The sequence below is a fragment of the Chiloscyllium punctatum genome, chromosome 27 (genome assembly GCF_047496795.1).
Source record: "Chiloscyllium punctatum isolate Juve2018m chromosome 27, sChiPun1.3, whole genome shotgun sequence".
Classification (NCBI taxonomy): domain Eukaryota; kingdom Metazoa; phylum Chordata; class Chondrichthyes; order Orectolobiformes; family Hemiscylliidae; genus Chiloscyllium; species Chiloscyllium punctatum.
This window is the reverse complement of record NC_092765.1, coordinates 14724600-14868778: the sequence shown is the minus strand read 5'-3', so window position 1 is coordinate 14868778 and position 144179 is coordinate 14724600. Positions and strand designations below refer to the sequence as shown.

The 144179-nt window shown below is 42.3% G+C and overlaps 1 long non-coding RNA gene across 3 annotated transcripts; it reads right to left on the bottom strand.

The window, feature by feature from the left end:
• Nucleotides 1-75759: 75759 nt before the first annotated feature.
• On the bottom strand, nucleotides 75760-121526 carry LOC140453449 (uncharacterized). Of its 3 annotated transcripts, none has more exons than XR_011952390.1 (3): nucleotides 121190-121526; nucleotides 119231-119373; nucleotides 75760-75853 (listed from the first exon to the last, which is right to left on the bottom strand). It is a non-coding gene; the product is annotated as an uncharacterized lncRNA (long non-coding RNA). The 3 variants fall into 3 exon arrangements; XR_011952389.1 differs by lacking the exon at nucleotides 75760-75853 and adding an exon at nucleotides 116264-116491 and having other exon boundaries at nucleotides 121170-121526; XR_011952388.1 differs by lacking the exon at nucleotides 75760-75853 and adding an exon at nucleotides 116264-116491.
• Between the last annotated feature and the right edge of the window lie 22653 nt (nucleotides 121527-144179).

Sequence of the window (144179 nt, the reverse complement as noted above, 5' to 3'; positions counted from 1 at the left end):
GTGTATCATTAGATGAATGTGAAAACCAGGTAACCATTGGTTTTGCTGACAGTTTGTAATCTTCTCTACCTCCTGCCCCCTAAACTCAAAGCCAACTTGAAGCTGAATGCAAAACTCGTTTATTCTAATATCCCACTCACAATATATAGTATAAGAAGAGAAGGAACAGGATGAGGAGCAGGCAATCTGACCCATCGTGCCTATTCCACCATTCATGGCTGATCTTTTCATGGACTCTGCTCCACTTACTTGCTCACTCACCATAACCTTTAATTCCTTTACTGATCAAAAATATATCTGTCTTTGCCTTAAAAATATTCCACAAGATAGCATCAGTTGCTTCACTGGGCAGGGAATTCTGCAGATTCACAACCCTTTGGGTGAAGAAGTTCCTCCTCAATTCACTCCTAAATCTGCTTCCCCTTATTTTTAGTCTATGCCCCCATGTTCTAGTTTCACCTGCCAATTGAAACAGCCTCCCTGCTTCTATCTTATCTACTCCCTTCGTAATTTTGTATGTTTCTACAAGATTCCACGGTCATTCTTCTAAATTCCAATGAGCATAGCCCCAGCCTACTCAATCTCTCCTCTTAAGACAATCCTTTCAAACTCTGGAATCAACCCAGTAAGAATTTTTCAGGATGAATCTGTACAAGAGGAGAAGACTAGATTTTCATTTATATAGCTACTTTCCAGACCAACTGGATACTTTTAAACAGTAAACAGTCAATGAAGTACTTTCGTACTGTTGTCGTTGTATTGTAGGAAATGTGACAGTCAATTTGTAAACACAAACTCCGCAGAACCATAATGCAATATAAACAGATAATTTATTTTGGTAACGTGCACAGAAGCATGATTACTGACCACGACATCAGGGACAACTGCCCTCTCTTCTTTGAAATATTATCATGTGATCCTTTATATCCACCAGGCCAGGAATGTGGAGCTGTGGCTCAACAACTCACCCAAAAGGCAGCACTCCCTCAGCACAACACTGCAAAGCCTCCATGACCATCACACTCAAGTGTTGGAGTGGGGCTTGAACCTGGGACCTTGTGATTCAGAGGCAAAAGGACAAACAGCTGAGTCATGGCTGATAAAAGGTGCTTTTTGCAAGAACTTTGTTTCATTCATTCAATCTGCAATAGCAACACAAAGAGACAAGAGACGCCCATGCTTGATTTCTAATGCTTTACTCATGTTTTCATGGTTCAGCTCAATATCTCAGTGACAGGTTCAAGAAATGTTACAGTGCTAAAGAGAAGCATGAGGCCAAAAGCTTATAGCACTGATAACACCGAAATAGCCAAAATAATGGCAAGGGGTATTTTGTGTCTATCTGAGAAAAGAGTTTAATATCTCACCTGAAAAATAATGAAAAACTAAAACCAAAACAGGCAGACAGAGAAGGGAATGCTGAGTGTTTGGACCATGGTGATGTGGTGATGCTGCTGAATATGTTAACTGTCAATCTTGGCGAGGTGATAAACCTCAGACTGGGCAGGTTGACTCTAACTGGCCAGAGCATTGCCATGGGGAAAGCAGCAATGATTAGTAACCTCCAAAATTGTTTCTCAATACGTACACATGGTCTTTTTGCCTCCACAGAGCAGGGTCCTATGTGTGAGTAAATGAAGCCTCCAGCAAAGGAATGTATTCAGAGTCCAATTGGTATTCCTAAAACTGTTAAAGTAAACAGATACAATGACATCTCAATGCCAACCAATCAGCATCCTCTTCTCAGTCCATAGAAATTGGTATTTCCTTTCAGAGTTTGGTTTTCTTGTGGGGTCAGTCCTGATGAGTGTAGGACAAAGTTGACTTCATAAAAGCTTTGACAAAGGGTCAGTTAGACTCGAAACGTCAGCTCTTTTCTCTCCTTACAGATGCTGCCATACCTGCTGAGATTTTCCAGCATTTTCTCTTTTGGTTTCAGATTCCAGCATCCACAGTAATGTGCTTTTATCCAGTGTTTAACCCACTGCCACCTCTCTTCCAGGATTGCCTACCCTGAAGAAGTACTGCCCTTCTCTCCAACAGGATTTTCGTTTGTCTCTCTCCCCCTGTCCACCTTCACTGCTTTCCTTTTCTCTCACAGTGTTAGACAAGGTATTTACTCAGACTCGCTTCCACAGTCATATTTCCTTCCTCAGTGGCTGTCCTCGCCTCTGACTTACTCCGCGTGGATTTCAACTCAAATTCCACCCTGCATGCAGTCTCCAGGATTACAGGTACATGCATGACATACAACATTCTTCCAACTGCTGTTCTTGCCGCATCCTCAAAGCCACATTCAGGGCTATGCGCCGCCACATGAAAGCACTCGACACCTCTCTCCAGCGTAACCGACTTTCTCTCTCAAAGCTGTCCTGGTCCACAGTTTCATTTCATCCTTTGTATTATTCGACACCCTAGCTTTGACAAAGGGTCAGTTAGACTCGAAACGTCAGCTCTTTTCTCTCCTTACAGATGCTTCAGACCTGCTGAGATTTTCCAGCATTTTCTCTTAAAGTTGACTTCATGTCTCTTTCAGCAATGCCAAAGTCTGCACCAACAAGCAATTGGGAGTTGGTTGGCTCAGTTTGCTGGAAGGCTGGTCTGTGATACAGAGCAACACTAACAGCGTGGATTTAATTCCCTCATCAGTTGAGGTTACTATGAAGGATTCCCCTTCTTAACATTTCCCCTCATCTATGGCATGCTGACCTTCCGGTTAAAACCAACACCAATTGTGTGTGTCTCTCTCTCCAATGACAGAGTAGACCTAGGGTGATTTCACCAAGCAATCAAGCTTCTTTATTGCAAATATATAATATATTCATTTAAAACTTATCCATATATACATACAAAGGGTTTTCAATCCGTTCCACACTGTCTTTGCAGAGAAAATCAAAACACAACTGAGACATTAGAATTTGATATCCGAAAGGGCTGCCTGCAAGAACAAAGGCATTTTTAACATGTGCAGGAAAAGTATTTACATACTTTTTGAGGCAACAGGGGATCTGAGAACTGAACAGACCACCATTATACTTTGGCAGAAAGACCTTAGTCAGTGTTCTTTCCAAGAGTCCTCTAATCAGCCCAGCTTGGGATGCTCCCATCCCTACAGCCATCCTCTGCCTGTGGTGTCTGAGGCTCCAACTCCATCCTGGTAATTGTGTGATTCTGAGTGACTTTTACTGAGGCAGATCTGGCAATTTAGTACCTTTCCCAAATTCCTGCCTTGATTGTGAAAATCTGACTCAAATAATGCGGTACAGCCTTGGCTGCGAATCAGAAATAGTTGATTGCCTGAGGGTGCCAAATGCTAATCCTGCCCTCACCTGTCTATCAGTTCAGTGGTCCAAATTATTTAGATAGTGGCTTTCTTGACTCACCACATGAGACATTGGTATGGGCATGGGTATGGTGGAGGGTGCTAGGTAGGCAGGTGTGGATGCGAGGGAGAGGAGGAGTTGGGGATGGGTGTGGGGGTGGAGTTGGGGTGGAGTGGGGCTGTTGAGGATGTGGAATTGGGGGTAGGCGTAGGGTTGAGTGTGGAGTAGGATGTGATTTTTTTTTGAATTAGAATCTCTACAGTGTGGAAACAGGCCCTTCGGTCCAACAAGTCCACATTGACTCCCTGAGGAGTAACCCACCCAGACCCATTTCCCTCCATTTACCCCTGACCCATGCACCTAACCTACACATCCCTGAACACTATGAGGAATTTCCCATGACCAATCCACTAACCTGCTCATCTTTGGACTGTGGGAGGAAACCAGAGCACCTGGAGGAAATCCACACAGACTCTGGAAGAATGTGCAAACTCCACACAGACGGTTGGCCAAGGCTGGAATTGAACCCGGGTCTCTGGTGCTATGAGGCAGCAATGCTAACCACCGTGAGGGTGGTCGTGGAGGGTGTCGGGGTGGGTGTGGGGAGGGTGTTGGGGTGGAAGGCACCTTTCCTCCATTTAATACTCCGAGGGGTGTGAATAGGCTGGAGATGGGATAATGCCTGCTTCTGACGAGAACGATGCTTGGAGTGGCATGAGTGGGGTGAGGGAGGATGACAGACCTTGGGTGGGGAGGGGGCTCATGATTGGAGAGGGGAACCCGTGAAGGCTCCATCCTTCTGGTCTGAAACCCGACACACTGTTGTCCAGAGTGTCCCCTCCTCTAACCCCTTTAACGATTGGGGTTGGACAAGGAGCAGCCCTATTAATTGGCTACTTTAACCTCTCAAGAGGATGAGGGTAAGAAGATCACCTTGGGTTCCAAATGCCTCATCTAACCAGGTCAGAGCTAGGCAGCAGGAAGGACACTTATAAAATTTTGCAGGCAGTGTGTCAGTGGAGATCATAAAATTCTACTCGATGAAATTGGTACCTCGATAAAAATATCCTCCTCTGTGTTCGCGTCCTATCTCAGGAAAGTCAAACAGTAGAATGACAAGGCACTGCCTTTGTTTGGTTCAAGAACACATACCTGAGGGCATTACTTAATGACATATTCTTTCAGACACCAGACAACACTGAGTCGTTGCCATATGATTCACACTCACACACAGAAAGGGAATTAATCTATTCTGGCAGCAGCTGTCATGCTATACCTAGATACACAGTCCTCATCGAGTCAAATTATCTCTGGCCTGAGGGACGTGAACTGAGGGGCGGTGCAGATGGACTGAGGGGAAGCAGTGAATGTTGGGTTACATGGCCATTTGCTGAGAATGTGCAGAGGGGGAATTGTAGACAATAGATTAACTGGTCCAGATTAAGGCCAGTCGGTCCGTCTGGGTGAACTGCAAACTATAACTCAACCGATATTCTGAAGAAAGCAGCTGTCAGGAAACGATTGATGAGAACTGCATCTTATCCTCTGTGTATTTCTGTCGACTCCAATTGACAACATGGGAAACATATAAAATGATCATGACATCCCAACCAGATAAATACTTGAAGATCTAATACAATTCAAACCATCAACTCTTTCATTACAATGGAACAGCCTTTAAACAGATATTAATCTTAATTATTCCAGAAATAATTTTAGGCATCATAAGACAGTCCATTCAGCACAATTTCAATATTTGAATATGTAATGTGTCTTCGCTCTACAATCATAGAAATCTGACCTTTGAAATTCATTAATAAAATAGATTTCCGATTGTCTGAGTCCCTATTATCTAAATGACTGCCATCATCTATGCTCAAATATTTGTTTCCCATGCTCTGTGCTAAGGGAATAAATGCTATTTCTCACTTAACCTCCCCATTACTCACAATGCTATAATGTCTTCCAGACGCATCCTAAGGTTGGAAATCTTCATTATGCTTGCAAGTATCAAAATTGATGTGCCAGAATAGCTCACAAATTTACAAATTATAAACACAAATCAAATAGGACAATTTTTTTCCAGACCTACATCAGTTGATGGTAGTGTGATTTGCTAGTTTAACAGAGCAAACAGTACAAAAGCCAAACTTACATGGCGTCATAGTTTACAATCACTTAATGAACTGTCTAGCTCATAATTTACAAATGTGGATGTTTCTTTGGTTTAATAATAACTCTAGGTTTAGTCATTTGCATACTGTATAAATATCAGTCAGAGGGAAGTGGGTTAGTCTTCGGAGGGTCGGTGTGGACTGGTTGGGCCGAAGGGCCTGTTTCCACACTGTAGAGAATCTAATAACTTGTGCAGTGATACTACATGAGATAAACTACACATATTTATTATCAATAATCTAAGAAATGAAAATGCATAAAGTATAAACTTCAATACAACAACAATTTGCATTCATATAACATTTTTAAATGTTAGTGAGTTTTGAGAAGAATTGTAGCTCAGATTGAGGTTCTGGCTGTAAGTTTGCTCGCTGAGCTTAAAGGTTTGTTTTCAGACATTTCGTCACCATACTAGGTAACATCATCAGTGAGCCTCTGGTGAAGACCTGGTGGTATGGCCCGCTTTTTATTTATGTGTTTAGGTTTCCTTGGATTGGTGATGTCATTTCCTGTGGTGGTGCTATTTCCTGTGGCGATGTCACTTCCGATCTCTTTTTCTCAGAAATGACTGTCAGGCTGCAAGTGTGGAGCAGAGGATCTTGAAGGAGAACTGTTGCTGGTGGTTTTGAATCTGTAGTCTGTACTGTTTGTCCTGTTCAGGTCCGAACTCTGCTAGTTTAAAGGTTGTCTGGAGTCCGTGTGGGATGAGTTGGTTACGGTTCCTCAGTGCCTGCCTCCGTAACCAACTCATCCCACACGGACTCCGGACCACCTTTAAACCAGCAGAGTTCTGACCCGAACAGGACAAACAGTACAGACTACAGATTCAAAAACACCAGCAACGGTTCTCCTGCAAGATCCTCCTCTCCACGCTTGCAGCAATGTGCCGGCACCTAACCTCTCTACGGTCAGCCCTGCCTCAGCTGAGGGCCACGCTCTCTCAGAATTGCAAAGGACCCACTCTGTACTATATCCTCAGTAGAATTCATTCTCTCAACAAACAGTATTTCAACTTTATCTCAAACATTAAAAACTGTAAGTACAACAAACTTTTATCTACCCACCTCCATAACCAGAGCTCCTCAAACATTCCAGAAGAGTCCCCCAGCCTCTGGAACTGTTCGGATGCCATTAGCCATGCGGCTGGTGCAGCTGCCACCCCCACGCTGTTTGATGATGTCACTTCCGCCCCCATCATGGCCACTCCCACAGCCACTTCTGCCCCTCACAATTCCTCATACATCACCGTGATATCACTTCCGCCCCTCACATCATCGCTGATGTCACATGCTCAGTGACTTCCGCTACCCCTACTGCCGTGTCTGCCACCACTTCTGCCTCCACCAACGCCACTCACCTGAATTCTGCTGACAGGCCCCCCCACAGATCCCACTGTCACCATTCCTGGCCCCCAGAACCCTGAGGGGAACACCACCCCTGCTCACGACTCAACCTCCATTCCCCCCACCATCACACACACTCCAGTTACCGGCTCCGCCCCCACTCCCAGTTCCACACCCATAACAGATCCCAGCTCCCAGCCCTGCCGGATTTTCACCATCCCTGCAGACCTCCCCCTCACTGAGGACGAATGATCAGTCCTCAGCAAAGGACTTACCTTCATCCCCCTCCATTCAGGCATCAATGAATTTAATACACGCTATGACGGCGAACACTTCTTCCGCCGCCTCCGCCTCCGAGCTTACTTTCACAATCAGGACTCCTGCCCATCTTCCGAGGACCCCTTCACCCACCTCCAACACACTGCATCCACCTGGACACCCCGCGCTGGCCTATTACCCGCCCTCGACCTCTTCATTTGCGACTGCCTCTGGGACATTAACCGCCTCAACCTGTCGACCCCCCTCCCCCACTCCAACCTCTCACCCTCACAACACGCAGCCCTCCAATCCCTCTGCTCCAATCCCAACCTCACCATCAAGCCAGCAGGTAAAGGGGGGGGCGCAGTGGTAGAGTCTGGTGCACTGACCTCTACACCGCTGAAGCCAAACACCGACTCGAGGAGACCTATTCCTACTGCCCCCTCGACCATGACCGCACCCCCCATCACCAAACCATCATCTCCCAGACCATACAGAACCTCATCACCTCAGGGGATCTCCCACCCACAACTTCCAACCTCATAGTCCGGGAAACCTGCACTGCCCGGTTCTACCTCCTTCCCAAGATCCACAAGCCTGACCACCCTGGCCAACCCATTGTCTCAGCATGCTCCTGCCCCACTGAACTCATCTCTACCTACCTTGACACTGTCCTATCCCCCCTAGTCCAGGAACTCCCCACATATGTTCGAGACACCACCCACGCCCTCCACCTCCTCCAAGACTTCCGTTTCCCCGGCCCCCAACGCCTTATCTTCAACATGGATATCCAATCCGTCTACACCTCAATCTGCCAAGACCAGGGCCTCCAAGCCCTCCATTTTTTCCTCTCCCGATGTCCCCAACAGTACCCTTCCACCGACACTCTCATTCGTTTGGCCGAATTGGTCCTCACCCTTAACAATTTCTCCTTTGAATCCTCCCACGTCCTCCAGAGCAAAGGGGTAGCCATGGGCACTCGCGTGGAGCCCAGCTTTGCCTGTCTCTTTGTTGGCTACGTAGAGCAGTTGATCTTCCGCAATTACACTGGCACCACTCCCCACCTCTTCCTCCGCTACATTGATGACTGCATTGGCGCCACCTCGTGCTCCCGCGAGGAGGTTGAGCAATTCATCAACTTCACCAACTTATCCATCCTGATATTAAATTTACCTGGATCATCTCTGACACCTCCTTCCCCTTCCTGGACTTCTCCATCTCCATTAATGATGACCGATTTGACACTGACATTTTTTACAAACCCACTGACTCCCACAGCTACCTGGATTACACCTCTTCCCACACTACCTCCTGCAAAAATGCCATCCCATATTCCCAATTCTTCCGCTTCCGCCCTATCTGCTCCCAGGAGGATCAGTTCCACCACAGAACACACCAGATGGCCTCCTTCTTTAGAGACCGCAATTTCCCTTCCCACGTGGTTAAAGATGCCCTCCAATGCATCTCGTCCACATCTCGCACCTCCGCCCTCAGACTCCACACCTTCAACCGTAACAAGGACAGAACGCCCCTGGTGCTCACCTTCCACCCTACCAACCTTTGCATAAACCAAATCATCCACCGACATTTCCTCCACCTCCAAACAGACCCCACCACCAGGAATATATTTCCCTCCCCACCCCTTTCCGCCTTCCACAAATACCGTTCCCTCCATGACTACCTGGTCAGGTCCATGCCCCCCCCTACAACCCACCCTCCCATCCTGGCACCTTCCCCTGCCACCGCAGGAACTGTAAAACCTGCACCCACACCTCCTCCCTCACCTCTATCCAAGGCCCTAAAGGAGCCTTCCACATCCATTAACGTTTTACCTGCACATCCACTAATATCATTTATTGTATCCGTTGCTCCCGATACGGTTTCCTCTACATTGGGGAGACTGGATGCCTCCTAGCAGAGTGCGTCAGGGAACATCTCCGGGACACCCGCACCAATCAACCACATCGCCCTGTGGCCCAACATTTCAACTTCCCCACCCACTCTGCCGAGGACATGGAGGTCCTGGGCCTCTTTCACTGCCGCTCCCTCACCACCAGATGCCTGGAGGAAGAACGCCTCATCTTCCGCCTCGGAACACTTCAACCCCAGGGCATCAATGTGGACTTCAACAGTTTCCTCATTTCCCCTTCCCCCACCTCATGCTAGTTCCAATCTTCCAGCTGAGCACTGTCCCCATGACTTGTCCTACCTGCCTATCTTCTTTTCCACCTATCCACTCCGCCCTCCTCCATGACCTATCACCTTCATCCCCTCCCCCACTCACCTTTTGTCCTCTATGCTACTTTCTCCCCACCCCCACCCTCCTTGAGCTTATCTCTCTACCCTTCAGGCTCTCTGCCTTTATTCCTGATGAAGTACTTTTGCCCAAAACATCGATTTTACTGCTCCTCGGATGCTGCCTGAACTGCTGTGCTCGTCCAGCACCACTAATCCAGATTCTGGTCTCCAGCATCTGCAGTCATTGTTTTTACCTGTCAGACTATTCAGACTTCTTGGCATCATGTTAGCCCACAAACCCACCGACACACTAAACCAGCAGCTAATGAATTGAAAGATCCTATATAGACAGCAAGCAAAACTAAAGTCATTTACAAAATACCTTGCAAGAACTGTAACAAACACTACATTGGACAACAGGCAGAAAACTAGCCACTAGGATACATGAACATCACATAGCCACAAAAAGACATGATCCACTCACACTAGTATCTTTATATACAGCCAAGGAAGGGCACCACTTCAACTGGGACAACACATCCATCCTCGGACAGGCCAAACAAAGACGCACAAGAGACTTCCTAGAAACATGGCATTCCAGCTGGAACTCTATAAGCCAACACCTTGACTTGAATCCCATTTACCACCTCTTGAGAAAAAGAACAGGAAATGACATCACCATTGAAAATGATATCACCAACGCAAGGAAACCCAAACACATAAATAAAAAGCGGGCCATACCACCAGGGCTTCACCAGAGGCTCACTGATGATGTTACCTAGTGGAGAGTCATAGAGTCATAGAGATGTACAGCATGGAAACAGACCCTTCGGTCCAACCTATCCATGCTGACCAGATATCCCAACCCAATCTAGTCCCACCTGCCAGCACCCAGCCCATATGCCTCCAAACCCTTCCTATTCATATACCCATCCAAATGCCTCTTAAATGTTACAATTGTACCAGCCTCCACCACATCCTCTGGCAGCTCATTCCATATACGTACCATCCTCTGTGTGAAAACGTTGCCCCTTAGGTCTCTTTTATATCTTTCCCCTCTCACCCTAAACCTATGCCCTCTAGTTCTGGACTCCCCAACCCCAGGGAAAAGACTTTGCCTATTTATCCTACCCATGCCCCTCATAATTTTGTAAACCTCAATAAGGTCACCCCTCAGCTTCTGACGCTCCAGGGAAAACAGCCCCAGCCTGTTCAGCCTCTCCCTGTAGCTCAGATCCTCCAACCCTGGTAACATCATATCTTTTCTGAACCCTTTCAAGTTTCACAACATCTTTCCGATAGGTAGGAGACCAGAATTGCACGCAATATTCCAACAGTGGCCTAACCAATGTCCTGTACAGCCGCAACATGACCTCCCAATTCCTATACTCAATACTCTGACCAATAAAGGAATACATACCAAACGCCTTCTTTACCATCCTATCTACCTGCAACTCCACTTTCAAGGAGCTATGAACCTGCACTCCAAGGTCTCTTTGTTCAGCAACACTCCCTAGGACCTTACCATTAAGTGTATAAGTCCTGCTAAGATTTGCTTTCCCAAAATGCAGCACCTCACATTTATCTGAATTAAACTCCATCTGCCACTTCTCAGCCCATTGGCCCATCTGGTCAAGATCCTGTTGTAATCTGAGGTAATCCTCTTCGCTGTCCACTACACCTCCAATTTTGGTGTCATCTGCTACCTGTACCTCTTATGTACTAACTGTACCTCTTATGCTCGCACCCAAATCATTTATGTAAATGACAAAAAATAGAGGGCCCAGCCTCGATCCTTGTGGCACTCCACTGGTCACAGGCCTCCAGTCTGAAAAACAACCCTCCACCACCAACCTCTGTCTTCTACCTTTGAGCCAGTTCTGTATCCAAATGGCTAGTTTTCCCTGTATTCCATGAGGTCTAACCTTGCTAATCAGTCTCCCATGGGGAACCTAGTTGAATGCCTTACTGAAGTCCATATAGATCACATCTACTGCTCTGCCCTCATCAATCCTCTTTGTTATTTCATCGAAAAACTCAATCAAGTTTGTGAGACATGATTTCCCACGCACAAAGCTATGTTGACTATCCCTAATCAGTCCTTGCCTTTCCAAATATATCTGCATCCTGTCCCTCAGGATTTCCTCCAACAACTTGCCCACCACCAAGGTCAGGCTCACTGGTCTATAGATTCCCTGGCTTGTCTTTACCACCCTTCTTCAACAGTGGCACCACGTTTGCCAACCTCCAGTCTTACGGCACCTCACCTGTGACTATCGATGATACAAATATCTCAGCAAGAGGCCCAGCAATCACTTCTCTAGCTTCCCACAGAGTTCTCGGGTACACCTGATCAGGGCCTGGGGATTTATCGACCTTTAATCGTTTCAAGACATCCAGCACTTCCTCCTCTGTAATCTGGACATTTTGCAAGATGTCACCATCTATTTCCCTATAGTCTATACCTTCCATATCCTTTTTCACAGTAAATACTGATGCAAAATATTCATTTAGTATCTCCCCCATTTTCTGTGGCCCCACACAAATGCCGCCTTGCTGATCTTTGAGGGGCCCTATTCTCTTCCTAGTTACCCTTTTGTCCTTAATATATTTGTAAAACCCCTTTGGATTCTCCTTAATTCTATTTGCCAAAGCTATCTCATGTCCCCGTTTTGCCCTCCTGATTTCCCTCTTAAGTATACTCCTACTTTCTTTATACTCTTCTAAGGATTCACTCGATCTATCCTGTCTGTACCTGACATATGCTTCCTTCTTTTTCTTAACCAAACCCTCAATTTCTTTAGTAATCCAGCATTCCCTGTACCCACCAGCCTTCCCTTTCACCCTGACAGGAATATACTTTCTCTGGATTCTTGTTATCTCATTTCTGAAGGCCTCCCATTTTCCAGCCGTCCCTTTACCTGAGAACATCTGCCTCCAATCAGCTTTTGAAAGTTCTTGCCTAATACCATCAAAATTGGCCTGTTTCCAATTTAGTACTTCAACTTTTAGATCTGGTCTATTCTTTTCCATCACTATTTTAAAACGAATAGAATTATGGTCGCTGGCCCCAAAGTGCTCCCCCACTGACACCTCAGTCACCTGCTCTGCCTTATTTCCCAAGAGTAGGTCAAGTTTTGCACCTTCTCTAGTAGGTACATCCACATACTGAATCAGAAAATTGTCTTGTACACACTTAAGAAATTCCTCTCCACCTAAACCTTTAACACTATGACAGTCCCAGTCGATGTTTGGAAAGTTAAAATCCCCTACCATAACCCACCCTATTATTCTAACAAATAGCTGGGGTCTCCTTACAAGTTTGTTTATGGTGTCGAAACATCTGAAAGAGAACCTTCCAGCTCAGTCAGCAAATTTACATCCACTTTTAAACATGTCAAGGCACCTCACAAGAATCCTGTAAATCATCTTATAACACAGAGTTGCATTGGGAGAGCTTTGAACCTATGTAAAGACGTATGTTTTGAGGAGTATCTTAAAGGATGAAAATAAGGCAGTGGGTAAAGAGGTGTAGGGAGGGAACTTCAGAACTTAGGGCCTCAGCAACTGAAGACGTGGTCACCATTGCTGGAGTGATTTAAACCAGGGATGCACAAACCTTAACTTTTCTTATTTTTCTAACTTACATTATGAATAACTGTAATGTAAAAGCCAAAAGAACTATGGATGCTGCAAATCAGAAACAAAAACAGAAATTGCTGGAAAACCTCAAAAGGTCTGGCAGCACGTGTGCAGAGAAATCAGAGTTAATGCTTTGGATACAGCAATTTTTTTATTTTTTTAACGTAATTTTTTTATTTCTCTATTTTTGTACCTCAGATTTGTACTTAGGTACTTTGTACCTAAGATAGTATTATGTGTGGTGTCATTGTAAACCTTTCATTGTATTTCTGCACTTTTGTACTTGAATATATGTGACAATAAGGTAAAAACAATGACTGCAGATGCTGGAAATGAGATTTTGGATTAGTGGTGCTGGAAGAGCACAGCAGTTCAGGCAGTATCCGAGGAGCAGCAAAATCGATGTTTCGGCCAAAAGCCCTTCATTAGGAATTCCTGATGAAGGGCTTTTGCCCGAAACATCGATTTTGCTGCTCCTTGGATGCTGCCTGAACTGCTGTGCTCTTCCAGCACCACTAATCCAAAATATGTGACAATAAACCTAACCCATATCAAACCATATCAAAAGCCCAAAATTGGAGAGTTGAGATGTGTCAGATGGGTGCATCTGTAATTTATAAGTTCTCTAACAGCTCCACTATTCATTTGTATATTTCATTCAAAAATATTTAAGAAGGATTTTAGAAAATAGCACAGCCTGTTACTAAGCAAATTCTGCCTGGCTTATACTATTAATGATTCCACTGTTGCATGACCTTGATTTGCAATGTATATAACACAATGTTAATTGTGCAAATTCCAACATTTTGATCCAGACGTGCATGGTCTAGCTTAATTAATTTTCCATGGTGGTTCACATGGTAGGGTAAGACCCACTGTAGTGAACAGTGAAATGCAATTAGAGAGCAGAGGGGATAACTAAACCACAAATACCTTCAGTTGCCACCTGAAAATCATGGGGTAGATATTGTCTGTGCATTAGTGCAAACAGATGCTACTGGGTTGACAGAACGTTTTTGAATCTCTCTTGATTTTATTTCATTAAAGTCAAAGAATGGTAAAATACTAGATTAATCTGGCTTAACAATTCTAATACTTGCAAATGATTTTATGCTATTATGTAAATTGAATCTCGCCACGATGATGTGATTATTCATGTTACATTAAATAAATTTCCAGAGAGCTGTGATAGCTACAACTGGGGGAGGAGGAAAGACCTATAAGATCACCATTATGTTGTTTTGCAGAAACATCTGAAAGAGAACCTTCCAGCTCAGTCAGCAAATTACTGATGACAACAACTACATACATTTTTAAAAGTATCTGTACTCTATGTTGGCAATCATCTTTATTCATCTTTGTTATCCTATCTCTTTTTCTCCATCTTAGTTTGTCTCAAAATTGAGAGAGTGAAAAGTTAAGAAATTATGGTCTTATGATCTCACATCTTTGTTTCAAACAATATCCAGATATTAACACAAAAGATACTCTCACTTCACTAAGTTTAATGTGCAAGATGACAACGGCCGTCAGTCTGTTGAGAAAAGTACACTCCATTGCATTTAGAAATTGATAATGGTGAGCAATGAAATTCGATTATGGAACACGATTTATAATATCGACTTCTGAAGTGATGATGAGGCAAAAGTAGAAACAGAGAAAATAAGAACAGAAGTAGGCCATTCAGCCCTTTGAGCCTGTTCTGCCATTCAATATGATCATGGCTGATCATCCAGTTCCCTATCTGTCCCCATTCTCTTTGATCACTTTTTGTCATAAGAATTATATCTCTTTCTTGAAAATATTCACTCTCACTATTCACCACTCACCTCAAATGCTTTCTGTAGCTGAGAACTCTCCGGGCTTACCACTCTCTGGGAGAAAGAATTTCTCCTGATCTCGATCCTAAATGGATCTCGATCCATATCCTTAGCCTGCAGACCTGCTTCTGGGCTTCCTGGTCATAGGGAACATCCTTACTACACATTACAATTGGCATGGAATCACATATGGGTCATGGTTAGGTCAGTTGGCCAGATGGCTGACGATTAGAATGATACCAACAGCTTGAATTTGATTCCTATTCCATCCATGGTAAACATTGGGTCTACTTTATGGTCTTGTTCCTGAGAGGGGAAGGTAATGGCACCCATCATTGACAACAACTGTCCAGAAAGTGAACCAAGAACCTACCTTTGAGCAGGGAGCAAGGTTAGAATGGACAGTCATACAGAATGCGGGCTAGCTAAGGAAAGTGGATTTCTTTCCCTAATGGACAGGCAGATTATACATCAACCTATTAAGGTTCCTTCAGAATAGCTCAGGCTACAGGACCAATACTTAAGTATCCCCATGCTTTATTCAATGACATTCTGGCACAGTTGTCAGTATATGTGTGTTGTCCCTGTGTGTGAGAGCCATGTTATATACTGGAGTCACAAGCCAGTAGCAGTCCTTGTTGCCTAGCAGCCATTTCTTATGAGCACATTGGTGAAGAATGAAACATTAGGATTGCCGCTGGGACAGCAGGTCCCAATGTGGTCTCATGCAGGATGATTGCATGTCAACTGTCCATTTGAAGGAGGTGAACCCTCTGAACCTATGTGCAGCATCTGGAAAGTTGTGCTTATGTTGTCAAAGGCACCTGACAACATTCTGTAAAACTGGATTCAGGCTTCAATTGCTGAGTCAGCATGCCTATGTCAAGGGGACATGAGGTCTCACAAAGCTGTTAGAATTCTGTGAGGAGGTAACGAGCAAGTTCGACAAAGGAGAGCTACCAGGCATGATCTAATTTGGATTTCCCAAAGGTTTTTGACAAGGTGCTGCACAGAAGGCTGCTGAATAAGATAACAGCCTATGGCATCAGAGGTAAGGCACTGAGGTGTCTGGAAGATTGATTGGGATAAGGCAGGGAATTGGGATAAAGGGGTCTTTTCCAGGATGGCAGCTGGTGACCAGTGGAGTTCTACTGAGACTATAACTTTTCTGAATGTAGGTTTGCTCACTGAGCTGGAAGATTCATTTTCAGATGTTTCGTCACCATACTAGGTAACATCTTCAGTGAGCTTCCAGATAAAGCACTGCTAGTGTTTCCTCCTTTCTATTTATATGTTTGAGTTTCTTTTGGCTGGTGATGTCATTTCCTGTGGTGATGTCATTTCTTGTTCTTTTTCTCAGGAGGTGGTAAATGGGATCCAAGTCAACGTGTTTGTTGATAGAGTTCCTTTTGGAATGCCATGCTTCTAGGAATTCTCTTGCATGTCTCTGTTTGGCTTGTCCTCGGATGGATGTGCTGTCCCAGTCGGAGTGGTGTCCTTCCTTAACTGTACGTAACACCAGCAGTGCTTCATCTGGAGGCTCACTGAAGATGTTACCTAGTATGGTGACAGAATGTCTGAAAATGAATCTTCTAGCGAGCAAACCTACATCCAGAACCTTAACTGAGCTACAAATCTTCTCACAACTCGCTAACTCTAACTTTTCACATTACACATTAATGATCTAGATGGAGGATCTGAGGGCATTGTTGCACAATGATAGGTGGAGGGACTGGTAGTGCTGAGGAAGGGGGGAGGCTGCAGAAGGATATGGAAGAGAGAGAATTAAGAAGTTGCAGATAGAATACAACGTGGAAAATGTGAGGTCATGCACTTTGGCAGGAAGAATAAAGACATAAGTTACTCTCTAAATGGGGAAATGCTTCAGAAATCTGAAGCATAAAGGGATTCAGAAGTCTGAGTTCAAGTTTCTCTTAAGGTTAACATTCAGACTCAGTCAACAGTGAGGAAGGCAAATGCAATGTTAGCAATCATTTTGAAAGAGCGAGAATACAAATGCAGAGATGCACTGCTGAGGCAAATAAGGATCTAGTCAGACTATATCTGGAATACTGTGAACAGTTTTGGGATCTTGAATTTAAGGAAGGAGGGACATTGGAGGGAATCCAGAGGAGGTGCACAAGAACAATCGCGGGGATGAAGAGTTTGTTGCACAAGGAATGGCTGAGGACTCTGAGTCTGTACTCGATGGAGTTTAGGAGGATGAGGATAAAACTTACAGAATACTAAGAGGCCTGGATTGAGTGGATGTGAAGATGTTTCCATTAGTAGGAGAGATGAGGGCCTGAGGGCTCAGCCTCAGATTGAAGGGATGACCCTTTTAACTGACAGGAAAACCAGTTTCTTCAGCCAGAGGGTGGTGAATCTGTGGAACTCATTTTTGCAGAAGGGGGTGGAGGCCAAAGTTATGGAGTGCATTTAAGACAGAGATAGATAGGTACTTCATTAGTAAGGGGATCAAGGGGTACAGGGAGAAGGCAGGAGAAGGAGGCTGAGAAACGTGTCAGCCATTATTGAATGGCAGAGCAGACTTGATAGGTGGATTGGCCGAATTCTGCTCCTATAGTCTTATGCTTCTGTCTGGAAGGAGAGGGAGTAATGCCTTTCCCTCTAATCAGGGAATGAATGATCATCCTTACAGCAGTGGATGTTGGAAGTTTCGTGTGCTCTAGCTAGGAAGGAGCCTAATTAAGACATGTTTATCGCCTCAGTTAACCTTGTAACCAGTGGAGGTGACATCCCCACCCTGTCCACTCCATTCTGCTCCAAGAGATGGCTGATTTCACTAAGTGCCTGCTTAATGAAGGATAGAGGTCACACACGCTGCACCTCACAGAGGCTGTGATTACCTTCTGGCAGTAAAGCTTTTTATCCTCTCTGCTCACCCACAGGTATGGCAGGCCCACTTATCCTCCCTGTTGTACTGCAGGGGATTGAAACTATAACACACAGGGCTGTGAACAAGTGATTTGAGCAGAAGCCTTGAAGTCACAACTGTTCATGGTGAAGTTCAGCAACTTCAACTACCATTATAAGCCTCCAAAACATTGAATAAGTTACCAGCAGCCAGTCTAAATCGTGCAGGAACTAAACAGGAAATCGTTTATGATCCCTCTAAGTAGCTTTGATGGGTTTGGTTGCGGGTATACAAAGTGAGGTTCTTTATATTGCTGATCTAAGGTATTGAACATCTCAGCTTAAAAGATTGGTTGGACAGAGGCCAGACGTACACTTTTCTGATAAGTTTTATTTCCGCTTATACATCACCAAACTCCAACCCTGCTGATTATTGGTTCCATACATATTTGTACCCAGTCAGGTTCTCACTCAATTGTCTCTTAATTAATGTGTAACCATCAACTCCACCCTCATTCCAAACACAGGCGGGGATCCCTGCAGACTCTAACTAAAGGGAGGGCACTCAGCTTGAAGTGGCACCACCACATTCATTATGAGCTAACAGATATCACCATCTGTGCATGGTTCACGTGTCTGACACCCATGGTCTTAATGTCAGCATTAATCACATCTGTGCCTCCCACACCTGTGCCATGCGGGACATGGACGGCATTCTGCACACGATCTGCACCCATAGCACCTCAGAAAGAGGCATAGGCAATGATGTTTTGCAATATTAATCATCATGGTAATGTAGGAAGTTTAGCAACCAATTTTCACCCAGCAAGTTCCCACAAAAAGCAAATGCATAACAATCATATAATCTTTTGAATGTAGGTTTGCTCTGTGAGCTGGAAAGTTCATTTCCAGATGTTTTGTTACCCTACTAGGTAACATCTTCAGTGAGCCTCAGACGGAGCAATGCTGAAAATTCCTGCTTTCTATTTATATCTATGAGTTTATTTGGGTTGGTGATGTCATTTCCTGTGGTGATGTTCTTTCCTGTGGTGAATACACTTCCTGTTCCTTTTCTCAGGGGGCGGTAGGTGGGGTCTAACTTGATGTGTTTGTTGATAGAGCTCCGGTTGGAATGCCATGCTTCTAGGAATTCTTGTGCATGTCTTTGTTTGGCTTGTCCTAGGATGGATGTGTTGTCCCAGTCAAAGTGGTGTCCTTTCTGTATGTAAGAATACTAGTGAGAGAGGGTCATGTCTTTCTATGGCTAGTTGATGTTCATATATTCTGGTGTTGGGTTTTCCACCTGTTTGTCCAATGTAGTGTTTGTTACAGTTCTTGCATTGTATTTTGTAAATGACATTGATTTTGCTCATTGTCTGTATAGGGTCTTCCAAGTTCATTAGCTGCTCTTTTAGCATGTTGGTGGGTTTGTGGGCTACCCACAATATAAATAGAAAGCATGTTTTTTAAGCATTGCTTCGCCTGAGGCCCACTGAAGATGTTACCTAGTAGGGCAACGAAACATCTGGAAATGAACCTTCCAGCTCACCGAGCAAACCTACACCGAGCTACAAATCTTCTCAAAACTCACTAATCAAGTAATCTGTTGGTTGACATGATGCACTCTACAGGGATGAGTGAATAAAAGCAGGAGAATTAAAGAGACAGAGTTAGTTTAGCTCTCTAATGTAGCACTGTAGCTAAAAAATGAAGTGATGTTCTTATGACAACTCTTCCTAAGTCTTTTCTTTAACTGCACTCCCAACTTCTAATGTGGATTTACATAGGTAACTTTCACTTGTTCTTTTAATATTCTCCCTGAAGCTGGATATTGCTTCACAATAGCAACAGAGGTACAAAGGGAATTATAATTGAAAAATATATGATCAAATAAATGAATGTTATTTTATGCACCTTTAATCATACATTGAAAGCTGTATGTTAATGACAGATTTTTGTAAAGTTTGTTCTGTTCAATGTCCCTGTGAGTATTCGCAATAAAAAAAATCGAGAGAGCAGCACAGTTCCTTGATAATAACTCACTTTAAACTGGACCAGCTGTCTCAGAGTGACCTGACTGACATTTCTTTCCATCTGCAAATTGTTGTCAAAGGTTATAATCAAGGAGAAAGTAGGGGGTGTGAGGACAGAGCGAGACCCCATTTTAAAGCTCTGATTAGGCCAAAAAAAATCCTCCAATTTATCATCTTCTGCAGTGTTTTTATTAATCACACCAGAACATGTATTTTGTTGTTGACAGCTGCAGACATGAAATGGAGGGCAGAATCATTAAAATGTAGTTCATTAAAGCTTCATTACCCAATTAAGAGCTGAATATGAAAGTCCTCAGTGGCTTCTTATTGCATTTACTGTAAAATACTGACAAAAACAGCAGGAAGGATTCAGCACCATGGAGAGCTGGAATTATGCTAGTGTGACTGCTGGGCCTGTGTAAGTCAATGTGTGCTTGGATGTTTTGACTATGACAGAGAGCACATCCCTTTTGTTAGCCCACCTAGGGTGCAATTTCAAACCATTAAAGTAAAGGTCGAGCTGGATAAGAGTAAAGTTCACTGCAGAGTTTCTGTTCGGTCTGAATCAAGCAAAATAACAGCAAACACTGCATGCAGGAGTCTCAGTCGAAAAACTTTGGACACAACAAGTGGCATTGTTACTGCCCCGATATTATCGAGATTGGTTCTTGGACATTATGGCAGGCCCTGGTCTTCAGCAGTGGCCAGTTCATGAAACCAACAGATTGTGAAATGAACAAAACATGATATTTGTCTTAACTTTGCCTCTTTTTATGATAATACTTTGTTTAAACTGGGCAGCATGGTGGTTCAGTGATTAGCACTGTTGCCTCACAGTGTCAAGGACCTGCGTTCAATTCCAGCCTCAGGTGACTGTCCGTGTAGAGTTTGCACATTCTCCCCATGTCTGTGTGGGTTTCCTCAGAATGCTCCGGTTTCCTCCCACAATGCAAAGATGTGCAGGTGAGGGTGGATTGATCATGGGAAATATGGGGTTACAGGTATGGGGCTGGGTCCTGGTGGGATGTTCTTTGGCGAGTCAGTGTGGAGTTGATGGGCTGAATGGCCTGCTTTCACATTAGGGTTTCTGTGACAATTCATGTCAAATGACACTGTTTTATGATGATTTATACATATTTTACAGTATTTTCACAAATTCAAGCAGATCTATCTATCTATCTATCTATCTGTCTATCTGTCTAGATCTTCCAGGTTAATTCTGTTTTCAGGGAGGGATATTCTGTTGCATTGAGTGCAACAGATTTATAGCAGGTCATACTGACGCATTTTGGTTCAGTTTAGGTTAAATAGATTCCAAAAGTAAAGTCTTTAAAAGTTCAGTTCCAAAAGTACAATAACACTTTTGTCCTCTTGGGCTACAGGTTGCATTGCAAAGGAAAATGTTACCACTTTGCTTCTAGTCCATGCTTGTTGCAGAAGCATCAAGTTCATCAAATGGTTCTCATTTCCAAAACAAAACTTCCTAAATGACACAGACTGGTAAACTAATGTCACAAAGTGTAGAGACATAGCACAGAAAGAGGAACTTTAACCTGTTATATCTGTGTCAGTCTTCAAAGCACCTATTTTATTTCAATCTTGCTTTTGAAAACTCATCTTTTCAAGTATTCACTGAAATATATTTACATGTTATGATGATTCCTGCCCCTTTCAGGCAATGAGTTCCAGATATGCACCACTCTCTGCGTGAAGAAAATTTCCAAACGCTCCCTCTAAATCTCCTGCCCTTAAATCTATTATTTATATTAAATTCTGTTATAATATTCAGGACAGGAGATAAATAACGTAAAATTCATTGGATTTGCATACTACTCCAACATTTCACAACCTATAAAAGACTTTTGGAGACAGTAGCTCTGGAAATGGGCAACGTCTGATTTCTGTTCTGGAGTCAGGGAACTTTTTGGAATACAATGCAATAACAACATCAACAACAACCACCTACATTTATGTAGTGTCTGTAATGCAGTAAAACATCATGGGAGCATTATCGAACTAAATTTGACTCAGAGCCACATGACTGATTTTATTGCTGATGGTCAATGCTTGACTAAGAAGAGGTACATTTTAAAGAGCTTTTTTAATAAGGCAAGAACAGTGGAGAGACAAAGTGATTGATGGAAGAAATTCTGGAGCTTCGGAACATGGTCACTCACCCTGGGGCAACAATAATTTGCTTGTCACAGAGGAAGGAGGTCAAATAACTTAGAGGGTTGTACAGGTGGAGGAGACAATTGAGGCAGGCAGGTGAGAGGACATAAAGGTATTGATAAAGAGGACTGAGAATTTTTAAAATCAAGCTTGAATATTCATCGCTGAGCTCCTGCCTCATTTGTAACCTGTTAGATTCCATGAGGGGTTGATGAACAAATCTTCTAATGGGGACGTGACTAGGCTGCACAAACGACCAGCAAGTAAGCTCAACAGAAGCCACGTTTACGGAGACCAGATGCTTGTGCTATTTTGTGCTTTCCAAACACCCTACCATGTGGGAGGACAGGATTAATTACTTCGAAGAGACAGCCAGACAGCTCCAATGACAGCCACAGCATTCAGTTGCTCTACAGCTGCTGAGGCTCTGACCAGCTTTTCGGCAGCATATCAGAATGACACGGAACTACCCTGGCTTTCTGGGCATCTGCTGGGCCCATGGCTCTGATAGAGTGTGAGAAGTGCCAGCAGCCTTCTTTATGTATGGCTGTGTCCCTGTTCCCAGAAATTAGCACTGGATCTACAGCTACCAGCATACAATTCGTACAGTGTGGAAGAAGGCCTTTCAGCCCATCAAGTCAACACTGATCCTCTGAAGAGTATCCCACTCACACCCACCTTCCTATCCTATCCCTACATTTCCCACGGTTAACCCACCTAGCCTGCACATCTCTGAACACTACAGACTATTTAGCATGGCCACTCCACTCTGACCTGCACATCTTTGGGTTGTGAGAGGAAACCCACGCAGACACGAGGAGAATGTGTGAACTCCACACAGACAGTCACCCAAGGGTGGAATCGAACTTGGGTCCCAGGTGCTGTGAGGCAGCAGTGTGGACCACTGAGCCACTGTGCCGCCCAAAGGCATAGGCATCCAGTGGGTCCTCTGTGTTAGACTCATCACGGCAGAACGAAAGTCCAGAACTTTCAATACGTTTGGTTAACATGGGTTTGAATTTTTGTTTTGCAAACTCAGCATCCTAATTTATAGACACTGGCAGACGGTGGCCTGACTCTCATTCCAAATGGAAACATTTCACATTGAGAAATGTCAGTGCTGGCCCAGAACACCACACTCATTCCACCCCAGTTACTCAGTTCAGTGGCACAGCAATTCAGAGTAACAATACAGACAACAGGCAGGTTTGGTTTCCTAACTTGAGCAACATCAGTCTGTGGTTCTGGCATGATAGAAGGTTGTTGTTCATCTCAGCAGATTAGCTTTACGGGATTCAGGTGGAGTCAGATTTCCCGGTTGTATTTGCAATGCAGCTGTTTTTTCAAACAAATGTGTTCTTGTGTATATAAGACACGAAAGGGAGTACCTTTGAATTGATGCTGGTGGCAAAATTAGACTGACTACCTATTATTCATGCTGTTCTATCCTTTTTGCAGTCAGCCCAATGGTGTGTGAATTTGGCTGCGGACCCAATCATACCCCATGCCCCACATGGAACTCCAAATCTGAAAGTTAACCTCAATGTCCTGTCAACATTCAAGCTGGTATATGAGCACAGCTATGTGAATGAAGTGTCAGTTATCTGTCTCTCGGGGAACAGTCAACACTATTGGGAAAAGGGGCGACAGGAGCAATGAGAGGAAAGAGGATAAGACGGTGCGATCACTGCTGCCAATTGATCAATAAAAATAGGTGGCAAACAAAAACAAAGCACTGCTATTGCTGGAGATCCGAACTACAAACAGAAAGTGCTGGAGAAACTCAGCAGATCTGGCAATCAATGTGGAGAGAGAAAAACGTTTCAAGACGTTGCACTCAAAACTTTAACTCTGTTTGTTACTCCAAATAGAAGCAGAGGCTGTTTGCCAGCTCCAAACCCAACGTAACTCAAGTTAAAACAAAAACCATCGAGAAGTGGCAGGCTGGACCCCTTGAAATGATTGGCAAAAGAAATGGGTGAACTGTCAGGATAACGTTTCTGAGCTGGTCCTGGATATTGTTTCTATTATGTGGCAGATGAACACAGGGCAGCAGCAACACTGAGGCTTCTGGCACAGGTTAACACAATGTGATCCAGGGTCAGAGTCATGTAAACTTCGACTCAGCAGTTTTCCAGTTCAGTGTTTGAAGCAGCTGTACCCAAATAAATACTGTCAAGTGACTCATCATTTTAAAACCAAAACAATAACCACAGCCCAGGTTCTCTTTATCACTCTCACTCAGTAGAATCAGTTCTTAATATCTCAATTTACATCAACTGAAATGATAAGTGTCTGATCCACAGGAAGGAGGGAATTGAAAATAGTGTGCGGGCATGGAAGGGAGTGAGGGAGAGCGAGGACAAAGATGACGACAGATTGGGAAAAGAAGGAGGGAAAAAGAGGGGGGATCATGAGCAGAAAAAAAGTCGATGAAGTTTTGAAGGTCAAACCGAAGGGCAGAATCATTTGGATACTCTGAACAATCTTCCTTTGCTCACATTTTTGTGTTCAATAGGATGTTCGTGTAATAATTTATAGTCATTTCAGAAGCATAAATATGAAAGCTTTGAGGATTGACTGAATGTAAATAGGACTGTAACTAATAGCAACAATAATTTACTAAGGTATACAGTTCCAATTTACATGCAAATGATTCATTACCTCATATTTTATTCAGTGTGAAAATACCAGCTCAGAAAAAAAAACTGGAATAATAGGTACTTGGCAGCAATCACAAAGACCTATTCTGATGTGCCTCATATAATTAAAATAGTTCATAGCTGTAAGAACTCATTATGTATAATCTACCATATCATAGTCTCTTCTTCATCTTTGTTTAATCTTGTGGGAGAAAATTCTGTTCAATACTTTGATTCCAAAGATGATAAAAAGAAGATTACAGCACATTCATCCACTCTCTGTGTCTAGCATTTAATCCTAGCCTCATGCACACTGTATCCTTCACTGCCCCTGCAACACAGGAACACACATAGTCTTTGTTGTAGAGGCCAGGAGCCTGATGTCAACTCCATGCAACTGAATGGGTTTTGAGTGAGTTAAAATTCTGCCTATGTGCTTCATGGCATACTTAATCACTGATTCATAACTATAATGTAAATTCCTTCCAACTCAGTTGTTAGCATTCTTGTCTCAGTGTCAGAATGCTATGCATTCAAATGTCACTCCTGAAGCACACAATTTTAGCCACCATCCCAACACTGAGACCGTTGCAATATTGGAAATGCTACCATGAGAGGGTCTTGATCCGTTTGTTTGTGTCATGCAGGTGAGATCCCACAGCATTGTATGAGAGAAAGTATCATCCATCAACTACAACACATTTACTGATTATCTATCACGGAGCTCAATACGAGCTTCTGTTTTGTGCAAAAAGAGCTGAAGGGCTGGATTTTTAGGGAAATAGGGGTGTGGGGGGTGGGAGAATGCGTCGATGGTAAACTGTCAACATTCACCATCATTCTCATGCTATAACTGACAGCAAAATCAGGGGCAAAAACAGGAAAGCTCCACAGGGAGGGTCTAATCTGAGGAAAGATTGCTCGACCCAAAATCTTAACTTTGATTTCTCTCCACAGATGCTGCTGAACTTTTCCAGCAATTTCTGGCTTTGACCCTCGTTTACAGCATCTGCACTTCTTTTGGTTTTTATTGAGCAAAATCAGGGTGCCTGGTATGCACATATCTGAGTGGATGTCCTGAAGTTCTGTTTTGTCCCTTAGTGCTAGATTAGATTCCCTCCATCGCGGAAACAGGCCCTTTGGCCCAACCAGTCCACACCAACCCTCCGAAGAGTAACCTACCCAGACCCATTTCCCTCTGACCAATGCACCTATCACTATGGGCAATTTAACATGGCCAATTCACCTGACCTGCACATCTTTGGACTGTGGGAGGAAACCGGAGCACCCGGAGGAAACCCACGCAGACACGGGGAGGACGTGCAAACTCCACACAGTTAGTCGCCTGAGGCGGGAATTGAACCCAGGTCTCTGGCGCTGTGAGGCAGCAGTGCTAACCACTGTTCCACCGTGCCGCCCACGGTGGCACATTCAGCCCATTGAATTTGCTACACTACTCAATTAGATCATGGTTGACCCTTTTCCTCAATACATTTTCCTGCACTATCCACATATTCCTTGATGTCTAAAAGACTATTGATCTGTCTTGAAAATACACAATAAGTGAGCCTCCACAGTCTATATAGATACATGTTTATCAGTAAAATGCAGAGTGAAATCTAGTTTCACAACATTTAACAAATTTTATTTACAGTGTTTTAACATGGCTACTCCCTTCTGCTGCTCTTTCTATAATTTGTTCAATTTTTCCCCTCAGTCCAACACCCAGGCTTAACCAATCAAACACAGTGAGCATCAATAGTAAAACAAACATCATCTATTGAATCACTGAATGCTTTGCTGTGGGCCCCTCCAGAGACAGAAATCATTGAATTCAGTCAGGACTTTAACTTTTCTGCCCCTCACTGATTGAAAACCTTAAAATTGTGCACATGTATGAACATATGTGTTAGGAGCTGGCCTAGGCCAATGTAAGTCTAGTCTGCCATTTAATATGGTAATGATACTTGATTGTAACCAAGATTCCACACGTAACCCCTTTCACTGATAACCTTTCACCATTCGTTTAACAAGAATCTATTTACACCTGCCTTAAAAATATTCAAGGTCTCTTTGTTTCCACCACCTTTTGTGATGAGAGTTCCAAAGGCTCTCAATCCTCTGTGAGAGAGAAAAAAATCTCCTTAGGTTAAGTCAGAGATCCCTTATTGTAAAATGATGATGCCTAGATCTGGATTCTCTGACAAGAGGGAACCTTCCTTTCACATCTACTGTGTCAAGATCCCTCAGGATATCATACATTTTGTTCGAGTTGTCTCTTACAGTGTTAAGTTAAATGGATAGAAGTCTAGCCTTTCCAACTTTTCCAAAAAGGCAAACTATTATAGGTATCAGTCCAGCAAACCTACTTTGAATTGTTTCTAATTCATTGACATTGTTCTTGAATTAAGGTGAGTAGTACTGTACACAATACTCCAGATGGGATCTCACCAGTGCCCTGTATAACTGGAACATAATCTCTCTCTATTTTTGTACTCAATTCCCCTTGTAACGATAATGTCAACCTTTTATCTTTCCTAATTACCTACATCCTATCCTTATGCAACTTATACACTAGAACATTCAAATCCATCTGCATCTTAGAGCTCTGCAATTTGTCACCATTTAAATTACATGAGTCTCTTTGATTCTTCCAGCCAAAAAGAAATACTTTCACACATTACATTATATTTACCAGATCCTTGCCATTTGCTTAATCTATCTATATCCCTTGTAGCCTCCATCTGCCCTCTTTACCCTACGTTTGTGTCATCAGCAACTTTGGCAATCATGCCTTCAAGTTCCTTCAAGTCATTTATATGAATTATAATTTTTGTAATTGTAATTTTCCTGAGATCCCAGAGCAGATATCCATGGCACATCATTTGTTATATCTTGCCAACTCGTAAATGATATACTTACGCTTACTCACTCTCTCCTTTTAGTTAACCAATCTTCCACTCATGCCAATGTGTTACTCCCTGAACCATGAGAATTTATTTCCCGTAATAAGCTCTGATGTTATACCTAATCAAATACCTTCTGGAAATCTAAGTACAGTACATTCTCCAGATCCCCATTATTTCTTCAAGGAACTTCAAATAATTGAATTAAACATGTTTTCCCTTTCATGAAGGCATGTTGATTCTGCCTGCTTAGCTTGAACTTTTTGAAATGTCCTGTAATATTATCTTTAATGATAGCTTCTACCATGTTCCCTATGACAGACAACTGGTCTGCTTTTGTTTCTTCTTTTTGAATAAACGAGCCACTTTGCTATTTTCCAATTTGATAGAATTTTCTCAGAGTATAAGGAATTTTGGAAAACGAACACATCAGGTATCTCACTACCTTATTCTTTAAGATCCTAAGGTGATGTCCATCAGGACCAGGGACATGTTGGTATGCAGCTCCAGTAATTTGCTCAGTACCTGGTGATTAGAATGTTTTTTAGTCTCCCCTCCCTTCCGTTTCCTAAGTTATAATTATCTCTTGCGTGTTACTTTCATTGTCCACGATAAAGACAAACCCTTATTTCCATCTTTCTGCAGTTTCCCAACCTGTACCTTCCAGTATTCAGGGCCTAATCCATGTCATCCTGTTGCCATGTCTCTGTAATAGCTATGATTCCTGAACAGATTTTTAATGGAAACGTGTTTCATACAAGTTAATAAACAACAATTTTGGCACTGAAAAGATAACTTCATAACCCCGGATTGCTGTTAAATGTGATTTGCAAATACTTTAAGTTTCTTTTGCTGGATGTCTTGAAATGGTTAAACGTGGATAAATCCCCAGGACCTGATCAGGTGTACCCGAGAACTCTGTGGGAAGCTAGAGAAGTGATTGCTGGGCCTCTTGCTGAGATATTTGTATCATCGATAGTCACAGGTGAAGTGCCGGAAGACTGGAGGTTGGCAAATGTGGTACCACTGTTTAAGAAGGGTGGTAAGGACAAGCCAGGGAACTATAGACCAGTGAGCCTGACGTCGGTGGTGGGCAAGTTGTTGGAGGGAATCCTGAGGGACAGGATGTACATGTATTTGGAAAGGCAAGGACTGATTAGGGATAGTCAACATGGCATTGTGTGTGGGAAATCATGTCTCACAAATTTGATTGAGGTTTTTGAAGAAGTAACAAAGAAGAATGATGAGGGCAGAGCAGTAGTTGGAGGACATAACTTTTGAATTAATGTGGAAATCGAAGTTCATTTCAAGTGCTGTGGACATATCTGGAGTTCATTGACAGACAGTGGAGTGTTCTTTTTAACAATATTTCCAGACATCACATAGTGATAACTGTTTGCTTTACTGTGGATCCTGGTATTGGAGCTGTTCTGAACTGTAACTCGTTTGGAGAGATCCTGATTATATCAGGTTCAATAGAATCATAGAATCCCTACAGTGTGGGGACAGGCCCAACAAGTCCACACTGACCCTCTGAACAGTAACCCACCCAGAACCATTCCCTTACATTTACCCCTGACTAATGCACCTAACCTACACATCCCTAAACACCACGGGCAATTTAGCATGGCCAATTCACCTAACTTGCACATCTTTGGACTGTGGGAGGAAACCAGAGCACCCGGAGGAAACTCACACAGACACGGAGTGAATGTACAAACTCCACACAGACAATCGCCTAAGATTGGAATCGAGCCTGGGTTCAAAGTGCTGTGAGGCAGCAGTGCTAACCACTGAGCCACCGTGCCGGCTCAGTTGGATAGAAACCTGGTGAGAGCAAGTTGAGTGGGAGGAAAGCTTGCTATGAACCAGCTGCCCAGCTGAACGGCTCCTCATTCCTAGAAATAAAACCCTCCACACCAGTTCTCAGAGAAACCTGTCCGGTCTTTGATACTTTAGAAACATCTGTGTATGGTGTATGACTTGCCCACGTGTGCCAGAAAATCAGATAGATGGACTGTAGAACATCTGAGAATTTATCCTTTTACCTTCAAGAATATCCCATTGGACAAGGTGATTTTTGTCAGAATCCAATTTCTGCAGAAAAATCTGTGTTCCTTTTTCTCCTTTCCTGAAGAGTGTTTCTGTGGGAGTTTGCATGTGTGTTTTGGGGCTATTTATAGTGACGAGCATTTCTACTTTTGTAATATTGACTGTGTGTGTGAACAAATTATTGCATCACTGTTGACAAAATTGATAATCAACCCACAATTAAGGGCTCCTGTGGTGCAGTGACAGTGCCCTTATCTCTGAGGCAGGAGTACCAACTGCTCCAAGGGTGTGAAATAACATAACTGATGAGAGACTATCTCAACCCACAATTGTCTTTATTAAAATACACAGGTGAATACATCTTTTGTTTAAAACCTGATAAAGATAAGTTATTTCTTTGGTTATCCAGAGTAAGTGTTTCTATTTGATGTTGTGAGCCAGACAGTAATGGGAAAAGGTTGGCAGCACCCTCCTCCAGCCTCAGTACTTCACTGGACTAGCAATCAGAGACTGCGTGCCTTTGAGTGATAACTCCCCAGAAGCCCACACCGTAATCCCAACAGCTTTGCCGTTTGACCATCTGATAAGGCACACCTACCACCTACTGCTGTTTAATACCTAGCAATGTGGGCAATACTTGGTGACAGGATGGGAAGGATTCCCCAGGGCTTCCCTACCGTAAGCTGGGCAGGGGTGGGTTGGGAGCATGGTTCCCACACAGGTTCACCTGCCTGATTAAATGTACTCCTCACCAGCAAATGTACCCTGAGGGAGAGCATTAAAGACCATTCAGTAAGTAATTGTATAATTTTATTTAACCATAAGACCATGAGACACAAGATTAGAAGTAGGCCAATCAGCCCATTGAGTCTCCTTCACCATTCAATGAGGTCATGGCTGACCTGACAACGCTCAACTTCACTTTACTGTCCTTTTCCCCAGAACCCTTGACTCTCTTCCTGATAAACAAACTGTCTATCTCATCCTTGAATGTACTTAAAGACCCAACCTCTGCAGTAGAGAATTCCACCACCCTCTGAGAGAAGAAATTCCTCCTCACCTCCATCTTAAATGTGTGACCCCTTACTCTGAGATGATACTCTCCACTCCTAGATTCTTCCTCAAGCAGATGCAACCTGCATCTACCCTGGTCAAGTCCCTTAAGAATCCTTTCACTAATCCTGATGAAGAGTCACTGGACTCGAAATGTTAACTCTGCTTTCTTTCCAAGGATGCTGCCAGACTTGCTGAGTATCCTCAGCAATTTCCGGGTTTTATCGTGTCCCTTAAGAGTCACGTATACTTCAATAAGGTCACCTCTCACGCTTTTAAATTCCAGCGAGTACAGACCCAGCCTACTCAATCTCTCTTCATAAAATGGTTCCTCCTTACCCAGGATTAGCCTGGTAAGATTCCATGCACTGGGATTCCTAGGATCTGTGCTGCCTCCTCAGCTGTAACATTGCCTGAAATGTGGTGAGAACCTAGGTCAAAGTTCCATTGATTCTAACATTCCAAATTGTTGCATTTTCTGACATTCACTCAGTGATGTTCCCACAGCTGCGTGAGCATCCACAAATCTTTAAAGCTTGGGGAAACCTCCATAGAGACAGATTGGAGAAAAGTCTCACTCTAAGGCCTTTCAGCCATAGTATACTGTGAGGCTAATAATAATGTGAGCTCTTCAGGCACTATGCTTGACATCGAATGTATACTGTAAACATCCAGAGCATTGCAATTGTACTGAGATATCTCAGAGTGCACAAGCTCTCTGGAAAATGTCGAATTTTATTGCATTTTTTGGGATTTTCAGTTAGAATTGACCATTTATGTATTTTATAAATAAGATACAGTTTTGGTTATAAAAATTTCAAAGCATTATCATAAAGGTACCAGTAAATCAATGCAGAAAATTACATGATGAAATTAACCAGAGTACGTAAGAAGTATTTTACAAATTAGAAAACATTTATATGTTATGAGGATTGATGAGGGCAGAGCAGTAGATGTGATCTATATGGACTTCAGTAAGGTGTTCGACAAGGTTCCCCATGGGAGACTGGTTAGTAAGGTTGGATCTCACGGAATACAGGGAGAACTATCCATTTGGATACAGAACTGGCTCAAAGGTAGAAGATAGAGGGTGGTGGTGGAGGGTTGTTTTTCAGACTGGAGGCCTGTGACCAGTGGAGTGCCACAAGGATCAGTACTGGGCCCTCTACTTTTTGTCATTTACATAAATGATTTGGATGCGAGCATAAGAGGGACAGTTAGTAAGTTTGCAGATGACACCAAAATTGGAGGGGTAGCAGACAGCGAAGAGGGTTACCTCAGATTACAACAGGATCTTGACCAGATGGGCCAATGGGCTGAGAAGTGGCAGATGGAGTTTAATTCAGATAAATGCGTGGTGCTGCATTTTGGGAAAGCAAATCTTAGCAGGACTTATACACCTAATGGTAAGGTCATAGGGAGTGTTGCTGAACAAAGAGACCTTGGAGTGCAGGTTCATAGCTCCTTGAAAGTGGAGTCACAGGTAGATAGGATACTGAAGAAGGCGTTTGGTATGCTTTCGTTTATTGGTTGTAGTATTGAGTAAAGGAGTTGGGAGGTCATGTTGCAGCTGTACAGGACATTGGTCAAGTCACTGTTGGAATATTGTGTGCAATTCTGGTCTCCTTCCTATCGGAAAGATGTTGTGAAACTTGAAAGGGTTCAGAAAAGATTTACAAGGATATTGCCAGGGTTGAGCTATAGGGAGAGGCTGATCAGGCTGGGGCTGTTTTCCTTGGAGTGTCGGAGGCTGAGGGGTGACCTTATAGATGTTTTCAAAATTGTGAGGGTGATGGATAGGGTAAATAGGCAAAGTCTTTTCTCTGGGGTGGGGGGGTCCAGAACCAGAGGGCATAGGTTTAGGGTGAGAGGGGAATGATAATAAAGAGACCTATGGGGCAACTTTTTCAAACAGAGGGTGGTACGTGTGTGGAATGAGTTGCTAGAGGAAGTGGTAGAGGCTGGTACAATTGCAACATTTAAGAGGCATTTGGATGGGTATATGAATAGGAAGGATTTGGAGGGATATGGGCTGTGTGCTGGCAGGTGGGACTAGATTGGGTTGGGATATCTGGTCGGCATGGACGGGTTGGACCGAAGGGTCTGTTTCCATGCTGTACATCTCTATGACTCTATGACTCTATGTGTGAAATTTGTGACTTAAATATGCTTAAATATATGATGTTAAAACTCTCCAAAAGAACAAAGCTATAATGATGAAGGTAGATTCTAGCTCCTTGTTTAATCCTTCCTTGGTATTTGACATCTAGTACTAAGGAAGTTTGATTATAGATTGACAATAATCCGTAACAAGATTATCAATCCAGAAGAATTACAGAAGGAATAAACCAGTTCCTCTGCCAGGTCAAGAAATGGCCTCATATTGGATTGTCAGTTCTTCTTAAGTTTTAGCCTTGAACCTCTGACATCCATACAACACACATCAGTTCTTGAAGGTTAATGATTAATCTGTCATATTGGTAGCCAGGGATGTGCACAGAGAAGTGACACAGTGACACTTACTTGGTGAGATAATTTTTCATTTATTCTGATTTTTCCAGCATTTGCAGTAAAAGAATGCTTCAAAACTCTTCTTCGGCCTGACGGTCAATTGGTAACAAAATCCATCAGAAATCCACTCTCCATGATATGTGAGCCTGTTGTTACCAGTACCCATCTACACTGTGAGAGTTGCTATCTGGAGCATACAGTGAACTCTCTTACATGAAGCGCTTGTGAATCTGTTCAACCTGTCTCTTCAAAGTAATGAAGATGTACCAATTTGGTGTGGACAGATTCTATTACACAGTACATAGAGTCATAGAGTCATAGAGCTCAGAAACAGACCCTTTGGTCCAACTCGCCCATGCCGACCAGATATCTCAACCCAATCTAGTCCCACCTGCCAGCACCAAGCCCATATCCCTCCAAATCCTCCCTAATCATATACCCATCCAGATGCATTTTTACTGTTGTAATTGTATTAGCCTCCATCACTTCCTCTGGCAGCTCATTCCATACACGTACCACCTTCTGTGTGAAAAAGTTGCCCCTTATGTCTCTTTTATATCTTTCCTCTCTTACCCTAAACTATGCCCTCTAGTTCTGGACTCCCACCCCAAAGAAAAGACTTTGTCTATTTACCCTATCCATCACCCTCATAATTTTGTAAACCTCTATAAGGTCACCCCTCAGCCTCCGATGCTCCAAGGAAAACAGGCCCAGCCTGTTCAGCCTCTCCCTGTAGCTCAAATCTTCCAACCTTGGCAACGTCCTTGTAAATAGTTTCTGAACCCTTTCAAGTTTCACAACATCTTTCCAACAGGAAGGAGACCAGAATTGCACACAATATTCCAAAAGTGGCCTAACCAATGTCCTGTACAGCCGCAATATGACCTCCCAACTCCTGTACTCAATACTCTGACCAATAAAGGATATCATACCAAACGCCTTCTTCACTATCCTATCTACCTGCAACTCCACTTTCAAGGAGCTTTGAACCTGCACTCCAAGGCCTCCAAGGTCTCATAAGCCAGTTAATTCTTCATAATCAAATAAATTAACATAACGGAGGGATTGGCTGTAATCTTAAAAAGCCCCTGCACACACACTGGCACCAGCTGACCATGGTGGGCTCAGGAGGCTTCTGGCACTCATGTGCCACAGATATCACCAGGTGGTGATGAGGAGCTCCGGGAGGCTGGGGGCAGTAGTTGGAATTGATGAAATGGAGCATCCCCTTTCCAACAATGTCGGTGGGAGAGCTCTCTCTGATCACCACGTTCACCCTGCTGGCTCCCTCGCCTAGTGCTTCCCTCCACCCAGAGGTTACCCCCCCACCCCCCCCACCACCATCTGCTCCTCCTCCCCCACCTACTCCTCCCACCTATACTGCTACCCCTTGATGTTGCTCTCAAAAAAGGTGTGATCTAACCATTCAGACATGAGATGGGGTGGGGTGGGGGCAGGCTGTTCCTGCACAGATGTGATCATTGCTCCACCTGGTGGTGGCATTCACAATAGTGTGGCCATTTTGTAAATACCTTCAGTGCTGACTCTCACTAACTACTTGACATCCAACCAGATGTGATGCAGACAGAGATCAGAAAGCACCAGGTGTAGAGGTAAAACTCAGAATGAGTAAGGAAGAAGAAACAGGAATATTTATACTTTCTGTACTTCCATAGCAAGAATGTACACTGAAGGTTCATTCCATTGGAGATTTCAGAGGTTAGATAAAAGCTTATGGGTAGATGCATTGTGTTAGAGTCACTTGGCGGAATGGGTCTTGAATATTGCTGAATAAAGAAACGTGTCACCAAATCTTTTCATCTTGCATTCATGGTGCCCACCATTCCTGACTCTCCTGCTCCTCAGATACTGCCTGACCTGCTGTGCTTTTCCACACTCTCAACAAATGCAAGAATACCAAATTTCATTTATTATAGTTGCAGGGGAAATCGGTGCTGATTGGTTGGCAATTCAACTCTGATTGGTCAAGGCATTGTTATGGAGTAAGCATTTGGGAACTATGGAGTCTCCGTGTTCCTGGAACGTTCAGCAATGGTGTAAGGAGTGAACATGTTCTTTTTGTTTTACAGATTGGTTCCAAGAGAAAACACCTACCAGCAGATTTGATCTTGTGATTAATTCGTGCTGATAATGTCACCAGTTTAAGATAATCAGCCAAGCTTCTAACGTGACTCATTTATGTTTGTTACAAGTGTCTTTGATTTCCGTGCAGGAAGCCCTCCTCTTTGATCTTGTTGGTGGTTGGTTAGCCTCATTGGCTAAACATCTACCATGGGGTTCAGATTAGCATCAACAGTGTGGGTTTTATTCAGTGAAGTTAATTTAGGACCTCCCTCCTCACCATACTTTTGCCATTGGATGTTAATAGCAAATACATTGAGTTGTGGGTTTACCTACGGCAAAGAGACTGCAGTGGTTCAATAAGGGCAGTTAGGGATAGGTAACTAATGCTGCTCCAGCCAACCAAACCTATAACCTATAAATAAATAAACAAAAACTAAAGTAAGGCTCAGGATGAAGCATCCGCAGACATGGATCTTCCTCCAGGAAGAGCACAGAGAATGGTCTTGTTGTATTCCATCACCTCCATCTCCTCGTACTCTTTATGATCCTAACAACCATTGCCAATCACCTCAGGAAACAACTTGAGAGTGGTCTGCCCAATACCTTCACCATTGCTGTATGTCCAGGCAGTTTAGCAGAAACACTTCCCCATCACTTTAGCCCTCTAATTTTCCTTTTCCATCCTATTTATCTTTCTTGAATGTTTTGAATTCTCTTTTGAATGTTATATTTTATCTGCCTCCATCTCCTTTCATGTAAGGCATGTCAAAAGATTATTGAGCTGAAAATGAGCTTTCACACTCGAAAGTCTTTAGAATTCTGTAACTTGAAGAGTTATGTAATTCTTTTGTTAAATATGCGTTAAAGATAGACATATATTTTGGTTTGTCAGGACCAAAAGATAAGGGGAGTGAGTGGGAAAATGGAGCTGAGGTAGAATGTAAGTTATGAGTGTATTGAATGCCATGGCAGGTTTGAGAGGCCATGTATTCTACTTTTACTCCCATTTCTTATGTTCTGGGAGCAGAAGGCCAAGATACCATTGAGGAAAAGATAATCTCCTTCTCAAAGGTAATCACCTCGGTTGAAATGTTGCGATCAAGTGGGAAATATTGGCAAGCTACATTTTCATGGATGGACTCCAACTTCCCTCTTCACTACTAAATTCTTCCTTTTTTCTGGAAATGCATCAAAGTGTCTCTTGACACTGAGCTAATTTAGAAAATCCACCTCTTGCTGAAGCATAAAATTGTTAAAGCATTTATCAATTCAAATTCAATCCACGTTAACCTAAAAATAATTCCTGAGAGCTGGCACACCAAGGCGGTTTTGACAAAACCCAGAGAGAGACTGAAGACAGATGCACACTCTCTATCTTTAGTGGAAAGGCTAATAGTGAGCCTTGCCCCCCACCCAGTAGTTCTAAAACAAAAAGAATTTGATTTGTGCTCAAACAGGCCGGGCTCCATCTTCTCATTCAGAACAGTGCCAAGACTAGGAAAAAGAAAAACTCCTCAGACTAAAAGAGACCTTAAAGGAAACGGAATTTCAGAATGATTTCCAATCCTTTTATTACCCATTCCAAGATATAATTGGAGTCATAAGAGTGTCTTAGCTGGAGGCAGCTGTATATATCCCACAGGATAGGAAATGAAAGATTCAAGGATGTAAGATTCTTTTGAGGCCGAGGTATGGGACTGTCAATGATGTCCTAAAGGGATTGGTAAATCAAGAAAACTTTCTCTCTGATATGTCTGCTGTGGCATTTAAACATCCAAACTTAAAATAATTGTTGTGACCAAAGCTCAGCCATTTTGGATCTCAGCTAAAGTTTGTATCTCAACCCCCATGCTAGGGAAAGCAGTCCTGTTCACTGTCTCACATTTCTTTATTTTTAACTGTGGCATTTCAGTACAGAAGTCAAGGTTCAGATGCCACTGTAGTACTGAGAGAATGCTACACTGTCAGAGGCTCTGTCTCCTGATGGTATATCAAACCAAGGCCTACCCTCACAGGCAGATCCCATGGTATCATTTTGAAGAAAGGTGAGGGGGTTTCTCACAGTGTCCTAGTCACTATTTCTCCCTCAATGAGCACCAAAACATAGGTCATTTTAACACTGCTGTTTTTGGTAACCTACTGTGTGTAAATTGGCTGCTCTGTTTCCCACATTAGGACAGAATCCCTACAATACAGAAAGAGGCCATTCAGCCCATCAAGTCTGTCAACCACCCAAAGTGCATCCTACCCAGACCATCCCCATCCATAACCACCATGGCTGACCTACCTGGCCTACACATCCCTGAGGCAAGTTAGCATGGCTAACCCATCTAACCTGTTCATCTTTGGACTGTGGGAAGAAACCAGAGCACCTGGAGGAAACCCATGTAGACACAGGGAGAACATGCAAACTCCATGCAGACAGTTACCTGAGGCTGAAATCAAACCTGGCGCTGTGAGGTAGCAGTGCTAACCACTGAGTTACTGTGCCACCCCTAGAACCTACACTTCCAAGGTACATCATGAGTTATAAAGTGCACTGCTATGTTCAATCGTTATGGAAGAGGCATATAAATGCAACACTTTCTTTATCATCATATGTGAACATGATGCTAGTGGAAAGGTTATTTTTGCATGGTGTACAGATTTAGTTCCATTATCATGTTATACCTCATTTGTTTTAATTTTATTTTTTGTGTATCTGCTGTAATTTCCTGTCTTAATTTATATTGGAAACTGTCTCTGTGAACTTGTCAAGGCGTAATTATAGCCTTCTACCTTTGGTGACACTCTACTGTCTTTATTTCACACTGAATCTAATTGTAACGAATCAAATTTACGTGCACAAATATAAATGTGGATACATTCATTTATCATGGGATAAATAAGATTTTCAACATATTCTCCTGGGAATTCTCCCAGCTCCTGAGGACGTGGGGGAGTCAGCTGGAAAAATTATAGCAAAGTCGGAAAAATTAGATTCTTGACATTGAGAAAAAGAGTCTGATTTTCCATCCAAGGTTGGAACAATGCAATGGAAATCTCACGAGTGAGTGAGAAGAGATCTGTTTGTATGCACTAACATCTCATTGTTACCTATTCCTCCCTCATTTTTACACAGTTTGCTATTTCCTTATGTTGTGCAGAGAGACGAGACAGTGACAATTCCTGGCCTGAAAGTCAGCACCAGTTTCTGATTCCAGCTCTCCAACTTGACCCAGTTCCCAATATAGTGTCAAGGAGATCTACAGCACAGAAACAGACCCTTCAGCCCATTGCATCTGTGCTGGTCAAAAACAACCCCCTAACTATTTCTAGTGCCATTTCCCAGCACTTGACCCATGGTTTTGTATGCCTTGGCTTTGTGAATGCGCATCTAAATACTTCTTAAAAATATGATGAAGGTTTCTGTCTCAATCATCCTTGCAGGGCTGGGAATTCCTTGTTCCCACCACTTTTCAGGTGAAACAATTTTTCCTCACATCTTCTCTGAACCTTCTGCCCCTTTCCTTAAATCCATTCCCCCTGATCATAGATCCGTCCAAAAAGGGGAAACATTTCTACCTGTCTATCTTATCTATGCTCTTCATAAATTCAAGCAGCTCAATCAAGTCCACCTCTTAATTCCTCTGCTCCAAGGAAAGCAACCCTAATCTGTCCCACCTCTCTTTGTAGCTAAGACTCTCCAGCCCAGGCAACATCCTGGTAAATCTCCTCTGCACCCTTTCCAGTGTAATCACATCCCTTCTATAGTGTGGATTCCAGAACTGCACATACTACTCCAGCTGGGGCCTAACCAATGTTTTACCCAGTTCCAGCATGACCTCCCTGCTCAGAAACATCTCAGAGTATGTTACATTGGCAGTGACCACCAGTTCATGCAGGTTGGCATTGTATGTGCACCACGCCATTATGGCACATCTCCAACTCATGAAGAATACAGTTACTCAATTCAATGCTGAATGTTGGAGTGCACTGAGAGACTGCATTGTAGTGATCCTGCCAAGCCACATGGTGCCTAGTGATGGGCACCCATCTCATGGTATGGATCAGTGTGCATTTCAGGGCTTCTCGCTTGTTCTCATAGCGACCGCTGACTTTGCTCCTACTTAGCTGCTCACAGCATCCCTGCCTTGCCTCGTCTGCCTGGACTTTGCCACCTCATTTAAACTTTGAAGGACCACAGACCTCCTGTCTTGCCCTGACACTTAACACAGACACAAATCCAGGCAGCTGTCAGATTAGTCAGCAATGAGCAGCCAAGGGGGTGGACACTTTCCTGTGCCATTTCAGTCTTTCACCTGCAGCATGTGCCAACCTGCAATCATGTCCCTGGCCAAAAGCCTTGTGTCGAGATGACATGCCCATGTTATGCCAGGGATAGAAGGGATCGAATGCCCAGGATGGCGAACAGATAAAGCTGTGTACTATCCAGAGATGAACTGGGAAATTCAATGATTTGTGAACACATGTGAGACACATCAAATGTATCAACTGCAGGAGCAGAAGGAGCATCTACACTTACACAACATTTCATCCACTTCTTGGGCAAGAGTAGCATTAGAACCGTGCACAGGGGAGATTATATCCTTGTGATGGATGATATCTCTAAATTTCCCATTTCCACAGCCACACGAGTGAGACCATCTCTGTCGCTATGAATGTTATTTTCAGCTTATTGAGTATCTCTGATCAGATAGTGTCTGACAAGCAGCTACAATACGCCAGAAAGCTCTTTAAAGACGTGTACTAAATAGTCCCTCCACTGCCCATGATCGAATGCTCTGGCATAGTGTGTGGTACATAATATCGAATCGATGATATTAAATGCTGAGCAACAAGAGTTTTGTGCAACACAAATGGAGATGGGATTTCCATACCCAGCACAAATTATGCTCACATAACCTTATCAGCCACCAACTGTCTAACCATTCCAAGACAAAGGACAAAACACCAAGTTATAGTCCAACAGGTTTATTTGAAAGCACTAGCTTTCGGAGTTGGATTATAACTTGCTCCTTCATCAGTTGGCTGTCCTGAAATGGAAGTATAAATTAGTGTGGGTAAATTCAATATAAAAATAGGTAGCAAAGAGAAATTGTGTGTTGTGTGATTTTTAACCATGTACACCTCAGTCCAACACCGGCATATCCAAATCAAGACAAAGGACACTCTTCTTCAAAGACGGAGAATGAAGGAGATATATAACAAAAGTGAGCAAGTCTAAAACTTACCAGAACAATGTACTGGTAAAGAGTGCAAGATGGAAATACAAATATTAATACCTGCAAAAGTTTCTGAAAATCGCAATCGTATCATACAAAATCATTATTGAAATGATGCTACACTGTGACAGAACAGAAGCCAACTCAGAACAATGTACAGCACAGCAAGCACAGAGAGCAAAGAAGAGAACTCGAACAATGATGATTGTGTAACAATGTTGAGTGACAGCAGCAAGAAAAACAAGTTGCCAAACAAGTGCAGCAGAAAACACCATGCATCCTTCCATTCAGACATATGATTACCAGATCAGGATGAATTGTCAAGTCTCCAAGTAGTTCCTTTGAACTTTGAAATGCTAATCTTCAAAACTCTGTTTTAGTTGTTTGTATAATTATGGAACTGGCAACACATGATGATGTACAAGATATGTTTTTGTCTTTTGAAAAAGGGAGATGTTTAATGTTGAACAGTCAAAATCCCTGTAAGATATATGTTTATGATATCATCATCTAATCAAGGGTAAATTATCTATGATCTGAGGGTATAACATCCTCACACTTCATCTTATCTGGAATCACCTGAAGCATGCCATGCTACTGGAAGCATGCTGTTTTGTATAATCATATGTTAATATTAGCCCAGGGATAGTGTCAGCATTGGTTTATCACATTAACACCCTGTTGAAAACAAACTCACATCATGCACTACATATTCTCCAATTCTCTCCACGTATCCTTTCAAAACATTGTAAGTGTTAAGTACAGCCAATCAACCTTGCTGGTATTGAAAAATGTAAAGTTTAATTTTTGTCAGCTTTCAATTAAATTTTCAATTGCTTGTTTCACTTTTACTTTCCATTTTTCTTCTCTGATTTGAACCTTTCCTTTATTTCTTTTTGATACCTACTTTGATATTGAATTTACCCACACTAATTTATACTTCCATTTCACTCCTTGGGCTGTTAACTTTACAATCCCTCAATCTGATTGACTAAGGAGAGGTAATTGCCCTGCTCATTTGCTACAATATTACTAATGTGCTCTCCCACCAATTTATCATACAAAAAAAACTATTAATGTGCAACAGCATATCTAGCTAATTACAAATGTTGTTATATTCACTCCGACAGCAAACTGTGGCCCATAATATAGTCAGTCTCTGATGTTGTTGCTTAGATTGAGAATGATGACACATTGGAGCTGATCTTTGTAATCTTCCCCAGGCTTACAATCATCCGAGAGTTTTGTGTCCCTCCAATTTTGACCCCTCGAATGTTCCTCAGGCTCCTAGCTCTGAAAATGGTGGCTGTGCCTCTAGCTGCCAAGGACCAAAGCTTTGGAATTCACTTTGTCTGCCTCTTTTGCCTTGTTTGAGATATTACTTAAAACCTGACCAATCTTTTGGTCATTTGCCCTGATATTCCCTTGCATTGGTATCAAATATCGTTCCTGAGAAGCCCCTATCCTTCAGGAATCCTATGAATTCCTGGGCAAAATAATTTCGTAAATTGTAAGCAGATACACAGTCCTATTTCAATTTTTTACCCAATAGCTAAACTTCTGTTATCTCTCTTACAGAGTTTGTGTAAAGTATTTTATTTTGCTTTTAAAAAAAACACATTGATTTAGTTTCTTTCTTTCAGTATTTGCTACCTGCACTTTTCCTTTGCTCAAAAAGCAATGTGAGCTTCTACCTAAACATTGCAGTAAGCAACAAAAGGCTTCAGTTCACTAAAAGAGATGAGTTCAAGAAATAATACCTTATTGTGTAAGTCATGATTTTAAAAATGTATTTAAACTTGTACACACAAAACATTTTACACCAGATGCGACCATCATTAAAACCACATTGCTTTTGTAACTACAAACTAAATACTTTTTAAAAAAATGCTCCTAATTTAATGCAAAGTGTTTTTAAATGGAAAGACAAGTAACCAATAAACAATGCAAAAGTATTGTTATCTTATTTACCCTTCAGTGTCAATAATACACACATGAGGTATTAAAGAGGACAAAAAAACTCAAGAGTTTTTTGGGCGGCACGGTGGCACAGTGGTTAGCACTGCTGCCTCACAGCGCCTGAGACCTGGGTTCAATTCCCGCCTCTGGCGACTGTGTGGAGTTTGCACATTCTCCCCGTGTCTGCGTGGGTTTCCTCTGGGTGCTCCGGTTTCCTCCCACAGTCCAAAGATATGCAGGTCAGGTGAATTGGCCATGCTAAATTACCCGTAGTGTTAGGTAAGGGGTAAATGTAGGGGTATAGGTGGGTTGCGCTTCGGCGGGTCGGTGTGGACTTGTTGGGCCGAAGGGCCTGTTTCCACACTGTAATGTAATCTAAAAAAAAGTTAGCAACTGTCTGAGTTGAGTTATGACTTCCCTGTTTTGGACAACATTCCAACTGAAGGCTCACCTCAATTCATCCTGTTCTCCTTACTTTATTGATCCCTGCAATTGTGTGCATATATCCAGAATGTGTGCATATATCCAGAACCTGCACTACTAGAGTTGAACAGTAAAACTGTTAGGGAAAAGCGACAGTAACTTTAGTACGATCAGAAAAGTCAACAAAATCAAATGAAGGCCAGTCGGGAGATGATTCACAACAGTGCTTAGAATTACAGAGGGAGTTGGCTTTTGCTCTTTAATTGCCATCTTTCTCTTTGCTACATTTCAAATAATTTACGTTTAATCAAAAACTGTCAAAACAGCATGCCTTTTTTCTTGAATTTAACACACATTTGAGACCAGTAAAGGTTCCATTCTATTCCCACGTTCATTAATATGGGTTGGCAGCTCTTTCATGCTTCCACAGTTGCTACATTACAATGGCACAGAGATGTCATCTAGCTATCAGCAAATATTTTCTCTGTTTTTTTTTCCCCCTGTTTGAAGATAAATTGAAGCCCTTAAAAATCTTGGAGGTCTAACTCATCATTTCCCTCAGACTGTAACCTATTGACTCATTAGAGACCCAATTATCTTCACTAATCGGGATGTAAAGTTAATATTTCACAGAGAAGCTTGGCAAATCTTTAGAGTTTCACTATTAGTGCCAAATTACTGCAGTGACATATTAAAAATTGCATTTAGTCATTCAAAATCTATGTGCAGTAGGCTTGATAAATTTTTTGATAAATATTCCAAGGACGGATTCAACATCTAAAGGGAAGATGAAACGATTATTTAATTGAATAATTGGTGCATTTTATGTGAAGCAACATATTTCAGATCTGTCTCAGATACATTTCTGGGTTAAGTAACATCTTTTTCCCTTTAGGGAGAGGTGGTTAACACAGTAGGTAGGTCCTCTCTCCCTCTCTCCCTCTTTTCCTCTTCTTTGTTGTTATTGCATTGTCCCAAATAGGCTCTGCATTAAAACTGAACAGTTGGAATCTGGATTAGTGGTGCTGGAAGAGCACAGCAGTTCAGGCAGCATCCGAGGAGCTTCGAAATTGACGTTTCGGGCAAAAGCCCTTCAAGCATGGGTGACTTATTGATGGTGATTAAATTGCCACAGGTGAATTGGTGGGGTGGAAAGTTGATCGATTTTATACAATAGCAAACCCTGATGTAAAAAAAAGTAACATCTCCTGTGGGGAGGTCCTGTATTTATGAGTTTCTTTGTACTGGCCAATAGCTACATGATGGTGTGACCTAAGGATATAACATTGTTCCCTCTTGATATTTAAACAGATGCTGTGTCCCTTGTATATGTCCTCACTTCACATTTCTCCAGTTTTTTGGTTAATGAATTGATGAGGGAGTCAAGGCCATGAGTGCTAATCATTAAACTGCTTTATTTTAAAGTCAGCACAAGAACTTTGAGCAACCATTAATATCAAATCCAGCCTTGCTATCTCTTTGTAAAAAAAAACACACCATGCAAGCTTTTTCTAGCTAGTAGATTTATCATTAAATCAGACAACACTTGGCCAGTTGACTGAATTCTTAGAACATAGAACATAGAAAAATACAGCGCAGTACAGGCCCTTTGGCCCTCGATGTTGCGCCAATCCATGCCCACCTAACCTACACTAGCCCACTATCCTCCACATGCCTATCCAATGCCCGTTTAAACGCCCATAAAGAGGGAGAGTCCACCACTGCTACTGGCAGGGCATTCCATGAACTCACGACTCGCTGAGTAAAGAATCTACCCCTAACATCTGTCCTATACCTACCACCCCTTAATTTAAAACTATGCCCCCTCGTAATAGCTGACTCCATACGTGGAAAAAGGTTCTCATGGTCAACCCTATCTAAACCCCTAATCATCTTGTACACCTCTATCAAGTCACCCCTAAACCTTCTTTTCTCCAATGAAAACAACCCCAAGTGCCTCAGCCTTTCCTCATACGATCTTCCTACCATACCAGGCAACATCCTGGTAAACCTCTTCTGCACCCGATCGAGTGCCTCCACATCCTTCCTATAGTATGGCGACCAAAACTGCACACAATACTCCAGATGCGGCCGCACCAGAGTCTTATACAACTGCAACATGATCTCAGGACTCTGGAACTCAATTCCTCTACCAATAAAAGCCAGTACGCCATATGCCTTCTTCACCGCACTATTTACCTGGGTGGCAACTTTCAGAGATCTGTGTACTTGGACACCAAGATCCCTCTGCTCATCCACACTACCAAGTATCCGACCATTAGCCCAGTACCCCATCTTTTTGTTACTCATACCAAAGTGAATCACCTCACACTTACCCACATTGAACTCCATTTGCCACCTTTCTGCCCAGCTCTGCAGCTTATCTATATCCCGCTGTAACCTGACACATCCTTCCTCACTGTCAACAACTCCACCAACTTTCGTATCATCCGCAAACTTGCTCACCCAACCTTCAAGCCCCTCCTCCAGGTCATTTATAAAAATGACAAACAGCAATGGTCCCAAAACAGATCCTTGTGGAACACCGCTAGTAACTGCACTCCAAGATGAACCTTTACCATCAACTACTACCCTCTGTCTTCTTCCAGCCAGCCAATTCCTGATCTAAACCTCCAACTCACCCCCAATGCCATACCTCCGTATTGTTTGCAATAGCCTACCATGGGGAACCTTATCAAATGCCTTACTAAAATCCATATACACCACATCTACCGCTTTACCCTCGTCCATCTCCTTCGTCACCTTCTCAAAGAATTCAATAAGGTTTGTGAGGCACGATCTGCCCTTCACAAAACCGTGCTGACTATCCTTGATCACATTATTGCTATCCAGATGTTCATAAATCCTATCCCTTACAATTCTCTCTAAGACTTTGCCCACAACAGAAGTGAGGCTCACCGGCCAAAAGTTACTAGGGTTATCCCTACTCCCCTTCTTGAACAAGGGAACTACATTTGCTATGCTCCAGTCTTCTGGCACTATTCCTGTAGACAATGAGGACATAAAAATCAAGGCTAATGGCTCTGCAATCTCCTCCCTTGCTTCCCAGAGAATCCTAGGATAAATGCCATCAGGCCCAGGGAACTTATCTATTTTCACCCTTTCCAGAATTTCCAACACCTCTTCCCTACATACCTCAAAGCCATCCATTCTAATTAATTGTGACTCAGTATTCACATCGGCAACAATGTCCTGTTCCTGAGTAAATACTGACAAAAAGTATTCATTCAGCATCTCCCCAATCTCTTCAGCCTCCACACGCAATTTCCCACTACTATCCTTGACTGGACCTATTCCTAACCTATACTGGATTAGTAGTGCTGGAAGAGCACAGCAGTTCAGGCAGCATCCAACGAGCAGCGAAATCAACGTTTCGGGCAAAAGTCCTGATGAAGGGCTTTTGCCCGAAACGTTGATTTCGCTGCTCGTTGGATGCTGCCTGAACTGCTGTGCTCTTCCAGCACTACTAATCCAGTATTTGATTTTCAGCATCTGCAGTCATTGTTTTTACCCTATTCCTAACCTAGTCATTCTTATTGCTAACTGGCTCATCCTTACTTATCTCTCTCTCTCTCTCTCTCTCTCTCTCTCTCTCTCAGCAGTCTTTAGCAACCTATACTGAAAATTAGGGCCTTTTTTCACTGTGTGATGGAGTGGAGGGAAGGACTTAACCTCTAACCTGTTCTTTGTTCAGGATTGGTCAATAAAACCTGGCTGATTAATCAGCCAGGAGTTGTGTTGCAACAGACAGCCTAAGCTGTTTATCCAGAACAGTACAATTTTTTGTGACTGGCTGGCTGGAAGTCTGAAATTTGTTAACAAATTACCTGATGAAAGGTCACTGATCTGAAATACTGATTGTGTTCCTCTTTCCACTGTTGCTGACTGACCTACGCAGTATTAACCGCAGCTTTTGGTTTTTGTAATAGAGATGGCCAGAGATATGTTTCGATAACTAATTCTTTGTTCCAGCAGCCCAGCATTCCCATGTTATAAACAGCTGGAAGGAAGCTTTGAAACTCAGTTTCACTCAGAAGTGTTTTGTAGCTTAAAACAAAAATCCTGCAGACAAAAATGTCTCATTGTGACACAGACTGTGGGATATTCTTTGTTCAAAGTACAGGTCAGGGCGATTACTAACATACTTGTTTTTTTAACTCAACATTTAAATGCTAAAAGGAGAGTTAACATTATTGAAAAATGGTTTTGACTATGGAATTATATGAACAGTCTATGACTTTTTTTTAAAAAGCATGGAAGTTTGGTTGTGTGTTTTGCAGCAAAGTTACAATAAATCTGATGGGAGGTCATCACACTGAAAAATCAACCCTGTTTCTCTCTGTACAGATGCTACCTGACCTTCTGAGTGTTTTCAGCACGTTTTGTTTTTATTTATTATATTAATTGGTCAGCTCACTTACTATGGCCAACAAAGCAAGAGATGCTTAGACCTTTGAATATAGGAGGTGGGATGTTATGTTGGGATTGTACTGGACGTTAGTGAGGCTTCATCTGGAGTACTGTGTCCAATTCTGATCGTCCTGTTATAGGAAGGATATTATTAGGCTGGACAGTGTTCAGAGATGTCCACACCATGGTGAGGGGATGGGGGCGGGGAATTATTGCACAAGGAGAGATTGGATTCTGAGATTGGAGAAAGCAAAGTGCTGATATTTAGCCAGGAAATAATTTTAATCCAGTGTATTATTAACCTGGATGTGAATTGGACATTTAACCCAATCCTTATCAGACTTTGTGATGGGTTATGTTAAAATGAAGATTTTAATATTTTGAAGAGCCAGTAAATGGAAGATACTGGAAATGTATATAAGATAGCATTAAACTGTGTAAAGTTAATCTATTTTGTTATGCTTAAGGTAAATCTACCTTGATGCAAATATTTATGCAAGTGGCCTCCATTATTTCTTCTCCAACCTCTCACAACATCTGGGAATACACTTGATCAGCTCCCGCAGATTTATTCACCTTTATATATCCGAAGACCTCCAGGAGTTCTTCTTCTGCAATGTGAACTGTTTTGAAAACATTAACATTTATTTTCCTGAGTTCTCCAGCTTCCAATTCTTTCCCCACAGTAGAAACTGAGGCAAAATATTCTTTTAGTATCTCTGCCATCTCCTGAGGTTCAACACAAAGATGACCTCTTTGATCATTAAGGGGCTCTGCTCTCTCTTTAGTTGTTCTCTTTGATGAAATAACTGGAAGGTGGATAAAGATATTTTATGTTCTCCAGATAGACTTTCAAAAATGTTTATAAAGTACTAGTCAATAAATGTTTCCTTTCTGTGAAGTATATCCACTAGATACTAATGAGCTGTTGTCAGATCTGAGAACTACATATTGTACTTCATCAGTACAATAAAAACTGCAACAAGGGATTTGATGTCATAATATGACCTGACAATAATTTCTGGGCATTTCTGAATAATCTCATTTTCTCTTTGTATTCTGTTAAAAACTTATTACAAATAAATACAAAACATTTAAATAAAACAAATAACTATTCTGACAAAGGATAATTGGACTTGAAATGTTAACTCAATTTTCCTTTCTCTGTAGATACTGACAGACCTGCTGAGTTTCAACGGTAATTTCTGTTTTTGTTTTAAAACATTGAAGCTCAACTGTATCTCAAAATGCAAAATACTGTAGCATTGGAAGGTTTGGCAGGTATTTTTGTTTTGAGATGGAGAAGATGGGTGGTACAGTGGTTAGCTCTGCTGCCTCACAGTGCCAGGGACCTGGGTCTGATTCCAGTCTTAGACAACTCCTATCCGCTTGGAGTTTGCACATTCTCCCTGTGTCTATGTGTATTCTGCTGGGTGTTCTGGTTTCCTCTCACCATCTAATGATGTACAGGTTGGGTGAATTGAACATGCTAAATTGTCCCATCCTATCCAGGGATGTGCAAGCTAGATGGATTAGCCATGGTAAATGTTGGGATTGGTTTGGGGGCTGGGTCTGGATTGGATGCCCTTTGGAGGGACAGTGCAGACACAATGGGATGAATGGTCTCTTTCTGCATGATACGGATTCGATGATTCAACATCTTTATTCTCACACAATGGCCCCTCAACATCATCATCATCATCATCATTGAGTGGAACTGTAGCAATGGGTTCACATCCAAGACACAAGATTGCTAACAAAATTGGAATCATCAATGTACAGATGGGCGCATCCCACCAAAGTTGATAAGTCAATGATGAGAGTCTTAGGTCACTAGCCCTACACCCAAATGTTCTGGATTAGTGGTGCTGGAAGAGCACAGCAGTTCAGGCAGCATCTGAGGGGCAGTAAAATTGACGTTTCAGGCAAAAGCCCTTCATCAGGAATACTGATGCTGTATTCCTGATGAAGGGCTTTTGCCCAAAACGTCGATTTTACTGCTCCTCAGATGCTGCCTGAACTGTTGTGTTCTTCCAGCACCACTAATCCAGAATCTGGTTTCCGGCATCTGCAGTCATTGTTTTTACCTACACCCAAATGTTAGCAATTGTAGGCTCTGAGTTTGGGGGAGATGGACAGGCAGTGGGGGATGGTGTCCTGACCACCAAACAAATCAGTTCTAAATTAATCTGGTTCAGGGACATTGGTCAGAGAATCAAATAGTACCAAGTCATCTTCCACATTCACCTGAAATGCAAACAGCGCCACTGTATAACATCAGATTGAACAGACAGCAACTCACACTGTTGATCATTACACAATATTTACATGTGGTTACAACCCAACTGCTAATCCCTTAATGCAGATATCATTGCACATCAATGGCAGACAGGCCAGTTGAAGTAAAATAGTGCTGTGAGTAAAATAGTGCTGTGCTCACTCTCGACTCAACCTTACCCTGCCTTGGCGTGGGCTACCTGCTCTCACCACCTTGTAGCCTGTCCCTACCATTCTGACTGATTGAGTGGAATGGAGTGAGGGCACTCCTAACTCAACTGGACAATGGTGGAGGGCATCTGAAGGAGAGCGATGCAATCAGTTATGTCAGGCAGATCAGAAAGCACAAGGAGGCAAAACCTATTGCGGTCAGTTACATGGAATGGCATGTGTGACTTTGATAAGAGCTGTCACAGCTTTCTTTGACAGGGACAGAAAACTAGTTTGAGTGGATCAAACAAGGATTAGTGAACAATATGGGCATTGTGGTGTGACAATGTATTCAAGGACTTTGAAGGGGCAGGTTTTGGCAAGAGGATAGGGACAGTAACTTGCAAGGGCAGAGAGGATAAATGCAGGACGGGGAGTCCAGAATCGAGGGTCACATTCTGAGGATATTAGGTAAGCCATTTAGAATGAAGTTGAGGAGAAATTTCTTCACCCTGAGAGTGGGAAGCCTGTGGAATTCTCTGCCACCGAAAGCTGTTGAGGCCAAAGCATTGAATATTATCAAAAAGGAGTTAGATAAAGTTCATGGGTGTCACGGGTATGAGGAGCAAGCAGGAATAGCTGCTGTGTTGGATGATCAGCCATGATGATGTTGAATGGCAGAGCAGGCTCAAAGGGTTGAATGGCCTTCTCCTGCTTCTATTTTCTACATTTTTGAGTCAATGAGAATACGAATAAGTCAGCCGAAGATGGTCAACAGGATGAATGGGAGAGGGCATGAGTGAGGTCATGATAGAAACTGGAGTACGTTACAGTGAAACATGAGAACCATTTAAAATAGATTTTTGGCCTCTATCTAGACAGTAATGGCTAAGTCCAAAATCCTTCTTCACTGTCATAACTTGTGTGTTACACCGTTTCACTTATTAATTCTTTTCTCTGCTGTTTACACAGGCAAATGCAGCATGATCCCGCAGAATTAAATTGGTCAGAACTCATTGAGTCTGATGGAGCATCATAATGGGATCAATATGGTCAAACAATTTAATCTGACATATGTTCAGAAACCCTGACAGAAGAGTGAAAAACAGCAAGCCAAATTGAGAAATAAAATCTCGATAACGTGCACATAACCATCCAAATATTATCATATGTAGCTAGTGAGTAGATTAATATTTTCTGTTTTATCTTCTTCATTATTTTCCTGTCTTAAAGTTCAACCCCATGTGATTTTCTATTTTCTCGAAACTATTTGAATGTCACAAACAAAATGGGATTGTGCTCTCAGCACATAAACTCAACTCGCACCATTGCAGCTGGTAGAATTTAAACTATTTTAATAAATCTGGGATATAAAACTAGTCTCAGAAATGGTGACCAGGAAATCCATCATCAATTGTTGGAAAAACCCATGTGGAATGTGGGTGACTCTAACTGCTCTTTGAAATGGGCTAACTACTCAGTTGTATCAAAACTGCTGCAGAGCCTAAAGAAAGGATTGCAAGTGGACAGAAACCATGCCCCATTGCCCCTGCAAAATCCTTCTTCCAAACAGATGTTTTTTTTCCCAAAACTGGGAGAGTTGTACTACAAAACAGAGAGTGTGGCACTGGAAAAGCACAGCAGGTCAGGCAGCATCCGAGGAGCAGAAGAATCAAAGCTACAAGCTTGCCTTCTCTGAGGATTGGACTCAGGACCTATCAGGTTATGAGGCTGACCCGCTGCCTACTGTGCTAAGAAGGCAGCCCTCACTTTCACCTGCACCACAGAATAGTCAAGTAGCAGCTTGACAAATCCATAGACATGGAAGGGCGCTTAAACAGACAATGTCCCAGAGACCACCATCAGCATCCCTGAGTAGGTCTTGACCAACAAGTGATACAAACACTAGATGTAGCAGCACTGTTGCATACAGTCAGGAGGGAATTGCTCTCGGCAATGTTCCTTGTAGGCTGAGAGGCTGCACATGCTGTAGCTCTGATGTTCTGTACCCAGTGATCGTGGTTTTGACATTTGGCTCTGGATGTCACAGTCATGCATGGGAAAAAAAAGAGGGAACATTGGCTCTGGGATGGTTCAATATTGACTCGGGACTCCATCTGGGAAACCTCCGACTGGTATCTATCAGGGAAACCTCCAGCTGGTTTCTATCTTGGGAAACCTCCTGTTGGTTTCTATCTCTAAAACCTCCTGCTGGTTTCTTTCTGGAAAACCTCCTGCTGGTGTCTATCTGGGAAACCTCCTACTTGTTTCTATCTGGGAAACCTCCTACTTGTTTCTATCTGGGAAACCTCCTACTGGTTTCTATCTGGGAAACCTCCTACTTGTTTCTATCTGGGAAACCTCCTACTGGTTTCTATCTGGGAAACCTCCTGCTGGTGTCTATTTCTGAAACCTCTTGCTGATTTCTATCTGGGAAACCTCCTGCTGGTGTCTATTTCTGAAACCTCAAGCTGATTTCTATCTGGGAAACCTCCTGCTGGTTTCTATCTAGCTCATGCTCTCATCTGCTGAACCAGTGATCATCGAAGTTGAACACGACGTCAAGGAAGCACTGAGGGCGCGAGGGCACAGAGTATCCTCTTTATCGGAGGCTTGCTCGGCAGCACCACTAGTGACTGAGCTGGTTGAACATGACAGACTCTTTTCAGGGCACCAACAAGAGGGAAAAGCTTACTTGACCTCATTGTCACCAATCTGCCTGTTGAAGATCTCAAAAATTGTATTGGTCATTGTGATCACCACACAGTCATTCTGGAGATGAAGTACCATCTCCACACTGAGATACCTTTCATTGCTTTTGTGGCACTAACCCTGTGGTAATGGAATACACTTTCAACAGATCCATAAACTTAAAACTGGACATCAATGAGGTACTGAGAACTATCAGCAGCGGCAGAATTGTTGGGCTGTATGGTCTGTTTCCACACCGTAGGGATGGTATTCTATTATTCTAATTGTATTCAGCCACAATTTGCAACGTCATGGCACGGATACTCCACTATCAGACCGGGGATCCACTCTGGTTCAATGAAAAAGTGCACCAGGATATGCCAGTTCCAGCATCAACAAACATAAAAATGAAATGCCAACCTGGGGATGCTACAGCACAGGGTTATTTGCATGCCAAACATCTGAAGCACTGGCAGTAGTCAGAGCCTATGTGGTCCCCCAGCCAATAGATCAGATCTAAGTTCTGCAGTGTTGCCACAGCCATTCATGAATGATGATGGACAATTAAACAAGCTAACAGGAGAAGAGACTCCACAAATATCCCCATCCTCAATCATTCAAGGTGAGTCATAGGGATAAACCAGGAAATGTCAGGCCAATGGGTATAACCCCAGTGGTAGGGAAACTATTGGAAAAATGTTGAGGCAGAAGGAATCTCCACTTGCAGAGGCATGGACCAATCAAGAATCGTCAGCATGTCTTTGTCAGGGGTCATTTGATTGAGTTTTGCAGGGAGGGGACCAGCTGTGTGGAGAATGATAGAGCTGTTGATGGACTTCAGTAAAGCTTTTGACAAGTTCTCACATGGGAGATTAGTCAAAATGGTAGGAGTCTATGGGATCCAGAGCAATTTGGCAAACTGAATCCAAAATTGTCTTTGTGGCAGGAAACAGAGAGTGACACTCATAGTTGTTTTTGTGTCTGGAGGCTTGTGTCCATTGGCATGCCACAAGGTGCTGGGTCTCTGGCTGTTTCTTGTGTACATTAGTCATGTTGACGTGAATGTGGGATGCATGATTGTTAAGTTTGCAGATGACATGAAAATGGATGATGTGGAAAACAAGGAGGAGGAAACCTTTAGATTACGGGATGGTATAGACAGGCTGGTCACATGGACAGAACAGTGGCGAATGGAATATAATCCTAAAAATTGTGAGGTCATGCATTTTGAGAAACTAATAAGGCAATAGAGTACATAATGAATGATCCTAGGAAGTAGAGAGGACCAGATGGTTCTTGGAGGGGATATCCACAAATCTTTGAAGGTAACAAGAAAGTAGGTAAGGTGATTCAGAAAGCATATGGGATACTTGCCTTTATTAGTTGATGAATTGAATGCAAGAGCAGGGATATTTTGGCAGAGCTATATAAGATGTTAGTCAGGCCTCAGGTGGCACACTGTGTGTAGTTCTAGTTGCCTCCCGATAGGAAAGATGTGATTGCTCTAACGTAAGAGTCAAGGAGATTCACCAAGATACTGCCTGGGCTGGAGAGTAGGGCAGAAAGGAAGAAATATCTCCTCTTTGTAGAGGAATCAATAAACACGGTCATAGATTAAAGGGAAAGGGCTGGCTGTTTACAGGGGATTAAGAAGGAAGTATTTTCACCTAGAAGGTGGTGGGTACCTGGAACTCACTATTTGAAAGGCTGGTAAAGACAGGAACCATCACAACATTTAAGGAGATGAGCATTTTAAGTGCCATAACATATGAGGCAATAGGCTAGGGCTACTGAAAAATGTGACTAGACCAGATAATTGCTTGACTGGTGCAGACGTGATGGGCTGAAGGGCCTCTTTCTCTGCCGGAAATCTTCATGACTCCACTTAAATGATCCTATTGGAAGCTAATTGTATAGTCTTTAGCTGACTAGCAGACTTCAGCTACCCCATTCGACACTTTGCTCAAACTTACCTTCCATTCATGCCATCAGGTGGGGGCAAAAGTAAAGCTGATCACTTTCCTGCTTAAAGTTGAATGCATTTCCTTTTTGTTAAGTCAAGTTTTATCTTCTCCTTTATTCTTTCATGGGAAGTGGACCTCACAGGCAAGTCCAGTAGTTATTGCCCTTGAACAGGTGCGGGCATTTCCGTGAGTGTTTAAGAGGCAATCACATTCCTGAGAGCCTGGCGTCACATATAGACCAGACTCGGTAAAAACAGCAGGTCTTCTTCGCCGAAAGGCATTAATGTGGCAGATGGATTTTTACAGCGACTATCATGGTCTCTGTTACTGAGACTAGCTGCATATTCCATATTTATTGGTTGAGCTTGAATTCCAGTTTCTGCTATGGTGTGATTTGGACCTAAGGCCTCAGAGTTTAGAGGTTACCAACCCAGTGACCTTTCCACTCTATTACCTGATTACAGGTTTGATGTTCCTTACACAGGCTTCAATGGACCATCCCTATTTTATTTCAAATATATTATAGCGTAATTGTGAATCCAATTAAATATTCTTGCTAGCTTCCAAACTAATAGTTTCACTGCTGTTACTTTTTATTTTCCTCATTTGCAGGGTTTCAATTTGACTATCTGCTATCATTTTTCTTATCTGTTTTTATATTGAATATTCTGTCTGTAATTAGCACTAACACATCTTCCAAGAGATGTAAGTGTGACAGTAAACTGCAGGCTGTTGTCAGATCCGATGTATGAAAGATGAAACATCTGTTTGAGAGTTGTCTTTCTCTCATGAAATAAAAATGGAATCTCACAACTCGCGACTCCTTATTACCACGGAAACACATTAATAGGTTCACAATTCATTAAAAAGAACTTTCAAATTCACTAATGTAGTAACACTAGACTCTGTGAAGTCATTATTTACAAATTAACAACATCTCTGGTCTGGCACCAAGGAGTTAAATGAAGAAAAGTAGGAAGGGTATTTTGTGGAGCGTAAGCCAACTGAATTTGTTCAGCCAACTGGCCTCTTTCTGTGACATTAATATTCTTTAACACTTTATAATAATTTTGAGGGTACCTTGCCTTGGCTGACAGATAACCGTTGTTATCCATTTCTCCGTTCAATCCATTCCTATCTGTAACTGGTTTGCCATACCCTCAATGGCGTAGTAGAGGTTTCTTTTTCCAGTCTGTCCAATCCTCCCACCAGACAAGTATTTGGCAGAGAAAAGCAATAATGCAAGGTGGTTAACACTTGCTGACTGCCCTAGATTCTCAATGCAATGTTTCACAAGCAATTGTCAGCTGGAGACCACCACCTAACAGTATCGAGCTTATAATGAGTAAAGTTTATAAATTTCTTGGTTACAACAATTTTTATTATTGACATGAAATGGGATGTTTGCGCACCAACAGTACATCAATCCACATACGAGACTAAACCAGATTGCTGCAAATATAATGAGGTCATCTTATACTCGCTTGGAGGGGTGCAGTTGAATTGCAGGTGTACTTTGCTGTGAAAATGGTAGTGCTCAAAGCAGGCCAATAATAAACATATTAACATGGGGCACTTTATAACTTATTATCTACAATTCGTGAACCTGTTAAAGCAGATGGTACGAGACAGGTTTTTGGCTCAATCAGTTAGCAATACCTCATCTCAACTCCAAAGTGTGGGAATAGTTCAGCCTTTCACGGATGTGACAGAAATGTCTGATAAATTGAAAATGAACAAAAACGTTGCAGGAGTCCATCAGTTACACAGTAACAGCTTGGTCTCATCTTCCCAGTCCATCTGCTATCTATGTGCTGGCGAGGTAGCTTCAAGGTTCATGCCAAATGAACAACCCTTGGAAAATTACACATTCCAATACATTTGTTTGACTTGAGGTAAAAGCTAATTACTGCCACCTTAGTGTACAATAATGGTCTGGAATGTATGATCTACCAAAGGCAAAACATATCAATATTTACAAACCATGATGATCAAATTCAGGTTTACAAACAAACGTCAACATATTTTGCTTGATAGAAGCTTATTGTGCCTTCAATCCGTCTTTCTCTGACTCTCTGCTCTTCTGTCTCTCTCCATTTTTGCTGTCTTCAAAATTGATTTAAAAATTCTCATCCTGAGTTTCAAATCCCTTTATGGAATTCACCCCAACCCTATCTGCTCCAGCAGAGAGGAATGCTGGGGTGTAAGTGGTAATGCGTTAGTAGTCTAGTGACCTTGTCTCATGCTTTGGAGTTACAGGCTCCAATCTCACCATACCCTCGTTGGTTGTGAAATTGAGTTCAATTAATTAACATCTGGAACTGAGCACAGCTAATGATGCCCAATCATTCCCAATTTGAAAACCCATCAGATTCACTAATGGTCTTTAGGGAAGGAAATCTACTATGCTTGCCTGGTCTGGTCAATTTGTAACTCATGGCCCACAGAACGTGGATAACTCTTAACTACCCTCTGATATTAAAAAAAAATTCAAGGGAATTTGGGGATTGTGAATAAATGCTGGTTTTCCAATTGATGCCCACAGATCAAAAAAACTTTGGTAGCCATAAACTCAGCTGTCTAGACTCTAAGCTCTCTGAAATTCCCTCCCCTCAGCAAGTCTCTTTCTTGTTTTAGCATGCCCCTTAAAACCTGCTTCTTTGACCAAACTTTCAGTCAGCTAACATAATATCTCCTTCTTAGTGTCAAATTTCACCCTTGCTTGGAGTGTTGGAGGGGTGAATCAATGATAGTTGAGGGATGGATGGGGCAGGGTTATCATCATGGTGGGGGAGCAAGGTATCTGATGGTGATATGAGTGTGTTTTGGAGACTGGTAATGATCCAGGGAGGGTACAATGATTTGAGGATGAAGGGTAGAAGCAGCCAGTTTGCAGTTGTGCAGAACGTCACTGGTTAGATCACTGGATCAGGAGGAAGCACTCCTATGTAAAGGAGACGTCAGAGGTAGGTTTTTTACACAGAGAGTTGCGAATGCATGGAATGTGTTGCCAGTGGTGGTGGTGGAAGCAGAGTCACTAGGGACTTTCAAACGACTGCTGGACATGCACATGGATAGCAGTGAATTGAGGGGTGCGTAGGTTGTTACTATATTTTACATTAGGATTAAATCTTGGCATAACATCATGGGCCAAAGGGCCTGTTCTGTGCTGTACTTTTCTATGTTCTATGTTCTATTCCTCCTGATTTGCCTGCTCAGGATTATCAATACTGCTATTCACCCCTACATTGTCCTCCTGTGTTTCCCACAGTCTGGAAAACTTAAACGAAATAGAACTTGCTGGAAAAGCTCAGCGTGTCTGGCTGCATCTGTGGAGAGAAATCAGAGTTAACATTTCAGGTAGTGAGATCCTTCCTCAGAACTGGAACACTTAGTTGCCTATGACTTAAAAAAATGTCTATTAAAATGAAAGAGCTAATTTTAACAGCTAAATGATGATGTTTTTTACTCATTAATGGGATGTGTGTATCACAGGTTGGACCAGAATTTATTGCCTGTCTCTAATTGCCAGTTGAACTGACTAGCTAGGGCCATATTCACAGGGCAGCTAAAAGTCAATTACATTGTTGTGGGTCTGGAGTCAGACCAGGTGAGGATGGCAGATGGGTGTTTATGACAAAAGTTACATGGTCACCATTAAACTAGTGGTGAAGATTGAATTTTCATTGATTCAGATTTCACCATCTGCCATGATGGGATTCAAACCCACCTGCCAGACCATTAGCCTCCTCTTACTTCCTGAAAATTATTTGTTTGCCCTTTTTCATCCAACCTCTTTTAAACCTGGAAACGGCCATGTTCCCTTCCTGTGCCAGACATCTTGCACTTTAACCACTAGCACAAACCCAATCCAATAATTTTTTCAAGTTACGATTCAGACCAATGAGAGTGTACATTAGAAAATCAGGGCTCCGGTATCCTGCTGGGTGCATGGTCGATGAATTCATTCACTTATCGACTGGATTTTCTCATTATTGACCACTCGTCATTTCACAGAGTCACAGAATTGACCTGGTTCAGGAGAAGGCTATTCAGCCCTATCAAACCTGAGCTATCTTTTGAAGTGAGCATGATTACCTACTGCCAAAAGGTGGGTGCCTTTTGCCCCACATTATTTTTATCCAAAAGTAAATCATCCAATACCCCTCGTGCCAATTCCTCTTTGAAAGTCACACTTGAACCTACTCACATTTGGGCACAGCATGCCAGGACTGAATCAGTTGTTGCACACAAAAAATTCTTTTTCATTTTGGTCATGTGCTGTTAGTAGTTGGAATGAATGATTATGTCACAAAATGGGATTTTCACATTAGAAAATATTTTAAAATTGTATTTTTTAATATATCTGAACTAAAAGTTATCATATAATTAATATTACACAATAGCATAATCAGTAATATGCTAACAATTGCCTCACAACTTCGATTTCAGCTTCAACACTTTAATAACTTTTTATTTGGACCACGCTCCTATGAAATAGCTTAGGCACGTCTTTCCATTGGTTTGCCTATTCATTTTTTTTTAAATGCACTCCCTCACTGCTCCTGTAATTAGGCAAGTGAAATAAATATCTGCCTTTCCAGCAATGTTCTCATCTTAAAAATGAATAATAAAAGAATCACATCCAGAGCTGTGCACTGAAGCCCAGAAGCACATGGAATGACAAGCCTGATGAGAGACAGTTGGCCACCTCACAAGCAGCCTCTGGCTTTGTCAGATACACCACTGGCTTGTGGATAGAACAACTGTTTCCTTCTTTTAACTATACCAATGGGCAACATCAAACTTACACTGCACACTCTAAGTAGAAAGCTCTGCTTTTGAAAGATCACACAAAGATTATAATTGTGCCTCTTATGTAAATATATAAACAAGCAGCAGTGCAATCTGGGTTGACACAATTTTATAAAGCTTTATTCTCATCACTTAGGACTGCCAGAATTTAAACGGGTCTAAATTGGGCCTTAGTGGCTTAACTGGAAATAAAAACTGAATTTGATCCAATTTGGATTCCAATGCATGCAGATGAGGCTGTTCATTTATTCATACCATTCATATGTGATGGTATTATCAGTGCAGCAAGCAAATCTATCCACCATACACAAAGGAAAGGTCCATCTGTACATGTCAAAAGGTTTCCAATCATAATACTAACTTGATCAGAATCACAGCAAAATAAGCGCTGTGTTTACAAATATTACTCCCAACACTGGTAATGACAGCCTCAATGGATGAATGCTTAATGTCATTCCGCAATATTTCTTTGCTATTGTCAAGAAAACATTGTCCCATGAAATAAATAGGGTAATTTTTTTTATCAAATCCAGCAAAGATATGCAATAGCATCATGGGCTCGTCCGTTCATGTTGTGCATTATAATGGTACATCATTGAATGAAGCCATTCATCTCCTTTGGTGGAACTATCTAATTATCCCTCTTCACCTCTCCTTCCTCAAAGCTATGTGAATGGAGCTTGCCTTTGTATAACATCTTTCACATCCTCAGAACATTCAGGGTTCCGTACCTCAGCATCACTCAATAGTTACAGTGCAGAAGGAGACTGTTTGGTCAATCATGCCTGCACCAATTTTATTCCCTAGTACCAATCTCCTGCCTTTTCCACCTATCGCTGCACACCATTTTTATCCAAATAAAAATACAACGATTATTGTACCTTCCTCTATCATGTTTCCAGGCAGTGCACTCTATCCCCTAATGAATTGCTTTGGAATTGTTGTCACTGTTGCTATGCTGATAAAAAAAGCATGATGGATATTTTGTGCACTGCAAATTCCCCAAGTGATAATGAGAGGCAAGACCAGTCATTTTACTTTGGAGGTGTTGTGTGCAAGACACGTGTTAGCCGATGTTCTGAGAGGAATCTCAGGCTGTCCTTCAATAGTAGAATGTGATCTTTCTGCTTCTTCCTGAGCTGGCAGATGAAGTGTTAGTTTTGACATCTGATCTAAAAGCTGCTAATTCCAACAATACAGTGGTCCCTCAGCTGGTATGGTGAAACATCAGCCTGGGATCTGTTTTCAAGGCCTTGAGGGGGTTTGATTCCATAAACTTCTGATTTTATAGTTCAAAGTAATATTAGGAATCCAATCGTTTAGTGATGAAGACCATGCATCTTACTTGATTAAATTTTTTTGTCTGTGATACATATAGATGAATATTTAAATGGGTTAGATCCTCTGCTAAAATAATGAGTAAAATAATTATACTTCAAGTTAAGTGTCCACATTTACATATTGGTGATAATCGTTTCTAATCTGTTGCTGGAATAGAGCCAACCAAGTGTTCCCTGATGATCCATGTCCAAGAGTTGCATCAAATGTGAGGGTGTGAGCAACTGAAAGGGTTATGAAGGTGTCATATGAACTTGATGGAAGAACAGTTTAGTAGATTCAAGGAGTAATAATTACTGTATGGGTCTTCTTTATCGTCTTTGTAGCAAAGTCTATCATCAATTAAACTTGTACCTGATTGCTATTATGGAATAACATATGTCTTAGAGTCATAGAGTCATAGAAATGTACAGCATGGAAACAGACCCTTTGGTCCAACCCGTCCATGCTGACCAGATATCCCAACCCAATCTAGTCCCACTTGCCAGCACCTGTCCCATATCCCTCCAAACCCTTCCTATTCATATACCCATCCAAATGCCGCTTAAATGTTGCAGTCTTGTTTAAGGCAAGAGACTCATCTTGCTAGAATGCCAAGTGCTAAGCCTATAGATCCCTACCATGAAAGAGGATGGTGGTAGCAAATCTACCACATGGTGAGCAACATTGCTGAGAACTTCATACACTACAGATACCTTATACAATATAGTGACAGCATGGTAGCATTTTGTAAGATCTGGGATCAAGTTTCTAGGTCTTCTCTGCAATCCCATTAACTAAATAGTGTTCAGAAGTAGGGATATCAAAACTTCACAATTAATCCAACAATAGTCCTATCATGGCACGTTACAATTATAAATGCTATTTCTTGATTTATATATTATGCCATTTGTTATCTTTTCAAGTAATTGCTTTGCATTTTTTTAAAAGCCTAGACACTTTGCCCTGATGGTTTTAATAATCTGTGCACTAAAAGCCCAAGTTCCCTCTCTTTCTCCAAAAATAAAGCATATTTTCACTTCACTTATAAAACACATTGAACTTACCATTTGCCAAATCTCATAACCTTACATTTCCCTTATTAAATAACACCAGCCATTTTTTAGACACTAACCAAGTTTGTCAAGATGTTTTTGAATTTGCAGGCAGAGGCACTTATAATTTGGCACTTCTCAAGAGTTTGGCATGGTTTGCAAATTTTGACATTTATGGAACCATGTTTTCTCTAAAGCATTCATAAAAATATTAAACAGCTCCAACTCCAAAGCAACTCTATAAATGACTGTCTTATCAACCAGATACTGACTTATGCGCAACACCCAGTTGCTGACCAACTAACCATTTGTTCATCCATGTCCCTATATTCCCATCGACCAATGGTCCTGGATCTCTCCTGGGGCAGTGCCAAATGCCATACTGAAATCTCTTCCTGACAACTACTCTTCTCAAACCAGTATCCCAATTCATATTAACTGTTTTACATTAGCAGATATCTCTTAGGATATTTATTACATTAGTCTTCATCAAAATCCACTCAAAAATAATATAGCCCTGTGGGAGGTGTTGAGGTCTTGAAAGGTATTGTACAAGTACATGCCTTCTCTTTCTTTTTGATAGATACCTTTTTTCAAAATTAAAATATTCTGTCATAGGATGTAGGTACTGCTGGGCAAGCCATTTGTTGCCTATCTCTCATTACCCTTGAGTTAAGCTACACAATATGGCTGTGAGTCCAGAGTCATGTCTCGGCTGTGGTGTGACTTTAACCTGTGTCCCCTGAACATTGATACAGCACCACCACCTTCTCAACTAGGACTTACTGATCTTCAATGTGAAGGTTTCATTACTATAAACAAACTCTTTTTTTGAATCCCATTCGATAAACATTTCATGTGTTAACAGCCTTGTTCAGTCATTCTTTACAGTCTTTCGTTACTAGCTCAGTGAACAGTACAAAGGGATTTACCTATTTATTAGAGTCATAGAGTATTAGGGCTATACTGCACAGAAACAGACCTTTTGGTCCAACTTATCCATGCCGACCAGATATCCCAACCTAATCTACTCCCACCTGCCAGCACCCGGTTCATATCACTCCAAACCCTTCCCATTCATATACGCATTCAAATGCCTCTTAAATGTTGCAATTGTACCCGCCTCAACCACCTCTGACAGCTCATTCCATACACGTACCACCCTCTGTGTGAAAAGGTTGCCCCTTAGGTCTCTTTTATATTTTTTCCCTCTCACCTTAAACCTATGCCCTCTAGTTCTGGACTCCCCACCCCAGGGAAAAGACTTTGTCTGTTTATCCCATCCATGCCCCTCATGATTTTATAAACCTCTCTAAGGTCACCCCTCAGCCTCAGACGTTCCAGGGAAAACAGCCCCAGCCTGTTCAACCTCTCCTGATAGTTAAAATCCTCCAATCCTCCGACCAGAATTGCATGCAGTATTCCAACAGTGGCCTAACCAAAGTTCTGTACAGCCGCAACATGACCTCCCAACTCCTGTACTCAATACTCTGACAAATAAAGGAAAGCATACCAAACGCCTTCTTCACTATCCTATCTACCTGCAACTCCACTTTCAAGGAGCTATGAACCTTATCAAAATCTGTCATAATCTTAAACACACTGAACAAACCTTCACTAAACTATCTCTGTTCTAGTGAAAGGTCACAATTTCTTAAGCCGCTTTTCAGAATTAAAAGCTCTGATTGTTGACATCATTTTGTGAATATTTTTTGCTGCAAACACATAAGTTTTGAGTCTTCCTAAAGTAGAGCTCCCAAACGTGGACTCTGGGAGAGCTGGATGAGTAATCCAGAGGCCCAGTTTAGTATTCTAGGGACTCAGGTTCAACTCTCACTAGGATAGCTGATTGAATTTAAATTTGGTTAATAACTGTGCAACATAAAGCTAATTTCAATAATAATGACCATTACAACTGCCATTGATTGTTGTAATAACCCATCTGTTTAATTAATGTTATTTAAGGAAGGAAATCTGCTGTCCTTATCCAGTCTGGCCTATGTATGACTTCAGACCCACAACAATGTGCTTGATTTTTAATTAGCTTCTGAATGACTGAGCAATCCACTCAATTTGAGGGCAATTAGGGATAGCCAGTAAATGTTGACCTTGCCAGTGACACTTACAACTCAAAAAAAATACAAGAAGTGTTCTAACTGTAGCTTAACAATGATTTAGATATTTTTTGTATTATTTAATTCTTCCTATATTCCATTCTGTTAGTTACTAAAACTATATTTCCATACATTTTTTCTGAGCACTTTATCTTCTTGCTTTGAATTGATTTATTATTGTCACGTGTACTGAGATACAGTGAAAAGTATTGCTTTGCATGTTATCCAGACAAATCATCCCTTACCTAAGTACATCAGAATATAGTGTTACAGCTACAGAGAATGTGCAGAGGAAGGTCAACTCTAGTATATGAAAAGTCCATTCATAAGTCTGATAACAGCAGGGAAGAAGCTGTTCTTAAATCTGTTACACATTTTCAAACTTTTGTGGGAAGGAAGAGGGTGGAAGAAAGTATAACTGGGGTAAGAGGGGTCTTTGATTATGTTGGCTGCTTTCCTGAGGCCGCAGGAAGTACTGACTGAGTCAATGGAAGAAAGGCAGGTTTTCATGATGGATTTGGCTGCGTTCATAACTCTATAGTTTCTTGTGGTCTTGGGCAGAACATTTGCCACACCAAGCTGTGATACATCTGGACAGATTTTATTTTTATTTTTAAATTAGGTTCCCTACCATATGGAAACAGGCCCATCGGCTCAACAAGTCCACACAGACCCTCCGAAGAATAATCCACCCAGACCCATTCCCCTAGCCTATATTTTACCCCTAACGCACCTAACACTATGGGCAATTTAGCATGGCCAATTCACCTAAACTGCACATCTTTGGATTGTGGGAGGAAACTGGAGTACTCAAAGGAAACCCATGCAGACACAGCGAGAATGTGCAAACTCCACACAGACTTGAACCCAGGTCACTGGTGCTGTGAGGCAGCTGTGCTAACCATTGAGCCACCATTCTGCCCATAAGTAGGATGCTTTCTATGGCGCATCTATAAAAATTGATAAGAGTCATTGTTGACATGCTGAATTTCCTTAACCTCCTGAGTAAATAGAGGTGTTGATGTGTTTTCTTGACTGCAGCATTGATGTGGATGGACCAGGATAGATCATTTGGAGATATTTTCTCCTCGGAACCTGAAGCTGTCAATGACCTCCACCTCAGCACCATTGATACAGACAAGGGTGTGTCCCCCACTCTGCTTCCTGAAGTCAATGACCTGCTCCTCCACTTTGCCGACATTGAGGGAGAGATAGTTTTCATTACGACATGTCACTAAGTTGTCTTTTTCCTGCCTGTACTCTGTTTTATCCTTGTTTGAGTTCTGACCCACGATGATGGTGTCATCAGCAAATTTGTAAATGGAGTTAGAGCTGAACTGACTAATCAGTCATGTGTATATGTGAAGTATAGTAAGGGGCTGATTACACAGCCTTGCAGGCCTGTGTTGATTATTATGGAGGAGATGCTGTTGCCTATCCTTACTGATTGTGGTCTATAGGTCAGGAAGTCGAGGATTCAGAAGCAGAGAGGGGGAGCAGAGTGCTAGGTCTCAGAGTTTGAAGATGAGTTTTGTTGGAATTATTGTGTTGCAGGTGGAGCTAAAGTTAATAAATAGGAGTCTGATCTTGGTGTCCTTGTTATCCAGAGGTTCCAGTGATGAGTGTAGAGCCAAGGAAATGGTTTCTGCCATGGACCTGTTGTGACAGTAGGTGAACTGTAGCAGACCAAAGCAATCTGGGAGGCTGGAGTTGATGTGTGCAATTACTAACCTCTCCAAGTACTTCATAATAATGGATGTCAGAGCCACCAGGTGGTAGTTATTAAAGGCCCACAGCCTGATTTTGCTTTGGCACCAGGATGATTGTGGTCTTTTGGAAGCAAGTGTGAACCTCACATTGTAGTGAGGAAAGGTTAAAGATGTCTGCAAATTTTCCTGCCAGCTGGTTCCCACAGGATCTGAGTGCACAACCCAGAACTCCATCCAGGCCAGCCACTGTCTGTGGGTTCACTCTGGAGAAGGCCAGTCTGCCCCTTGTGGGGGTGGGGGGAGCGGTGACTGTGGGCACGGGCATCCAACCCTTTTGGGGCAGGGGACATCATTTTACTGAAACTTCTGTTCAAATCGAGCACAAAATGCATTGAGCTCATCGAGGAGGAATCTATTGTTGTGAACGATTCTACTCAACTTTGATTTGTAGCCGTTATATCTCATAGCCTTGCCACAGTTGACGTATGCTTGTGTGGTTAATCTGGGACTCTAGTTTTTGGCTGGTATTGTCTCTTGGTGTCCTGGTGACTTTGTGAAGAACATACCTAGTTTTCCTACATTGGTCAGGGTCACCAGCCTTGAATGCCTCAGACCAGGACCTTAGTAGGGAGTGCATCTCTTGGCTCATCCATGGTTTCTGGTTGGGGAACATTCAGATTAACATCTTTGGCATATAGTCCTCTAGAAACTTACTAATGAAGTCTGTGATGGTAGTGGCATACTCACTTAGGTTAGCTGCTGAGTTCTTGCATATGGACGAGTTCTCCATGGGAGACTGGTTAGCAAGGTTAGATCTCATGGAATACAGGGAGAACTAGCCATTTGGATACAGAACTGGCTCAAAGATAGAAGAAAGAGGTTGGTGGTGGAGGGTTGTTTTTCAGACTGGAGGCCTGTGACCAGTGGAGTGTCTCGAGGATAGACTACTTTTCATCATTTACATAAATAATTTGGATGAGAGCACAAGAGGTATACTTAGTAAGTTTGCAGATGACACCAAAATTGGAGGTGTAGTGGACAGCAAAGAAGGTTACCTCAGATTACAATGGGATCTCGATCTGATGGGCCTATGGGCTGAGAAGTGCCAGATGGAGTTAATTTAGATAAATGCGAGGTGCTGCATTTTGGGAAAGCAAATCTTAGCAGGACTTATACATTTAATGGTAAAGTCCTAGGGAATGTTGATAAACAAAGATGTTGGAGTGCAGGTTCATAGCTCCTTGAAAGTGGAGTCACAGGTAGATAGAATAGTGAAGAAGGCGTTTGGTATGCTTTCCTTTATTGGTCAGAGTATTGAGTACAGGAGTTGGGAGGTCATGTTGTGGTTGTATAGAACATTGGTTAGGCCACTGTTGGAATATTGCGTGCAATTCTGGTCTCCTTCCTATCGGAAAGATGTGAAACTTGAAAGGGTTCAGAAACAATTTACAAGGATGTTGCCAGGGTTGGAGGATTTGAGAAGTTTGGGGAGAACTATAGGGAGAAGTTGTATAAACTAGGGCTGTTTTCCCTGGAGCTTTGGAGGCTGATGGGTGACCTAATAGAGGTTTATAAAATCATGAGGGGCATGGAGAGGGTGAATAGACAAAGTTTTTTTCCCTGGGGTGGGGAGTCCAGAACTAGAGGGCATAGGTTTAGGGTGAGAGGGGAAAGAAATAAAAGAGACCTAAGGCGCAACTTTTTCACGCAGAGGGTGGTACGTGTATGGAATGAGCTGCCAGAGGAAGTGGTGGAGGCTAGTACAATTGCAAGATTTAAAAGGCATCTGGATGGGTATATGAATAGAAAGGGTTTAGAGGGATATGGGCCAGGTGCTGGCAGGTGGGACGAGATTGGGTTGGGATATCTGGTCGGCATGGATGAGTTGGACCGAAGGGTCTGTTTCTGTGCTGTACACCTCTATGACTCTATGACTCTCATCACCGACTCCAAGCAGTCACGTAGGAGTTCACCCATTACCTCGAACTAACAGTTATGACTTTCTGTACTGGATCCTCACTCTTCAGTTTCTGATTGTGAGCTGGGAGAAGGAGCACAGACTTATGAAACATCTGTGATCTCTGCTCTCCTACTCTGTTTATTTATTTAGTTATAATTCAGCGTATACTCCTCTTCCTTATTTTTTATTCCAAAATGTAGCTTCACGTTACTTTTCATACAACATCTGCCTGCACATTGACTAATGTTTCAATGTCCACTTTTCAATCACTTCACAACGTCCTTAATTTCACAATGCTGCTTACTATTACACCAAGTGCTAATTGCGCTTCTTATCGCCCAATTAGATAACTAGCCAGTTTAGGAGCAATGGTTTTAAAACACCATTGTTCACATCCCTTTAATCTGAAAAGCATTCACTGGGAACTATTCATTTTTTTCTATCTTTTAGCTAGTTCCTTATCCAAGTCACCACACATTTCATTTAATACCATCATCTTAATTTTAGCATCTAATATAGAATATCCATCCAGTGAGTAATCTTTCAGTGTTTTGTGTTGTTTCCTCAAACAGTTCTATTAAATCTATAAAACTTGACTTGCTCTTTACTAACCCATGCTGGCTATATTTAATTATCCAATAACTTTTGAGATGAGTATCGATTTTATTTCATATTGTGGCCTTAATGAGGTTACCACTACTGACGTTAGGCTAACTGGTCTATGATTATTCATTTTATCTCTTCCTAATTTCCTAAATGTTGAGGTTATACTGGCAACCTTCTGTCTCCTCACATATCTGGCTAATATACATGCTTTACTGAAATTAGATTCTTCTATGCTAACTTGAGTCACTATTCACGTGATTATATCATATTTCATCATGGTATCAAAGTAGTAGACATTGTAACTTAAATTTAAGAGTGATTTGACACTGTTGATGGAGTATTGAAAAATGGGAAGTGTAGCATATAAAATAATAAGCATATCTGTTCTATTTGGTCCAAACATACAACAGTATTTCATTATTAAATTGGACAGGTTAGGAATGTTTTTTTCACAATGCCCAATTTTTACCAGGAGGGGTTTTCACCCTAGTTTGTTTATCATAGAATCCCTATGATGTGGAAACAGGCCATATGGCCCATCAAGTCCACACTGACCCTCTGAAAAGCATCCAACCAAATTATTCCCCTACCCTATATTTCCCCTGACTAATGCACGTAGCCTACAAATCCCTGTACACGATGGGCAATTTAGCATGACCAGTTCACCTAATGTACATGTCTTTGGAATGTGGGAGGTAACCGGAGCACCCAGAGGAAACCCACACAGATACAGAGAGAATGCACAAACTCCACACAGTCACCCGAGGATGAAATTGAACCCAGGTCCCTGGCGCTGTGAAGCAGCAGTGCTAACCACTGAGCAACCATGCTTCCCATATTACATCAATACAAATTTGTCTTCAAATATTTGGTAGGAATCTTTTTATTTTGAATAATAGAACTCCACTGGTTATTGATTTATTTTTAATTATTTTATTAATCACAATACAATATTTGTTCAATGATGGTGGGGAGCAAGTTGTTAGAAAGAATTCTGAGAGACAAAATATATTTGCACTTGGAGAGACACTGATTGGTCAGGGATAGTCAGCATGGATTTGTTAAGAGAAGATCCATTCTTTTTGGAGGGGTAACCAGGAGTATTGCTGAAGGGAATGCAGTTGATTTGGTTTACATGGACTTTAAGAAAGGCTGGTCAAGAAAGTAACAGCCCATGGAAACCAAGGCAATGTGGCACTTTGGATCCAAAATGGAGTGAGGGCTGCAGGAAGCAGAGGGATGTTTCTGTGACAGGGGCTCTTTTGGTTTGATAACTTAGATTTAAATATATGGGGTGTGATCAAGATGTTCGTGGATGACATTACTTTTTTGCAGGGTGGTAAATATTGAGAAGGATAGCTGTAACCCATAAGAAGCTAACAATGGAGTGGTCAGCTGTGCAGAGCAATGGCAAATGGAATTCAACTCTGAAAAGCGTGTGGTAATGTTCCTGCCGAGAGCTAACAAGGCAAGGGATTACACAATGATGGTAGGACCCTGCAATGTACTGAATATCAAAGAGACCTTGATGATCCACAGGTCACTAAAGGTAGCAACGTATCAGGTTGATAACATGTTTAAGAAGGCATATGGGATAGCTGCCTTTATTAACTGAGGCATGGAATACAGGAGCAGGGAGGTTGCGCTGGAACTGCATAAAACACTGGTTTGATCACAACTGGAACACTGTGTGCAGGTCTGGTCACGACACTATAGGAAGGATGTGATTGTGCTAGGGAGAGGGTGCAGAGGAGGCTTACCAGGATGCTGCCTCAGCTGGAGGGTATGAGCTGTATAAAAAGATCTGATAGGCTGGGGTTGGTTTTCTGAAAGCAGTGAAGGTTGAGAGGATACATGTGTATAAAGCTATGAGGAATATAGTTAGAGTGAATACTAATGGGAGAAGTTTCATTAGTAAAGGAGTCAATTTCCAGGGGGCATCAAGTTAACTTAAAAGGCGGAAGGCTAAGAGGAGACTTGGGGAGAATTTTTTTATTCACAGAATGACAGGAGTCTGGAACTCACCATCTGAAAGGATGGTTGAGACAGAAACTCTTAAGCAGTATTTAGATATTCACTTGTGATGCCATAGCCTCTGGACTTGATGGGCAGAATGGCCTTCTTCTGTGCTGTAATCTCCTTCTATGAGTCTGTTCAAGTTAGCTGTCCACAGTTACAATTTATGTCACTGCAATTCTCTTTCACCCTGAGTACTAGTTGTGAAACAAATACAATCAACTTGTTCTGCATTTCCAGTTCCAAATCTAGCACATGGAACATCAAAACTGCCTGGGTATTCAACAGCTGTACTGATTTTACATAATTTAACCATATAGTAACTATATAACTGTGTGGAGCTTGTGCATTCTCTCTGTGTCTGTGTGGGTTTCCTCTGGGTGCTCCGGTTTCCTCCCACATTCCAAAGACGTGTACAATAGGTGAACTGGCCATGCTAAATTGCCCATCGTGTAACTAACCATTAGTAAACAGCGAGAAGGTACTGACATAGATTGCACTGAACAAGAGAAAGGAAAAGAAGTGTGATGTGAGACATGAAAGGATTGACATATCAGTTATGATTGATACCTCATTTGGTAATGGGCACTGTTCAGCTCACATCTGATGCTGATTAGTCCTGAGCTCAATTCTTCTCCATCCAATCTGGCAAAGTGGACTTGAGCATTTCTTTGACAATCATGAACACAACTGGAAGCTCATTTTCAATTTCCAGCCCAAAGGATACAAGCAAATCCAAAATGAAAACTGGAAATGATTCCATGCAAACATTGCATGGAGGACGTTTCCTTTATTCCAAAACAAGAAATTATGGCCAAAGAGTCTCATCACGTTGACTTGCAATGATTGTAATTTTTAATGGACTTATTCACTCGTACCACATGACTTTGGTATTGAGACAAAACTATCTCAACATTATGTGAACATACATACTATCATTTACATTACGAGCAAGAGTAGGCCATTCAGTCCCTTGAGTCAGATCCACCACTCAATAAGACCATGGCTGATCTGACTGTAACCTCAAATCCTCACCTACCTCCAACAACTTTTGACCCACTTTCTTAACAAGAATCCCTACCTTCAACATATACCTCATAAACATAGCACAAGAATCTTGGTTTCCCTTTAACCAGAATTTAATATCTAAACTAAAAGATCACGTATGTGAATGTGGATTCACCTTCACTGCTACTTTGTAAACATGGAATCTGTGACGAATGTTGAAGATGCTACCCTGTAAATAGTTAACACACATTTTGCAAGCATGGTTTCAGTCAGAAGTACAGTGCTGGTTTCCAGTTCAGCTCTTATCTCTTTGTTGGTTGAGGGTCTTGTGGCACAGTGGTAGTGCACCTACATTTGGGCTAGGAGATCTGAGCTCGGGTCCCACCTGTCCCAGAGGTATATCATAAGTTTTTTTATTTAATCTATATTCCGAATCAACCCATTCAGAGATGTTATCACACACCTCTGGAGCAGGTGACACTTGAACATAGACCTCCCGGCCCAGGGTGAGGACACAACCACTGCACCACAAGATCGCCCTCTGGAGTGTGTCAGAGCACGCTGATTAAAATAAATATCAGTTGAAAGTTATTCTCTGGCTTGTGGAGTGGCAGGTCACCGGAGACAATTTGGTAGATCAATCTCATGTTTTTCTTTGAATGTAGGCTTCTAATTGATGGAATATACTCAAATGAGAATAGTCCGTATCACTAATAATCTGTGGATCAGCTCCATTACTTTAATGGATATTTGTTGAGCGCTTTTGTCAAGTATTTTGTTGTCTCTCCAAATGTTCACTGATTGTCCAACTACATTTGGTGTTCATGATGTAGAGATGCTGGTGTCAGACTGGGGTGGACAAAATCAGAAGTCACACAACACTAGGTTATAGTCCAACAGGTTTATTTGAAATCACAAACTTTTAGAGTACTGTTCTTTCATCAGGTGACCTCCAAAAGCTTGTGATTTCAAATAAACCTGTTGGACTGTAACGTGGTGTCGTTTGACTTGTGACCACATCTGGTGTGAGGAAAGATTAATGTCTGCACGGATGCTGGGTGCCTGTCCTGCTGGGTGTATCCAGAGTTGTTTATTCAGCCTTTCAGATTCTGAACATCTGCAGCACTTTATGCATTGTTTATCAGAGTTTTAAAATAATAACCTTATCACCTGATCCCAAGTTAAGTGTACTTTGAAAGTTACTTACCAAGGTTTCTCTGGAAGGTCAGTTTCAAATTGAGAAAGAATTTGCAAATGGATACATCTTACTGGGACTCTCTGCTGAAGGGCTGTGGGATTGCACTGTGTAGGAGTAGCAGGGATGGGAAGTGCAATGCTTTGAATTTGGACGAGGGCAGAAAAACCTGTTTCTGATAAAAGAAACAGCAAGCTAAAGCTCCAAGTTTTCATGTGAAAAAATGCGCGCCTTTTCCAAGTATTCGATTTAATGTAGACTTTTCTGGCAGGAAATTTGGTTGGCAGGATCCCCACCATCGTGGGAGACTGTCTGTCAGTCTCCTGGTGGCAGGAACACCTTCCTCAAGTAAGTTTAAGGTGGGTACAAATGATGTATGACAATGGTTTATCCTGGGTTTCTTTCAGAGAGAGATTGGGGGACAGGTGATGAGTCTATAAGAAGATAAACAAATTGTGAGGCCATGGGTTATTTTTAAAAGTTGGAACAATAAGAAGCAGCCTGAGCGGGTGGGAGCAAGCTCTCACAGACCTGGGTTTTTGGTTAGCTTCTGGCAGTTGCTGTTGGGGTGCAAGCTACTTCTCCCTCTCCTGATTACAACCACAATCTGGGGCTTCTAGTCCTAGGCTGCTGGATTGTGAGACTATGTTACTATATAGAGTCATAGAGAGGTACAGCATGGAAACAGACCCTTCGGTCCAACCCATCCATGCCGACCAGATATCCCAACCCAATCTAGTCCCACCTGCCCAAATCCCTCCAAACCCTTCCTATTCATATACCCATCCAAATGCCTCTTAAATGTTGCAATTGTACCAGCCTCCACCACATCCTCTGGCAGCTCATTCCATACATGTACCACCCTCTGCATGAAAAAGTTGCCCCTTAGGTCTCTTTTATATCTTTCCCCTCTAATCCTGAACCGATGCCCTCTAGTTCTGGACTCCCCGACCCCAGGGAAAAGACTTTGTCTATTTATCCTATCCATGCTCCTCAATTTTGTAAACCTCTATAAGGTTACCCCTCAGCCTCCGATGCTCCAGGGAAAACAGCCCCAGCCTGTTCAGCCTCTCCCTGTAGCTCAGATCCTCCAACCCTGGCAACATCCTTGAAACTCTTTTCTGAACCCTTTCAAGTTTCACAACATCTTTCCGATAGGAAGGAGACCAGAAGTGCACGCAATATTCCAACAGTGGCCTAATCAATGTCCTTTACAGCCGCAACATGACCTCCCAACTCCTGTACTCAATACTCTGACCAATAAGAGAAGCATACCATACGCCTTCTTCACTATCCTATCTACCTGCGACTCCACTTTCAAGGAGCTATGAACCTGCACTCCAAGGTCTCTTTGTTCAGCAACACTCCCTAGGACCTTACCATTAAGTTTATAAGTCCTGCTAAGATTTGCTTTCCCAAAATGCAGCACCTCGCATTTATCTGATTTAAACTCCATCTGCCTCTTCTCAGCCCATTGGCCCATCTGGTCCAGATCCTGTTGTAATCTGAGGTAACCCTCTTTGCTGTCCACAACACCTCCAATTTTGGTTTCACCTGCAAACTTACTAACTGTACCTCTTAAGCTCGCATCCAAATCATTTATGTAAATGACAAAAAGTAGAGGGCCCAGCACCGATCCTTATGGCACTCCACTGGTCACAGGCCTCCAGTCTGAAAAACAGCCCTCCACCACCACCCTCTGTCTTCTACCTTTGAGCCAGTTCTGTATCCAAATGGCTAGTTCTCCCTGTATTCCATGAGATCTAACCTTGCTAATCAGTCTCCCATGGGGAACCTTGTCAAACGCCTTACTGAAGTCCATATAGATCACATCTACTGCTCTGCCCTCATCAATCTTCTTTGTTACTTCATCAAAAAACTCAATCAAGTTTGTGAGACATGATTTCCCACGCACAAAGCCATGTTGACTATCCCGAATTAGTCCTTGCCTTTCCAAACACATGTACATCCTGTCCCTCAGGATTCCCTCCAACAACTTGCCCACCACCGAGGTCAGGCTCACTGGTCTATAGTTCCCTGGCTTGTCTTTATCACCCTCCTTAAACAGTGGCATCATGTTTGCCAACCTCCAGTCTTCCGGCACCTCACCAGTGACTATCGATGATACAAATATCTCAGCAAGAGGCCCAGCAATCACTTCTCTAACTTCCCACAGAGTTCTAGGGTACACCTGATCAGGTCTGAGGGATTTATCCATCTTTAACCATTTCAAGACATCCAGCACTTCCTCCTCTGTAATCTGGACATTTTGCAGATGTCACCATCTCTTTCCCTACAGTCTATATCTTCCATATCCTTTTCCACAGTAAATACTGATGCAAAATATTCATTTAATATCTCCTCCATTTTCTGTGGCTCCACACAAAGGCCGCCTTACTGATCTTTGAGGGGCCCTATTCTCTTCCTAGTTACCCTTTTGTCCTTAATATATTTGTAAAACCCCTTTGGATTCTCCTTAATTCTATTTGCCAAAGCTATCTCATGTCCCTGTTTTGCCCTCCTGATTTCCCTCTTAAGTATACTCCTACTTTCTTTATACTCTTCTAAGGATTCACTCGATCTATCCTATCTAAACCTGACATATGCTTCTTTCTTTTTCTTAACCAAATCCTCAATTTCTTTAGTCATCCAGCATACCCTATATTTACCAGCCTTCCCTTTCACCCTGACAGGAATATACTTTCGAGGTAAAAACAATGACTGCAGATGCTGGAAACCAGATTCTGGATTAGTGGTGCTGGAAGAGCACAGCAGTTCAGGCAGCATCCAAGTAGCTTCGAAATCGACGTTTCGGGCAAAAGCCCTTCATCAGGAATAAAGGCAGTGAGCCTGAAGCATGGAGAGATAAGCTAGAGGAGGGTGGGGGTGGGGAGGAAGTCAAGATTAGAGTGGTGTTGAAAAGGCACAGCAGGTCAGGCAGCATCCGAGGAACAGGGTTCCTGATGAAGGGCTTTTACCCGAAACGTTGATTTTCCTGTTCCTCGGATGCTGCCTGACCTGCCGTGCTTTTTCAACACCACTCTAGTCTTGACTCTGATCTCCAGCATCTGCAGTCCCCATTTTTGCCTCGAGAGGCTGAATGGCCTCTTTCTGCCCCTTGGGTTTTATGGCCTGATTGTCTTAGGCAGTTTACTAATGCGGGCTTATGTTGATGACATGAGGGAATCTGAAATGGAGCGATCCTGTACAATTAAAATTCTCACTGGGGTGATGACATTGTGTCCTATTTAAAACACAATCCAGATTAAAACGTATTTGTTACCCTATTACCTTTAAGCAGAATTTCTGAATCTGGGCATGCATGACCTTGTATGTGTATCCATTTCGACAGTGTAAGAGCATTTGATTGATTGCCACAATATGGTCTTTTTGATGACTGTGTCAAGTTTTTCACGCACTGTGAACTGCATTTATTTCATGGTCTGGTCCCAGTTCCCTGACACGATTATACGTGCTTTTAGACACTCTGATTCCTCAATCTCCTCCTCGGACAGCTGGGACAGACCTTGACAGCTGTGCTTGGGGAGCTCGACTCAGTTAAGGAATTGAGACCGAGAAACAGATGTTCACCTAATTAGATGAAGACTGCTGTGGAACTGACTGGGTTTTATTTAAAAGGACAACACCAGCAGACACTGAGCGATTTTGAATCACGCAACATACTTTGCATTTTCATTTTACATTTTAATTACAGTTGTCAGTTCTTTTCCACGTCCAGACGGTTCTGACAGATGTGTTTCCTGAATCTGATGATGCCAATGAGCTCAAGACAAGTCTCCTTCATTTTCTAAATTTGATATTTTAGAACGTAGGAAAAGAAATATAAAATCCTTTCAATTAGAAGAACAGTCACAGATTTTTTTTTTAACAAGCATGAGATTATCATCAGAAATGGAAACATGACATATTACTGCAGCAAGCATTTAAATAATTACATTTAACATCTGGTCAATTAATCACAATAAGCATTGCCAATCTGATTTTGTTTTTTTGATGATCGTCTCTCTCTCTCCCCCCACTTTATTCCATAACTTCCAAGACCTACATGATATTTCAAACTTTTATAGTATTTATCAGATACAATAAATTAATACTGTAGAACCAACAAGGAGATAAAATTACATTGCTAGTTTATATCATGCCTGTCAAGGGCAGAAGCAGTTTGAACCATTTTTGTGATTCAATGCACTCTTCGCAAGATTGTGCTGCATTGATTATGGAATGGTGTCTGTCATCATTTGCATACGAATGTGAACACTCAGTGTGTCATCAACTTGGAGTTTCACATAAAAATAATCCCAGCAACAATGCATCAACACAGGCAATTATCTGAAACAACAGTAAAATACTGCAAATATGGAAATCTGGAATGATAACAGAAAGTACTCAACAGCAGAAGAACAAAGCAACTAGCCTAAGGCAAATGTGGCTTTTCGAAACTGAAGGGAGGTAGAAATGAAATGGGTTATAAACTGTTGGCGAGAGTTGCTGGGTTGAGGAGGAAAAATCACAGTGTTGTATAAGGTATTGCTCTGAAGGTGTTAACGTTCATGTTCCCCCAATCTGATCTTGCACAGCCTCTGGATGGAGTCAGTTGAGGTGAAATTTACAAGGATGTTGGCAGGGCTGGAGGGTTTGAGCTATAGGGAGGGGCTGAGGGGTGACCTTATAGAGGTTTGTAAAATCATGAGTGGCATGGATAGGGTAAATAGCCAAGGTCTTTTTCCCAGGGTAAGGGAGTCCAGATTTAGAAGGCATAGGTTTAAGTTGAGAGGGGGAAAATATAAAACGGACCTAAGGAGTAACTTTTTCACAAAGAGGGTGGTACAATTACAACATTTAAAAGGCATCTGGATGGGTATATGAAGGATTTAGAGGGATATGGGCCTAGAACTGGCAAATGGGACTAATTAATTGAGGATAGTTGTTAGGCATGGACAAGTTGGACTGAAGAGTCTGTTTCCATGCTGAACATCTCTATGATTCTATGAGTTTTCGAAGGGAACGGGTGTGTTCTACACAGCTCCTGAGAAAGCTTAACAACTACACCTAGCAAGTTCATGTAAATTGCACTTGTTGCTGTCATGCAATAAATGACCTGGTTGTTATTGTTATTGCATGATTGCAATAAGAGAAGTGCCTCTTCTGTTTACAGTGACCAGTGCTGTATCCTCCATTACTGATAGGCCCTAGCTTCAGCATTAAGAAAGGAGGATTAACTGGAGGGAGCAAACCATCCAAACCAGGAGCTAGGCTGTGGTGAGGTAGAAAGCAGGAGGGATGGAGGGCAAGAAGGATGAAATAACAAAGGTACCATGGAACAGAAAGGGAAAGGAGTTGGTAACGCTTGTAACACAAAGACAAGGACAGTGCAATAAGTCAAACTTCAAGATGCAGGAAATTCACATGGTTTTGTTTCTGTAAGTGCATTGGGGTGTCTGTGTATTCTATTCAAATTCCAATGACCTGCTGCTGCATAAGTGTTAAATCATTCCAAGGTAGGTCTGGGCTTCTACCTTGTAAATAATTTGAAACTAATTCTGGGACCAGGAATTGGGCTGTTTTGTGAAATCAGCAGGAAACAGGCACCAAACAGGCACTTGCTCAGTTTGTAACTGAGCAAGAAAAGAGGGCTTTCCATTTCTGTCAAACTTGGGAGAGGGAGAAAGAAAATCCTAAAGTCACTGCAGTGGAAATGGAGGGAATTCTGACTTACCAATACATTGGGAATAGACAAAAGAGGAATAGAACACTGGAGAGACAGATGCTAGAGGGAGCTTGAGAAAGTTGGGAGGGAATGTTGGCCTGTCTTCTAACAAGAGTGTTACATTCGCCATTTTACATGCTCTGGGATCCTCCTTGATTCCAGTGATTCCTGAAAGATCACCACCAATGTCTCTATAATCTCCTCAGCTGTCTCCTCTAGAATTCTAGGGTGTCTGGTCTGGAGAATTTGTCTACCTTCAGGTCTTACAGCTTCTCCAACACCAACTTTCTGATAGCCACTACATGTGCCTCTGCCCCTGACTTTCTTGATGTTCTGAAAAATAATGCAAAGTCCCTGTTCAGTCCCTCCTTCATTTTTGTTCCCCAGTATGACTTCTCCAGCTTCATCTTCCAGCAGTCCAATGTCCAATCTTGCCTTTGTTACCGTTTAGATATCTAAAAAAAACTCTTGCAAACCTACGTTTATAGTATTAATTAGCTTCTTCTCATGTTACATCTTCTTTCCCCTTATTGCTTTTTCAGTTTTCCTTTGCTGTTTTTAAAGGTTTCTCACAAACGTTTATCATGTTGTGTGCTTTTGCTTTTGTTTTTACACTGTCCCTGACTTCTCTTGTTAGCCATGAATACCTTGCCCTTCTCTTAGTATGTTTCATCTTCTTGGGATAGATTTCTGCTGTGCCTCCTGAATTACCCCGAGACACTCAGGCCATGACTGCTCCATTGTCTTCCCCACTGGACTCCCTATCCACCCAACTCTGGCCAGCTGCTCCCTCGTGTCTTTGTAGCTACATTTACTCAATTGTCATAAAATTACATCTGATTCCAACTTCTGCCTCTTAAGCTGCAAAGTAAATTCTATCATATTATGGTCACTGTCCCCTAGGGGTTCCTTCACCTTAAGCTCCGTCATCAGGTCTGCCTCATGACATATCACCAAATCCAGAATTGCCTGTTGGACTTTACCACAAACTGCTCCCAAAACACCATTCCGTGGACAGTCTATGAATTCCTTTTCTTGTGATCTGCTACCAACCTGATTTTCCCAGTCCACCTGAATATTAAAGTCTCCCAAGATTATTGTCCATTCCTGATGAAGAGCTAATGCTTGAAATGTCGACCCTCCTGCTCCTCGGATGCTGCCTGACCTGCTGTGCTTTTCCAGTACCACACGTTTGACTCTGACCTCCAGCATCTGCAGTCCTCACTTTCTCCTGCCTTTCTTACATGCCTTATCTACCTTCTGACTTATTTTCTTCCTCACGTCCTGACTACTGTCAGAAGGCCTGTACTCAACTCCTAGCAGGATATTTTTACCTTTGTGGTTCTTCATGTCTACCTCTACAGAATCTATGCCTTCCAACTCTACATCACTTCTTGCATCACTTCAATTTAATTTCCTTTCTTACTAACAAGGCAACCTCACACACCCCCTTCCTATCTGCATGTCCTTTCAACAGAATCTGTATCCTTGGACATTTAGTTCTCAGCCCTGACACAGCAATGTCTCTGTGATACCTGTATCATTGTACCTGTCAGATTCAACGTGGTCTACAAGCTCATTTACCTTGTTCTTTATATAGCATGCATTGAATTCAGCACCTCCCAGTCCCCCGCCTATTGCCCCCATTCTCATCGAAGTCCACTTATCTGCTGTATCTGAAATTGGATTCCTTTCTATACTCTCTGTCCTATTACTTGTTTTGGAAACTTCAATAACTTCTTCTGAGCTCTCAACCCCCCACTTTAAAATTTCCATAATTTTCCATGCCACTGAACCCACCCCCCCACCCCAATTATTTGGTTTAGTGCCTATCCATAGCCTTAGTTATGTGATTCACCCCCAGGAGCCTGTCCCATCGGAACAATCCTCCTTCCCCAGTGCTGGTGCCAGTATCCCATGGATTTAAACCCATTTTTCCCCACTCCAACCTTTGAACCACGCGTTTACCTCTTTAATCTTGTTGAGCCTGTGCCAATTTGCTTGTGGCTCAGATAGTAATCCAGAGATCAGTATCTTTTCAGTTCTGCTTTGGTGAAAGTACCTTCTCCTGACATTGTCCTTGTCCCAGTTGCTCTGTTCTGGAGGTGCAGTTAAATTTGCAAAACAGGCTGCATCCCACATATTAATATCTACTCATGCCAATCCAATTCGCTGGGCAATGAGTGTGGGTGCCTCAATAAATCCCGGGAGTCTGTTGGTTGGATCTAATATCCGAATGCACTTGGAATCTTTGTCTACTTAGGGGCTGGAAAGATAGAGATTTTTGTACTTTTATAAACAAATCCAGAATTGTGTGTTGGATTTTACCACAAACTGCTCCAAAAGAAACCATATAGTGGACAGTTTATGAATTCCTTTTCTTGTGATCTGCTACCAATCTGATTTTCCCAGTGCACCTGAATATTAAAGTCTCCCAAGATTATTGTCCATTCCTGTTTCTGAACAAAGGAATCTTCTGATTATCTGGCTTCTGATTAAAATTGCTGAGTACTCTGAAATGTGGCTTCCAGCTCAATTTGTTCTTTGAATGCTCCCAATTGGCAATCCCAAACACTCCTGCATCCAAATCATTTTGTTACTCCAAGCCCACTTAAAAAATAAGCCTATGCTTTACTCATGAAATACCGGTGCTAGTAAATACTTTAAAATATTCTCTGCTGTGGAACTTAAAATAGTTGCAAAACTCTCCATACTGTTTGCTCATAGATTTTCTACATAGTTTACCAAATATTATTCATACTTTTCATGAATCATTCATCTTTTTGAACCTATTATTGACACAAAAGTTTGAACAGATGTCTTCAGATTCAACTTTGGTTATTCCTGATTCTCCATAGATTTCCAAAATTGTGCTCACTCAATACTGTTTTATTCCATGCCTTATCCAACAATCTGGGTCTATCAGTATAAATATAAATCCAAGTTGATAACTGTGACCGTTTCAACATTCCTTGTTATCTTCAGTTAGGTCAACAGATTGGAGAAGTTGGAGGCCTGGAGAGAAGCTGAAGAGAAACATAATTGAGGAAGAATTCAAAACCATGAGGAATCTCGACAGATAGGGAGAAATGGTTCCCACTTGTGAAAGGATCGAGAACCGGGAGCATAAAATTAAGGTAACTGGTGAAAAAAAAGCAAGATGATTTGAGAAAAAGAAGTGTTTTTCACGTTGCAAGTGGATAGAATCTAAAATGCATTGACTGAGAATGTGGTGGAGTCAGATTTAATTGAGGTATTCAAAAGGGAGTCAGACTGTTATCTGAAAAGGAACAATGTTCAGGTTACAGGGAGAAGGCCTAAAAATGTGAAAACTTTCTGTGCTAAAACAATTCTGAGAATAACTATTGATTCAACAGGATGTAGAGGGACATGATAATAAAACAAGTGAGAGAATGTCCTGTACATGCATTGGTGAAAGTGAGTACTGCAGATGCTGGAGATCAGAGTCAAGATTAGAGTGGTGCTGGAAAAGCAGAGCTGATCAGGCAGCATCTGAGGAGCAGGAAAATTGACGTTTCAGGCAAAAGCCCTTCATCAGGATTGACCAACTGTAAGGGCAAGATGACTTTTCAAATTTTTTCAGACCTTTGGACCTGGCTGGCTACGTTGTTAATAATGATTTCTTTCATATCCATAATAACAATTAATACCATTCCTGGAACCACTGCTGTGAATCTATTCTGCGCTATTGTGAATTTGTTCATTGCCTTCACATCTTTCCGAAAGAACAGCATAAGACACTCTAGCTGAGGACAAAATAGTACATCATAATATCCTTTTGTTTCTGTTTTTACAAAAATATTTCTTCTGAATTTTTCTTATACCTAGTGAAACTCAAGTATTAACCAACATTATCTGAAAAAGTAGAACATAACAGAATAGATTAGATTCAGTAACATGGCAGGGACGTTATTGGTTTACTAACTCTTGAAGAATTATAGTATGTTTTCTGTGCCCAAAATTGGACATAGCAAGATCTCATTTCCCTTTCCTCCTTCCTCAGAGCAAGGGGAAAAGTTGACCCAATAAAAATATCACCATATCAATAAGCCAAAGACCCAGGATCTTTCTCTGGAACCATATGCTCAGATCTCACCATGGTAGCTGGTGGAGCTTAAATTCAATTACTAAATCTTGAATTGAAAGATAGCCTCAGTAACAGTGACCATGACATTATCAAATATTATTCTAAAAACTTGTTTAATCTACATCCATGTTTACATCAAATCGACATGTAACTCCAAACCCACAGCAAGGCAGTTGACTCTTAACTGTCCTCTGAAATGGTTCAGCAAGTTAAAGGGCACTTAGGCGGTGGGCAACAAATATTGATTATGTCAATGACAGCCACATCCCAGAAAAGAATTTATAAAAATGACGGTCTGCAGCAGAGTCCAGAACACCCTGATTTTCACTGGTCGTTCTCAACAATAACATGAAACCCAGTTATAATATGCACAAATATTGATTAGAAATACTTCTAGCATTTATTTGTAAATATCATTTATTTACACTGATGACGAGAAACCAGAGCATACTTGAAATTATATCATTTAGAAAAATAACAAAACTCATCTAAAGGAAATTGCTGGTCTTATTATCTTATTCTATAAAACTGAATGCTCTAAACTCCACTAAGCTCTGATCTTGTGTATTGCATGCAAGCCAAGAAGACTGACTTTGTATCAGTTGTGCAAATGTTCTTTGGTGATAACTTGCCAACACCATTCACAATTGATATTTTGCTATCCATGCCAGCACCAGCGAAGGCTGGCATGCTCCTATGCATGGTTGTGCCAGTAGGATTCAGAAAGTTGGCAATGCAGCTGGCATTCTTCGCCAACAAACACAAAAGCCATGAACAAAATCGCATATTGAATGGAAAGTCTTCAAAAACTTCTTTTCCAGAAAAATAATCATTCTTTGAGCACTATGGAATACACAACTGTCCTGCTTAATTATTTATCAGAATTAAATAAAAAGGTGGTTGAGAGGGAGCATTGTATTTGCCTTCCATGCCCATTCATCTCAAAACAATTTCTTTAATCAAACCTTAAGCAGTAGCTGCAGAACAAGCGGCATTAATGTTTTATTTGCATATATTTCTGCATCGCCTATTAATGTTTCAAGTTGCCTCAACATCCGTGATGGGGCAGCTTAAACCCACGTTTGTACTAACTGCAGCAGCTGCTCCTAAAATTAGCAATGCAAGTATCGGAACAAAGTGTTTCATGAGGCTTGGCAGGAGCTGAGCAGTCAGTGAGTAAATACACTCTTCGGCACAGACTGAGGAGTTTGTACAATTGTCTGTGTGATCCCTTACAGAGAGAACTCATTTCGTTTCTGACATTAGTGAAAAATAAGGGTGGAATATTGTCAACATTTCTGTCCCATTGCCCCATCACGTCTGGTGGCCCCGCTGTGGGAGATGACACAGCCAGGGGATGGCGATGACAGTGTGTGGACTGTTGTATGTGAGGTATGCTTCTATGAGGCAGGCTGCTATCAGTTGTTGCTTTAATAGGGAGGAAGAGGATGGAATTGCATTACAGCTGTGTTTTGCTTCAAAGTTGGAGTCCAAATCCATTGTTTGGGCCTGATCGACCCTGATCACAATCCCAGGAGGTTTCTCTGTAGCAATCTGTTTCCCTTCGGGAGCAGTTCAAGTCACAACACCCAACTTATAGTCCCAAGGCTTCTTGTTTAGTGTTGTAGCACCCATTTCTGAAGACCTGGGAATAGGTTGCCTGTTCATCCAATCTATCGAGCAGGAACTTTATTGATAAGTCGGATATGTCAGGAAGAAAGCAATAACAACTTAGACCACTGCACTGAGTAAAGCCAGAGTGTGTGCATTGAATATCATACACATATCCACATTAAAACATATACAGCTCCTTTTTCAAGAATTGTTTTGAATAATTCACTGAATGCAGCAGTCTTCAACCATCAAATATTAAACCTTTGATGCTCAGTTGTCAAGAAATGTACTGGCTGCATCTGAGAATACTTTAATTATGATTTAGCATCAGTGTCAAACCAGCTGAGTGTAAATAAACTTGTGCTAAATGTTGCTGTGTTTATTTCTCAATTCAAATTTGCAAACTGTGATTCTCTGTCAGTTTTGATCAGTGTTAAGTCCTAAAACAAGTGCTGAGCTTTAACTGTGTTGGTTGCGAAATGGATTCTAATTTAAAATGGGGCAGATGCATTGAGAATGCACAATGGGCACCAGGGGAATATCTAGTTTATTCCGCACATGAACACGGCTGGAGATCTGGGAGTTTTTCTTTATAAGATAAATAACGGAGTGTTCCAAACCTTCATTACAGATGCCCTTTATTCCCACTGCAACATCACTAAGTAAACTTAGTTACAGACACTTAAGAAAATTGTGATTCTCATCACCAGCCATTGTTTTTGTGAAAAGGCACGGAGAATGAACAAGGGAGCCAGCAACTCCATTGATTTCATTAAAAGGAAATAAACGCTCTTACTTTGTCATTCTTTCTCTATCCCAAGAACTCCGAAATCAGTTTAACATTCCCCACGTCACCTTGTCAGTACAATTCATTTTGCTTCTCCTTTAGTTGAGTCAGCATCACAGACTAACGCTCAACATTTATACAGATAGAAATAACCAAACCAGGCAGGAGCTGTTCCAATAGTCATCCTGATGATGAAAATGTCTACATGGGAATATCTAAGGATACGTCCTGAAGATTTCAAGTGAAGGTGGTGTGACGATTTCCTTTGCAGATTGTCCTTGGGAAGCATGATTGTTGACACACTATTTTGGAAGTAAATGGTCTTTGTGGTTTGTGTGTATGGCTACCTTGTGTTTTGTCATTGCCAGAGGGCACAGGCATTTGTTTCTGCCAATTCCTCCCCACTTATTCCACGTCTTATTGAACATAATTAGTCTCTTTCTCTCCCTCCTTTGCTGTAGTGATGCCCATTCCAAATCTTTGATTAAGGATATGACCACCGCTGCATTTCCCCAGAGTGTACATTTATCTGCATTCTCAAAAGTTACGAAATGTTAAGGGCATTTGAAGGCTGGGCAAATAGCATTGCCTGGTAGGAATGTTTCAAGATACTGGTCAATGATAGCGTGTGAATTAATTAAACCTTGCACAGGAAATTATGAGCAACTCACTAAGTGCTTATTTTAGGCAAGTTACAAGTTGATCTTGCTGAAAACCTGTCACAAGGAAAAGTTAAATTTATTCCCTTGAAAGAATTAAAGCAAATTCAAATTAAATCCAAGTTCACACCATCATTACTAGAATGTATTGGTCTTCCACTGACAAATCCTATCTCTGTGCATATGTCTTCTTTCTCCTGAAGCTCTATAAAATGAAACTGTTGGGGCATAAAATGACAGTGGCATGCAGCAGTTTGAGTAAACCTAATGTCTCTCAGTAAACAAGGCTATAATGAAGTGATGTTGGTTGATGCAGGACCATTATGTGGTGTTGTAACATCTAGTGTTCATAAATAATGAGGTCAAGTCAATGGACCTTATAAATACAGTAAGTGTTTAGTCTTTTCTGGCAGGGCATAATTAACTAAATAACTCGACAGGAAATATGTGGGAATTTGCAACAAATGAGAACAACATCTGAAATGGTAAATGATGCATTTCATGTTTTAGAATGTGGTCTTTCATTAGAACTGAAATGTTAACCCCCTTTCCTGATGCGGATTGACTTGCTATGCCATTTCCAGCATTTTCTGTTTTTATCTTAGATTTTTACTGTTCAATTTTCCTTCAAATCAGAAGCTCACTGGGATAAACTGTCAGTAGAAGATTGAGACAGCTGTCAAGATCATATTCATAAGAGAACAGCAAATCCCAATGAAGCAGATTAGAATCCCTACAGTGTGGAAACAGGCCATTTATCCCAACAAGTCTACACTGGCCCTCTGAAGAGTAACCCACCAATACCCATTCCCCTACCCTACCCCTGACTAATGCACCTAGCACTTTGGGCAATTTCCCATTGCCAATTCACCTGATCTGCATACCTTTGGACTGTGGGACAAAACTCATGCAGACACAAGGAGAATGTACAAACTCCACACAGATAGTCACCCAAGGTAGGAATTGAATCTAGGTCGCTGGTGCTGTGAGGCAGCAGTGCTAACCAGTGAGCCATCGTGCCACCTTAAGATGGAGGCCAACTTTTAAAAAAGGCAAAACAGTGTCATAAACCCTTGATTAAAACAGTCAATCAGTAAAAGCCATTAGCAGGAAAAAAAAGGAATCAAATCACACCGAATACTTCTTTGAAACAGCTTCAAGCAGTTACCTCAAACTCTGAATAAACTGAGCGATTTTTTATTAGATTAGATTACTTACAGTGTGGAAACAGGCCCTTCGGCCCAACAAGTCCACACCAACCCTCCGAAGAGCAACCCACCCAGACCCATTCCCCTACATTTACACGTTCACCTAACACTATGGGCAATTTAGCATGGCTAATTCACCTAACACGTGTGGGAGGAAACCAGAGCACACCCATGCAAACAATGTGCAAACGCCACACAGAAAGTTGCCCGAGGCGAGAATTGAACCTGGGTCCCTGGCGCTGTGAGGCAGCAGTGCTAACCACTGTGCCACTCAATTTGATAGGAAAGGAAATGCTTATAATGTTTCAATAATCTTTCATAATTACCTCCAGATGATTACCTCAAAGTTACCTCCAGAAGGAAAATATAATCAAAACTGGCCAATGATACATTGTGATCTGTGTATACAGTCAGGACACAGTCTCAGGGGATGGGTTAGGTCATTTAGGATTAGGATGAGGAAAATGTCTTCATTCAAAGGGTAGTGAACCAGTGGAATTCTCTACCACAGAAAGCTGTGGAGGCCTAGTCACTGAATATAATCATTAAAAAGATACTTTTTAAAAAAATTTCAAAGCCATCAAGGAGTACAAATAAAAAGGCGGGCATAAGGATAGAGGATCATCTTTACTCATATTGAACGATAGAGTATGGGATGAAGGGTCAAATAGTCCATGTCTGCTTCTAGTTTCTACATTTCTATACCTCAAAATGCACTCCAGTACATTCATTTACAACTCGGTGTTTCCCTCTGGGTAACCTTCCCAAAACCAACAACAGAAGTTCATGTTTTCTTAACCAACCTGCTCAAATATATTATGACACACCTTCAGCACAGTTGGGACTTGAACCTGGACCTCTAGCCCAGAAGTAGAGACACTAACATTATACTACAGGACACTTAAACAACTGAGTGTTAATGATCTGCCTTGCATCGATATTTTATAAATTTCATGTGACAGTAATTTAAAAAAAGACAAAGAGTTTTATTTTCATTTCGTTGCAGTTGCCCCTGCCAGGTGTAAATGTAAAATACACGTAGTAGTTGATATGTGAGGCTAAAATATTAGAACACATCATTATTGTAAGGGCAGCCCATGTTTGAAAGACACAAAATGGCCTACAAGAAATAAACAGAATAAAACAGACTGCTCCAGCATTAAGACACAAAATGGCCAACAAGGGTTAAATAGAATAAAACAGTTTGGCCAATCAATTAAATGAAACATAATGGAATCTTTGAACAGGGCTCGTCCAAGGTGAACAGGAGGCCCTGCAAGCAACCATCCGAGACTGTTTGATAAGAGGATGCCCAAGGATAGACAAGTGATTGATTCCCGCCTCATTAATGAAAGAATGTTGTCCCATTAACTGAACAGCACCAGTTAGAACAAGGGGTGTAAATCTCAGCCCATGAATTAGCCAACCTAACTCATTAAGCAGCTGTGAAAACAACAGCGAAAGTTATTTTGCATCAATTGGTTGTTCTTTGAAGTTATTCACAATGTTAAGAAATAGGTTCAAGTTAAATGTTCTTTCAATAATCAGAGAGATAGATTTCAACATTAGTATAGATACACGTATAACCGAAGTATAATAAGAAGCAATAGGGGGAAACCATTTAAACCTGGATGTGAAAGTTAATTAGTCTCAGGACATGCTTTTCTTATTTATAAAATGATGCCTGGTATGCCCTGAATGAAATAGATTGGTTGCAACTTATTAGTGCTAACAGTAGAAACAGTGGTATAACTTTACACTTTATAACTAACTTTGTAACAAAAATTAATATTACAAATCTTATAGCAGTTAGTTAAAGCCAATGTCTTTTGTACTTTTTTATTTACATCGCTAAAACAGTGAAAATATAAGAGCAATAACAGATTTTTTTAGAGATAGCACATGGAATACAATGAATAACAGAATTCAAACAGTCCTTAGAGATAAGCAAGTCTGGAACAGATCCAAATGAGTATAACCTCTAACTTTGGAATGTGAATTAATATGATGCAGAGAAAGATCCCAAGGCCTGGAGATTACGATGTCTGTTAAACGCCATAAGATCATAGGAACCTGGGGCTGTCCATAGGAATGCTCATCATTGATTAGGTATTTCACAGGGTCAGGTTTTGAAATAAAGGGGAAGGTCACAGTGACCCCACTGTGTGTGATTATTATAATACAAAATGTATAAACGTGCTGTATTCTCTGTAAAATTCAGAGTGCATCATTGATCTCTGCTCCAATTCGAGTCGAAGATTGAGAGAACATCTGGGTTCTCACATCGAGGGGAGAGTTGGGGAAGATCCTATGGCCCTCTCCCTGCATTAACTGGTTGTTGCTTGAATAAAGATCTACCTGAATCCTGTTTGCCTCCTGAACCTTTATCCCCAGTCGGGAGGGGAATGCTAGTGCTCCTAAAATTACTCAGCCGCATTGGTTACAACCTGTATCACAACATGGGGGCTATGAGCTCTGGTTCTGCTAAGACGTAAGTGGCAAGCAAATTTGGTGCTGCCTTCTCATTCCCAAGATTAGAGGATATAACCAACTGCCTGCCTCAGTGCTCAGCATTCGATCAGCGAATATGGGGCAGGTAGCCTTCTGCTCTTGAAGGCAGTCTGTCCCTCTTAAAAGGACATGCCATTAAATGGCAGGAGAACACTGAGGAATGTTAATGATGCTATTGTTCAGAAGGAAATTGGAACATCAGGACAGAGGGAGGACTCCAGGATGAGATAAGTTAGTGATGGAGTTGAACATGAAGAAGAGGGCATGGTTCAGTGGAAGAGGGCAGGGACACCTCACGGATCACCATCAAAGTGGACAGTGAGTTAACTATTGGCTTCCAGGCTTGAGTGTCTGGCAATGGCGCCACAAAAGCTCCTATTATTTCACATGGGTGGTCTGAGTCTTCTCAAGCATCTTCACATGACCTTGATAGCTCAGTGCTCCACCAGCCTCCTGTGCAATTCAATGCACCACATCCCTATCACTGTCCCACCCTGGCACACAGGACTCACCTCATCCTCACACATCCATCCTTGCTGCTAGCCTCACCCCACCTCTTATTGTTTCCATATACCTCCAGCTATTCAGCTGTGGTGGGCACATCCTCCTAACACAATGCAGCACAGTCAATGACATTCTGTCCTCTCTCTTTCAGGAAAGAGTGACACACAATTGGAAGGGACTGGAATAGAATTGGTGAGGACTAGGAATACTGGCATTTCCTGAGCCCTACAGAGATGGTTCTTTATATGTGGCATCGGCTGTTGCAGAGCCTGTGACAAAGGAACAGGAGTAGGCCATTCAGCCCATTGAGCTTGGCCCTTTTCAATTAGATCGTGGCTGATCATCAGCTTCACTACCATTTTCTCACATTATCTCCATATCCATGATGTGATGAATCTTGAGAAATCTATCAATTTCTGTCTTACATCTGCTGATTGATTAAAATCCACCTCCCTCCGGGGTAGAGATTCAAAAGGTACACCACCCTCTGAATGAAGAAGTTCCTCCTCAACTCAGTCAAAATGGTCTACCCTTTATCCTGCGATCATGTCCTCTGGTTGAGACTCACCAACCCATGAATCATACCATCTACATCCTCCCTGTCACACCCTGTGAGAATTTCCTAAATTTCAACAAAGTCATCTCCTCAGTCTTTGAGACGACCAAGGCTAGTCGATTCCAGCTCCCATCCAGATATCCCCACGAGTGCCCAACTCAAATAACAACAAAGTACCACAGACTCTGGAAATGCAAAATAAAAAAGGATAAAGTGCCGCAGAAGCTCAGTAGGTCTGGGCAACATCTGCAGCGAGAGAAAAACAGGGTTAATGTTTCGAGTCCAGTGTCTCTTTCTTCAGAACAGCAGCTGGAGATTGTAGCCCTTGCTGATAAAGGGCATTTGCCTGAAACGTCGATTCTCCTGCTCCTCGGATGCTGCCTGACCTGCTGTGCTGTCCCAGCACCACACTCTCGACTCTGATGCCCAGCATCTGCAGTCCTCCCTTTCTCCTAGCAGCTGGAGATAATTCACCTTCAGACAGCTGGCTCTATCAGTGCATATTGCATTGTCTGGAGGGTAATCAGCTTTCATAGCACCATCTCCGTTTAAACTACACATCTTCAGTCCATAGGAATCCTGCTCCAAATCTGACATTACTCTGTTAATAATTAGAATTTCACTGTGTTTTAGTTTATCACTTTCAGCATGAGGCATTCAATTGATTTCATACTTTCCTTTGTCTCTGCATTAATTGAACTCAAACCTTGCCAAAATGATGTCCACAGTCTTTCTATTTTAATTCATAAGGCATTTTGCTTCATGGGCAGCAGAAATGCCCTTGTAATATTATCATCAGGTGATCATACCCAATGTCTGGTGTACAGAGACCATCCAGAAAAACAATATGGAGGAAAGAAATCATAGTACTAAGGTAATATTTTGAAAAAAAGAATTGCACGAGGGATATGAGTGTAGCTGGTTGGACAAAGGAATAAGTCTGTGATAGGATTGAGGGCAGGATGACTATATGGCAAAGACAAAAGAGGCAGAATTTACATTTCTGTACCATTCATCACAAGAGGGAAGTTAGCTCGATTAATGAAGTGAGGCTACAGAATGGTAGACATCAAATGGGAATGGGTAACAGAGGGGGCTGGAGGAAAATACTCAATACAGTTTAAGTGAAAGATGTGATGGTTCAAATGGCCTCCTTATGAAGAACTTAACCATTCTACGATTGTAGCGTTTTAGCTCAGTTGGCTGGATGGTTGGTTTGTGAAGCAGTGTGGTGGTAATAACATGGGTTCAGTTCCCATCATTGGTGGAAGGACTCTCCTTCTCAACCTCTCCCCGCCGTCTGAGACGTGGGTAACCTCAGGTTAAATCACCACTGGTGGTCTCTCTCCAATGAGAGAGCAGCCCTATGGTCTGGTAAGATTATGGTAACACAACAACAATGTGGTATTGTATAATTCGCAGAAATTTCAATCATACAAAGGGGGTTGTGTCCAGAAGGGGCAGTGGACAGGTAAGGGAGGAATATAGAGCCCAATACGAACCTCAGTGATAAAATGGAAGATTGAAGCTAAAATATGGTGCTTGTGTTTAAGACGAGAGGAGACAAGTGAAGTTCAAAAACAGCAGACCTTGTTAAAGTACTATGGATGAACGGACATGGGCCCTCAGAGGTCCTTGCTCCAGAAGGGGCATTCTCAGTGGCAATTAGGCATGGGCAATAAATGCTGGACTAGCTGGTGGTACCCCATATCCTGTGGGAAAAAAAATTAAAAACATAAGTGTGTAAGATGCATGGAAACACCATCACCTGCAAATTGGAAGTTACACACATCCACTTGACTTGGAACACTATCATCAGTCCTTTCAAGCTATTGAGCTGGAATGCCCTCCCTGACAGCATTGTGGGTGTTCCTGTGTCACAAGTTGTGCAGCGGTTTCAGAAGTCAGCTTCTCATGGGCATTTAGGGATGGGGAACAAATGCTAGTGCAGCCCACACCCTCTTGGAAGAATATATGTACACGATAAAAGAAACGACAGAAATGGTTCACATTTGTGGTTTTCTCACAGTTGGTTTCATTTGTTCTGTTTTTCACTTATTTATAGCAGCTGACAGCACAGAAGGCAGTCCCATTGTGCCTCTGCTCTTTGAAAGAGTGATTCAGATCATGCCCCCCCTCAGCCATTTCCGCACAGCTGTGCAGATATTTGCTTTTGAATATTTATCAATTTCCCTTTCGAAAGTTACAATTGAGCTTGTTTCCACTGCCTATTCAAGCAGTGTGTTCCAAGAACCACAACAACCCAATATTCCTCCACCTTGCTCCTCTGGTTCTTTTGCTTCACCAGGTTTTGTCCGCATTATGAATAAAGGAAGGTATTAGTTACATGGAACTGTATAGTAGAACCTTCCAAACCTGTGACATGTACCACCTCAAACGACAAGGACATCGGATGCATGGGAACACCACCACTTGCAAGTTCCCCTCCGAGCCACTCACTATCCCAACTTGGAAAGATACCCTCTCAAGCCTGCCCTGTCTTTTTATAAGACCATGGCTGATTGGCCCCAGGACTCAACACCTCTTACACATCAGCTGCTCATACCCCACAGCTCTCTGATCTTTCAGAAATTTATAGTTTACAGGCTTCAGCAGGTTCTCTTTACCATGGACCTGTACACCTCCACTCTCCATCAGGTTGGTCTCAGGGCTCTGCGCTTCTTCCTGGATAAAAGGCGTGAACCATCTCTATCCAGCACCAGCCTCCTCCAGCCGAGCTGAGCTTATCCTCACTCCGAACACCATTTCCTTGAACACCCTCCCGCTTTCCTCAGGTTAAAGGGGTGGCCACAGCTACCCACATGGGTCCCAGTTTTTCCTGTCTCTTTGTGGGGTGTGTAGAACTTGTCCCAGTCCTACTTTGGACACCACCCACAGCTCTTTCTTGATGGCGTCATCCCTCTTCTCTGGAATTGGAAAAATTCAGGAATGTCACTTTTAATTTTCGATGCTACCAACGTCACCTGGTCCATCTCTGACTGCTCCCTTCCGTTCCTCGACATCTGTGTTTCCATTTCTGGGAATAGGCTGGCCACTGATATCCATTACAAACCTGGACTTTACATCCCCACATCCTAGTTCCTATAAAGACTCTATTCCATTCTCCCAACTGGAGAACTGCAGCAAGCCTGAGACAGAGATGTCGGCCAGGGAACACAGGGGTGTGTCAAAGTGACGGGCAACTGGAAGGTCAGGGTCCCTCACATCTGTTCTGATGATGCCTTCTTCTTGTCAGTGGCTGAGGAAGTGGCAACGCTGGAATGGGATTCATGGTGAAGGCGGTGAGGCAGCGGATGCACCTTTGACTGCGTGGTGGTCCAGGTCAGGATTCCTCACGACATCGGGCCTGGATCGAGATTCCTAGCGATGTCAGGCCTGGATCAGGATTCCTAGTGACCATGGGCCAGAATCTGGATTCTTAATGACATTGGGCCTGGGTCGAGATTTCTAGCGACCTTGGGCCTGGGTCAGGATTCCTAGTGACCTCGGGCCTGGATCTGGGTTCCTAGTGACCTCGGGCCTGGATCTGGGTTCCTAGCGACCTCGGGCCTGGATTGGGATTCCTGGCGGCCTCAGGCCTGGATCTGGATTCTTAGTGACCTTGGACCTGGATCGGGATTCCTAGCAAGGTGGCGATTGCAGAGCTGGGGACTCCTGGGTCATCACTTGGACACAGAATGGGGACTCATTGTGTCCCAGAGACTGGAACACCTTACAGAAACCCCAGAGACCTTAAGAAAACCTAGATCTGAGCTTGACAAGAACAATTGTAAAGTTGAACATTATTTCTTGTTTTCCAGCCATTATATTTTCCTGTCAATTGAACAGAAGATGAAGCTCTATTTAAGTAACTTCTTTTTACTCATTTTGTAATCCAAAATGGCATTGGATTGTGATGATAAAACACTCTATGCTGTATTTTCCCAAATACATGTGGCAATAAAAGCATTCATTCATTCATTCATTCATTCACATGCCTTCCAGGTGAAGCAGTGTTTTACCTGCACTTCACTCAATCTACTGTATTCACTGCTCACAATGTGGTATCCTTTACACTTTGGAAATATAACACAGACTGGATGATTGCTTCACAGAACACCTACATTCTGTCCACAAAAATGACTCTAAGCTTCCGGCTGCCTGCCATTTCAAAACACTACTGTGTTCTCTGGCCAAAATCTCTGTCTCATGTTTGTTGCAGTGTTCTAATTGAGATCAATGCAATCTGGAAGAACAGCACCTCATTTTCCACTTGGGAACCCTGCAGCCATCTAGACTTAATATTGAATTTGATCATTTTAGGCCCTGAGCACCCTCTTCCATGTCCTTACCACAAATCCCATACATCTGGCTTTGACATCTCACGAGCTGTTACTATGACCAATTCATTACCAGCTACCAATGGCCTGCATTAGCAGCTATTGGTTCCCCCAGGCTGACCTTTACCCATTCATTTGTCTGTCTTACTGATGTTTTCTCTCTCTCTCTCTGTCCCTGTCTCTCTCTCTCTGGGCTCTATTTGCACTTATCCTTCATCCCTTTCCCCCACCCATCTTCAGTAGATATATCCAACCTTTTCCCAGATACAATCAGTTCTGAAGAAGGGTCACTGGGCGTGAAACGTTAACTCTCCACACAATGATGCCAGACCTGCTGTGTTTTTCTCGCAATTTCAAAAATCTATCTACTTCCTCCTTCAGTGCCTCCACTACTCTCCAGGGATAGTGTAATGCAGACATTCACTACCCCCCTGAGACAGGAAACTCATTTACATCTCAGTTTTAAACTTCACTCTGTCCCTTAAAACGAGGTGCCTCGTAGAGGAACCATCTTCTCAACATCTGCCCCTTCAGAATATTGCATGTTTCAATAACATCAAGCCCTCATTCTTTTAAACTCTAAAGAATGAAAGCCTAACGCGTTTTGCTGTTCTTGATAAGTCAACACTTCATCCCAGGAATCAGCCTGATGAATCTCTTTTGAACTGTTTCCAATACCAATACATCCTTTCTTAAATACAGGGACCACAACTGAAGACAGTAACCCAGGTACAGTCTCAACAAGATCCTGTACAAGACTTCCTTATTTTTAAACCCCAATCTCTTGCAATAAAGGCCAAGATTCATTTGCCTTCTTAATAACTTTCTATACCTGCACATTAATCTCTTGTGTTTCATGCACAGGAACACCCAGATCCCAATAAATGGTGTTTGGTTAATTGGCCTGTAGATTGCTACTTTGTGAGTCCAACAACCCTCCTTCTTCCCAACCCAATCTTTGACCAGGGTTGTTACATTAACAGCTCCCCAATTTGCTGGAACACTCCTGAAATCCAGTGGGTTCTGAAGTATTTTGAAATCCAGTCAGTTCTGGAATATTTTGAAATCCAGTGAGTTCTGGAATATTTTGACCAACACCTCCGCTGTCTTTGAAGCCACATTCTTTAAGCCACTTGGATACAGAGCATCATGGTGATTTGTTTGCCTTTAGTCCCATTAGTCAGTCAAATACTTTGGTCCTCGTGTTAGAGACTGTTCTAAGATCATGTCTCCTGTTAGTGCATCAAGTTACCTGTTATTTTTGGGGTGTTTACAGTGTACCCACTATTGTGAAGACTGCTGCAAAATATTGATTTAAATGATCCACCATTTCCCTGTTCCCTTTATTAATTCCCCAGTTGCATCCTCCAAGGGTCCCACAATTAATTTGGCTTCTCTAATGTTGAAACTATTGCAGTTTATTTTTATATTTCTTGTCAATTTTCTTCCTCTTTTATTTCTTAGTCACCTGCTGGTTCCTGAAATATTCCCAATCTTTTCACCTATCACTAGCTTTTGCTGTGTTGATTGCCTTTGGGTTTTGATCAGATATTCTCCTTGACCTCCATTGTTAACCACTTGCGGGACATCCTTCTCATCAAGTACTTGTTTTTGACTGGATTTTTTTTGCTGAGTATTGTTAAATATCTGTTTAAATGTCAACCACTGCTCAGCTGCGGATCATCCACTTAATCTACTTCCTCAGCCCATTTTAAGCAACTCTTTACTTGCACTTCTGTAATTGCTCTTATCTACTCTGAGGACACTGGTTTGGGACCAGTGGAATTTGAACTCCTACTATCTTGTGATTGCTGTCCCCATAGAGGATCCTTAACCACACAATCTTTCATTAACTGCACTGCTTAACCAGATCTGAAATAATCCTGTTCCCAGGTAGGTTGTACAACACCCTATGTTTTGAGATAATTCCTGATGCAGGCTTCCGTATTGTCTTGCCCATCTACTTTGTCCAACCAATGTGCAGATTAAAATCACCCTTGACAATGCTCTTCTTATAGCTTCCATTATTTTCTCATTTATGGTTTGTCATACAACATGGCAACTCATCGGAAACCTACAGACAGCTCTCACCAGTTACTTTTTTTCCTTGTTACTCATATTTCCACCCACACCAATAACATAACATGATCTATTGCACCGACATCAATACTCCCTCCCACACTGATGCCTTTTCTTTATTAACAAGGCCAGCACAGCTCCACTTCCTTTATGGCCATTCTTCTAGAACGGTGAAAACCTTCCAATATTGAGTTGCCAGTCTTGGACACCCTGCAACCACGTCTCCAAGTAATGGCTACCAAGCAATAGTCCCTCTTATGTTTTAATCTGCTGGGTCCATGTGTGGCACAGATTCCAGAATTGGAAGCCAATGTATCAGCATGCACCGAATCTCCCAGCGTCTCTGTATCCGTGCAGCTTCATGGGAAAGTTGCTATCAAGTCACAGAGTCATAGAGATGTACGGCACAGAAACAGACCCTTCGGTCCAAGTCGTGCATGCTGACCTGATATCCTAACCTAATCTAGTCTCGTTTGCCAGCACTTGCACCATATCCCTCCAAATGCTTCCTATTCGTATACCCATCCAAATGCCTTTTAAATGCTGCAATTGTACCAGACTCCACACCTCTTCTGGCAGTTCATTCCATCCATGTACCACTCTCTGCTTGAAAAGGTTGCCCCATATGTCCCTTTTAAATTTTTCCCCTTTCACCCTAAACTTATAGAACATAGAACATAGAACAATACAGCACAGAACAGGCCCTTCGGCCCACGATGTTGTGCCGAACTTCTAACCTAGATTAAGCACCCATCCATGTACCCATCCAAATGCCGCTTAAAGGTCGCCAATGATTCTGACTCTACCACTCCCACGGGCAGCGCATTCCATGCCCCCACCACTCTCTGGGTAAAGAACCCACCCCTGACATCTCCCCTATACCTTCCACCCTTCACCTTAAATTTATGTCCCCTTGTAACACTCTGTTGTACCCGGGGAAAAAGTTTCTGACTGTCTACTCTATCTATTCCTCTGATCATCTTATAAACCTCTATCAAGTCACCCCTCATCCTTCGCCGTTCCAACGAGAAAAGGCCGAGAACTCTCAACCTATCCTCGTACGACCTATTCTCCATTCCAGGCAACATCCTGGTAAATCTCCTCTGCACCCTCTCCAAAGCTTCCACATCTTTCCTAAAGTGAGGCGACTAGAACTGCACACAGTACTCCAACTGTGGCCTAACCAAAGTCCTGTATAGCTGCAACATCACTTCACGACTCTTGAATTCAATCCCTCTGCTAATGAACGATAATACTCCATAGGCCTTCTTACAAACTCTATCCACCTGAGTGGCAACTTTCAAAGATCTATGTACATAGACCCCAAGATCCCTCTGTTCCTCCACCTGACTAAGAACCCTACCATTAACCCTGTATTCTGCATTCTTATTTGTTCTTCCAAAATGGACAACCTCACACTTGGCAGGGTTGAACTCCATCTGCCACTCCTCAGCCCAGCTCTGCAACATATCTAAGTCCCTTTGCAAACGACAAATGCCCTCCTCACTGTCCACAACTCCACCTATCTTCGTATCATCTGCAAATTTACTGACCCACCCTTCGACTCCCTCATCTAAGTCATTAATAAAAATTACAAACAGCAGAGGACCCAGAACTGATCCCTGCAGAACTCCACTTGTAACCGGGCTCCAGGCTGAATATTTACCATCTACCACCACTCTCTGCCTTCAACCGGTTAGCCAGTTTTCTATCCAATTGGCCAAATTTCCCTCTATCCCATGACTCCTGACTTTCCGCATAAGCCTACCATGGGGAACCTTATCAAATGCCTTACTAAAATCCATGTACACTACATCCACTGCTCTACCCTCATCCACATGCTTGGTCACCTCCTCGAAGAATTCAATAAGACTTGTAAGGCAAGACCGACCCTTCACAAATCCGTGCTGGCTGTCCCTAATCAAGCAGTGTCTTTCCAGATACTCATAAATCCTATCCCTCAGTACCCTTTCCATTACTTTGCCTACCACAGAAGTTAGACTAACTGGCCTGTAATTCCCGGGGTTATCCCTATTCCCTTTTTTGAACAGGGGCACAACATTCGCTACTCTCCAGTCCCCTGGTACCAACCCCGTTGCCAGTGAAGACGAGAAGATCATTGCCAACGGTACTGCAATTTCCTCTCTTGCTTCCCACATAATCCTAGGATATATCCCGTCAGGCCCGGGGGACTTGTCTATCCTCAAGTTGTTCAAAATGTCCAACCCATCTTCCTTCCTAACAAGTATCTCTTCTAGCTTAACAGTCCGTTTCACACTCTCATCTTCAACAATACGGTCCCTTTCGTTCGTAAATACTGAAGAGAAGTACTTGTTCAAGACCTCTCCTATCTCTTCCGACTCAATACACAGTCTCCCACTACTGTCCTTGATCGGACCTACCCTCGTTCTCGTCATTCTCAGGTTTCTCACATACGCATAAAATGCCTTGGGGTTATCCTTGATCCTATCCGCCAAGGATTTTTCATGCCCTCTCTTAGCTCTCCTAATCCCTTTCTTCAGGTCCCTTCTGGCTATCCTGTATCCCTCCACTGCTCTGTCTGAACCCTGTTTCCTCAACCTTATGTAAGCATCCTTCTTCCTCTTTACTAGACATTCAACCTCCCTCGTCAACCAAGGCTCCCTCACACGACCATTTCTTTCCTGCCTGATAGGTACATACATATCAAGGACACGTTGTATCTGCTCCTTGAAAAAGTTCCACATTTCCACCACATCCTTCCCTGACAGCCTATGCTCCCAACGTATGCTCCTCAAATCCTGTCTTACAGCATCGTAATTTCCCTTCCCCCAATTGTAAAATCTACCTTGTTGTGTGCACCTATCTCTCTCCATATGCCCTCTAGTTCTGGAACCACACCCCCCCCCCCCCCCCCCCCCCACCCCGACTTCCTCAGGGAAAAGACCTTGTCTATTCACCCTATCCATGCACCGCATGATTTTATAAATCTCGAGAAAGGTCACCCCTCAGTCTCCGATGATCCACCGTTTATATTTATTTCTGTTTGTGCTGTCAACATTCTTGTTCCAAATGCTGCATACATTGGGATAAAAAGCCTTAAGCTTTGATTTCTAATCATTGTTAATACCTTGGTTGTAATTTCTGCTGGCCCCTTATTCATATATTTTCTAATCCTTTACATCACACTATGATTTTTCATTCCCCCCTTCATTACCCTGCATCTCTGCTCTTTTGTTTGTTTTTGATTTTTTAAACTTCCTCTAAAAATTCATTGAGTTTTGGCTGGTAAACAGAAAATGCTTCAGTATTTTGATCTCAGCATTATTGTTTTCATAATTTTTGGCTTATTTGCTAGTGTCACTTTTTGAATCTATCTGCAGGGCTCTGTTTAAATTCCATTTCAGTGAGAGCGGGCTAAGGAAGCATTACCATTGGCTGTCACCACAGTTAGCATCATCCAAATGAAATGGTGGCTGCATCCAGGTGTCACTGTGGCTTAGTGGTTGGCACTGCTACCTCAGGGACCTGGGTTTGATTCCACCCTTGGATAATTGTTTGTATGTTCTGTCTGTGTGGGTATCCTCAGGGTGCTCCACTTTTCTCCCACAGTCCAAAGATGTGCAGGATTAGGTGGATTGGCCTTGTCAAATTGTCTGTCGTGACCAGGGATGTGTAGACTAGGTAGATTAGCCATGGGAAAGATGGGGATGGGGTGGGTCTAGGTGGGATGGTCTTCAGGCGGTCGGTGTTGACTTGATGGGCTGAATGATCTGCTTCTACACTGTAGGCATTCCCTGATCTCCCTCAAGTGTGTGCATTCTCCAAAATTGAAAAATATGGTTACTATTGTTTCTGGGTCTTAGTCATGGCTGCCAATAAAATTGGGCTTAAGCACAGTTGATTTGCAACATCTTGATGGAACCAAGTTGAAACTGGATTTTTATTTTAGACCACTGCAAGTTGAAGTTCTTTTGATCTTGACACAAAACACCTTCCTGAGTTATACAGTCAAGACCATGACCCACGTCTAACTTATGGATGAATTTCAGTGATATCTTGCCTGCTATGCTCCATTCAAAATGAAAGAATAAATGACTATAGTAAGATCTTGTTTTTTTTTCTAAACAAAGTACACAACAGTATAAAAAAAATCATTCCTCTCTGTCACTGTAAATGGAGATAAAATGAAACAGCTGATGGATTTTATGAGGATTCCTGTCCAGCAGGAATTGATCCTGAAATTGTGGTTATTTTAATATGCTTGCTAATTTTTTTAATAGCTTTTTCTGTTCTTCTCTTGCAAGGTTATTTCAACTCTCATTTTTTAGCCCACTCTCTGGGGCTAACTCTCAACTTCTTATACCTTTGGGAACGTATGTGTTAGCTTTCAAATCAGTTCAAAGCTTCAGCTTTGCACTGAGGGTAGCAAAACATTAAACCCCTTTGTTAATTGCTTCTAGTTTCTGGATTTATTTTAAGCCTTCAAAGGAATCTTTTGTATTTTTAATGTGTGAATGCATCAATTCTTTCGACCCCCTTTTAAGTTTAAGAACATCAATTGAATTAAGTTAACAAGCAACAAGAACCCAATTAACTAACAGATGGTTAATGAACATACATTTGCAGTTAAATGTCTAAATTAACTTCTAAAAAGATCATTGTCTTAATAATCTGAAAGATGTCATCCCTCTGGGCACACAAGTGCTGTGCCTTCAGTGATGATTCCAGAGCTTTTGGGCTCAATGGAATGGCATTTAATTTATCTTGAGTATTGGGTGGATGGAGTATTGCAGGCACATCTTGGTGCCTACCAGCTAGCTCACCTGACAAGCTTCTGGGTCCTGAAGAAGAGCTTATGCCCAAAACGTTGATTCTCCTGCTCCTTTGATGCTGCTTGACCTGTTGCGCTTTTCCAGCAACACATTTTTCAGCTCTGATCGCCAGCATCTGCAGTCCTCACTTTCTCCAAGGTTCTGGGGAGTGCAGAGCATCTACCAATTTGTTTAACGTTTGATTGATCGCAAGGCAATGCAGAAATGACATTAATTGTGAAGTGTGCAACCAGGCTATTTACAATGCTTTTAAAAGGGCAGTGATGGACTGGAGGCATTATTTCTAGACTATTAATCCAGAGACCCTGGTAACGTCCTAGGGGGACCTGAGCTTGAACCCTTCCATTTCAGGTGGTGGAATTTAAATTCAATAAACATCTGGAGTTAGGAGTCTAATGATGATTACAAAACTATTGCTGGTTGACAGGAAAAACCCATCTGGTTCACTAATGTCCTTTAGGGACAGAAACTCCCATCCTTCCCTGGTCTGGCCTACATGGGACTCCAGACCAGCAATGTGATTGACACTTAGCTGCCCTCTGGGAAATTAAGGATGAGTAATAAATGGACTGACATCCACATCTCATGAAGAAATTATAGAAACGTCTCTGCAATGACAAAACACCTGTCTTTATGCTTTCCAGTTTTAGCTTTTAGTGGTTTCTGTAGTATCCATTTTCTTAACTCTGAGTCACCATCCAGGCACAGTCACTCATAATCAAATAGACAGCAAAGGGAAATTGCAGTGCAGTGGTGGTGTCTCTCTCTCTCTGAGCCAGGAGACTTGAGTTCAGGTCCCACCTCCTCCAGAGATGTGGAATCACATCCTTGAACAGATTGATTCGCAAATGTCAAATACAGAAGAATTGAACGCTACAGGGAGACCTGGCCCCTCTTCTATTCCCCTCTTTTGGTGAAATGTTTCTGATGGGCTATGAGGAGATAGGGGAGGTTGAGGACAAAAATCAAAATATTTCCCAAAACAAAAAGTGAAAGAACTGCGGATGCTGGAAATCAGAACCAAAAACTGAAATTGCTGGAAAAGCTCAGCAAGTCTGGCAGCCTCTGTGGAGAGAAATCCGTTTCGGGTCGAGTAACAACCTTTAATGGCTTGAACTTGTGGTGAGCCAACATCCTCCAGAGGGGCCTGCACACCTCACAGTGGGCACCAGCTCCCAATTCTCAATGAGCTGAGAATTGGTACCTCCTGGCATCATGAGTTATGCACCTGATTCTGCATGAGAAGCAGAAGAGGCCATTCAGCCCTTCCAGTCTTCTTTCTGCCATAGCTCGCTGATGTGGACATCCACTTCACTTGCCCACTTTTGCTGTTTATGCTGAATTTATTTTTCACCGTAAGGCTATTGCTCTTACTTGTGATTGTGTGTGTGTGTGTGTGTGTGTGGTGGGTAGTGGTGGAGAAGATGGACTGGTGGGAGAAAAGTTCCAGATTTCCACTATCCTTGGTACGATCATTCTGAAATGATCAAGCAGTAAGTGTAAGATAGTGCCTAATTGTTCAGAACTTACCCACCAGAGAGCCAGTTGCCATGCACTTATCTGATTGAAACCCTTCAACAGTCTAAAGATGTTCCATTTCACTCCAACTTTCTAAATAAGAAAAGGAATACAAAACAAGCAGCTGCAACCTGCCCTCACAATCTTATCCTTTAAGTCCTTGCATTGTTCTGTTGAATCTACACTGTAATGTCTGCAAGGTCAGTATATCATTTTTGCTGCTCAGTGCTCAGTGCTCAGTGCCCAGAAATGAACACAGATTTCCTGTTGAACTCTGATCAAATTTATGAACAACTGCTGCACAATTCCTCAAATTCATATTCTAACCTCTTTGGGACAGAAGCTAACATTCCACTTGCCTCCTTAATTGAATAAAGTGCAATAACAAAACTACTGTAGTTTCTCGAATTCTGGAAAAAAATGGCATTAACATCACTGAATCTCTCACGATCGACAGCTTGAGGGTACCATTGACAAGAAACTGAACTAGACTAGCCATATCAATACTATGGCTACATCACAGATCAGAGACTAGCGTTGAGTCTTCAAGGCATATCCATCATCTACAAAACACAAGTCAGGAAAGTGATGGAATATTCCGCACATGCCTAGATGGGTGCTGGTCCAACAACTCCCAAGAAGCTTGATACCATCCAGGACAAAGCAGTCTACTTAATTGGCACCGCACCCACAAATATTCAGTCCCTCCATCACCAGCGCTCAGTAGCAGTAGCGTGTACCATCTACAAGATGCACTGCAGAAATTTGCTCCTTTCACAGCACCTTCCAATACCATGACCAATATCATCTAGAAGGATGAGGGCAGCAGATATAAGGAACATCACCAGCTACAAGTTCCCCTCCAAACCACTCACTATCCTGACTTGGAAAGACATTGCCATTCCTTCACTATCGCTGAGTCAAATTCCTGGAACTCCCTTTGTAACAGCGTAGTGGGTCTATCTATAGTGGTTCAAGAAGGCAGCTCACCCCCATCTTCTCAATGCAACTAGGGATGGACCATCAAGCTTAGCCCAGCCAACAATGTCCACATCCCATGAATGAACTGAAAAATGTTAGGAGTACTCAGATAGTCAGAACCAATCAGAAAAAAGTTCATTAGCCTGAAACAACCACTCTGTTTCTCATCCCACAGAAGCTGCCAGAACTGCTGGGAATTTCCAGCATCTTTTTAAATTAACTTGGATATCCATGCAGGAGCTCGTTGTTTGTATGTAAAGTCACCAAAACCCCTTAATCATTAACACCTTTTGTGTTAATGAACTCATACTGAGTTTTATCAGCCACAGGTTTGTCTTAATGTGTCTGCAGCCCTTTGTAACTTCCTGTTTGTAGCTTTACACAACTTACTGTGCATTTTATTTTAAGGGCATCCGAAGAGGTAGTTATGCAACACAATATTAACTTCTTTAATCAGTTAAGGGAGTCAAGGATTATGGGGAAAAGGCAGAAGTGAAGTTGAGTATTATTGAATGGTTGAACAGACTCATTGGGCAGAATGGCCTACTTCAGCTCCGACATTTTATGGTCTTATAATTAATGCAAAAACGGAGAATGTTGGAAATCTGAAATGAAAGTAAAAAATGCTGATGTAGTGGAGTTTATACAATCTCCCCATGTCTATGTGAATTTCCACTGGGTGCTCTGGTTTCCTCCCACAGTCCAAAGATGTGCAGGTCAGGTGGATTGACCACGCTAAATTACCCGTAGTATGCAGGAATGTCCAGGCTAGGTGTATTAGCCATGGAGAATGCAGTGTCACGGTGTAGAGGGGGTGTGTCTGGGTGGGATGCTCTACAGAGGGGCGATGTGGACTTAATGGGCCAAATGGCCTGCTTCCACATTGTAGGAAATCTATGATTCACAAAAAACTCAGCAGGTCTGGCAACATCTGTGGAGAGAGAAACAGAGTTGACATTTTGTAACCAATGTTATACAACACACTATTTCTTCAACAAGCTGTTTCTGCAATCATGAACGGTTGAGGCCCCAATTCAGGTCGCTAAGAAACACATCTGCTGCTGCTATTTAGAGAATGTTCCATTAGCTTTGATTCCTAGTTCTCAGCCAAAATCTGACCCTTTTCACACATTTTGTGTGTGTGTGTCCTCTCAGGTCCCAAGTGGTATTGTGTGGATCAAGAAAGCTTCTACTCTGGTTTAATTAGAAGAATCTTGAAAGGTCAACAATGTGACATTTATTGCATTTGTGAAACTATTAACAGGTTACAGGAACATAACATACATAATCACAGAGATTGTTCAGAACATACCAGCCTCGGTCCATTTCCTATCAGCTCCTTCTTTACTCTGACCAAGTCCTTGTGACATTATAATAGTGGGTATTACTTACTCATCTAAATCAAGAAGTTACCCTTTCAAACCATATTCAACAATAAGGTCACCTCCTCTAACATGAGAATTTAAGAAAGTGAAAGAGAGAACCTGGAAGAGGCCATTCTGGCAATTTGAGGTTGTTCCATCATTAAACATGATCAGGCTGAATCCTCTACCTCAGTACCACCTTACTTCATTCTCCACATATCCACCAAGTCCTTTAGTCTTCAAACATCTACCAACCTCTATCTTGTATCTAATTTATGATATACACTGACAGTGGGGAATTCTGAATGTTCACATTGTTTCCTAATATCAATCCTAAGTGACAAAGCCATTGCTCTGAGACTGTGACCTAGTTTTCAGGATTTCTAAACCAGGTAAAACTTTTTTCTCAACGTCTACCTAGTCAACAGCCCTCAAGAATGTCATAGGTTTCAAATTTACTCACCAAAACCAAAGGCCTAGTCTACTCAATGCCTCCTCATAGGACAATCCCACCGTCTGAAGGACCAGTTTAGTCAACTTTTATTATATTCCTCAATAGCCAGAATATTCTTCCTGCAGGAAGGAGATCAAACTGCAAATTGTTGCACCTGGTATGGTCTTCCTAATATTTATGATTCCTGGTAATCTCTTATGTGGAACCTTATCAACCTTTCAGAATTTCATATAGACAGTATCTACAGATAATCTAATATCCAAAATTCTAGTGACCTCTTCAAATAAAAAATACATTTAAATTATTCAGACTTGATTTACCTCACACATATTTATCATGACTCACTTTGCTCAGCTTATATCTGCCAACATTTGTCACTGACAAGCCTCTTCTTCAACTAGCACTTGCCTGGCTTCTCTTTCCCACTCAATAATGAAGAGTTGTTCACAATTAACCAATCCAAAGGCCTAGTGAAAGGGTCAAGGAAATGGCAGAAATCTAAAGCAACTGGGAGTGTAGCCAAATCCCTGGGGAGTTTCAGGATGGGGAGGTGACAAAGTTAAAGATCACACAACACCAGGTGATAGTCCAACATGTTTATTTGGAAGCATGAGCTTTCAGAACAATGCTCCTTCATCAGGTAGCTGTGGAGCAGGATCATAAGAATTTATAGCAAAAGGTAACAATGTCATGCATCTGAAGCGATAGGTTGAACAAACCTAGATTGCTGTTAAATGTTTCATCGTTTAGGATGGGTTGCAGGTTTCGGTTCATTAATACAGAAATTCCAGAATTTCTTTTAAGTCACATCCTCGAGATAACTTAAGATTTTATAAAAAAAAGTGACACCTCAGCTCAGACAATGCATTAAAGGTGTGAGGTTAGAGTCTGTCTGTATCCCAATCCCTCATAAGAACAAGGTACGATGCTCAACTCATCGATCGCCAGTTCCAAAGTGCCACTTTGTGAAACCGTTATGACCTCCTCAGGAGACAGACATGGGATGCAACTGGTAGGGTACCCTTCATACTTCCCAAGAGTGGAAAAACTACGACATGTTCTTTGCAGCCTGCAACACGTTATTGATGAGGATGAGCACCGCGCCAAGATCTTTCCTATGCCTCCACCTTTAAACAACCATCAAGCCTTAAACAGACCATTGGTCACAGCAAACTGTCCAGCCTTCATGCCAACATTGACCAGCACCGTACAATCCTGTCATAGCAACCACTGCAAGCCATGTCAGAGTGTCTACATGGACACCACCATTACATGTGAGGACATCACCCACCATGTACGCAGCAAGTACACATGTGACTCAGCCAATGTTGTCTATCTCATAAGCTGCAGGTAAGGATGCCCCAAGACTGGTACATTGGCGAGACCAAGCAGACGGTATGACAACGGATGAATGGACACCGCATAACAGTGGCCAGACAGGAGTGCTCCCTCCCAGTCGGAGTATACTTCAGCAGTCAGGGACATTCAGCCTCAGATCTTTGGGTGACTATCCTCCAAGGTGGACTTCGGGACAGGCAATAATGAAAAGTGGCTGAGCAGAGGCTTATAGCCAAGTTCAGCACCCATGAGGATGGCCTCAACCGGGACTCAGGATAAATGTCACACCACAGATGACCCCACTACACTATACACTCTCTCACACATACACACACACTCTTACATACTCAGACACTCACACAGACCTCTCTCATACACATGCTCTCTCTCATACACATACACATCCATGCACCACACTCACACCCTCTCACAGGCTTATACTCCATCACACTCACGTACACACTTTACCAGACATGCCCACATGCAAACACACACTGTCTCACATGCACTCGCACTCACATGCACACACTCACATGCAGACACACACTCTCTCTCTCTCTCATGCATGCGCACACACACACACGTAGGTATATGGGGTGAATTTACATTTGCAGGATTATATTTGCAGATACATTCTCTTTTGCTCAAAAGGTGCATAATCCATGGAATATTTTATAACTTCCACTTTGGAAATAGTGGACTCGAGTCTGACTCAAGGTTGAGATACAGACAGACTCTAACCTCACACCTTTAACACATTGTCTAAGCTGAGATGTCACCTTTTCTATAAAACCTTAAGTTATCTCGACAGTGTGACTTAAAAGAAATTCTGGGATTTACATATTAATGAACTGAATCCTGCAACCCATTCTAAAAGATGAAAGATTTAACAGCAATTTAGGTTTGTTCAATATATCATTTCAGTTGCATGACACTGTGATCTTTTGCTATAAATTCTGTGTCTTATGATCCTGCTCCACAGCTACCTGGTGAAGGAGCAGCGCTCTGAAAACTAGTGCTTCCGGGTTTCAGAGTGTTTGACTTGAAGGACTGAGCCTGGTCTTAACAATTCATGGAACACACTGTAAAAGTCTCCCATTTGAATGGCACATTGATAAGGGAAGCCAAACAACTCATCAAGCAAAATGTGCTGTCTGTAGATTGAGGTGTTTTCTCCTTTGATACAAGACCCAAGTACTCCTGCCTTCCTACACGTTCCTCATCACTAGCCCCTCACTAACACCCTGATAACATTGCTGAACAGAATAGTGCCTCTTCCAGCCTGGGGAAGGGTTATTAGAATTAGAGTTGGATTAGAGTGGTGCTGGAAAAGCACAGCAGTTCAGACAGCATCCAAGGAGCAGGAAGATCGACGGAACTCCTCCTCCCACTCTGCCGAGGACATGGAGGTCCTGGGCCTCCTTCACCGCTGCTCCCTCACCACCTGACGCCTGGAGGAAGAACGCCTCATTTTCTGCCTCGGAACATTTCAACCCCAGGCATCAATGTGGACTTCACCAGTTTCCTCATTTCCCCTCTCTCCACCTCACCCTAGTTCCAAACTTCCAGCTCAGCACTGTCCCCATGACTTGTCCTACCTGCCTAACTCCTTTTCCACCTATCCACTCCACCCTCCCCCCCGACCTGTCACCTTCATCCCCTCCCCCACTCACCTATTGTACTCTATGCTACTTTCTCCCCACCCCCACCCTCCTCTCATTTATCTCTCCACCCTTCAGGCTCTCTGCCTGTATTCCTGATGAAGGGCTTTTGCCCGAAATGTCGATTTTCCTGCTCCTCGGATGCTGTCTAAACTGCTGTGCTTTTCCAGCACCACTAATCCAGAATCTGGTTTCCAGCATCTGCAGTCATTGTTTAAACCAATGAGAATTAGAGTTGTAGAGTCATAGAGATGTACAGTGTGGAGACAGACCCCTTTGATCCAACTCGTCCATGCTGATCAGATATCCTAACCCAATCTAGGCCCATTTGCCAGCACTTGGCCCATATCCCTGTCAACACTTCCTATTCACATACCTATCCAGATGCCTTTTAAATGTTGTAATTATACCAGCCTCCACCACTTCCTCTGGCAGCTCATTCCATACATGCACTACCCTCTGTGTGAAAAAGTTGTCCCTCAGTCCCTTCTAAATCTTTCCCCTTCACCATAAACCATGCCCTCTAGTTTTGGACTCTCCCCACCCTGAGAAAAAGCCCTTGACTATTTACCCTAGCCATGACTATAACCTGGTGTTGTGTGATTTTTAACTTTATACACCTCAGACCAACACCGGTGTCTCCAAGTCACGCCCCTTGTGATTTTGTAGACATCCATAAGGTTACCCCTCAGCCTCCTTTCCTGAGCTGTGGTTATTCGACCATGCAAATTAATAGGAATTCACTAATTTTAAGCAACACTAATCATGCCATAATGTTTATTAATGATCCTATATGTCTGAATTATCACATGATCATATATACATAGACAAAATAGAACATTGATGAGACCACATCCAAGTTGAACTCCAATTGCTTTAGTGGAAAAAAGATACAGAGCTACTGGTTAGAGCGCAAAAAAGATATTCAAGTGTGCTGGCAAAAATACTAGGGTTTATCTGTCAAGAAAGGGTAAAAAAGACATTTGCTTGACAAGTGAGGGCTGAGAGGTGACCTAATAGAGTCACAGAGATGTACAGTATGGAAACAGACCCTTCAGTCCAACTTGTCCATGCCGACTAGATATTGCAACCTGATCTGGTCCCCTTTTCCAGCACTTACCCCTTATCCCTCCAAACCCTTCCTATTCACATACCCATTCAGATGCCTTTTAAATGGAGCAATTGTACCAGCCTCCACCACTTCCTCTGGCAGCTTATTCCATGCACACACCACCCTCTGCGTGAAAAAGTTGCTACTTAGGTCCCTTTTATATCTTTACCCTCTCATCCTAACGTTCTACCCTCTAGTTCTGGACTCTCCCACCTCAGGGAAAATACTTTGTCTATTTATCATTTTCCATGCCCCTCATGATTTTATAAGCCTCAATAAGGTCACCCCTCAGCCTCCGACTCTCCAGGGAAAACAGCCCCAGTCTATTCAGCCTCTTCCTACAGCTAAAACCCTCCAACCATGGCAACATCCATGTAAATCTTTTCTAAACCCTTTCAAGTTTCACAACATCCTTCTGATAGGAAGGAGGCCAGAATTGCACACAATGTTCCAAAAGTGGCCTAACCAATGTTCTGTACAGCCACAATATGACCTCCCAACTCCTGTACTCAATACTCCGGCCAATAAAGGAAAGCACACTAAATGCTTTCTTCACTATCCTATGTACCTGTGACTCCACTTTCAAGGAACTATGAAACTGCACTCATTTTGTCCTTAATGTTTTTATAAAAGTCCTTTGGATTCTTCTTAGTTTTATTTGCCATTGCTAATGATCATTAAATTTATAAAGCAAACACAGAGAATGCTGGGGAAACTCAGCAGGTCCATCGAACTTATTCTGATGAAGAGTTATACCAGACTTGAGATGTTAGCTCCATTTCTCCAGCATTCTCTGTGTTTGTTTCAGATTTCAAGCATCTACAGTATTTTGCCTTGATTAAAATTATGCAAGGTTTTGCTCATCCAGGCAGCTAGAATGTTTCCCCTTGTGAGGGAGAACAAAACCATAGGACATCTACAATCATAGGAAAAGCCAAAGCACCCAGAGAGCGGGAAGAGTGTGTAACTTGAATAACATTTGATGTATTTAAAGGGATGCTGGAGATTTATATGGTGGAGAAGGGATTTGAGGGTCATTGAGATAGATTCAAATGAGGAAAAACAGGTAAGGCTTGAATGCCTCATAAATCCCAGGATGAATTGGTTGGGCCAAATGGCCTTATATCTGCAGCATACATCCAATTTTTTGTTCAGTTTATAACTGCAATAATCGCTATTCAGAGCATTAATGAACTATTTTCAGAAGATAATGATCTTCAAAATGGAGGTCTGATTTTTTTTTTAGTCTGGCTCTCAGCACTGACATATCGTCATTTTAAGAAAGGTTTTACTATCCCATTAGCTAAAAGTTCACTCTTCATCAGTGTGATGCTAATATTCAGAACTGAAAAAGCAGCGCTGCAAGGTTAAAGAGAGGGAAAAAAGAAACCCCTGATTGTTTTGTGAGGAAAGCTACCTTTCAGAGTGGCTTTGAGCATTGCATACACCAGCCCCAGGTTCCAGCCCCTGTCTGCACAAAGTACATTGACCACAACTGGTGCTGTAGCTGAGGCACGATAATTAGCCTCAGCTGGGAGACAGCATAGCCAGGGTTTGCAGCTCCTGATCTTTATCTAGTGACTCTGCTGAAATGTGTACGAGGATAGACATCAGGTGCGAAAGAGATCAGACTAGGCATCATTATCCTGTAACACTGCAAAACCTGTGGAGAATCACGTTCCCAGCTTGAAAACTAAGATTGCTTACTGTGTGGAGTTTTGAATCACAGCATAGGAACGTTTCCAAATGTCATTGTTTCTGCTGAATTAAAAGTATTTATTTCCCTAACGTCATTAGGAATGTAGAAACAGGAGTAGGCCATTCAGCCCATGAAGCCTTCCCCATAAGTCAATATGAACACAGGTAATCAGACACTTCAATCCCTTTTATTCACACTATCCCTGTAACTTGAACTAAATGAGGAGACATTTCTTCAGCCAGAGAGTGATAGGCCTGTGGAATTCATTGCCATGGAGAGCAGTGGAGGCTGGGACGTTGGCAGAGATTGATAATTCCTTGCGAGATCAAGAACTTAAGGGCTTTGGGGAGAGTGCGGGTAAGTGGAATTGAAACACCCATCAGCCATGATTAAATGGCAGAGTGGACTCAATGGGTTGAATGGCCTTGCTTCCACTCCTTATGGTCTTATGGTCTAACTCTGTATACCATTTGTAATAAGAAAGCTGTCAATACCTACCTTGAACTTGCTCAGAGACTGAGCTTCAGTAGCTCTCTGTGCTAGAGGATTGCAAAAAGTCACAACTACCTGGGAAAATAAAAATCTCTACATTTCAGACCTAAGTGGCATCCTCCTTATTTTTAAATTCTGCTCTCTCTTTCTACACTCCTCAATCAGGAGAAATATCTAACCTGCATCTCCCTGGCTGTCCCTTTCAGTATTTTGTAAGTTTCAATAAGATCACTTCGCATCCTTCAAAACTCTTGAGAATACTGGTGTAGTTTGCCCAATTTCTATTCTCAGGACAGTCCCACCTTGCCACAAACATGTCTGGTGAACCTTCATCCCACAAACATGTCATTGAAACTTTATAGAATACTGAGTGGCCTGGATAGAGTAGATATTGGGAAGATGTTTCCATTGGTAGGAGAGACTAGGACCCAAGGGCACAGCCGTGGAGTAAAGGGAAGACCTTTTAGAATGGAGATATGGAGAAACTTCTCCAGCCAGAGAAGTGTCTATGGAATTCCCTGCCACAGAAGGCTTGAGGAGGCCAGGTCATTGAGAACACTTAAGACGGAGATAGGTAGGCTCTTGATTGTCAAGGGGTTCAAAGGTTATGGGGAGAAAGCAGGAGAATGGGGTTGAGAAACCTCTCAGCCATGATTGAATGGCAGAGCAGACTGAATGGGCTGAATGGCCTAATTTCCGCTCCTATGTCTTATGGTCTTATTTCATTCCCTGGATGGCAATAGTATTTTTCTTGAGGTAAGGAGGTGAAAACTGCACATAGAGCTTCAGACCAGTAACCAATCTCCCACACAATGGAAAGAGGGATCCTTTCCTCATTTGAGCAACAGCAACAAAGAGAAGATCATGTTAAAGAATACAGCCCCGCTGATCACCACAGGAGGTGGGGGTGTTCCTCTCCACCATTTTCCTTTGAATGTTATGGGAGTCATTGGCAAGATCAGCATTTGTTGCATGGAATGGCTTGCTCAGTCATTTCAGAGTTAACCCCATTGCTGTGGGTCTGGAGTCAGACCAGATAAGAACAGCAGAATTCCTTCCCTAAAGGACATTGATGAATTAGATGTGTTTTTACAACAATCCATATTAGTCTCATCATCCCCATTGCTGCTTTCAATTCTAGATTTGTCTAAATTAATTGAAATGTATCAATAGTTGAATTTACATTCTACCAGATTGGGATTTGAACCTATGTCCCCCAGACAAAACTCTCTCTATTTCTAGAGCAGTGTTGTTGCCAGAACACCATCACCTCCTCCTTTGATCATTTGGATACTATTTCATCATATATTCTGTATACCTCCAGTCTCCTGCTTCCCTCAGCTCTGGCCATTCCTCCTTCCAATTGGGTCAGTAGCTATCATGGGCTAATAGGGTGGTAACCCTGGCAGATCTATGCTCCATAAAAGTAAGGGGAAGTGCCAAACCCTTGTCCATGTGTACAGATTTCTTCCTAACACCAGAGGTTCCACACCGATGGTAAAATCCTACCCTTGGATTTAATTAGAAGGAGGATGGGCAACGGGACAACACAAAGATAAGGAGCTGACGTAAAACACCAATGGGGAGATGAGTGGAACTTTCTTTATGCTGTTAGTTTCAATGATCTGCTATATACTGACTACAAGGTGACAGAAACAGGCACATTGGTGAATTTCAAAACAGAATTGGATAAATCTACAAATGAACATATTATAGCACAGTGGGGCAATTGTTGGGGGACAGGAGTAATTGGATAGAGGAACAGAAACATTGGAAAATCTCATCAGATCATATAGCACCTGTACAGAGGAACAGCGAGGAGATAGTGAGGACTGCAGATATTGGAGAGTCAGAGTCAATAAAGTGTGGCATTGGAAGAAGCACAGCATGTTCTCCAATCCTGAAGAAGGGTTATACCTGAAGTAGCGACTCTCTTGCTCCTCAGGTGCTGCCTGACCCGTTGTACTTTTTCCAGCGTCACACTGAATTGACACAGATAAACTGCTCCACTTTCTCCCTCCGCAGAAATAGATGCTGCCAGACCTGGTGAGCTTTTTAAGCAACTATTTCAGATTTCCAACAATCCCTGCATTTTGCCCCTGGCAGGAATGATTGGATAGTGTTGTATTTGAGTCTGAAACACACACATAGCATAAGCACCACCCACAAGAACATCTGGGCAGCACAGCTTAGAATCACAAAGGAGTGAGACTAAACAACCAATCCTCCAGAAAGTCTACATAACAACATCTGCCATTGTCAAAGAAACCAGTAACCAGTTGCTGGTATGCAATAAACTATATCGTGTTCATTACAAGGAACTTCTAGTTCGATGCCTCTATCCCACAAGTCCATGCAGGCCTGATTGTTTATGACAGAGAAAGAGAAAACCAACAATGTGGAAAAGAGACAATAAAAATGAAATAAATGAGACAACTCTTATTGGAATTGAAAAAATGACTCAGAACAAAATAAATGGAGCTGTCCCGCAAACGAAATAAGTAGCTACTTGATACATTTTTAATAATGTACATACCAACTGGTTTGTTATATTTTTCACTGGGATATCTGGTGTGGTGGTGAACTAGTCCCAGATCCCTCCAGAACTAGAGGACATAGGTCTAGGGGGAGAGGGGAAAAATTTAAAAGTGACCTCAGGGGCAACTTTTTCATGCAGAGAGTGGTGCACGTATGCAATGAGCTGCCAGAGGAAGTGGTGGAAGCTGCTACGATTACAACATTTAAAAGATATCTGGATGGGTATATGAATAGGCAGGGTTTAGAGGGATATGGGCCAAGTGGTGGCAAGTGTGACTTGATTAATCTAGGATATCTGGTTGGCGTGGACGAGATAGAGTGAAGGGTCTGTTTCCATTCTGTACATCTCTATGACTCTATAAATGGATTCCGTGTGGAGAAAGTTGGGGATAATGTGCATCACTTCCCTTCCTATCTACAACATGACAAAACATTTGGTATAAATGATACATACACATTGGGAAGCTCAAGGCAGGAGAGAAGGAGAGAGAAAGGAACTGAAGATGAGAAGGAATGGAAAGAGGAAGGAGGGAGGGAATAATCTTTAATATTGTCGACCTTTCTAAGGAAAATTAATATCATTTTTAGGAAACCAAATACTTAATTGACTCAATGAGGTGGTGCCACAAGTTGAAAAAATGGTTGAATAATCAAACTTTTATATTTAAACAAATTTAGAGCATAGAATGATTGAATGATTGATGTGACTGTAGAACGTTTTCTTTTGAATTCCAAACAACACAGAGCTCACAAGAAGCCTTGGCTTGGATGGATTTAAAGCCAAGTGTGAGACAGGGTTCAGCTGACTAAGCTCCTCAACAGAGGGCACACTGCGCTTCAGCCAACAAGACATTGTCATCTCTGGCAGGCTGACCAAGTCCTTTACATCATCTGGACCTCATAGTGCTTTGTAGAATTGAATAGGAGTTAACCCAATGCCAACTCTTCCTCCACTCTGCCATCAATCTGTTTTTTGCCATGTGCAGCTCTTGTAGCTACATTGCCAAAGAATGGGCAGAAAGCTCATGGAGCATTTATAGATGAGACTTCAACTGTGTGTTGGGGAGTAGAGAGAAACACAAACACAGACTCCCAGTCCTGACTAGCACGTTCAAAATTAATGGTGGTCAATGCTTGATCATGCTTCACACATCTCACAAGTTCCAACAATGCTATCCCTCTGCACACTGATGATGCTCTGACACACAGGCACCTTCCAACACATTGGGCAGAATTTCCCAGGCCCCTGAACAATGAGGGCCATGACAAGACAGTTGGTAAAATCATTTGCGATGACCAGCAAGGAGTTTCTCATTGCCGAGGCCGATAAGTCCCAATTCTAACCAAGTCCTGAATGACAAGATGCGTTTCTCACTGTACTGAATGGTGATAGCATGCATCAACATCTCGTTATTGCTTAATTCCACCTCCTTGGCATACCTTTCCCATTCTCCCAGCCACTGGATAGAAACTAGACACTGAGAATTCCCAACGTGAAAGTCTGAGCAGGTACTTGGTGAATCCAGCTTTGTGCTTCTGGGAATCCATCTCAGATGAGCAGGGTACTATAGGGGCATTAATATGGTGCAGTTAGGACAGCTGTGCGTGAAAACTCACTGGGTCTGGCAGGGAGAAACCTGACAGAAATGACACCCATCTCATTCCTGGTAAGATTGAGCTGGTCATGTCCCAACTTCATTTAGCTGAAACATTCCACACTCTCCTCCAGCTTCAATGATCAAGAGTAGTCCTGTCCACTAAAAGAGGCTGGGTTCCCAAGCGAATGGTGGTTCTCTTAGTGCTGCGGAAATGGTAAGCAGCTTGGGACTCATTCTTGCGGTGCAGCAACTTAAAATGATGAAGAGTCAATGGACATGTGCACTGGTAACTGAGCCCAATCGCACTGTTGGCTCTCCCTGGATCGGTAGGAGAATACTAGCTGGTACAACTGCTTCATTCACATTGGTCGCAGCAGCCAGCCAATAAACCTGAAAAGTAGTTATCATCTTAACGTTTGTTCAGAATGGCTTCAGAACCATACATGTACGAGTTTAAGAATTCAGTTTATTTTTTAAAAGCTATGATTTTTAAAAAAATCTGCTGCAAGATTTGAATAAACAAACCAGTTTGCATTATGGTTTCCTGTCACCTCTGGGTCACTGCTCACCAATATAAATAACAATGTCAGACTACATGAAAATGTAAACTGACATGTGGCCTTCACAGACTGTTATCAAATCTTTGAAGTTTCTATGGCAGGGTTGTAATACACAGTAACCTCTCTAATCTGGATATCTAGTGTTCAGAAACACTAGTTGTCCAAATATTCTTTTTTGCAGAACTGCCTGTTCCTTCAATGATCTGGAAAAGATCCTTATTTACCTGAAACACAAAATAATAATAGGCTGCATTTTAGTCCTGTACTTTGGGAACAGCATGAAACATTACAGAAAACATGGCAATTGGTTAAATAGATAATTTGTACTGCTTTTTAAGATTGATTGGTGCTTTAAGTTTCAGGTTAAGCATTTCAATCTATAGTCTTTTCCACATCACACATTTAAGGTTAGAAACATTACGCTATGATCCAGAAGCTTCTGGAATTCATTTAGTCCAGGCATTCCAGACCTGAGAGGTTCCAGTCTATTACATTTTCCATCTGCAGGATAATGATTTGTGTAACTCTGGAATTGACCAAACAATTTTGAACATTTTGTCAAGGAATCCAAATGTTGAACTGAAGTCACTTTCATGAACACCTTTGATTAGATGTTGGGACTCCTCACGATTCGAAAATCTCAAGTATGAATTTACCTTTCATCTTACTCTGACATCTACTTTCTATGATACAGAGACAGTGTTCACCCTTATGGAGCTGGAACGGGTTTGGTTTTAAATTAGGAATTGTAGCAGAAAGGATCAGGGTCATTTTGTTCTGCAAGATGCCACTGCCAATGTAGAGTAGACTAGAGAGAGTGGTCCTTTCAGGAACCGGTGATTTGATTATGTCAAGTTGACTTTCAAATGCCTAAAGTAAGGAAGACAGAAGGCACTTCAAACACTTGCAAACGTTTGTGAGAAGAGTTGTAGCTCGGGTACTCATTGTTGTGGTTCTGTTCGCCGAGCTGGGAATTTGTGTTGCAGACATTTCGTCCCCTGTCTAGGTGACATCCTCAGTGCTTGGGAGCCTCCTGTGAAGCGCTTCTGTGATATTTCCTCCGGCATTTATAGTGGTTTGTCTCTGCCGCTTCCGGTTGTCAGTTCCAGCTGTCCGCTGCAGTGGCCACACTCACAGGAATCCGATTCACTAGAGAGGAAGAAAAGGACAACCAACTCCCATTCCTAGACGTGATGGTACAGAGAACACCGAATGGAGAATTCACCACAAAGGTATACAGGAAAGCCACACACACAGACCAAGTCCTGAACTATGAAAGCAACCACCCCAACACACACAAAAGAAGTTGCATTATGACACTGTTCAAAAGGGCCACAACACATTGTAGTACACCAGAACTGCAAAAAGAGGAAGGAGAACACCTATACACTGTATTCACCAAAAACGATACCCCCACAATTTCATCAACAGATGCCTAAGGGAAAGACAACGGAATGAGGACATGCCACAACCCAAAGGACTAGCCACACTACCATACATCAGGACCATTTCCGAACTGACAGCCAGACTACTACGACCACTAGGACTCATAACAGCACGCAAACCAACAGCCACTCTCAGACAACAACTCACCAGGACAAAGGACCCGATACCCAGCATGAGCAAAATCAACGTAGTGTACAAAATCCCATGCAAGGACTGCACAAAACACTACATAGGACAAACAGGAAGACAGCTAACGATCCATATCCATGAACACCAACTAGCCACGAAACGACACAACGAGCTATCCTTAGTAGCCACACACGCAGATGACAAGCAACATGAATTCGATTGGGACAACACTCCTATTATAGGACAAGCCAAACAGAACAGCCAGTGAATTCCTAGAGGCATGGCACTCATCCACAGATTCAAATCAATAAGCACATCGACCTGGACCCAATATACCGACCACTGCAACGGACAGCTGGAACTGACAACCGGAAGCGGCAGATTCAAACCACTATAAATGCTGGAGGAACTATCATAGAAGCGCTTCACAGGAGGATCCCAAGCACTGAGGATGTCACCTAGACAGGGGACGAAACGTCTGCAACACAAATTCCCAGCTCGGCGAACAGAATCAAAACAACTTGCAAAAGAATGTGATGTAGCAAATGAATTAGAATTGGTGCAGGGTTTCAAATCCCTATGCTGCAGAATTTGAGGTCACAGTCACTTTCGCACAATATGTAATTTCCCGAGGTAATGATCACTTCATGCCAGGCATGAGAAAGCACTTTCCTCTTCTGTAATTCATCCTCAGATTATCGGAATCACTAGTAAGGCTAGCATTTGTCTGTCATTAATTGCTGATTAACGGTTTGACACATCTAAATGGTTTCCTGGGCTACGTCAGAGGGCAGTTAAGTGGTAGTGAGGGACTTCTGTTTATTCTGTGGTGAGGGTTTCATTGACAAGGCTGGTATTTGTTGCCTATTTCTGATTGCCTTTGAATGGAGAGGCTTGCTTGACCATTTCAAAGGGACTGCAGAGTCAACCTCATTGTTTTGTGGAGTCAAGGGGAGGTTAGTCCAGGTAAGCTTTCCATTTCTAAAGGACACTGATGAACTGATTGGGTTTTACGACAATCAGTGAGACTAGCTTTCAACTCCAGAGTTAGAGAAATTAATTGAATTTAAAATCAAGCATCTGCTAAGTTAGGATGTGAACCTGTGTCCAGAGTGTTAATAAGTACCATTATCACCGTACTGCCATCTCCACACAGCCCAGATGATGGTAAAGGTAACACTTTCTTTGCTAAAAGGGCATATTAGTGAACCAGAAGAACATTGTCAATGTCCCAATACCATCATCATTACATCTTACGAATGGCAACATATACAGCCTGAATCTTTAAAAAAACTTCACATTCATATTTGCAAACATCCATGGACATTATTTTATGGATTACCACACGGGGTCTAAGAGTACTAACAGTAACATAACCACTACCTTACCTTGCCCACTAAAGCAGGAGGTGAGTTGACCCATTCTGAGACTCGTCCACATCCTTCGATGTACAGTAACAAAGGCAGGGAGCTGCATGTCCAATCCATAGCTGCTGATGGAATGAGATGGTCTAATCCAGGGTCCCAGAAAACTGACAATAATGAAAAGGGAGGCGAAGGATAAAAATTACTCTACTGGTCAGCCAAATTATTTAAGTGTAAAATCAGACAACACCAGGTTATAGTCCAACAGGTTTACTTGGAAGCACTAGCTTTCAGAACGCTGCTTCTTTATCAGGTGGTTGTGGAGTAAACCTGTTGGACTATAACCTGGTATCTGATATTTAACTTTGCAAACCTCAGTCCAACACCGGCACCTCCAAATCCGTATTATTAAAGGCAACACAGAAGACACTAAATCCTGCAACAAATGGATACCTTCCTGTTATCTATAGCAGAATTAAACCCTACCATGCCTTGGTTTGTGTGTTAGAAATCATTCCTAATCCAGCTGAGTGATTATTTATTCATTTGGGAATTTAAAAGGAATAATTCAAATGATAGAATATATGATAAAATATGCAAAGATTATGCCAATTCCATAGTATCTTAAGGTAATGCATCATTGTCACATTTTCTTTATATCTCCTGTTGTATATCAGTTATATTTTTCCTAACACTTTAATCCTCACTTAATGTATGCATAACATGTATTGAATATTCAACAGAATAACTTGTAGGTGTCAAAGCATAGCATGTGAAGTGAAAGTGCAGGAGTGACGGTTGTCACTAACGTACCGATTACCACCGAACTCTAGAGAGAGAAACAACAACAGCACTCAATTTAAAGTCATTTTTCCAGTTCGATGTCCATAACCTTGTGTGGTTATTTCAAGCGATGAATTGGTACGTTTCTGGAACTCTAGGGGAAGGTGCCTCCTGTCCAATGTCATCGGATTAGTCTTTGTTCTGTTATCAAGGACGTCTTTGCCAAAGACATTTTAAGGTTGCATTTTGTCAAACCCAAGAATAAAATCAACAGGTATTTTCATGTTTAACACTTTAGTGCATTCCTTGGTTACTTGTCGCCAATAGAGTTGTTACTTAGGTCAGTGCCGCAACATGCATATAAATTATCCAATTGACCCCTCGTACTTTTGGCAATATTTATGCATCGAGAAACCAACCACATATTTTTTGGCTGTATTCCAGAAAATTCTGTGAAATCATCTTGAACTGAATTAGCCTGTCCCATGTTACTTTAATAGCCAGATGTAATTCCTTTAAAACGTTATTCCAGTGGGTTACAGAGGTTTTTTGTCATCTTAATCATATTTTCACAGAATCCTGACTGTCCTCTAGGCGATTATCTGAAACTCCCAATCAGTTGACTGTTGCTGTGATATTTCTTAGAACTTATCTGTTTCGTTGGAGACACTAGCTTCCTAATGTTTACCTGACTATTTTGTCAGCTCAAGCATTGATATTGCAGAATTTAATCACATTTCTCAAACTTCCCCTGCAAACAGATTACTCCGAAAATTTAATTTCCAGATTGTTCTACGGGGAATCCAATTTTCAAAGCATTGTTGCTGAGGACAAAAAGAAGGAAACGTTTCACTTTTTACAGTACAGAATATCTTACATCTAGTAACAACAAAATACAGATTTAATTGCAAGTGACTTTTCTTCAGATATTTGAGTTGCACATAATGGCGGGATAGGATTTTGTTTTAAAGAAAACCAAAGTCACTACCAGGTAAGTGGAATAGGAAAAAATGTGCATTTATTGTCACTGGGTAAGGACAAAATCAGGCTCTTTTATGATGCCTCCCCATGCTGACTAGCCTTCCAACCAATGGAATGATACATTTAAGTTTTAGGAGAGAAGATAAAAATGACCAATATACAAAGAGAAATGTGTACAGAATCATATATATGTACATACATTCAACATCTTTCTCGTACCTCCGATGTTACACAAACTTCCTGTTACACCTTTGCTCCATAGAATCTGTTGTCATAAATTGACATTTCTTCTAAGTTGAAAATGTGTTGCTGGAAAAGCGCAGGTCAGGCAGCATCCAAGGAGAAGGAGAATCGACGTTTCGGGCATCAGCCCTTCTTCAGGAATGAGGAAAGTGTGTCCAGCAGGCTAAGATAAAAGGTAGGGAGGAGGGACTTGGGGGAGGGGTGTTGGGAATGCGATAGGTGGAAGGAGGTCAAGGTGAGGGTGATAGGCTGGAGTGGGGGTGGGGGCGGAGAGGTCAGGAAGAAGATTGCAGGTTAGGAAGGTAAGTCACTGGTTGAGGTTTCGATGGGCCAAAAGGGATCTCTTGTTCCTCATCACCTCCCAATTGGGCATCAGGTGGTGATGCCATGTCCGTTTTGTAGGGGTGGGGGTGGGGGGGGGGGTGAGAAGGGGGGTGGGTGGCAATGGAATCAATTGTCCTTTGAGCTTTTAAGTGGCCAACAATGGACATTCCAGATGACTGAGGTCCTGATGTCTGAACTCCCGTCTTTGGGAAGCTGCTGGCCAATAGCAGCTGGCAGTTACTCATTAGCAACAGCACTACCAGGAGGGTTGGCAGCTGGTGGCACTGCCACCCACAAGAGGCTTAGGATCATTGTGGGACCCTAGTCCAAAGGTGACAATGGTGGCGGGATAGGTGTGGAAGGTTGGAAACGAGGGTGGCAGGGTGGGCTTGAGCATTGTCTCCTTTCCTGCTGCTGAGTGCCTCAGTTAGGCACAGATTACCTGATAGTGAGGGATCTTCTCCCCCCACTCGAGCTCTATGGAAACAGCATTTGCTGGGCAGGCTCTTGATGTCCTGGAAAATCTGGTTAATCTCTGAATAATCTGTAAATTGTGGTGGGCGAAGACATCATGGGGGGGTTAATTACTGCATTAATGAGCTGAATTGAATCCATCCAATAGCCAAGATTCTCACCTCAGCCCCCTCTGCACCCTGATTAAATCGCAGGTTTGTCCACAGCCAGGAGACTGAAAAAGGATCTTTCTCTCTCTTTCTCAAGAGGCAAAGTGGATGGGCAACGCTATCAATGACATATTGCACAACGTTAGCAGCTGCTCCTGACATCAGCAGGATCTCAATGTCAGGTTGACCTTTGACCCAAAAGGAAACACCACCATAAACAGAGGTTAGGGTCAGGGTGCTGACAGACGAGATGCTGCAGCTAGGAAACTCAGAGGACGCCTCAGAACTGAGACACTCTTGGACACCCTTATTAAGATGTAAGTATGTTGAAGGCACTTAATTCCTGGAGGCACCATTTTGAGGGAAATCCCTCGACAGGGAGAGTTATGGGCAGATCTGTTGAACTTTTGCGGTCCCTTTATGAGCCCTGTGAAATAACACCCCAACAACACAACACCTTCCTGTCGGGTAACCGTCCCCAGGCTCTGCCAGTTTTCCAAATCAGGAGGGACCAATCTGGATGCCAGGAAAATCCTGGTGAGGACTTCAAGCTGCCCCTCAGTGCCCTCTGGCACGAGGTGATTGTTTATTGGAATCTGATAGAGCTGGGGACCCAACCTCTGGGGAATAAAACCCCCTCAGAGACAGGAATACACTGGGAAACCTCAAGCCATCTGTCATTATTCAGGCAACACTTGACCATGCAGTTGCCTTAGTGCAGAACTGCAAAAGATTTATTGATCCACAGGATATGGAGAGTCAACCTTAATTCAATGCTGCAGGTGTAACCGTGAAGGCATATTTGAAAGTTTCCTTGATACTGATTTGTCTTTACTTTCATAAATAATGGTGATATGACGTAAGTTAAGTTAGACAATTCTGTCAGTGCACATTGGTCCCCATTTCCCAAGTTAAGAACATGAACAGCAACATATTACTGTACAACTCAACTGTAGACACGTTCTAAACATATGTTCAGGTTCAGTGTTGTTTTTAATAGGGTAGAGCACAGTGCCAGGAACAGTTTTCTACAGTCGAGAGTGTTGTGCTGGAAAAGTACAGCAGGTTAGGCAGCATCCGAGGAGCAGGAGAGTCGACGTTTCGGGCATAAGCCTTTCATCAGTTTCTACAGAGTGAGTCTTCTGCGTTCCAGCTTGCCACATAAGGCTTGCTGTCACTGGACGTATATCCACAAAGTCAAACAAATTTGTTTCCAATCAGCCGCTCTCAATGCTTGCAGCAGCCTATGATTGGTCTCACTGCCCAAACCATGGGAGGGCTAGATTGGGTTCAGGGGCCACTGGGCCAAGAATCATCATGGCTGATCTCCAGAATACCGCAATAGAACACAACTGTTCCCAATCCAGCAACTAAAACATAAAGAGAGAAAAAGCTTGCATTGAGATAACATATTTCACAGCTACTGGCCATCCCAAAGTGCTATACAGCCATTGAAATACCTTGGAAGTGTAGAGACTGGTGTAAGGCGGGTAACGTGGCAATGAAGGTGCACACAGCAAGATCCCAGAAACAGCAATGTGATGCTGACCTGATAATCTGGTTTTCTTTGTGGTTTTGAATGGAGGCAGGAATTTTGGCCAAGGCTTCCCCAGGGCAAGCTTCCCAGCTCAACTTTGGAATAGCGCCATAGAACCTTTTACATCTACCCAAGCAGCAGAGAGAACCATCGCTTGGACAGTTGATTTGAAAGACAGCGTCTCCTGCTGTGCAGCATTCCCTCAGTACTTTACTGGAGCTTCAACCTTGATATGTCAGTAGAAGTGGGCAGCACAGTGGCTCAGTGTTTAGCACTGCTGTCTCACAACGCCACGGATCTGGGTTCAATCCTATCCTTGGGCGACTGTCTGTGTGGTGTTTGCACATTCTCCCTTTGTCTGCGTGTGTTTCCTCCCACAGGCTAAAGATGTGCATGTTAGGTAGATTGACCAAGCTAAATTGCCCATGAGAAAGTGAGGACTGGAGATCACAGTCTAGAGTGTGCTGCTGGAAAAGCACAACAGGCCAGGGAGCATCAAGATGAAAGGTGCATGCCCAAAACATTGATTCTTCGGATGCTGCCTGGCCTGCTGTGCTTTTCCAGTGCCACATTCTCGATGCTACATTGCCCAAAGTGTTCAGAGATGCATAGGTTAGGCGCATTAGCCTGGGGAAGTGTAGCGGACTGCGTCTGGGTGCGATGCTCTTTGGAGGGTCGGTATGGATTTGTTGGGCTGAATGGCCTGTTTTCACACTGTAGGGATTCTATAAGTGTTTCTCTCTTTTCTTTTTATCAAGTCCACACGTGGAGCCCTCAAACCCTTACTCCCACTGTTAGTCTCATCCCTCTGTTGTTCGCAAAGCAATACTTATATGTGTGGTTATACAAAACCATGCAACAGCGACAACACAAGGACTCACCACTGCAACGTCAGTCTGGTGAGGGAAAGGGTGCAAATGACAGAAACAAATGGGAAAACTCCAAGCATTGCCTGCAACCCAGAGCTCCTTGACAGCAGCTCAGGAACAGATCTTTCTGCAAAATTATTCTTATCACCTTGCATTAACACCTCTTTCTATCTTCCATCCTCAAATAAATCACACATCAAGGCCCAAGATTAATATTCAAATTAATTAGCATTACAGCATCTACAGAAATATCCTTTGTACACAAAGATTTGGAAAAGGACTATCATTTTGCTGATTTAGACAAACATCTGTCCACTGTTGCAACTGACGTAATAAAATAGAGAAGCTGGAGCCAATTTTTACTTCTTTGAACATTTATTTGTAGACAGAAGCATTACAAGTGTACACCTCCTAACACAATCATACTTTGGATTCAATAAATGTCATTCTATATCTGCTAAATGGAACTCCAATACCACCTTCCCCCATCTCCACCTGTCTTTGTTTTAAGTGCCTCAGTGCCTCCCTACTGGACACAAGGTAGAAACCAATACATTGTCATGGGTCAGACCAGAGCTCATGACAGCACCAGTCAGTTGGCACCCAGGAGCTGACATCAGTCATGTTCCACAGAGTTGGCAAGCAGTCTTGTAGCCACCCAACATCTATTCTGGGCAGGTGATCCACTGCCCTACAGGCACCTGAAAGGACACCTCCTAACTCGATCACACAGGGGCCTGTGTGTGGCACATTACTGGTGTCAGACCAGCAATTTCCACCCAGCAGTCATATTGGAAGGGTTAACACTCCACCCCTGTGTTTTTTGACATGGTCAGTTGAGTGGAGAAGGACAACAGCACAGTTCCTCCCAGTAGGCTGCACCCAATCCTGTGTATAGGTTTGACATAGACTCCATCAATTGTTCTTCCTCTTTTGCAGACGTGACATTTCAAGCAACTGAGGCTAGAAGGATTTACATCCAGCGATTGCTTTATTAGTTCCATGTATTGCTTTGGCTTCACCTGTATTGCAGAAAGCACGTTTTTATTTTGTTCCAAATTTTTATTTGATTTGATTTCTGCAGTGGAGGTCAATATTATTCAGTGTGCATCCCTGTAACTGATTTATATTTTTCACCACAACCGGAATATCACTCTCCACTCGTGCTGAAAATACTACGATGCAACTTTGATGCTTTTGTTCACATCTTGAGCTGAACTTCAGTATTATGGATCATCTGTTTCCAGGGGCCTTTTCTCCCACAACTAGAACTTTGCCTGCTTATTGTCACTGCTGCTGAAATCCTTATCCATTCCAATATCACAGACGGATCGATTTCTCAAATGCATTCCCTGCCACATATCCTTCTCACATATCCTTAAATTCAGCAAAGCCAGGTTACTTCAGCCTACCCCCTCCAACGTCTCATGCACTTGTAACCTCATCCCCTCTCTCCCTGTAACCCTAGCTGCTACCATTCTAACAATCGACATGTGATATACCTTTAAGGGTTGTACGCATAATGTCATCACCATATCATGACATATAACCTAATGATATCAAACTTGCAACAGGGCTCTTGTGGCTTGGTGACAGTGTCCCCACCTCTGGATCAGGTGCTCTGGTTCAAGCCCTGCATACTCTAGTGATGTTGATTAAAATAACAATAAGGCTCATAATCTCCACCTTCCAGTGTTCTGCTCACTTGCAGCATGACACGTTGAGGGAAGTGTACGATAGAACCTGAAAATGTGTTGCTGGAAAAGCGCAGCAGGTCAGGCAGCATCCAAGGAGCAGGAGAATCGATGTTTCGGAATTGCTTCACTTGACTGCAGGCGTGTAAGTGCCTGTTACTGTAGTGTACGTATGTAAATACTCGGAGCTGTAATAAACATCCATTGAATTTTTGAATACCCCATGACCCATGTCTCATTTTTATGGATACAGGAGCTAACGTAATTTGCGGTGCAAGTGAGGACTGCAGATCAGAGCTGAAAAGTGTGGCACTTGAAAAGCGCAGTAGGTCAGGCAGCATCTGAAGAGCAGGAAAGTCAACAGCCCTTCATCAGGAATGTTGACGGGGGTGGGGGGGTTGGGGTGTGGTGGTGGGGTGAAGGGGGCTGAGAGATAAATAGCAGGATGGGGTTGGGGCTAGGGGGAAGGTAGCTGGGAAGGCAAGAGGTCGTTGCAGATGGGGGATGAAAGTGATAGGTCAGAACAGAGGGTGGAGCAGAGAGGTGGGAAGGAAGAGGGACAGGTAGGACAGTTTAAGAGGGTGCTCCGAGTTGGAAGGTTGGATCTGGAATGGGGGGGGAGGGGGGGGGGGGAGAGATGAGGAAACTGGTGAAGTTGATGTTGATGCTGTGTGGTTGGAGGTTCCCAAGGCAGAAGATGAGGTGTTCTTCCTCCAGGCTTGGACTGGGTGGTGGGGGAGGCCCAGGTCTTGCTGGTCCTTGGCAGAATGGGAGGGAGAGTTGAAGTTGTGGAGGCTCCTATGAAGCGCTGCTGTACTGCGTCAGTTGGAATGTATTTGGTTCTGTTTCTGCTACTTCTGGTTGCCGGCTCCAGTTGTTCATTGCAGTGGTCAGTATATTGGGTTGAGGTCAATGTGCTGCAGAGCACTGAGGATGTTACCTAGAAAAAGGACAAAACAACTGCAAACCAAATTCCCAGTTCAGCGAATGTGCCCACAATGACTGCAACCAGCACCCAAGCTATAACTCTTTACACAATCCTTGAACTAACAGATAAGTAAGTGGAGTCGCAGGTAGATAGGATAGTGAAGAAGGTGTTTGGTATGCTTTCCTTTATTTGTCAGAGTATTGAGTACAGGGGTTGGGAGGTCATGTTGCAGCTGTACAGGACATTGGATAGGCCACTGTTGGAATATTGCATGCAGTTCTGGTCTCCTTCCTATTGGAAAGATGCTGTGAAACTTGAAAGGGTTCAGAAAAGATTTACAAGGATGTTGCCAGGGTTGGAGGATTTGAGCTACAGGAAGAGGTTGAACAGGCTGGGGCTGTTTTCCCTGGAGCATCGGAGGTTGAGGGGTGACCTTATAGAAGTTTATAACATCATGAAGGGCATGGATAGGATAAATTGACAAAGTCTTTTCCCTGGGGTGGGAGAGTCCAGAACTAGAGGGCATAGGTTTATGGTGAGAGGGGAAAGATATAAAAGAGACCTAAGGGGTAACGTTGTCATGCAGAGGATGGTATGTGTATGGAATGAGCTGCCAGAAGAAGTGGTGGAGGCTGGTACAATTGCAAGATTTAAAAGGCATCTGGATGGGTATATGAATAGGAAGGGTTTGGAGGGATATGGGCCAGGTACTGGCAGGTGGGACTAGATTGGGTTGGGATATCTCGTCAGCATGGATGGGTTGGACTGAAGGGTCTGTTTCCCTGCTGTACATCTCACTTACTCGATGACTTGTTAACGTAAGTGTGATCATCACATATCTTTAATATCTATCGCACCATTACCATCACATTATTAGCAAACATTTCCACGCGATCTTCACCCTGATTTTCAGATTTTAGTGAGATGCTTTTGTGCATGATAAGCTTTTGTTTATTGTTAAATTGCTGTTGGTTCCCTGTCAATCATGAAATCACTGACCACTAACACGTTATTGACCCTCATACCTGTGCGATTGTATCTGTAAAAGTGGATTGACTTCCTCTGTGTGCAATGTGTTCAAAAATCTAAAGTAAGCCATATTTCAAATTGCATACAATGTTCAAGTTCTGCCCTGGAGCAAATTTGTGGTCTGTTCAAAGGAGAAATGAAAAAAAAAATCTGCAGTGGAAGAAAAGGAAAATATGATATTAATGGATGGATCACTGCTCCCGTGATGCTGGCAATTTTGAAACATCCTTTAAATATGCTCCTCACTCACCTCAACCAACCAGGCTTTGCTCTTTGGGGAGAACAAAACCAAATGGCGGAAATATCAAAGAGCTGAATCTAAATTATAGTAAAGACTATTGTCTTTCCACCTACACATAGAAAGCTAGATGCATTTTCACACTGGAAAAGGGACAGAATACAGTCAGTAATTGATCAGCCACTTAAGCCCCACCTGACATTGCATAAACCAAGCATAAAAGATTAGAAACGTTATTGAACTCAACTACAAATTTGCATGCAATGTTTCCATTTTTAGCCAAAAGGAGCGGATTCATCGAATTAATACTGTAAACTTCACAAAAATGTTCAATATTGTTTCAGACTTTTGACTCTGTAGCTATGCCTTCCACTCTTAGAACCAAGAGGGAAAAACCAGTAAAAATGACGAATGAGACATACCGGTCTGACTTGTATACTTCAAAATGGAGCTGCAGTATTCACAAAAGGTAAAAACAAGGAGTGCAGATGCTAGATTAGAGTGATGCTGGTAAAGCACAGCAGGTCAGGCAGCATCCGAGGAGCAGGAAAATCGACGTTTCAGGCAAAAGCCCTTCATCCGGAATAGAGCAGTACTAACAGTACATTCATTTCCAAGACATACTACCATATATACTCGAGTAATAGTCGGATTTTCTTGACTGCTTTTTCAGGTTAAATTTATGGGGTCAGCTATGAAATGGATACTATTGAGGGGCTGAAATTCATGCCCGTCAAAATTCGTACCATATCATTAGCAGAAGCCCAATTGATATTTCAACGAATAAAGAAAATAAACCCAACAAATTATGGTAATTCTGAAAACCTGGAGCGGAACAACCAGCAAACTGGAAAGCTGGAGCAGGATGTGACAGCCTGCACACTGACTCATCAACATTGATTGGTGAAGAATTGGGGTTGAAATTACACAAGGATATATGGAAAATTCCAGATAACTTGGCTAAAAATAGGGGGTCAACTTTTACATGAGATCGAATATTACTCAAGTACATGAGGTATTTTTTGTTTACTTGTGTTTCCCTGTTGGGAATTTTCAATGGCTTTTCTCTCAGCATACCTGACTTGCTGCTTGGCATTTATATTCTTCAGGCATATAAAGGGTCAACAAATGCCCATTTTCAGGTGTGGGTGGTTGCAAGTCATTTTGTCTTTTTAATTTAGGCACCCCTGCTGGCTTCTTAAATTGAATCTGATTCAATCTGCAAAGGAAGATTCTGCATGTTTTCCAAAATGCCTTCTGCAAAATTCCTGAAAAATTATAGAGCATCCTTAAAGGGTACACTGGAATGCATTGAAAAATTGGTAGAGGGCATTCTAAACCCAAACTTTCCTCATAAAGAGTCAATCTTTTCTGCTTATTTTCCAGAAAACATTGAGAAAATGTATTTCATATTATTGCAGCTCATCTGATACAATACCAGTCCTGAAGAAGGGTCACTGGACCCAGGGTAGCGCGTTGGTTCGGTGGTTAGCACTGTTGCCTCACAGAGCCACAACCCGAGTTTGATTCCACCCTCGGGTGACTTTCTGTGTGGAGTTTGCACGTTCTCCCCACGTCCCCATGGGATCCCCATAGGTGCTCTCTTTTCCTCCCACAGTCCAAAGATGTGCAGGTTGGGTGGACTGGTCATGCTAAATTGCTCATAGTATCCAGGAATGTGCAGGCTAAGTGGATTAGTCATAGGAAATGTGGGGTTACAGCGATTGGGGTGGGTCTGGGTGGGTTGCTCTTCAGAGGGTTGGTATGAACTCGATGGGTCAAATGGTCTGCTTCCACACTGAAACGTTAACTCTGATTCCTCTCCACAGATGCTGAGATTTTCCAGCAGTTTCTGTTTTTCTTTCAAATACTTTTGTACTTTATTTTCCAGGAACAATAAAAGCATCATTTCATGTTATTGGAGTGGATCTGTTACAACTGATATCCAAATACTTTCAGTGATAAAATACAATCTTTTATGCCCACCCTCTTAATAATGTAACTGCAAACTAAACAAAAGCAATTCCACAGGCAATCTTCTAACTAATTAAAGAGAGAGCTTGTGCTCATTGCAATTTTTAAAAATTTGTACCTTTTCCCACTCCTGCTGTTTTGCAGATTCACTTTTTCTTACTCAGAGACAACTTATCTATATAACTCTCGTACCACATGCTGATGAATGTTTTCAGGAATTTTTTTCCCTTCAGAAACCCAACTCACAGTAAAGAGGCAATGCAGCAATGCCTCGTGCACGAGTGTGTATGTGTTCATAACAGGACTGTACAGGTGGATTAAAACAAAACTGGCTCAGTGGGAGCACTCTCACTTTTGAGTCAAAAGGTTGTGTGTTCCGGTCCCAAAGCGGACACTCAATGTTTCAGACTAAAGGAAGATATGCTTTTGTGGTGCAGTGGTATGTCCCTATATCCGGGCCAGGAGACCCAGGTTCAGGCCCCTCCTGGTCCAGATGTATTTATAGTAACATCTCTGAACAGGCTGATTAGAAAATATCTGTAAGGGTGAGACATGATGACAATGGAATAGTGTAGGATAGATCGGCTTCAGATTGGTTCCACAGGTTGGCGCAACATTGAGGGCCAAAGGGCCTGTACTGCACTGTAATGTTCTATGTTCTATGTATAGGAGAAAAGAATTGTACGAATCTCTCTCCCAAATATGAGAACTGTTGCTGACTATTAAATATCTACAAGTGCAACACATAGATTAAACGTAGCCTTCTGAAAATCGTGGTAAGTCAATTTACATTTAGTGAGCATGGATTTTACACACTGAAGGACCATTTGAGTGATGAGAAGAGCTGACATGTTGAACACCAGGCTCCCTGACCTGTCTTGAAAGTGTACCATGGAGCATTGTCAAACCCAATTTTCTGAGGTACAACAAATATTTGAATTCAACAGTTAACGTGTCAACAATTGTTGCACAAGTGGCATCTTTGATTTGTGACTCTAAAGGGAATTTAGCGAAGTCACCAGAATATAACCTCTCATTCTTTGGCACTGAAACACCAGTTGCCATCCTGCACCAGGCTCTGAGGAGTCCTGTGTGGAAGTTGAAGTTGATGGAACTGTCATGTTTCAATGACATGATCAGCTGATGTCTTTCTTAATGGCAAACCAATATATGGCTCACCCTCCAATTTCTTGATGTCATCTGTATCCATGTAACCTATCTGTATCTGGTCCAGCATGCCTTGATTTAGAATGGTTTGCCTTTGAATATTATATTGTTGCGGAGTCTGAGCTAATATCTGTGTGACCACTCTCTGTCTGGGATCTGTTGAATGCATTTTCAGGCCACCTGCCAATGATGACTTTTTTGAGGCTATGCAGCTGTTAATCAACTGGTATAGCTTGCTGAATCTGCTCTGCTTCACTGTGACCAAAATGGATAAGAGCAATGTTACTGTCGAGGAATCTTTAATGTTACAACCGATGACCTTATCACCTAGTGGACCGTGATAATATGAGATTGATAATAACTGGTCCATATCTTTTAATGATATGAACATTCTCATGTGTCCATCCTGAGGATCAATATTAGCATTTCAAATGGATAGTGCAGGAGATATTCGACCTATTATAAATAATTACTCATTTTGTGTGGATTCCTGAGAACTGCTTACGTAAGATGTGTAAAGGGATGATATTTTCACTTGTAGGAGTTTCAGTCTTGGCATATGGTACATGTACCTCATTCATTTTGGGAAACATCACTTGCATGGGGGTAAGGGTTTGTGGTGACATCCATCAAATTGGCCAAATCTACTGGTGTCTGTCGGCTGTGTCATCTTGGTTACCCCTTGGCCTTGGTTGACGTTTTTGTGAGCCATGAATAGAACTTCAAAAGGTTTCCCTAACATTGTTCCTCAATTGGTTCTTCTTCAGACACTGCTGTGGAGTATTGTGTTTCACTCTGAGTTTCTTGGGGAGATGGAAGTTCCATCACATTTTAGCTCAATGCCCTCGTTTAAACATAGCTGACAGCACAAAATGCTGGCTGTGATATAAGCCCCACCTCATACAGGATCTGGGTGTCCAACTGAAACTGTTGATGGTTGCATTAATTGTTCAAGAGTCAAGTACTTGGAGATGCTGCTGATCTATTACAATTGCTTTGAATTTATGTCCTGCTTCTCACAGTGCGTCAATGGTTTAAATTTTTTAGGTTTGTCTCGAAGTGCTATTCAGAAAGATTGGTGTGCATAGAGTTAATTATCAGTTCCATAAAATGTTTTAGCTAAGGTAGCTGGAGTTCAATCACACTTCATCCCTTTGTGCCAACACCTAGCCACATTGTTCAATTGTTTCACCTGGCTGTTGTCAGATGAGGAAGTGAGGTCTGCAGATATTAGAGATCAGAGTCAAGAGTAGGGTGCTAGGAAAGCACAGTAGGTCAGGCAGCATCCGAGGAGCAGGAGAATCGATGTTTCAGGCAAAAGCCCTTCTTCAGGAATGACACTGGGAGCCTCCTGGGTGGAGAGACAAATTGGAGGGGGGGGGGGTGGAGCTTGGGGGGGGTAGAAGGTAGCTGAGAAGGTAGCAAAAGGTGGATGGAGGTGAGGGTAATGGTGATAGGTCAGAGAGGAGGGTGGAGAGGATAGGTGGGAAGGAAGATGTATAGGTAGGACAGGTCATGAATGTGGTGTCGAGTTGGAAGGTTAGAACTGGGATAAGATGGGGGCAGGAGAAATGAGGAAATTGGTGAAATCCACATTAATGCAATGGGGTTGGAGGGTCCCAAGACAGAAGTTGAGGGATTTCCCCAGTTTCCTCATTTCCCCTCCTCCCACCTTATCCCACTTCTAACCTTCCAGCTCAGCACCATCCTCATGACCTGTCCCACCTGTCCATCTTCCTTCCCACCTATTTGCTTCAGCCTCCCCTCTGACCTAACACCATTACCCCCATCTCTGTCGACCTTTTGCACTCTTAGCCACCTTCCCCCCAGCCCCACCCTCCCCTCCCATTTATCTCTCCACCCTCTCAGCTCACAAGCCTCATTCCTGATGAAGGGCTCTTGCCTGAAACATCAATTCTGCTACTCCTCGGATGCTGCCTGACCTACCGTGCTTTTCCAGCACTCCACTATCGACACTGTTGTCATATGGTGTGAACTAAAGTTTTTATAATCTAAAGTTGATTTGAACTTTAATTTGATCCTCTAAAGTCTGAAAGGCTTTGGTAAAATCTTTGCAGCCATCATCAGAAGTACTGAAGGATTTTATTCACCTTAACCCTTCAGTGCTCAAAATGAGAAGAAAGTTTATTGTATATTTTGTTCTTTGTCAGTTACCTGCTGATCCCGAAAGACTTATTTTTTTGTTTGAATAAATGAAGTTCTGACAGAATGTTAATGTAATGTCAATCCATTGCTCTGGGTTATCTGAAATAAGGCAAAAGTGAGGACTGCAGATGCTGGAAATCAGAGTTTAGATTAGAGTGGTGCTGGAAAAGCACAGCAGGTCAGGCAGCATCCGAGGAGCAGGAAAATCGAGGTTTTGGACAAAAGCCCTTCAGAGGAAACTCTGAAATAACTCCACAAAGGCTGGTATCCCATCACCAACTCACTCTTTATTTATGTGGGGAAAGTCTTTGACTCTGATCCAGTTCCCTCAGAGCCAGCTCCCAGAATGAACAAAACCGCTGATGCTGCTTTATTTTTCCTTCTTGTTTTTTTTTGGTTCTTCCCACACTACTGCCTAACTACAGTAGTGCTTATTTTTCCCCAGCACCCATGGTGTGAGACACAGTGAAAGACACGAGGTGCACGAATCTTTATTCAATTTCCACCACCAGGAAGATAGGAAACCACCAGAGTGGCCAGTGACAAGCATTGCTCTTCAAAGGGCGGCACTGTGTGATCAAAACAGTGAAGGGGAGGGTAGGGACTAAATCAAAATAGAGTTGGAGGGGGAAATAATGCACTCCACTCCCTGACGCTCCTGTTTCTTTTTTTTCCAATAAATAAATTGCTTTTATTCATTCAAGGGATGTGGATGTCACTGGCTGGGCCAGCATTTATTGCCGATCTCTATCTGTCCTTGAGATGGCGCTTGAGAGCTTTTTTCTTGAACCAGTGCACTCCATAGGGAGACCCACAATGCCCTGAGGGAGAGAATTCCAGAAATCTGACCAAGCAACACTGCAATAGATTTCCAAGTCAGGGTGGTGAATGTCTTGGATGGAAACTTGCAGGTGGTGGCATTCCAATGCATCTACTGCCCTTGGCCTTCCAGATGGCAGTGGTCATGAGTTGGAAGGTGCTGTCTGAGGAGCCTTGGTGAACTTCCGCAGTGCATCTTGTCGATGGTGTGACGCTTCTGTTTCTATCTGTCAGCCAGGCCTCCCTGATTGGACCAGAATAACAGCCCCAATCGGGAAGCTCTAAGAAGTCCACCTGGCTGAACGTGTTATAATCACTACACTTACTACTTTTATTTTATGGATTTATGTTTTCTAACTTACTGCTGTGAGATTCTGTTTGACCGTGCATTGTGTTTCTGTCTTCTTGTTGGCTTCTCTGCCAGTTTATTTATTGGATGTTGCCCCCTCACTGAATGTCAGACATGTAGGAGAAGGATTTTTGCATTCACATCGGAAAAGGAATGATGACATTACATGAGCTTTTTAGAAGATTTCAGGCTAATTTGCAGAGAGAAATTGACCAACATCTCGACACAGATAAGCCTATTAATGTAGAAGGTGACCTTTTTGTGTATTTTCTTCTGAGAAAATGTTGGAACTCATTTAAAGATCCTATTTATTCTTTGGTGTTGTGGACCAGGCCAGAGCCCCTAAAAACATTCTGAAAAGGTAGCCCAGCCACTAACATTGCCCGTTGTTTTAAGCAGGTGTAAGTGGATATTCCAGTAGTGATGCAACTGGCCGAACCACTCTGTTTTAAACAAAACAAAATTTATTTATACATGAACAAAAGCAAACCAAATTTAGAATAACATAACTATTTGAAAACCCAATCCATTCTATCACAACTTGATGATGCTGTTCCAAATACTTGAAATATTCCCATAAACACCCCCGTGGCAAAAAAAAAAGGTAAAACCAAATCCAGGTTCTTACAGGAGAGATGTCAGATAGAGAGAGGATCAGCATGGAGCTGTTTCTTTGGCCAGCAACCTCAAAACTGACTGCTTGCTAAAATCAAAACCTGAACTGGGAGAACTGACCACTCCTCTTTTTTTGTATAAGTGTTTTAAAAATCACTTAAAAAGCTTCTTCAAGTCGATAAACCCAGACACATCAGAATCAATGCATTTAAGACCCCTCTGAGAAAAAAACACCAAGGACAACATAACTTTGTTAAAGGAGCAGCAGCATCGCATGGGGTTAGCAGTCTCTCCAACTTTACTTTCCTTTTCAAGTGGGAGAGAGATAGTGTTCTTCATTATAGGTAGAAGTCTTTCGTTTTGGTTTTAATTCAAGGCTATAACATCACAAACGCATTCATGTAGCTCGGGTTCGGTGCTTCTGAATTCACTGCTGCTGCTCTGCAGCTCACCTTCCTGCCGAAGAGCTCTCTTTATAAGCTAGATTTAAGCGAAAACTAAATAAAAGTGAGAACAGAAGAAAGGGTATAATAGGAGAAAAAAAGCAGACAAAGAGGACAAGCCCAGGCACAGAAGCCCAGATGCTGCCTAATCTGCCACCGCCATCTTGAATCCTAGATCTGTACCAATGACTCAATAATGGTGTGCATGCTATTCCTGGCACCCAACTGCTCACACGTTGTGTAATTTTATAAGGTGGTGTTGGGCAGTTCACACACCAATGGAATAATGGAGGCAACTAATGACCTGTAAAGCCCCATCCCTCTGCTGCCATAGTTTTTCAAGTGTTGGGTACACACTGGCACCAAGTGGGAATGACTACATGAGTTGGTGATGGGTAAAGCAAGTCCCTAATCCCATGGGAGACATCTTCATCCCAAAGTCTAACCACTTCCACAATCAGGTGAAGCCCTGGCTCAAGCTAATTAACGATCTGCTGATCATTCAATTGTATAGTAACAGGGAAGCCACTCCTGGAGTTGGTGTACATACAGCTCTGTAGTGGGAGGGATGGGGGATTTGGTGAAAGGTTGATGAGGATTAGGACATGATAAAGTGGAGAAGAGCAAGGTGTAAGTGGGGAGGTCTCCTTAGGCCTGTCCACTGTGTGATACCTCAATGCGTTCGGTTTCTCTGGCGAAGCCTATTGCTTCCGATCTTTATCTCAATGTTGTGTTAAACTATCATCAGTTAATTTTTGTCAGAACTCCAGTGAATGTCCTCCTTTTGTGATAGGGAGATGAATGATGATATTGAGCTTACATGGGCTCTAGATTACTCTTTGCTGCACCTGAATTAATACTTTCAGAATGTGGAAAGCTTTGACTAATTCCTACATGCCATCAGTGACTACACTTTAAAAGTTCCTCAGTGTCTGTAAAATGTCTGGGGAGCACCCAAGCTGTTCAAATGAAAAGGATTAGCTCACCTGTCTTTGTTGATGGCTGTTCCCTCTTGGATCCTATTACCCTCCTCCATTCCCCCACCCAACCGCCCAACATTAGGACTTTTGGATATGTCTGGATAATTAACCACTGCCCATCCCTTGTTAGTTCAGGTGCGGAATACCCTAATAAAATAGTTGACCTTGTTATGTGCATCTCTCTGGGTAGAGTTAACAATGTCCATGAGGTCAAAAGCAAATATTGTTTGTAAAATAGCATTGTAATCTGGGAAAATTGTTATAACATTCTATCTATAATGATGTGATGGATCAGGATGATAGTAGCAGCAATTGAACATTGTGAAAACCAAGATTAGACAGAAGTAGAAAAATCACTCCTAGTGAATATTTGTGTGAGTCTCCAGTAATATTTTTCAACTAAAGGAGTGTCCAGTCATTTTTTAAATTAACATTCACTATGTAGTCTTCAATAGCTCACATGTTCTGTGATTGATTGTGACAGTCTCCTGACTGACCTGTGCTCACTAAACCTGATAAGATGAGCCTGGGTAATTCTGGTCTCCTTTCTATCGAAATGATGTTGTGAAACTTGAAAGGGCTCAGAAAAGATTTACAAGGATGTTGCTAGGGTTGGAGGATTTGAGCTTTAGGGAGAGGTTGAATAGGTTGGGGCTGTTTTCCCTGGAGCATTGGAGACTGAGGGGTGACCTTACAGAGATTTTATAAAATCATGAGGGGTATGGATAGGGTAAATAGACAAGTTCTTTTTCCTGGGGTGGGGGAGTCCAGAACTAGAGGGCATAGGTTTAGGATGAGAGGGGAAAGATACAAAAGAGACATAAGAGACAACCTTTTCACGCAGAGGGTGGCGCGTGGAAGGAATGAGCTGCCAGAGGAAGTGGGAGAGGCTGGTACAATTGCAACATTTAAAAGGCATCTGGATGGGTATATGAATAGGGAGGGTTTGGAGGGATATGGGCCGGGTGCTAACAAGTGGGACTAGATTGGGTTAGGTTATCTGCTTGACATGGATGAATTGGACCAAAGGGTCTGTTTCCGTGTTGTACATCTCTAATGACTCTATGACTATTAACCCGAGGTAAGTGAACAGACAAATAGAGAAACCGCTGGAAGTTGAGTTGAAACATGGTGTTGATCTGTTTAAAGCAAACACTATAAAAGGAAGTTCTGGCAAACTTAAAAGCTAATGCCAAATCTTCATTGTTCTGAAGCAAATCAAATGTTTAAAATGTACAACACACTCACCAACTGGACTTCCTCAATTTAATAAGAGGTTATTGTTGTTTTTGATTTGATTTGAATTGATTTGATTTATTTTGGTCACATGTACCAAGGTACATTGAAAGGTTTTGTCTTCCATGCAGTACAGGAAGATCATAGTATACAAAATACATTAGCGTAATAGCATAGAGTGAGGAATACAATGCTATGGCTGCAGGAAGGTTCTCAAAAAGCAAGTTTAACATTCGATTGCAAATTTGAGAGGTCCATTCAGAAATCTAATAACATGGGAAAGGAGAGGCAGAAATAGAACGGCTTTTGAAAAGTTGCTAACAATTTCTCCCTCCCTTTCTTTGTTTAATATGAGGTTTACTACAGCTTGGAGACAGCCTGGTGGATTGCCATGGTCAGCTGCCTGAAGTTATAGCTCACTGAGCGTCTCTCCCAAAAGGTTGGCACTTGCAGCTCAGGGTGCCTGTTGGATGGAAGCAACAATTGCAGCTTTTCCTTCACTCTGATCTTTTAGCTCCAACCAGCTGTCGAATGCCAAAGTAACAATTTGCTTTTTGATTCCTGTTGTCTGATACCACAGCCAGCTGTCCGGAACTGCAGCTGCTGATTCCTATTCTCGCTTGATTTTACTACATTCAAAGGATTCTTTCTTTTGACAGGTTGAACGACAGCTGTAACTTGAACTAGCCTGACCAGAACAGCACCAGAGGCAGTCTGACTATGCTAACTTTCACAAGAAACCTTTTCACTCAATGTTGCATGGGCAGAAATTGAATCCCAGATGCCAAAAACTTGCATTTATATAGCTCCTCCAACAAAGTAATGCATTCTGGCAATAGTCAGAAAACAATTGACAACTAGCTGAAAGAGAGACATTAGGGAAGGTAATGGATAGCATGGAGAAAGAGGGAGGTTTTAAATGGAATCTTAAGGGAGATTAGAGAGCTGCTGAACTGGAGAGGATTGGAGATAAGTTTAGAGTCTAGCCAGCTGAAGGCGCTGTGTTCAATGACAGTGCAACTAATATTAGGCACCACAGAAAAGGTTACAGTTGGCAAAATACAGTGTCCTTAAAGGACTGGAGGAGGATACAGCAGTGAGGAAGGCTGAGGCCATGGGTGGATGTGAACACGAGAGGGTGAAAATTTTCATTTTGAGGCACTGGTGAACTGGAAACCAACATACATCAGCAAGCATGGGCATATATACAAGAAGAAATTCCCCTCAAAACTTAAACCTACAATACAACGTGCGTTATAACAGAACGTCCTGTACTGTATGTACGTGTCTAATTTGAATTTTAAAGCCCTCCAAAACCAGAGGTAGATATACACACTGAGTTTCAAGGTGAAAAGTCAGTGTGGGTGCAGTGGCCGCCATTTTGAAATGCCATCAACATCTAATACAAAGAGTCATCCTGGACTAAACTCCTGCATATCTTGATGAAGCAGCACATATTGCCTGCTAATCGCCACCAACCAATTTTCAGGTCTCAGTAAATAAAAACTGCATTTGTAAGGTTCAAAATTAAGTATAATATGAGTGTAGCATGTTACAGCTGAAAGAGAGAGTCAACTTACAGAACAAGTCTATGCAAGAACCTTAACGTTTGAACCTGGAAAATTGGGTCATCTCATGTGACAGGTATTCACCATGCTTTATAGTAGGCCTGTGCCAGCAAAGCTGACATTAATTTGCACAAAGTTAATCTTACAACTGATTCAAATCTATTTTAGAATTTAACCGATAAAGATAAATACTCATAAGTTATGTATTCCATTTGTTCTCTGTACATCAGGGCACAAGAATTAATTAAAAACAGTAGTTAACAGAAATAGAGGGTGAAAATTTCTACAGAAACATAGAATTAGCGTCAATGTGGGATTATCAAATTTGTCACTTGTGTAAGAACATTTAAGCTGAATATTAATTACTGTCATATGAATTCTGATTGAATTAACCCAGTAACCACATACTGTAAAATGTCACGTAATATTGGCATCATTTCCAAGCTGGCTTTATCAGTGTTCTCCCTCTCTACCTTTTCAAAATTCCAAATTACAGTATAAATAGGCCCAGATGCACTGAGTCGTGTATAATGAGGAGGGTGGCATGGTGGCTCAGTGGTTAGTACTACAGCCTCATAGCGCTAGACACCCGGGTTCAATTCCAGCCTTGGGTGACTGTCTCTGTGGAGTTTGCACATTCTCCCCGTGTTGCTGTGGGTTTCCTCTGGGTGCTCTGGTTTCCTCCCACTTATCCAAAGATATGCAGTTTAGGTGAATTGGCCATGCTAAATTGCCCATTGTATTAGGTGCATTAGTCAGGGGTTCATATAAGGTAGGGGTGTGGGTGTGTTACTCTCCGGAGGGTCAGTATGGACTTGTTGGGCTGAAGGGCTTGTGTCCATTCTGTAGGGAGTCTAATCTGGTATTCTATAGATGAAGCTGCAAAAGGGTAATAGACTATTCTCCCCAAGGGAAGAACATCACGGCTACAGGGATAGGATGGGGGAATGACACTAAGTGAATCATGCAGTTAGAGAGTCCGTACAGACATGATAGGCCAAACAGCATCCTCATGCATTGATTCTGAATTCTGTGATGGAACTGAACTAGACTGGACATATAATTATTGTGACCATAGGAGCAGGGCAGAGTCAAGAAGTTCAGTGGTGAGTAACTCATTTCCTGTCTCTCCACTGTCCATTGTCTACAGGGCACGGGTCAGGAGTGTGATGGAACACTGTCCATTTGCTCCCTTCAACACAGATTCACAGTGGTGGGACAAGATGTAGTGAAGCAACTCACCAATGCTCTGTCAACAGCACCTTCAAGGGAAAACACAGCCTGTAACTTCCAAGTCAGGGTGGTTTCAGGCTTAGAGGGAACAATATCACTGCTTTTTCAGGATCCTGGATCAAAGTCCTGAAACTCCCTTCCTAATAGCACTGTGGGTATAACTGTCCCTTAAGGGTTGCTGTGGTTCAAGAAGGCAGCTTCCCACAGCCATCTCAAGGCCAACTCTGGAAGGGCAATTAATGCTGGCCTAGCTGTCTGATACCCACTTCCTAAGGATGAAAAAATTGAAAAAAAATCCTTGTGCCACCATTCAAATATTTGAATTTGGTGTGTGTACAATAATGAACTCAGCAATCAATGGTAGCTGTTATAGTCCCTGCTGATGGTGAAATTTGGCTTGATAGACAATGAGTTTTATATTTTGCAATTTGGTTACCGTCATAATGAGTCACCAGACATATTCATATGAGGCTGTCAATGCACTTTTAACAAAAGAATATAAGTATACTGCACACAAAAAATACGTAACTACATATATGTGACAATTTGGAAAGACTATCATAAACAGCGAAATGAAAGATTCAAACCTTTCCCCCTGCAATATTCTTTACAGGCACTCAATCCCAGTGAAGTATCACTTTAAAATTTCTTACTGAACTGATGAAGTTGCATATATTTCCTTTCTGCACTTTTGACTTGTATATCATATTTTCTGCATATTCACCAGATGTGATTCTCTATTGTCTCTCCATAAGACAAATAGCCATCTGGGCTAACTCATTGACTTCTTCTACTGAACTCTAAGAAATAAACTTAAGGCTTTGACAGAATTTATGATAGTAAAGATACTGGTTTGGATATTTTCTTCTGAATTGTCACTTGCCTCTGGCTATGAACCTTAACGTCTGTAGGTCATGAACCTGTAAGTCAACAATAAGCAGCTTGTTGGCTCCTTTACTTTGAGTTACATGATTTCTTGGAAAGGCTGTCTTTAGATCATTGTTCCAAATTTACAATTCTGAAGGAGAGCAGGGGACTTGATATGTTAACTCTGTTTCTCATTCCATCGGTGTTACTAGACCTGTTGAGTTTTGCCAACACTTTATTTTTGCCTCAAATTAGTCCATGAGCCTGATTAGATTAGATCCCCTACAGTATGGAAACAGGCCCTTCAGCCCAACAAGCACATACCAACCCTCTGAAGAGCAACCCACTCAGACCCATTCACCTACATTTTACCCCTGACTAATCCACCTAACACCACAGGCAATTTAGCATGGCCAATTCACCTAACCTGCACATCTTTGGAGTGTGGGAGAAAACCGGAGCACCCAGAGGAAACCCACGCAGACACAGGGAGAATGTGCAAACTCCACACAGACAGTCACCTGAGGCGGGGATTGAACCTGGTTCCCTGGCGCTGTGAGGCAGCAGTGCTAACCACTAAAAAAAAAATCAGACCTTCAGAGAACTGAAAACCAAAAGAACCACTAACCTCTACTTTAGAAACCAAGGTCCCAAAAATGATACTGTCTTATAAACGGCCATCACACAATGCACAGCCTTCAGTTCTGTCTCTTCACAATCGTCACGGGGTATGGTACCTGTAAAATTGAAGTGACAATGTTTTGTATAAGCCTTGATGACCAGAATTTGGAGCCAGCAGAGTCATCATCAGATAAAGATGACATGTAATTCCTACCTGGCATTTAAGTTGCCTTCATGTGGAATTAAAAATAAGAAGGGATAGAAGAGCAGTCACCTGAGACCTACTGATGGCTGATTGTCCACTCATTAATCACGTACAAGGGGAGAGACAGGAGGCTGCCAGTAGTAATGAGAACACAATTAATGCCACTTTACTTGCACAGAACTGTTATTCCCCAGATGCTGTTTTCTTCAGGAACAGGACCTGGTGGTCATGCCTGCGCATTGATGCGATTAGAGCTTTCAGATGAAGAGCTGAAGTCAATGTGAAGGTGCATGTAGAAAGCTTCAATTAAAATGACAGCACTGTTGCTTTAGGGTTAGGAGACTGCAAGAATCATTTATCATTGGTATTTCACTGTATGAATACTGATGTCATCCATAATGTACATCAAGCATAGAAAGTGAAACACGTATGTGTAATCTACTTAAATAGAATACCTTATCCTACTGGATCTCTAACACAATGCTAGAATTATAATATGAAATGCTGTCAGTCTTCAAACATTTCACATTTCTATAAACAGTCCTTAATTCTGAAAGTTCTCCATACCCCTTTGGGACCCTGGAACACTATGTACCTGAATTCAACTGGTCATTTGAGACTATCATTCACAAGTCAAATCAGGACTTCAGTATGATGCAGTACTGAAATTCAGAGGAGCGAAGGAAATCTCACAAAGCTTTTCCTGCAGTAATATTTGCTGTTTCTATTTTGGCTAGCCAGTGTGTGCTCTCCTTACTAGCTGGGGTGTTTTCTACAACTAGTTCAATAATTGGAGCAGGGCATGTAGCTATCTCGCTCTCACAGAAACATCTGTATTTCCTATTGAGCTGTGTTAGACCTAGCCCCGAATGGCCAGAGCAACTGGAAATTCCAGAGCAATGGGATATTCAAGGAGTGGGAAAGGTTTTCCCTGTTGAAAATGCGTCTAGTTTTCAGTCAATACTTTGAACTTGATATTACATGCTGCTGAAAGTAATAAATCAAATCAAAATCAAAACCTATTACACGTAGTGAGGTACAGTGAAAAGTATTATTTTGCATGCTAGCCAGACAAAACATAGCGTACATAAATACATTAGGCTAAAAAAACAGGACGCAGAATATATTGTTACAGCTACAGAGAACGTGCAGTGAAAGATCAACTCTAATATATAAAAGGTCTGCTCATGAGTCTGATAACAACGGGGAAGAAGCTGTTCTTGAATCTTTTGGTGGGTGTTTTCCAACCTTTGTATCTTTTGCCCTTTGGAATAGGATGGAAGAGAATATAACCGAGATGGGAGGCCTCTTTGATAATGCTTTCACAATTCTCTGTGTCTTTATGCGGGTTTGCACAGAGCAGTTGTCATACAAGCCACGTTACATCCAGATAGGATGCTTTCTACGGTGCATCTAATCAAAATTGATAAGAGCCAACGCAGACATGCTCAATTTCCTTTGCCTTCTGAGAAAGTAGGGGC